Source organism: Amphiura filiformis, chromosome 2 (assembly GCF_039555335.1).
Source record: "Amphiura filiformis chromosome 2, Afil_fr2py, whole genome shotgun sequence".
Taxonomy (NCBI): domain Eukaryota; kingdom Metazoa; phylum Echinodermata; class Ophiuroidea; order Amphilepidida; family Amphiuridae; genus Amphiura; species Amphiura filiformis.
The window spans coordinates 87,261,603-87,405,781 of record NC_092629.1 but is presented as its reverse complement, the minus strand read 5'-3'; the positions used below and the strand labels follow the sequence as shown (position 1 = coordinate 87,405,781).

Genomic DNA, 144,179 nt, shown 5'->3' with positions numbered 1-144,179 from the left:
TCTCACCCACTAAGTAATGGGCCTTGCAATGGAAATTTCATCGTGTAAGCCCACCTTTAGGTACTAATTTCGAGGAGCATAACAAACACCAAATTGGTGTCATAACAAACACCAAATTGGTGTCGTATGACCTGACATGCATACTTTTTGTTTCTTTTGTCGAGAGTTGACATGGCCTCATTTCAAATATTGAGTTTTAGTTTTGGTTTTGGTCACGTGGTTTCCTATTGTCCTGCCTAACCACTTGAATCACAAGATATCGAACTCATTGTTTCTACCTTTTGTTTAAAACTAAACATTTGTGACAGGTAGTTTCGGTTTTGGTTTCAGTTTCTTATAAGTGGTGTGACGAATAAAATTACACGATTTTCGAGTTACCTGATCTAAGTATACAAAAGAAATGTTTAAATTTCGCAGTGCAATATTCACGAGCAGAGAAGTCGAACAAAGCAGTCTTCATTTGAAAGCATTGATTTAGTTTGAAAGCATTGTCTTGAGACTACGAAATAGCCTAAGCTGATTTCACTGTGAAAATATATAGACCATCGAAATATTTCCACAGACATTACAATAGGCACTTGACAGATTATGACTTCAGTGATATAAACACTATTATACACAACTCTATTTATGTGCATGTCGCATGACGGAAGATCAATATCATAGAAAGCTGGTTTAAACTGACTTTTATTCAATTTATTTATTTGGGAAGAGAGAGAGAGAGAGAAAAGAGATCGACAGGGAAAGAGGGTGGGGGTGTGTGTGTGAGGGGGGAGGGGTAAGGGTAAGGGAGAAAGAGAAACAGAGGGGGAGAGCATTGGAAGTGGGAAGGGAAGGAGGGGAGAGGGGAGCTCAAGAGTGGAGTGGAATAATAGGGAAGAGTCGATATCGAGTGTGGGGAGGGGGAGGGAGGAGGTTATATATAGGTGGCGGAGGGAACATAGATAAGAGGTATGGGTTGTGCTTTCCGGGGAATAATCTAATTCATAATCAAATCATCTACATCATCATGCATCGTTTATATTTCAGACAAATAAACAAACCCCCCCCCCCCCCCCCACCCCTCAATATATGCACATGATTTCTACATGTAGGCCTAGTATATATCCATCCTTTATGTCTCAACGATGTCTATGCATATTACTTATCAAACGAATCTCGGAACTCGGGTGTAATTTTATGGTGTCATGGAAGTGTGCCACCTACGGCAGAGAGCATCAAAAGTCGCCAGCGTTGATAGATATCGATAATGAAAATTTTAGCACAATAGGCTATTATATACGTATGGTTTATAATGGTTATAGGCCATTATACTTTTGATTATATATACCCTCTTGTGTCCTCCCAGCACAATAGTGTTATGATTGCATACCAGTTCATCTCCACATTTTAATCCCTTGATTTTTGGTTTCTGAACAATAGAGAAACCAAAACTATATATTTGAAATGAGGGACTGTCTTTCAATTTGTGCCGAGTGTCCTTGGCAGACTTGACTATGCTTCAGTGGTCATGAAAGGATTCAATAGATAACCTCTGCCCCACTAATCCCCAGCTATTGTCTGAAATTGCTCCTCGGAAAATATATTATAACAACTCAGTCCTCAAATGATAGTCATATAACGACCAAAAGATAAATGACTGACTATCATTGAGGACTGAGTTCCGCAGTCTAGTCTTGACCACCGGATTTTAAGTTTTTCGTTGGCTTTGCCGTTTTCTTTGGTTATTATTTTGACTATGACTGTTGTCCTGTGAAAGAACAAGGTATGTCAAATCTATGTCGTTTATTAATTTGTTTCATATTGTACATCATGTACCATTTTAGGCTTTTTTTTTTACCCGGGTTTTTACCTAGCAGCTGCTATGCTGTGTTGTATTAAAATTTCACATAAATCAGGGCTGTCAACTCTCACGCATTGGCCGTGAGTCTCACGCATTAGGTCACTTTCTCACGGTCTCACGCCAAGGTAGTGTAATCTCACTCATAGGTAGTAAATCTTAGTACGAGGAACCCATACCGTACTTAGAGACTTAATATAAGTCTGCAGAGAGCTAGTGCAACGTAATTTCAATGTACGATAACAAAATGGGGTAACTTTGGGCACTTTTCAGAGTTTTTAAACCACTGCTTCCAAACAAAACCAATTATATTTCTAATTATCTCTTTTTTATGACATTGGGGTTCCTTTCTACACTTTGAAGTTGAAAAAGATTTTTTAATAATTTTGTAAGGGTACCCTAGGGGTTACAAATAGCCTGACCAAAGTTACCCCGCATTTGGGGCAACTTTGGTCAGAGTATTACATTCCATGAAGAAAAAAAAAATGATCTTCGCTGTATATGGGCAAGTTGTTGTTTTTTGTGACATTTGACCCCTTGCAAAATTAATCAAGCACACATCCTTGCTCACAAATATCGATTTTTACTTTTTCTGAAAAATTTTTTTAAAAAAGCTCATTTTTGGTCAAAAATCCGATTTTTTCGTAATTTTGAGGAAATTGGACATGAGCGACTATTAATTCTTCCAAATATATTTCTTAACAAATTGACACCAAATATGACTAAAAACAATATTGCTGTACGAAAATATGATCATTTGAAAAAATATATTTGACCGACCAAAGTTACCCCGCTGACCAAAGTTACCCCATTTTACGGCGCATGTTTGTCATAATATTAATTACACGGGTTGTTGTAGGGCCTACTTCTTGCCGAAACGTTCATGTTTGAAATTGTAATTAAAATAAATATTCATTGGTACACGATCCAGTGCAGTGAGTGTCAATAATCCCCCGAAAATAAGTCATAAATCACAGCGATGACTGAGGGCAGTCCACAGAATTAGAAGTTTACCCAGTCTATGTTTTGCGAGAGCACTGCGTCACTTGAATTTTAACGTACGGGATTGGAGACTACCAGCCTAAACTTGGTCAGGTTTAGGCCTTGAACAGAATTATGATACGTCGTAAGTTAACATTTAACAACTTTTCCCATGCGCTTTTTTCATCTTTTGTGGCGATTTTTGCATACAATGCAGCATTATGGTTCTTTATAAGGACCTCTAGATTAGTTTGATGAACAATTTAGAGTGAACTCGGCAATATCCCTTAATACGTCGGTGAAAATAAAAGACCCCCTAGCTTACTAAAAAAAAGTTATAGTATGTTCAGGATAGGGTTGTAAATGGGTGGAAAGTTTCCGGGAATTTTGGAAAGTTTCCCGGAAAGCTTCCGGGAATTTTGAAGGGCCCGGGAATATTGGGAATTTTCAATTAATGACTTTTATTATGTTTTTAACTTGTATTTTAATATTTAATCATTGAGAAAGCAAATTGAAAGCAAATTAATCTTTTCACAACATACATATGATGTTTACAATCAGATAAGTGACTACCAATGAAGAATAGGCCTTGTTTATGTTCTTTTACCACAGATTTTCAGTATTAAAAAATGACACAAGATTTTTTCATGTGGGATTTTCCAAGTGCATATTTTCATCCTAAAATGTTGCATATTTTGGGAATTCCCGATTACCATTAGGCCATCGGCAATGAATTCATAGTTTCCTCTTGGAGATCTTGAAAAGGGGATGAGGTCACATTTCATTATTCATTATTTGGCATCATTTCATTATTTGCTATTTGTAGAGGATTGGATTCAAACATAAAACATGTTCCAAATGTTACTGCAGCATATTATAGGTAATTCATTTTGCTCATTATAGTGAAATAAAAATCTTTTAAAATAAATAACTATTATTAGGGATGCCCACTCTCAATACAGTTTCCACTAGAACGATTTTTCATTTACTGTGTGCGTGCACTCACACACGTATTGTCTATGGAGAAACTGATCGATACAAGAAATCCCAGGCATGTTAAATGGCGTACATACTTGTTTTGATCCAAATGTAGGCCTATATCAGGGTGTTTCAAGAAATTCCTGATTCCACCAGAAAACATTCACCAAACTTTTTCCTGTTTGGTCAGTAAATAGAGAGGACCTTCCTGCATGAAGAGATCAACTTTTTAATGAAAAATTTAATGAGATGAGAACTACAACAGGTTGAAGTGACACCATTCCGTGCATCAGGTGTTCAAACGCAATTATCTCCGAATTTGGAGTGAATCAGACAAGCAAACTTACATACTCATAAAATTTAACTATTTATGAAGACAAAATGTGTAGGATGTTAAGAAATTTAAGAATGTTTAAGCCTACCGCGGCCCATCTCAAATCATGCACTTCCCCGTGCACTTCTCACTACCATGTCCATTTCATAGGGAGTATAAAAACCGGGGACCATCATGGCTTCCATGCACACAGTGTATTGCTCAATGTAGAAAGATAACCTTTGAGTTGGAGCAAATTTCTCAAAATTGGTAGTGATTAATGTTACCAAACTTATGCCATGATGAAATATAATAATTTTTGAAGATAAAATGTGCTGACCGTAAAAGATTGAACAATGTTTAAGACTACCGCCATTCATTTGAAATAATGCACTTATTGTTCATCTCCTCTATGGAGATATTTTCCATGGCGGCCATCTATGATCATGCTTACGGTTTCACCAAACAAACCATGGGTTTTGAGGTCTTATATTTTTGTTGTATGTCAACAAAATCGATTAAATTTTCAGGATGATCTTATTTTCATGTTGTTATAAGCAAATATAATGTTCCAGATAACGCTAGTTAATAAATACATTAAGAAAAAGTACCTTAAAATTACACTTTCTGTTAGTAATCCTTTTTGGACTTTAACATTTTAACATGTTCTAGCAGCCCTATATAAAACCGTAACACTCAAAAGGCCATATCTCTGGAATGAAACGTCCGATTAAGATTATTTAAACGCCAAAATGTTTCTTTCATCAATTCCCAGCCAATAAGTTAAGTCTGAATCAATTTAAAAGTACTTCAATTTTTAGTGGACATGCCTACTATTATTGCAAGCGCATCTGAAACTGCACCGGAAAGTGACGAGGGATTTTTAAATTTCCATTATGTAGCACACACTCTACTGCTACTGCAGCAAAACACTGCTAAAATGCTTACAAGAATGAGACAAACATAACTGACAAGCAAACACTTTCATAATGACATCAACTTCAAGAAAATTGAGATTTGAATGAAAATAATGAAAGTTTCGGCCAGTTTTGAAAAATGACGAGCACTCCAAGAGAAACTATATGAATTCATGCCGGTGGCCTTAAATAGTTCATCATGCATTGCTATTTCTTAACCAAAAATGTATGCAGTTGGGATTTTTCAATAGCTTTGAGTCACTGAGACAACCATTCCTATTTATGTTGCCTTTAGAATATGGGAGTCATTTTGATTGACGATGTAACTTGCCATGTCATATATAATTGACTTCCTCAATCAAACCTCTTCAAATTGCTATGAAAATGAAACATTTTCTTATCATTTTCAGAAATCATGTGTTAAATATTTTAACAGCACATGTGATACTATACTTCTTGAATAATGAATATGAATGCTGTAAAATTTATGTTTTGACATCGAAACATAATTGGTGGTTATGAAAAATAAAGTCCAACTAAATGCAAAAAAAAAAAAAAAATGCGTATCTAGGCCTACATCATGGTACGTGTATTTTGGTACTGAACAGACGATGTTAACTCCCGGACATTAACTCATGCAAGATCTTTGTAGTTCGAATCTTATGAGCTACATGTAGCACTGAATGAGAGTTTAACTTTAATATTCAAGATCACTTAGCTGGTAGCTGGTAACAAAAATGTTGGTAGTGCAAAAGTATTCTATTACTAAAATAAAAGAAGTCTTTATGTTGGCCTAACAAGATTAAAGATAATGATTATCCCTTCAGAGTTTGTGGTTATTGTTTCAAAACTCATTGTACTAGCTAGTGTAAAATGTTTTACAGAACAAAAACATAACGCAGTAAGATCTGGTCATGCTTGTTGTTTTCTTTGATAAAAATGGATTGATCATTCTTGAAGTTCTTTATTATGATTGTACAGGGTGTAACAATAAAATTTGTACAATTTTGAAAATAGAATGACACAAGTATACCGCTTATTTTTTGGTTTGATATTTATATGGCTATCAAGATAATTTCTTTAGCCACCAGATAAGCTTTGCTCTAATAAAATCGATGGTATACAGGTGAAGATATGTCCATTTAAGCAGTATTCAGACTTTTTATTGTACGTACAATATTGTATGCAACATATCTACGTTATTTAATCTATTGCCATTCTATTTCCAGTAATGTTTAAGTTCTAACGAATGTTTGATGACGTAAAATCGATAATATATTTCTACTAGATATTACATGTAACATATTATCGATTTTTCGTCATCAAACATTCGTTAGAACTTAAACATTACTGAAATGGAATGGCAATAGATTAAATAACGTACATATTGTACATACAATATTGTACGTACAATACTCGGAGTCTGAAGCCCGCTTTATGTAACGTAGTCTTAAAACCGCTTGGGCCACTTTTGTCTAAGTGTTACAAATGTGACTGAATACTGAGTTGAACCATGGGCCAGTTGGACGGTGCTCTTATGATAGGTAGTTTTAAACAATGGGGTATTCGAAGTTGTAGAAATGATTACATAATAGAATATCTCCTTGAGTTTTTGAAAGTCACAACTAAGCACTGACATAACAACCTCATTAGAAATCGTGGCTGCAGTTCACCAACTTCAACCCCAATTCACATTGGAAGAGCGTACTTTTATGGTTGTTACACGGAGTCAAGCAGCAACCATAAGATTGTTAATAGCTCATTTTCCAAACTCACGTCTTCCATCAAGGCATACAATTACATATAACTATGAGATATATGTAGAATCTGTTAACAGAAATGCTGGCAATAGTGGTCGCCCCAGAACAGCTAGAAGCCCAGCTGAACTTAATTTCAAAATTTTATTGTTTTGTACTTATGGATGCAAAAACTGTTCTCAGTTTTACCAATGATATCTCAGGGATATGAGAAATTACTTTATTTATAAGATAATTTGAAAGAACTTTCATGACTTCAGTTATAGATTTTAAAGAAATATCATATTATTATTAAGTTCATGTAAATTAAATGAAGAAACACCACTTAGAATTCTTTTGTGTTAGTTCTTTGATGTTTATTGCACGATAAGCATATCTACGCGGTTCAAACTTAATATGCGCAAACATGGCAAAAGTGGCCCAACACGTTTTCTGGACGATTTAATTAATCCGCCATAACTTTTGAACCCAATCTTGTAAAGAAACCAACTAAACGTCTTCTTTTAGCCAAGATATTACTGATTGTATTGCATATACCGTTTTTGCCATAACTCGTTTAGTTTTTCCATGAGAAGTCAAAATGCAATTGTATAAATTTTATTGTTACACCCTGTATGCTCTTATAAATTACTCCAATACCCTAATCTACACAGTGATTCCCCTGTTTAAACTTTGATTTTTAGATTTGAATGAAAATTCCCGAATATTCCTGAAAATTCCCAAACTTCCCGAAAATTCCCGTTTATTCCCAAAATTTCCGGTGGAAACTTTCCACTCCGAAACTTCCCGGGAATTTTACAAACCCTAGTTCAGGACCACTTGAACAAGAAAATTTTGTTCCTGACCCTAACACTAGCCGTTCACCGTAACTCAAACCCATGAAAGCAAGTTGAATCGCTTCAGTAGCATGTGAATTAAATCAAAATTACTTGGCTAAAAATGAATAAATAAGACACTAAATAAGCCAGGATTTCTTGGTTAAAAGACTATATTTATACTCCCTAAATACGCCGGATTTGACTATGTTTACGTGTTGAAGGTATGGGCGACCGGGTTATTAAGGGAGTATAATATAGCATGATCGCTAGCCAAGACACTATTCTATACTCCCTTAATAGCCCGGGATTGACTATGTTTACGTGTTGAAGGTATGGGCGACCGGGTTATTAAGGGAGTATAATATAGCATGATCGCTAGCCAAGACATATTATATATATACTCCCTTACTAGCCCGGGGTTGACTATATGTTTACGTGTTGAAGGTATGGGCGAACGGGTTATTAAGGGAGTATTGAGGCCTATAATATAGCATGATCGCTAGCCAAAACACTATTATATACTCCCTTAATAGCCCAGGATTGACTATGTTTACGTGTTGCAGATATGGGCGACCGGGTTATTAAGGGAGTATAATATAGCATGATCGCTAGCCAAGACAATATATATACTCCCTTAACCCTAACCCAACTAGGACTCGCTAAAGCTCACTATTAAAACCACTCTGCGTGCATGCATTCCACGGGACTTGATGACGCAATCAGACCAAGTCATATATACCCAGGGAATCGTTGGCCGGGCCAACGTCACCTGTGTAGCTACATGCTGGGGATCTTCTGCGTGGCATGCGAGGGGTCCGAGGTTCGAATCCAGGGGTGCCAAGTGACTTTCTTCTTCATCTTCTCTCCTTTTCGTTCCTTCTTTCCTTCCGATAGCCAAAAACCACGGGTAGGGTTAGGGTTAATAGCCCGGGGTTGACTATGTTTACGTGTTGAAGGTATGGGCGACCGGGTTATTAAGGGAGTATAATATAGCATGATCGCTAGCCATGACACTTTATATACTCCCTTAATAGCCCGGGATTGACTATGTTTACGTGTTGCAGGTATGGGCGACCGGGTTATTAAGGGAGTATAATATTGCATGATCGCTAGCCAAGACACTTTATATACTCCCTTAATAGCCCTGGATTGACTATGTTTACGTGTTGCAGGTATGGGCGACCGGGTTATTAAGGGAGTATAATATAGCATGATCGCTAGCCAAGACACTATTATATACTCCCTTAATAGCCCTGGATTGACTATGTTTACGTGTTGCAGATATGGGCGACCGGGTTATTAAGGGAGTATAATATAGCATGATCGCTAACCATGACACTTTATATACTCCCTTAATAGCCCGGGATTGACTATGTTTACGTGTTGCAGGTATGGGCGACCGGGTTATTAAGGAGTATAATATAGCATGATCGCTAGCCAAGACACTATTATATACTCCCTTAATAGCCCGGGGTTGACTATGTTTACGTGTTGCAGATATGGGCGACCGGGTTATTAAGGGAAGGGAGTATAATATAGCATGATCGCTAGCCATGACACTTTATATACTCCCTTAATAGCCCGGGATTGACTATGTTTACGTGTTGCAGGTATGGGCGACCGGGTTATTAAGGGAGTATAATATAGCATGATCGCTAGCCAAGACACTATTATATACTCCCTTAATAGCCCGGGGTTGACTATGTTTACGTGTTGAAGGTATGGGCGACCGGGTTATTAAGGGAGTATAATATAGCATGATCGCTAGCCAAGACACTATTATATACTCCCTTAATAGCCCGGGGTTGACTATGTTTACGTGTTGAAGGTATGGGCGACCGGGTTATTAAGGGAGTATAATATAGCATGATCGCTAGCCAACACACTATAATATATATACTCCCTTAATAGCCCGGGGTTGACTATGTTTACGTGTTGAAGGTATGGGCGACCGGGTTATTAAGGGAGTAGGCCTATAATATAGCATGATCGCTAGCCAAAACACTATTATATACTCCCTTAATAGCCCAGGATTGACTATGTTTACGTGTTGCAGATATGGGCGACCGGGTTATTAAGGGAGTATAATATAGCATGATCGCTAGCCAAGACAATATATATACTCCCTTAATAGCCCTGGATTGACTATGTTTACGTGTTGCAGGTATGGGCGACCGGGTTATTAAGGGAGTATAATATAGCATGATCGCTAGCCATGACACTTTATATACTCCCTTAATAGCCCGGGATTGACTATGTTTACGTGTTGCAGGTATGGGCGACCGGGTTATTAAGGGAGTATAATATAGCATGATCGCTAGCCATGACACTTTATATACTCCCTTAATAGCCCGGGATTGACTATGTTTACGTGTTGCAGATATGGGCGACCGGGTTATTAAGGGAGTATAATATAGCATGATCGCTAGCCATGACACTTTATATACTCCCTTAATAGCCCGGGATTGACTATGTTTACGTGTTGCAGGTATGGGCGACCGGGTTATTAAGGGAGTATAATATAGCATGATCGCTAGCCATGACACTTTATAACTCCCTTAATAGCCCGGGATTGACTATGTTTACGTGTTGAAGGTATGGGCGACCGGGTTATTAAGGGAGTATAATATAGCATGATCGCTAGCCAAGACACTATTATATACTCCCTTAATAGCCCGGGGTTGACTACACTGCAAATAATGTTGGTCAAAAAAATGACCAACAGTTTGGTCTATATACAACACATGAAACAGTTGGTCAAAATTTGACCAACAAGAGTGGCACAAAAATATGACCAACAGTTGGTTTACAAAACTTGCTCAAATATTGGGCAAAGTATTTACCCAACACAGTTGGGCAATTTGTTTTACCAATTATTGTTCAAAATTTGAACAAACTGTTGGGCATTTTTACACGGTATTGGTTCATTTTTCACTAATTGTTGGGCAATATTTAATAAAACTGTTGGGCAAATAGTTGATTGTACCAATTGTTGGACAAAATTTGATTAAACTGTTGGGCATTTTACACATTATTGGTTCATATGTTGGTTTATTTTTTGCTTAATTATTAAGCAAAATATTTGCCAAATTAGTTGGGCAAATATTTTTCAATTGTGAGGTGAGTTTTCTCTAAATTAATTATAAATACATACAATATTACACGGTGTTACTTGCCTCATTTCATTCTGACCACTGTGTATGAAAAAATACTGAAAAATTTAGTGAAGTTATTTTCAAATACTTGATTGATTAATAAATAAAATTCCTTTAAAAGGAATAGGGTGGGCAAATGAAAAATTGTCAAGAGAAATGAAAGAATGAGTAAGTCAAGTTCACAATTAAAAACAGGGAAAATATGACACAACATCGATTTACAATAGGGGAATTACACAAAACGTATAAACAAAGTTAAAAGAGTTTTTAACTTTATACGTTTGTTATTCCCCATTGGAGGTTGTGTCATATTTTCCTGATTTTAATCTGATCTATTGCTTATCCTTTGTTCTCTGCTGGTCAGTTGGAACAGATTTTCCCTGTTTTTATATTAACCCTTCACATCATAACACAAGACGTTTTATGTTAACATTTTATATAAAACATGGTTATAAAACTTTTGTAGATAATAGTTATGTAAAACATTTTCGTAATCATACCTTGAGTTTTTTTTTATCATCAGATAGAAAGACTTCTGCTCATCTTCTCTGGTGAGACAACAGGGCTGGGGTATCTTTACATATCAAAGTTTAAAAATCTGTCATATCAATTTCCTCAATATGTTGTATTGCAACTTATGAGGGGAAATGTTTGATTTTACAATATTTCGATATTATTTTTTAACTTTGTAACTTTATCATGATTAACATAACTGTATTTCAAAGCGTCAAACTATATCATTATTTTGTCCCAACAAAAATAATCCAGGGAATAAAATATTCATTCATATGTTTATTTATTTTATTCAACCTGGGCCATTTCTACTGGTGCACATGCATTCTAATAATTTGTCTATAATACCTTATACAAGCATCAAAGATTTGAAAAGTAAATAGCCTATGTACACACTGAACACAATGCACATACAAGCTGTATTTAAGTACATGCCAAAGCTGTCAGTATAAAATGATATATATGACCTTCACGATGCTATTAATTTAGCCCAAAGATTAGGAAAACTAGCAAAACTGGTAAACTGGTACTGTTCAAATAAAAACATCTGCAAATCTTGCTGCAATTTCCAAATAGTATTTCTATTACTTAAATAATTATTTTTGTTATTTCTTTTAATACAAACACATTACTGCCTGTGACGACTTGATCGTATTACTTACATATCAAAATCAAGTAATAATTACAAAACCGTCGCCGTAAACTATCACCTCTATGGGTGTTTGGGATATAACCAGCACGAATATTTTCTCAACACTGCGGCATGTGAAAAAGTAGGTCAATAGTCAGAGAATACAGGGTGGGTGCGGCACGCCGCACCCACCCAAAAACTGATACGTAAGCTTATTAACTGCTCAGTACAGACTGCCATCATGCATGCATGGCTATGCGTGCATATCACGAGTGTCTTACTCGTACATGTCGTAAAACAACTTCATTAAATTTCTCAGTATTTGTTCATACACAGTGGTCAGAATGAAATGAGGCAAGTAACACCGTGTAATAATGTATGTATTTATAATTAATTTAGAGAAAACTCACCTTTAAAGGTGTCAATTAGCTGTACCAGCCCCCACTCTGCCAGCACCCATGTCATCCGCCATTTTACGATAAGATCGAAAATGTGCTTTCCAGAACCGAACCGCGCGAATGTTGACCAACTGTTGTTCAATGAAAAGACAACAGTGCGCATGATCGAAAACTTTGCTCAACATTTTACATCTTTTTGCCCAACAACTTGTAATTCACGCAATTTACTACAAAGTTGCCCAACTGATGTGATTTATTTTGCACAACAGTCGTATATAAATTACGTGGCCAAAAACTTAACCAACTTTACTCCTCTCGTAGTAAAATAAAGATAAATAAATGGTCAAAATGAGAGGTTGCCCAATAAGAATTTAGATTTAACTATTATTGGGCAAGCCGTGACCAACAAATAAGTAAAAGAGTTTGCCCAACCAAATAGGTAGAAAGATTTGACCAACTTTTTTGCAGTGTATGTTTACGTGTTGAAGGTATGGGCGACCGGGTTATTAAGGGAGTATAATATAGCATGATCGCTAGCCAAGACACTATTATATAGTGTCAACTGTACTGAAGAGTATCCCATGTAGTAACACAATCCAAACGGTTACACAAAATGCTGAACCTGACAGAAAAACTCAGCTTCCAAATTTCTTCTTGACCAACGCTCGGTCTTTAATGAACAAATATGATGAGTTATCTGTTGTATTATACCCCACCGACTCTCCGCCCGTTGATGTTGCTGCTATCACAGAAACTTGGCAAACTGACCAAATTGCAGATGGCTTTAACCTGTTTACAAAAATAAGATCAGAGAAGAAAGGCGGCGGAGTTGCGGTGTATGTGAAAGATAACATTCCTGCTCGCAGTGGCGTAGATTTCTTTTTGACATTGGGGGGATGAAGTTGTAAAAAAATCTTGAAGTATAGTCAATCCAACACCCTTTGGCGACAAAATTAGTTTATGATATAAATGCGCGCGAAGGGCACGAAAATGTTTGCTATTTTGAAGCTAAACGGATGAAATATGGTGTAAAAGTAGATTAAATGCGCGCGAAGCGCGCGAAAATTTGCACTTTTGGGGCTAAAATGTGCAAATATGAGGTTAATTTGGTCAGAAACCCATTATCAGGCGTCAACATTGGGGGATGATTGTATGGACCATCCCCCTGGCAAAATATTGGGGGGATAAATCCCCCATCCCCGGGATCTACGCCTATATGCCTGCTCGTGAACTCACAGAGATTGCTGTTCCAGAAGAACTTGAGTGCATTTGGCTTTGGGTTCGTCCTCAACGATTACCTCGTAGTGTTGCAGGGATGGCTGTCTGTGAAGTGTATATACCACCGGACTCTGAACATCAACAAACTCTGATTAAACATATTGTCATGTCTCTAGATAAATTGAAAACAAAACATGCCGATTTGGGTATTGTGGTGATGGGTGACTTTAATAGAACTGATATAAGCTATCTATGTAGAGCTCATTCATTGAATCAGGTTGTGACAGTTCCAACACGAAAAAATGCAATTCTTGATCTAGTTATCACAAACTTGAAGAATCAGTATGATATCCCTAATGTGTGAAAAAAAAAAAAAAAAAGTGACCATAACACTATCTATTGGTCACCCTCAGGTGCTGTAAGAACCCCAGGTCGTGTAATTAAAAGAACAGTTAGGCCATTACTGAAACCAGACATCCATGAGTTTGGTAGGTGGATATTACAAGTCACACATGGGATGAGGTTCTGAATGCTACCAGTACACAGGACAAGGCTGATGCCTTTTATTCCACTGTTCATGAAGCCATTGAACGGCACTTCCCCACAAAAGTTGTCAAATTGCATACATCAGATAAGCCGTGGATAACACCTGAAATTAAAAATCTTATCAAGAAACGGCAGGTTGCATTCGCAGAAAAGAAGATGTATTTATGGCGTTTTCTGCGGAATAAAGTTGACCGCCTTATTGATTGTGCAAAGAAGTTCTATTACAAGGACCGCCTCCAGAAACTCAAAACATGTGACCCTGCTGGTTGGCATAAGGGTATTCAATTAATCACAAACAAAAAAAGCAGTCTCCATTAATTGCTGCTCCTGGTATTTCACAGAATGATGAAACAGGTATTGCAGAAGCCATTAACAAAAGCTTTGCTTCTGTCTCTCAAAGCAGACCCCAGCTTTCACACAAAGATCTTCCTGCATTTTTGCCTTGCAGACCTCCTCCTCAAATTCATGTTTGGGATATGTTTGGTAAGTTAAGCAAACTCAATGCCAGCAAATCACCAGGCCCTGATGACCTCCCCTGTAGACTCTTGAAAGAATTCGCTTGTGAGTTTAGCATACCAGTTACAGACATATTCAATTCATCTCTCAAAGAGGGTAAGATCCCACAAGTCTGGAAGGATGCTACCATAGCCCCTATTCCCAAAGAAATGCCTGCCACGATCTCTAAACTGAGGCCTATCTCTTTGACTGCCCATTTAGCTAAAGTGTGTGAAGAATTTGTTTCTGAATGGGCACTTGATGATATGTTTCATTCTATTGATCGCCATCAGTATGGCAGTATCAAGGGCTCTTCTACCACCCATTGCTTGATTGAATTACTTGATATTTTTTACAAAGGTACCGATAAGTGCAATAGCATTGGCTGTTTGGTGGTAACGGATTTCTCCAAGGCTTTTGATTGCGTCGACCATACCCTTGCCATCCAAAGCCTGTGTGATCTTGGTGTGAGAGGTGAAATAATTCCCTGGATTGCAGACTTCCTCACATCAAGGAGGCAAAGAGTCCGCTATCACTCTGCCACATCAGATTGACAAACTCTTTCCTGTGGAGTACCCCAGGGTACGAAGTTCGGGCCTATCACATTCATCGGTATGATCAACAGCGCTGCTGTGAATGCCAGGACCCACAGTTTCAAATATGTTGATGACATGAGCCTTGCAGAGATCCGTACCACCAATCAGCCAAGCAAGATTGATATGGATGTTCGGGACCTTGATGATTGGGCTAACAGTAACTACCTCAAGCTTAACCCTTCAAAGTGCAAAGCGATGCAGATCACCTTTAAGCGCTGCCCACCTAGTCCACCTGTTCTCAAGATTGGTGGGAAGGAGCTTGAGGTAGTTACTGAGACCAAAATTCTGGGTCTTAGCATCCAATCAAATCTGGGTTGGGATATTCAGGTTAACAATATGATCAGCAAAGGTAGCCGTATAGGCTATATATGCTCAATCGTTTGAAACGATTTGGACTTCCAGTTGAGGACCTAGTTTCTGTGTTTGTTTCTTATGTGCGCCCAGTGGTTGAATATGCCACCCCAGTCTGGCATAGCAGTCTGACTGCCGAGCAATCTGACAGGCTGGAGAATATCCAGAAACGTGCATGCCGAATTATTCTGGGTATCAGATATGATTCCTACACAGAAGCTTTGGAACTTACTGGACTCCAAAGACTGTCCAGCAGGCGTTTGCAGCTTTGTACCAAGTTTGCTGTTGAGTGTTCTGAATCAGAAAGATACTCTGATTGGTTCCCCATGAACAGGAGTAGCCATAGTATGAGACTACGACGAACAAAAGTCTATCAGGAATTCAGATCAAGAACCAAAAGATATGGGGATAGCCCCATTCCATTCATGTGCAGGCTTTTAAATAATAAGGATTAATAAGTTCAAATTTTGCTGTAAACAGCAAATTTGGTGCAGAGTTGTGAGCGCCTGCTGGATAGTCTTTGGAGTCTGATGTTTTGGCTGAGTTCACATGGGATTGTGCTGTGTGCTGTGTACGATGTTCGCTGTGCGATGTGTGCCCGTTCGATCTGGCTGAGTTCACATAGTATCCGAGACTATTATACTCCTATGTGAGCTCGGCCTGATCGGGTGGGTGTGTGTCGTGTGGCGGGTGACGTGTGCCGTATGCAGTAGGCCTATACTCCTGTGTGAGCTCAGCCTTATGTTCCCCGCATGTGTTGCAGGGGGGGGGGGAATTGAGCTTTTATTGACTTTGTCAGCATCTCAGTATTATATTTATGTTGCTTCACTGCTCGAGGATGAAATCAATGTGCAATATTTTCATTTTATTCTGAGTTAAGCTCAAAAATCTGTTTTAATTCTTAATATTATAATGCCCCATTTGATTATCTATGTAGTTTTGATGTTTTTATGATGTATGTGCAATATTCCATGTTGATTATAAATGTTTCTTAATGTTTTAAAAATGTAAACCACATGTAATTTGGCCTTTGGCCACGATTTTGTGAGTGAAATAAAATACAATACAATACAATACTCCCTTAATAGCCCGGGATTGACTATGTTTACGTGTTGAAGGTATGGGCGACCGGGTTATTAAGGGAGTAGGCCTATAATATAGCATGATCGCTAGCCATGACACTTTATATACTCCCTTATATTAATAGCCCGGGATAAACACATAACATAACAACAAGAATTTATAATGCGCCTTTGCCTAAGGATTCAAGGCGCAAGAGAAAAGAAAACCAAAAAATTTAACCAAAAATACAGAAAGCAATGGCAGCAATAATTAAGGAAATAAGTGTGTTTTGATCAATGACTTAAATGAGTCCAGGCTGATAGCATTTTTGATAGTCGATGGTAATTCATTCCAAAACTTTGGAGCAGTCACTGAAAAGGCCCTATCCCCAGCACATTTCCTGGTGCGAGGAATGATAAAATTAACACTCTCACTGGACCTAGTGTTCATAGCATGTATGGAGCTCTTGACCATGAGACAGTTGGAAATGTACTGAGGAGAGAGCCCATTCAGGGACTTATACACAAGTGTGAGTGTCTTGAACTTGATTCTCTCATGAACTGGTAGCCAATGAAGATCTCTTAAGAGTGGGCTCACATGATCAGACCTGGGCTTGCGATATATCAGCTTGGCACATTTGTTCTGTAATTTCTGCAGTCTGGACCGTTTTGTACATGTCCTTAACATTACAATTGTTGAGTCTTTCACTAAAATAGCATTTCTTGGCTTCACAAATTACATCAATGACATCTTGCTTTGCCTCAACGTATTCACTATGGTTAGCCTCTGATTTCAGTTTCCTCTCCTTCTGACGCCGCTTTCTCCTGGCTTCAACAACTGTCTCATCATACCAAGCAGGACGATGTTTTACCCTACGAGTCTTAGTGGAAGCAGGCGCATGAGAGTCTAAGACCTCATCAGTGCATGCCTTGTTATAATCCCCAAGCAAGCCATTAACACTATCATACTCTTTATTCATGATGTTATTCATTCTTGCATCAAGATCACTGGAGAATTCAGCATGATCAATGAGCTTGAATTTGCGGAAAGTGAAAGTGATCTCCTCAACAGAGGGTTTGGGTAAATCAAGGACACAGTTGATCATAAAATGGTCCTTAGGTGAGAAATCTTTGTCAATCCTATACCTCTTAGCAATGTTATCATCTTGTCTGGTAACAACTAAATCAAGAGTATTCCCACTTCTGTGGGTAGGCCCAGTTACATGCTGAATTAGACCAGTTGATGCAAGAGTGGTTAAGAATTGATTAACATCAGACTTCCCCGGCTGATTACAGTGAATATTAAAGTCACCTACTAGAAGGATCTTACCAGGTAATAGGTTCACATGGGCAACAAATTCTTCAAAGTTCTCAAGAAATTCAGCCACTTTTAGCTGATTTGAAGTGGATGGTGGGGGTCTATACACTACAATTATTGTAAATGTCTTGGAAGTGTTTGACACAATGCTGTATTCAAAGGTGTTAAATTTTGGTAATTGGGTGTTTGCTAGTCCAAGGTGCAATCCAGACTTAAACAAAACGCCAATGCCACCATGATGATCACCATTCGAGTCTCTTGGAGCACTTATGAAGCTGTAGCCTGGAGGTGACAACTCAGTAATGATAGCATGATCTTCAGGCCTAAGCCATGTCTCTGTTAGGCATAGGATATCTATGTCATGAGTTGTTACATAGTCACAGATTTTATGAGTTTTATTACACACTGATTGTGCGTTCCATATACTTAAACAAAGTTTGTTTATTATGGTTGAATTATCAATAACTCTGGATAATTGAGCTTTGCCAGCCCGACATCCACGTCTAGTTGGGGTATCAGAACATATGCCTAGTTTCAGTTTAGATTTTATTTGTACATTATAGGCCCTTGGCCCTTTGCACTACAAATATAATAATTACATATGAGGAAGACATATAAATAACATGAAGAAATAATTACATAAATTCAATCATTTCACGAAGTTTCATAGCGTGAAAAACAAATAATGAGAGACCACTGATGTCAGATGGTGTATCTAAACTCATGAGTGAAATGAATTTTGGGGGACTCGGTTCCGATCCATACCTGAATGGGAGATATTTTTGACGAATCTTATCAAAAAACTTGCAGACCATGACAAAATGATATTCATCTTCAATATTCCCATCCCTGCACAGATCACAAACCCGGTCCTCCAAATCCAATTTCTGTCTTCTACCTGTTTCAATCTTGAGAATATGACTGGAACACCTTAATTTAGCTAAAAAACGCCTATATGAGGCGTGTTTTACATCGAAAAGATATTTTTCAGGAGTCAATTGACACTTAAACAAAGTTTGTTTATTATGGTTGAATTATCAATAACTCTGGATAATTGAGCTTTGCCAGCCCGACATCCACGTCTAGTTGGGGTATCAGAACATATGCCTAGGCAGACGATTACAGTCACCAGTTTACCAGGATTGACTATGTTTACAGGATTGACTATGTTTACGTGTTGAAGGTATGGGCGACCGGGTTATTAAGGAGTATATAATAGTGTCTTTACTACAGTGGAAACTCTTTAGTACGAAATTTGTGGGGCCACAAAATTTAGGTTGTCTTATCAGGATTTTGTCTTATCCATCACATATTACATAGAGATTCAGTGCCAGGGACCTGAAAATCAAGCTTGTCTTATCAGGTTTTTTGTATTATCAGAGCTTGTATTATCGAGTTTCCACTGTATTTTACAAACTATGACCCGCCCAGAGGGTGAGAAAAGGGATTTCTTTTGGGGGCTTTTAAGACGGGCGTGGTGTATTTTTTTTTGGGGGGGGCAGAACTGAAGGTTAAGAAGGAAGGAAGGAGGATCAACTTTCCCCGGCTTATTTATTCCGGCTTATTAAATAAATTTGCAAATATTAGGGGCCTATATACAATTAATATTTCACGAAACAAACACAGTTAAAGCATTCAAACATAATGACTCAACTTAAACACGATATAGATAGTGAGAAAACATGATAAAACGTTTACTTTGAAATGTTTACTTGAAGCAGGCGGCGGATGACATGATCGAGCCAGCAACTCGTGAAACCGCCCGGCCGTATGGCATTTTCCATATAGGCCTAGGCCCTACTCGGTTAGTTTTGTGGGGTTCATTATCGAACCCCAACGGTTTTAGCTTGTATTTATATTATTTATCAACATAGGCCTATTTGTTTGTGATATTTCAAGCGTTTTAAAATTTCAAAATAATCCCATTCAATTACACGGTTGACGATGAAACTTTACTGAATTTAGGGAATGCCATGTCATACACCACCTGACTTGAAGTTCAAATGAGTTCAACTTACCTCTTGCATGTAGCCGCCTGTCTATGTTGTGCACAAACTCCGGCGCTCCAAGATCAAAAAGTTTTATCAGTTTTGAATGCAAGTTATAGTCAACGTTCAATATGTTCAAAATTTCAAACCAGCAAAATGCCAAAAGTTCAGAAAACGTCAGGCTTGTAAACTTCAAATACACAACTCCAAAATGAACACTTGATGAACACGTCAACAGTCTTGTAAATTTCAAATACAACTCCAAAATGAACACTTCAATGGTGAAAGTTTTGTTGAAAGATTATGGCTACTGGAAATCACTGTCACTTGACTCCCACGAACATTTATGTTATGCCCAGCGTGACGTGCCCTGAACTCCAAATAACTTTCGCAAGCGACAGACAAATTGCAGGAAAGCGTGTCAATTTAAGCTTCCTGTAATATCTATTGCACATATAAACATACGAAGTCACAAACTTACAAACTTCAATATGCACTTCAAATACAGCAGACCAGCTGTTAATTATTACCGATCCTGTAGAATAACTTACATAGGCCTAATCTTCAATTTTATGGAATCCCGTTGCTCAGAATTGCAAATGTCATTTTTATCTGTCAAATGCGCTGTGGATGTGCTCAGAGATTTTATGATATGCTCCATAAATCACAGGTGTGAAACTGACTTGATACCACTCGCTCGCTTTCGCAGAAAAGCGAAGGCTCCGGCTACCTCGTGGCGCTGGGCATGACGTCATCATGGATGTGTACAAAATTTCCGACGGCCGCCTTATTTATTTATAACCCGTTTTGTGATTGGTTGCAAAAACCATTCTTCGCAATCGTAAGCCAATCAATGAACGCGACGTACGTAAAGTAGGCCTACGTCTAACCTGATTGGTTTACAAAACTACTTTGATAATTGCTTAACAACCTGGTTGTAGAGGTTTTCTTTTTTTAAAGAGGCGAATTCACGTGGTGATCCAGCGATCGAGTATAAATTCAGCATGACTTCTGCTAACGCAGGTGCAATAACAATACGTACATGGACACAATCAGTGACATTTACACAATGGAATAATGAATTATGTATGACATGCATGGGCTGGATTTTACGATCGAGGTAAGGTTTTCGGCCTGTCCCTGCGTGAATATCGTTAGTTTTCAGCATCAAAGATACTTGCGATGACCTACCAGGGGCCCTTAAAGGCGGGCCCTTTCAGATAATTCTAAAATCCAAACTTTACATTTTTTACATGGCAACATTTTCACATAAAAAAGTTACACAAACATGACAAATGTATGCAATGAGGCTTCCCCTCATGGTATAAAAATGCTCAAAATCCATGAGCTTCCGGGGGCGAAAGGGACCCCCAAAGCTTGCCCTTTCAGATAATTCGAAAATCAAAAGTTTACATTTTTTACATGGCAAAATGTTCACATAAAAACGTTACAAATGTATGCAATGAGGCTTCCCCTCGTGGTATAAAAATGCCCCAAACCCATGAGCTTCCTGGGGCTTCGACCCTGGACCCCCACCAGTGGCCCTAAAGCGGGCCCCTGGACCCCACGCTATAGTGGTCGCTCCACTCGCTATGCTCGCTTCGCTCTATTTATTTATTAACTTGGGGAAAAGTTTTTTAGCCTTGCCCACCATGGCTAAGAGGGCTGGCTACGCCCCTGGAGAATATGCCCGGCATTTCTTGCATAGGTGGGGTTGGGTATCTGGTATCTTATCTGGTACTAGCGCGACTTCCTCTGGTTCTTGACTGCTGTTAGCGTAAGAGTGGTCGTGCAGAAATCCTTGAAACGCTACATGTACATCAGGGACTACATTATAGTTCTCGGTTCCCTGATAAATCTCAGTGATGAATACTAATTTTTTCACCAGGTTGCAAGTCGGCACGCCAAGTGCTGAACAGTGGCTTTGGTGCTGTTAATCTTGGTTTGCCTTGAGACCATGTATGGTCATAAATTGAGTTCAACAGATGGAAAAAACTTGAGTAAACTTTCCCCGGTCCACCTCTATGGTGGTTGCGCCATATTATTTCAGAGAGGTGACCTTCAAAAATTTGAAATGGTTGTTCCGTGGATTCTTGTGAAATGCGCTTTTGCGTGCTGCTAAGCGCCTTCGATCATGTTAGTGTCAACTTTAACCATTTCACCAGTTTTTACATTTCTGTATGTTGCTGAGAATGAATCGTTGTCATGTTTGTGGATAACTGTATAATGCTCATAGTCGAGGCTATTTAACTTGCCGTATGCTTTCCAGCCATCTGTAAAGATCGTTGATCCTGGAGAAACATGGCGTTGAATTATGTGCAATATTGGCATTCCGATTTTCTACCGGATAGAGTATAATACGGCCACTCTCTCGCTCAATAAGTCCTACGATCCAGACGTTGATATTGCTGCACTTTAAACCTTTGTGGTATTTCGCCTTGTGCCCAAAAAGACTCATCAATTTCGACCGTGCCGCTGAACTTCATGCCTTCTTTATCAGGCTCACCAATTACATCTTCCCAAGTTCCCACACATATTGTACGATGCCCAATATACTGCTGTGCATTTGTACGAAATACGAGTGAATTGTGCGCATTTACTCAACAAATGTCCGTCCAAAAAGTTCTTCATAAAGTTCAATACATCTGGTATAGAATGTTTCATGCCTGAAAAAAACGAGGTGACGTGTCTAACGGAAGTTTCGTGTTTGCTGTTTTCAGTGCAACACCATACCATTCCGTCTATGGCATTCGATTTGCGGAGACGGCAAGGCGATTTGCACAAGATAGGGTTTTTCTTAGTTCCACCAATGCGACTCTGACAAGACATCTGAGTTTCATTTATTAGAACACCTTCATCCATCAACCATTTTGCCCATATTGATTCAGGTTGCATGAAAAACCCGTAAAAGTGCCACGGGTCTTCAAACGACGCGAACGTTGTCCCTGCAAAATTTGTGGGCTTATCATCCTTCGGACGATTCTTATAGACGAATCCAACGAGCCAAGTCATGGTCGGGATTTGGTCGGCCATCTTTGGTTTCCCGCTAGCACCAACCTGGGGTTTTGAGCACCCGATTGTGCAAATAAAAGCCGCCTAACACCTAGAGAAGATGCAAAGCCGAGGAGGGTTAATAGAATAATAATATACAATAGAGGTAATCCTGTCGCATCTATTCATACATAGTCCTTTTGTTCATCCATTTGTACATCTATGAATAGATACGACGGGATTACCTGCGGAATTATCTCTATTGTATCCTCGACCTTCTCTAGGTGTAAGGCAGCTTTTATTTGCACAACTGTTGGAACCAAAGAGCTTTCAATAGAAATAGAGTCGCAATAGATTATATAATCTTTTGTTCGTTTGATGCCGATTAGAAGTTGCGACAGGCTATTCATAAAAGTGGTACCATTGTTTCAAACAAAGGGGTTCCGCCATTAAATTGGTCACTGATCCGGCATCATATTAACGCTCTACACAACAGACGAGTATCAATAAGTGACCACACTACAGTCATGTGTAAGGGCAGTCATGTGTAAAGTGGTACCATTGTACTCACGTATCCCAAATGTGTGCTTGTGTGGGTCTGAAATCTATAAAGGAGGCTTTAGCTGTCGATGCAATCATCTTTACCACCCACCTGACGTTAGGCGTTTCATTTAAATAAATTGAATGCTCTTGCTGATCGAATGTATGAAGGCTGCCATGTCCAGTCCATATATCTATATTACATTATAATGGTAATCGCTATACGTATACATGTGAGCTCATGTGTAAGGAGAAGTATAGGCCTATAAAGGTTGTTTTTAAGAAATTTCCATTTAATTTTATTTTAAGAAGGAGATTGGTATAGAAATAGTGGCGTACCCAAAGAGGGAGGGGTTGGGAAGGGCAGATTCACCTCTGTGAGAAGTCTTGGGAGGGGAGGAGGGAGGAAGAGGGGATATGGAGAATGAGAGAGGGCTGGAGGAAGGGTTCATAAATAGAAATATAAGGAAAAATAGAAATAGATAAATAGAAATAGATAAATAAGTAGATGTAAATAAGTAGTAGTAAATAATAGAATAGAAGTAGATAAATAGAAATATAAGGAAAATGATGGGAATGAGAGAGGGAGGGTGAGAGGGGACAATGAGAGGGAGGGAGTGATAAAGTGTAGGCCTAGGAGAGAATAAGTACAGAGAAGGGAAAAGAAAGGAATGATGAATACATTTAATAATAATTATTAGGCCTATATAATAACTAAACACATAACAGCACTGGGCAGCCATTCGATGATGTCAATGCCTTTATTGGTTACGTAATTAAAACGCCCAGTCAGATGTATTTCACACCTACCAAACACAGGTCACCCAATTTCGAAAACTGGACCAGGGCTATGACACTCTATTCACGTGGTTTCTTTTCCAACGCTAAAAGATTACGAATTTTGGTGGTTTGTAAATGAAAAGTGTCCGCACTATCGATTGATTACGTAACTGTTATGAATAATTTATTAGTTTTTCAATGCAATCGCCTCGACCCATTAATACATATTATCTGTATTTATCAAAGTACTTGGAATAGCAATCTGGTGAGTTCACTGAACTACGCCCAAATACTGATGGAGTTTTAATGGCGCTAATCCTCTCCATACACAGATGAACAAATACAATAGGAGAAGGTCAACACATATGACCTCCTATATGACATGTTATATGAGATGTACAACAACCTGAATATCATAAAGATCAGTGTTCGTTTGTGCATATGAACTGCATATTTACAATACTAAATATTACTCGTTATATATGATGTCAAATATTGGTATTATGACAACACGGCATATACATTGTATATAAAATGACTAATAGATCCTACTATCATGGCGTCAGGTCATTGGTTCATCATATCCCGTATGTTTCTTAAAATTCATTCATATTTGAGACAAATTTCTGTGCCCATTTTATAGGCGTACAGGTGGATCCGGTTTTTTTTGTCATTTTCATTTCTTTTTGATGAAAGAATTAAGGTTTTCCACTGCACGGAGGCCACTATGTGATACTAATTTAATGCTATTTGTAAATGAATGCGGATTCCCGGTTGTTGTTTTTCCACAGTGTGACAACTGTCCACCCATCCAGACAGCATCATCACATAATAAAACGTCTGTATTTGTACGATGAGTAAATATTAAACTGAACTTTGCCTTGGAACATTGTGTAAGACGGTGTAAGATTTTGTGGGCGCCCTCAACATTATTATCCTCTTTGTATCCGTAAATGACATGGCATAGACTGTGTGAATTCTATGAAGACTACTTATACATGGGGTCATATCCATGGACACAAGTAACGATAATTGACAACACGATACGCGACTGTATTTAGGGAGGCTAACCACTAATAATTAATAATGCCGGGTAGGGCCTACTCCTGGGCGACTCGTGTGGGCAAGGACGGTGACCAAGTGAGTCTCAAATTTCACCGGGGAGGGGGGAGGGGCACTCAAGTATGATAATGTAGGCGTATACGCATGTGTGGCCAACTTTTTTAAACACCCCCCTAAAACGAGTTTTACCCTACCAGCAGATTTAGGATCAATAGGCCTAAGCTAACTTAATACACTAAAGGAAGTTTTGGATGAGAAAACGGACATTTTGATGAGAAACGGCCAAAATGGTGAGAATTTAAGTTCTCATTTTTTTGGATGAGAAACTTCCTGGTGTGTGTGTCAATCATTATTGTCTTATTAAAATCCGGGACTATGGTTGACCTGTGCTAGACTCCAGCACATGTTAATGACGCAAAGACAGTTGTGGTAACACCATGGTCGCATACCTGCAAAAAAGCTCAAAAACAGATAGTAATGAAACCAGTTTTTATTTTCCTTTCTCTAGCGAGTTCACAGAGAAGGTATTTCTAGTACAATGCAGCGTCGGACTCTAGCTGAGAGCGTAGCCCGAGTCCAAACGGACTCCAAGAAGGGCTCTCCATACACAAATGAACAAACACAAAGGAAAGTAGTCTCCTCCGTGACCAGCTTGATTTCGATGGAGCGAAACCAAATTGGCTGCAGAGGAGACGGGTAATTTTGCCATGCAAATGAGGTGAGTGCCCTCTCAAGAATAACTACTCTCTGACTGGACGTTGAATGTACACTCTCATGAATATTGATTGGCAACATTTTCCAATATGTCAGCGCTCTAATCGGAAACAATAGAACAATAGACCCTGCAGAGCGTTGGTTGGAACTGTATTGTGTTGTAAACTTCTTTTGTCTACCTGTGTTTTCGCGGAAGGTGTAAAACGGGTGATGGAATGCAGTTTAAAATTTCCGCCAAGGCCGAATCATTTCACATTTTGGATGCATTGTAGCCGACGGGGACCCAACTAAAGGCTGCTAGTCAGGTGTAGGAATGCGTGTATTTGGATTCGTCTATAGACGAATCCAACGAGCCAAATCATGGTCAGGATTTGGTCGGCCATCTTTGGTTTCCCGCTAGCACCAACCTGGTGCTTTGAGCGCCTGATTGTGCAAATTAAAGCCGCCTAACACCTAGAGAAGATGCAAAGGTGGTTGCGCCATATTATTTCAGAGAGGTGACCTTCAAAAATTTGAAATGGTTGTTCCGTGGATTCTTGTGAAATGCGCTTTTGCGTGCTGCCAAGCGCCTTCGATCATGTTAGTGTCAACTTTAACCATTTCACCAGTTTTTACATTTCTGTATGTTGCTGAGAATGAATCGTTGTCATGTTTGTGGATAACTGTACGGTATAATGCTCATAGTCGAGGCTATTTAACTTGCCGTATGCTTTCCAGCCATCTGTAAAGATCGTTGATCCTGGAGAAACATGGCGTTGAATTATGTGCAATATTGGCATTCCGATTTTCTACCGGATAGAGTATAATACGGCCACTCTCTCGCTCAATAAGTCCTACGATCCAGACGTTGATATTGCTGCACTTTAAACCTTTGTGGTATTTCGCCTTGTGCCCAAAAAGACTCATCAATTTCGACCGTGCCGCTGAACTTCATGCCTTCTTTATCAGGCTCACCAATTACATCTTCCCAAGTTCCCACACATATTGTACGATGCCCAATATACTGCTGTGCATTTGTACGAAATACGAGCGAATTGTGCGCATTTACTCAACAAATGTCCGTCCAAAAAGTTCTTCATAAAGTTCAATACATCTGGTATAGAATGTTTCATGCCTGAAAAAAACGAGGTGACGTGTCTAACGGAAGTTTCGTGTTTGCTGTTTTCAGTGCAACACCATACCATTCCGTCTATGGCATTCGATTTGCGGAGACGGCAAGGCGATTCTGTTGTCTACCTGTGTTTTCGCGGAAGGTGTAAAACGGGTGACGGAATGCAGTTTAAAATTTCCGTCAAGGCCGAATCATTTCACATTTTGGATGCATTGAAGCCGACGGGGACCCAACTAAAGGCTGCTAGTCAGGTGTAGGAATGCGTGGATTTGGATTCCTCTATACCAACCACCCGATTTGCGACGGACCACATCATGGGCATCATTTCTCCCGTTCGCACCGCTAGTATCAGCCACTCCATCCAGCGCTGAAGCTCTTGCGTCATCCATGACTTATTTCCGTGACAATTTCATGAATTTGAATTTCAGCAGCAGTGCAGAGTAGAATCAAAATTAGTTGCATTGAGCGGGAGAGCGGCCGTAAACTATAACTTTGTCACCTGTTTTATTTTATGTTAATTTATGTCGACTTTCTATAGACTGACTTCTTTACTTGTTTAAATTTCAAAGCAAAATTCTCACCTGTATCGGTGATACTTACAACAAAAATTTTTTATTTTTTATCTTCATGTATTTTTATTACCAAAACAAAGAAATCACATAGAAATCACATGGAAAAAGCAACAAAAAAAAAGCAGCATACAAAAATAGATTACAGTGGTACAACTAAAACATTATACAGTGTACAAGTGAAAAGTTAGAGAGTTACAATTCAAATCTCCATTTTTTAAAATGCACAGATAATTTACCTTTCCTCTTAGCAATATAATATTCAGTATCTTTAAGAACATTCAGAAAAGTTTTAAATGAAACGAAAGTAGGTTTTTTGTCTTGAAATTTACACAGATAGATATGATATTTCAAACATAAGCAAATGTAAGTGATATATTTATCTAAGGGCACTCCAAATAATTTATCAAAAGTTGACAAATCAAAATCAATGTCATGTTTAACTTTGATAACTTGAACAAGCGCCTCCCAAATAGGTTTAACAATATAACAAAATAATTTTGTACATACCATGTCCTGCTTGTACTCACCTGTCAATCATTCTTCATACGCGTGTCAACTTGGTCAACGACCCTGCCAACGACCTAATTCCTATCCTATCGCTTCCTGCTTTTAGGGATCACCTGAAATGTCGCCTGTCAATCATTCTTCATACGCGTGTCAACTTGGTCAACGACCCTGCCAATGACCTAATCCCTATCCTATCGCTTCCTGCTTTTAGGGATCACCTGAAATGTCGCCTGTCAATCATTCTTCATACGCGTGCCAACTTGGTGCAATGACCCTTCTAAGAAGGTCGATGCTCGCTAAGCCCTATCCCGGGAGTCTAATTAAATATGTCCTTCCCCCTTACTCAAAAAATCGTTTACTTCGTTCAGAACCACTTGGACAATAAAGTTTAATTTAAAAAGATATTAAATAGGCCTACAAATTTAAGGGCCTTTTTTGATGCTTTCTTTACAGTCTATAATTTTACAAGTTATAGGCTTCTAAACTTTTTAAAGTTTGCATTTTTGTTTCAACGCAATGATATCACTTTATTCCTTGATAGAACAAGTAAGTTGCTAACCATAGCTCGACCAATAAATATGGGCTCAACCGATCCAATTTTATATCAAAGCAAGGTTTGGTCAAATACATTGGGGGGGCGTGAGGGTGGTGGAGTAATGCATGTGTAAATTGCATTTGAGTGTCCCCTTCATCAATGAAGCTGTTATTGACTACAAAAGCCAAAAAAAAGCGTTTTGACGGTGATCAAGTTGATATAAATGTTACTGAAATTAAAAATGGAATCTTGATTACACTGACAAAGAAGACTGTTAGGGTTCAGAGTTCAGACGTTAAAACTTTTGCATACTCACATTGAGCAAATAAACTGAGCTCAAAAAGAAACTTATAATTTTTTACAACTTGTGAATCACAAGGTCATATCTTAAAATAGTGTCAATCAAAATGAACCAAAATTACACAGGATTACTTTAATACTCTACTCAAAACACATGTCAGTAACCAAGCAGTTGTCCAACTGACACAACAGCAAAATGCACTGTCATGGGACAGCTTCCTGGACTTCCTCCACTTTCATAGCCCAACATTTGGCACCCAGCACAAAAAATCTGTGAGAATGCACACAAGATCCTTGCACAGATGATAAAACGGTGCTGCGTTCTGCTTTTCATACACTTTTTTTCATGAAACAGGGCTGGGCTGTGAATGTGGTCTAGGAAGCTGTTCCATGTCAGTGCATTTTGCTGTTGTGTCAGTTGGATAACTGCTTGGTTACTGACATGTGTTAAGAGTAGAGTATTGAAGTAAACCTGTGTGTAATTTTGGTTCCATTTGATGGACAGGATTTCAAGATATGACCTTGTGAAAAATTATAAGTTTCTTTTTGAGCTCAGTTTATTTTAATGCTCTGTATGTTAGCCATAGGCTTCAACCTAAAAAGTCCCAGGTTTTGAGATATTTTCTCAAAATATTAATATCTATCTGAAGAACCAATGAAACATAAAACTAGGCTTGTTTGTACTCATTTTAATGCATTTTTCATGAAATTCCAAATATGGTCATGGAAATTCTACAATTTTTTAATTGAAAATTAACTTGTCGTCTGTAGTCGACTCCCGCATGGAGAGAGTTAAGTTCCAGAAAAAGTAAAAACAAGTTTTGTAATGCCTGTTTCAAGACCTTGTGTCTTTATAGAATATATATATTGCCTGCCGCAATCATTTTTAACCTACATACCTTACATATGTTTATGCATTTTGGGCATGAAAGTTATCTTGAGTTTGTACTTAAATTTTGACCTCGATATAGTTGCTACTATTTGACAACTAAAAATGCTTAAGTCATGCAACCGTAGCTACTTATCTACCTCCAGTCAGTTTTGAAGTTCAGTGTGTGCTGCTTTGATTTAGCATTGTTTCTTGCTTCTACGTATCGTACGCGTAACAGTATGTACACACACCAAGTAATGCTAAGCTAACATAGAATACGCTGAACTTTAAAGCTAGTGCCGCTGAGTTGACTAGAGGTAGATATAGATTTATGGCACTATTTTATAGAATCTACAAAACTTGTGTCATATTTCTTTGTCGCCATCTTGTTGTAATCCATGAATAGAAACACACACAGGGTCTATCCCAGAGTCTAAAATGCTCCTTTCATTTCCAGTCTCACATTTATCATGTGTGGTCCCTTTCATTTCTGTATGTATGGCATTGTGTTCTTCTGTGTAAGTACCTGCTGCATGAGCTTTGTCCAGAGTTGCATCTTGCTGGAAAAGAGGTCTTCTTGATGAATTTTGATTTCCTTCAATATCGCAAGATATCATTTCACCTGATTTGATATCAGTTTGATTGTTAATGTTAATGTTTGACTTTTGATTTAGGTCTTGGGTGTGATTCCTTTCAAGAGATGGTGAACAACAAGATAATTGGCAAGATTTGGCAGCTGCATTTGTGCTCTCTTTGGAAATGTTGTCTGTCTGGATTTCATTTACGCTGCCTTCTGGTATTGCACTGGACAAAGTTGAGTGTACAACACTACTCTTGCTACAGATGTGTATCAGAGTAGCTGCATGGGAGCAGGTTTGAACTGGTACTGTACCATGATCATCACACCTTGAAAACATGGCATCATTCTCATCGAGATCACTGGAAGTTGTATTGAGTAGTTCATTATCTGGAGAGAGAGCATTGTCTTCGGTCAGAGTGACATCACCTTCTGACCTCTGTTCCTGACATATAGCATCATAATGGCAAGAGGTTCTGTCTTGAGTTGTTTTCATTATTTTATTGTCTAGAAAAGAAGTCCTGTCTGCAGTCAAAGTGACCTCACCTTCTGACCTCTGCTCCTGACACAAAAGAGATGTAGCATCATAATGGCAAGAGGTTCTGTCTTGAGTTGTTTTCATTATTTTATTGTTTAAAGAAGAAGTCCTGTCTGCATTCAGAGTGACCTCACCTTCTGACCCCTGTTCCTGACATGCAAGAGATATAGCATCATAACGGCAAGAAGTTCTGTCTTGAATTGTTTTCATTATTTCATTGTCTGGAGAAGAAGTCCTGTCTGCAGTCAAAGTGACCTCACCTTCTGACCTCTGTTCTTGACATGCAAAAGATGTAGCATCATGAGGGCAAGAAGTTCTGTCTTGAATTGTTTTCATTATTTCAGTGTTTGTAGAAGCCTTGCCTTGAGTCAAAGTGACCTCACCTTCTGATCTCTGTCCCTGACATGAGAGAGATGTACCTTCACGAGGACAAGAAGTTCTGTCTTGAGTTGTTTTTAATATTTCATTGTCTAGAGAAGAAGTCCTGTCTTGAGTCAAAGTGACCTCACCTTCAGACCTCTGTTCATGACACGCAAGATCTATGGCATCACCTGGAAATGAACTCCTATATTGAGTCATACTGGAAGATCTAAACGTAGTCACATCACTATCTGATAGTTGATCATTGCTTTTGGATGGCACGTCATCTGGCGAAACACTTCTTTTTTGGTCTCTAACAAAATCTACAGAAGCTAAAGGAGTGACATTAGCTGATCTCTCATACATCTCATGACAACTGATTTCTGATGTCATTTCATTAGGTGAGAAGGTTGTCCTTTCTGAGGCTCCTGTGATGAAGCCAGTGGAGGCTGATGGTACAGCAATCAATGTTTTATTGAGCTTTAAGTCAGGCGATGACACAGTAGCTTCTGGTATTGTGCAGATGTCATGGTGATAATGGCCATCTGGTGAAATGAACAAAAACATTGTAGTTTTTACATAGATTCATTTTAACAGTACAGTCCAACCTCTCTTATCTGGACCTCTTTTATATGTATCTCTCTGTTATCCGGACATGTGATCTTCATAGAAAATCATGTTTTTCATGTTTTGAGAAGGGTTTGAGAACTTGATTTCATGCAATGAAGCATTTAGAAGGACATAACTGTGTGGCATACATAACTAAAAATACCATATTTCAGTGTTATTACCCCATTATGAGTAACCTTTTGCTGTCCCAATGTTAGCAATTCAGACATTCAATGCAAAATTGCATGTAATTCACTTATCCGGATTTTTCACTTATCCGCCATTGCTTGGTCCCATCATGGCCAGATAAGAGAGGTTGGACTGTACTCCTATGGGTAAAAGCACCCCCTCCCAACTCACTGCACATTGCGGTCCCCGCACTCTGTATACCCGCATGCTCATTAGTTGACTTTAAAAACACCCCCTTTTGGATCTTGTTTCTTGAACTTTTCAGAGGAAATTTGAAAATTTGACATTTGAAATCGATACAGCCCTTAAGATGGAAGACATGACTTTAATCTTCCACACAGGGAGTGTGAATTTGAAATTTGGATTACCTGCGACTCAATTTGAAATATACACCTGTGTGGGAGATACAAGGCCACATATGGAAAAGTAGTCTCTTTTGCTCAAATAAAAGGTGTCCCACAGTTAAGCAATGGGAGAAAATTGTCTTTTTTCTCTTTCAACTTCAATTATTATGAAGGGAAAGACTTTCATTTTTTGGCTCTCTTAATTGTCTCATGTATATATTAAACTTTACTTTCCCTGATTTTCAAGGAAATGTGATGAAAGACCTCATCGTACAGGAGCTCTAAACACCGCAAGGTATTCCCAAAATCTCACTCGATTTACGGCGAAATACACTGACATGCACCCCGTTTCATTAAAGTAGCGTGCTATAGACGGCCCTCACTTGATAATAGAAAGTCCGATTGAATTGGCTCAAACGGTATTTTCTAGAAATACTTTGCCAGATTCTACTCTCTAAAAAGGAATCTGATTGGTTACATAGTGCCGTCGTACCATAGGAAAAACCATATCCTCTTCCGTACAGCCCTACTTAGTGTGTTGTGTGGTAATGTATGCATTGTGCATTGACCTCGAACGCCTCTGTACACACAGCGTGCACACACTGGAGTCGAGTATAATTTATTTAAAGAGACTTTCATAGTAAAACTTTTCCATATGGTCTTCCATAGGGGGTTTTCAACTAGAATAGCCCAAGGCCCCTTCATTGCTCACCTTTCTGTTTCTTTATAACCCTTTTCTCCACATAATTATTATTTTCCTCCCAACATTGCATTTCTTCAATAAGTTCCTCGTCTGTAGCAGAAAGAAATCTTTCCTTATGTCTCTGTAGATCGCACACATCTTTGTCGTCTAAATGGAAGATACGTCCTTCTACTGAGGGCGCTATATTGCTCTGCGCTTGTTCTGCTTGCGATATCTCCGCTTGATCCATGAAGCTATGACGTCTAGATAATGAACAAATATATAAAGAATTAACAATGGCTCAAGAGTAGCAGTGAACATATACCGTAAAAACTTGCTACATTGATAGTTAGCATATGTGCTTACTATCGAGTGCTTTTAAAACATGCAAACATGAAGAGCCCCATACACAAAAGTGTAAATGGTTTTGAGCAAATCATCGATACACATAGTTAAATACGAACAAGTAAACCTGCAAATATGTGTCTCAACTTGATTAGCTCATTTGGTAAAGAGCCAGACTCTGGTACAATTTCATGTTTCCAAAAGCGATCGATAGTATGCACATATGCTAACTATCAAGTTTTTATGGTAAACATCATTGTTGCTTTTAAGAATGGTAGGCAAGGGACTCTCTGGGGAAATATGATGGCAATTTGTCTTCACTCTGAATTTTGCCATCTTATGTTAATCGTTGACACAACCAGTTGTTACTATTTATCCATTCCATCTCCAGTAGCTTCCAGTGACAGTGGCGTATCATGGCCGCTCGTGCATTCGGGGGCTACAGAAAAGGTAAATTTTGCCGGCCCCTGCAGCAACAGTTGAAAAGAATCTAAAAAGTGGGAAGAGTGGGGTTGAGGATCAAAATTTTTCTCTCAACATTTTTTTTTAATATTAAATAATTGGTGTTACACATTTGAAATACTCATTCCAGCTGTGGAAGATATAGGTAAAGTCATGTACAGGGATGTATGGGTTTCAAAATAATTTATAGTGCGCTATGCACAGGCACAACGCCTAGACGTTGATCCATAAGCCTCAGCATTTTTTACAACCCATTTAAGATGATGATGATAACAATGATGATGATGATAACAATGATGATAACAATGATGATGATGATGATTGAAGAGGTGGTGATGGCGGCAGTGTGATAGCAGTGGCATTGCACTTTGCATAACTTACTATGTCAAACTAACAAAGCTTTTGTCTATGTCCAGATCTGTCTTTTCACCATTTCCAAAGCAATGAAGTTAGGCCTGAAAAATCGTTTGATTGGAGTAACATAAAAAAAATTAGGGTAGGTCGGTTAATTGGCAATTTTTTTAACACACATTTTAAGCTGTAAATTGCATAATTATGATAAAGGCCTTGGAACTTTTTTGAAATATTTTTTATTAACCTTAATTTCTTTTTTTTTGCAAAAAAAATAAGAAAAAAGTCTAGGGTCTGACCTATTTTTAGGGTCAGTTGGGGTAACACCAATCAAACAATTTTTTAGGCCTTATTCTGTACAATAGACATGAGCACGGTTCCTCTTATGCATAACTTACTTTGTCAAACTAATCAAGCTTTGTCTATGCCCAGATCTGCAAGGCTTGAGTCCTTTCACCATCTCAACAGCTGTGAAATGATTCTGTACAATAGTTGACAGGATTGGGCCCTCTTCTTGATCAACTAAGATGGGACAACGTCTGAAGACTTCATAGCCATCCTTTCCTTCTGCAAGGTACTGTTTGGTGCATATTCTATAAAGCTGTCAGGCAAACATAAAATATATATTTAGTGGGATGGTGTGTACCCAGTGTGTATTAACTCTCTCCACGCGGGTGTCGACTGCAGACGACAAGTTTCAAATTTTATTTGAATTTTTCGACATTTCAGATTTGTAAATTTTATTGACCATATTTGAAATCAGCATGAAAAATGCATTAAAATGAGTACAAACAAGTAGTATTGGTTCAGTGGTTCTTAAGATAGCTCTTGATATTTTGAGAAAATTTCTCAAAACTTGGTCTTTTTATGTTGAAGCTTATGAATATGACTAGCACGCAGAGCATTAAATTCAGCCAAAAAGCAACAAGTCCACATGACAGGTTGCTCCTGAAAATAACCTGTTCAACCAGCCTGAAAGTAACCCGTTCATATATTTTATTTGTTACTCAGATTTGGTTTTGATGTATTGGTGCTGTCTTAGTGTCTAGGTACCAGTGGACAGAATTTCCAAGGTGGGCAAAATTATCAAAAAGAGACATGACTGGGACGAGTGCACACGAATCCTGCGGAAATTTAACATTTTATAAGGATAATTGTTGCTTGAAAAGGCCAAATGGAAGATAAACACCAAATATTTGGTCAATTTTGTCCTGGTATTTCTGCGGTCGGTACGCCACTAGTAAACTGGCCTCAAAAAGAAACTTATAATTTGTCACAAGGCCATATCTTAAAATCCTGTCTATAAAAATGAACAAAAATTACACACAGGATTACTTCAACACTCTACTCTAAACACATGTCAGTAACCAAGCAGTTGTTATGGCATCCATTGGATGGACTGGCTTGAAAAATAGCATGTCTGAAGACAAAGTAGCCTATGTGGCTCTATTTTACACACTGCGTTTACCGCAGGGCTGGATCCAGGGGTAGCGCTAACTTGCGCCATGGGGTCATGGGCGCATTCTTTTAGCTTTTGGCGCACAATATTAATGTAGAGGTTGCTAAAGGGTCATTTGAACCCTTTATTTCTATTGTATTGGATCCACAATTTCACAAAATTTTGAATTTTTGACCCCTTGTTTGAAAACCTAGCGCTACCTCTGGCTGGATCTAGGTTATTGATGGGCGATCTCATGCCATATTTGAGGGCAATTGCAACTCTATTGACCATTCTGGGGTATTCTCCCTGGGAGTCAATGTCAAAATAACCTAAATATCATTAAAAAAATGTTGCCTTTTTTTTAAATTTGAAATACACCCCATCTTTCTTACCTTTCTTGGTAGTATATGTTGAGAATCTACAAATATGGTGAAAGGGTCCACTCTATGGCCTGGTATAGCAGATGGGTGATATCCAAATTGAATACCAGACACTTGAGGAAACCGTCCTTCTTTCTTACCTTTCTTGGTAGTATATGTTGAGAATCTACTAATATGGTGAAAGGGTCCACCCTATGGCCTGGTATAGCAGATGGGTGATATCCAAATTGAATACCAGACACTTGAGGAAACCGTCCTTCTTTCTTACCTTTCTTGGTAGTATATGTTGAGAATCTACTAATACGGTAAAAGGGTCCACCCTATGGCCTGGTATAGCAGATGGGTGATATCCAAATTGAATACCAGACACTTGAGGAAATCGTCCTTCTTTCTTAGGATGTTGACTCATGCCATTCTCAAGACACTCCAACAACTGTTCACCTGTAAGATGAAAACAAGAAACATAATGCATTTTTTTATCTGAAAGATTAATTAAAAATTTGCTCAACCACTACCGTGTATTTAATTAGCACTCCTCCCCTAATAAGCACCTCTTGTGGAATTTTCAAGGGACCTCTTTCAAGTGACAACTGTCCGCCTTTGAAATTGTAAGTCTACAATTAAATAAAACAAGGAGATTAGCAGCTATTAGGAATAGCAAATTGTATGGTGCGTAAAATAATGCATGTCCTTGCTCAATTATACAATGAGAAAATTGCCCAAATGTAAACTTTTGGTGCCCTAAATCAACATCGACCTCATTTGACCCCCTTTATGCGACTTGCCAATTGTGAGTGAGCTCTAAGCTGGGGTAAAGATTCCTTACATCAAACTATACCATGTATACACAAAGAGAATATATTTGTGGTTTTTTTTTCATGCCGCTTTTCATGAAAAGCGCCAAAACAAATGCAGCGCCAAAATTTCCACTTCTAGAGTCCCACTACTTTGCTATTCAAAGGCAATGTCAGCTCATTATTTTAGAGCAAACATGTAAGCAAATTATGAAAATTGCTTTTTCTAGAATATATTGCTGTCACAAAGACTGGACCAAAATAACATTTAAGAAAAGTGGCCCTTAACCCTAACACGCCTGAGTACTACAAAATACTACTTGATATACGTGCTGTTCGTGCGTGCATCCCACGTGGTGTGATGACGCAATCGCCCTAAGTGATATATAGGCACGCTTTTGCTGGCCAGCGAAGCTAAGGACCCATGGCAAAGTGTCGCCGAGCCAGTGGTTGGCATGCGAGGGGTCTCGGGTTCAAATCCCACTCGGAGCAACAACTTCTTTCTTTGTTTTCTCTCTTTATTCCTTTCTTCTTTTCTTTCCCGTCACCAAAAAGCCCCTGGCGGGTTAGGGATAAAGCACCACAAATGAACCAATTATATAATATTGGATGGCTTTGAGTGTGATACGAGAAAATACCGCCCGAGTCATGTAAATACTGACTGAACTGGAGGCGAGTTTAGAATTGTTTGGCTTCCTCCCTTGACCAAGAAAGTTTGCTACACCCTTGATGAGGGTACTCCACCTACATTTTATTTGCAGTACCATAAGTGAATCAATAAATGGTAGCATAGTCAAATAACATCTCATGTATTATTGCTTCAATAACCTTATCCTGGCTGTGATGGCATATCTAATTGAAGAGTAATAAGGGTACTGCACCTACCGGTTATTTGCAGTACCATAAGTGAATCAATAAATGGTAGCATAGTCATTAAATCACGTCTCTTGAACTCTCCAGCAGAAATGATTGCGTCTGTACGAAATGTCCCGGAGTTGAGAAGCGCCACATCAGCTTTAGTTGTTGACAGCATGATATCGGTTACAAAATTTCCTGTTCAAAATAAGAATAGAATAAAAAGTGTGGAATATTAGGCTACAAATCAGTTTGTCTTAGAAGATCACATTCATAGAGTTTTCAAAATTGAAATTTTGCATATATTGCTTTTTTTTTCCTGAACTTTCAGATTTGTTTTTTGGATTTTTTAATGTCATGAAAAAATTTGAAAAAGACATCCTGTATTTGTGTAGGCTTAGCCAAACATTTGCCAAAGGCGACCTTACACATTAAAAATTGAGGACCCAAAACATACTTTGCTGTTCTTTAATGAAATGCTCATTAAAGTTTAGCAGTTATCATTAATAGTAGTTTTCAAAAAGCTCAAAATCTCTCTCTTTTAGTAGGGATAACCATCAAAATTTCATGTTGACCCTATTGCTACAAAAGATTGTTTTCTGAGTAGAACTAATCAACAGAAGTATTTTGGTGGTTAAATGGTCAAAATCGGTCAAAAACTTTTCGAATTATGAATTATCAAAGTTTCCCATTCTGACCGGTCATTGGAACGAAATAAAATGACAAGGTCCAAAAATAGAAGTTGGGAGCAAAATTGGCATAAGCATATATTTACCTTTATATATTTCTTTATTTTAACATATTTGCAAACATGAAACAAGCATATTGTGAAAGTATCAAAGGGGTTTCTTATGAAATGGCACTTAACTAGTCACTGGCATAACTTATTTTTTCAAACCAAGGCATTGAAATCATGCATTTAGAGGACATTTGCCAAAAATCATCCAAGATAGCCGATATGGCACAAAATCAAAATTGCACTAAGTAGGTGAACTTTTTTTCACAACCAAGAATTTCAATGTTATTGGGTTTAATATGACCAATTAGTAGGTGTATGTAAACAAAATCTTAAGTTTTGAAGGTCATTGACTCATTCACAACAATAGAGATTATCCCAGGCTCATCATGCTCATGTGTATTCCTGTAGTATTCCTCATTCAAACCAAAGTAGCACTCAATACATTATGAGTATCTTTGTTCAAACCAATTCAATGCTTGACCTCGGAGTTACCTGCATGACTATCGCGGGCTATTTTGAAACAGTTATGGTTGCACATTCAGGTACTTCTTTTGAAAGTCCTAAACAAGGTATAGCCAGCAGCAAGTTGTAGATGTTATAGGCCTAAATATAAGAAAACGTTTAGGGTTAAGATCAGGTGAACAATACATCGAATGAGCACGAAACTTCACATTTATGTTCAGAAAGGTGTCTTCTTAACATGATTTGAAAGGAATATAAAAATTCCAAAGGGAAGCTGGTGATTTAATTTGTAACTCGAGATCTACTTGTTCAATTTTTTAACCTTTTTACAGAGGGTATGATAGAGGTATTACTGGCAACTCTGCCAAATTACAGCTCAGTAGGCTACGTTTTTCACCTGATCTTACTGATTTGAATATTTTGTGCCATTCTTGAGCAGTGCTAAACTCAGCCACTGGCAATTAAAGCGCACTGTGGCGATGGACCAATTTTGACTCGCACTTACAGAAAAACAAAATAAGTTATGTTGCTGTAATTTGCAAGATAGTTACAAAATATAATTGGCAGTAACTTCCCCAAATTTTACAGAAAAATATTGAAAAATAAAAGAATGAGATCAATTTAGAAATGTATGTGCAAGCAGTGCACAGTTGAGCTCCCTGCATGTCTATGGGAGTGTTCTAATCAAGTTGATGGTTCATTGGTCATCCCTACTTTTAGTTAGTTTCTTGTGTCCTTATTTAGAAAATCTAGCCTAGCCTCCATGTTTACTTCAATATATCCCCAATATGTAAATGCAATCAAGCAAAATGAGTCGGATGTCGGGAATATTGAGTTCGAGATAAAGGCATCAATAGTATTCAACTTCCTTTGTATTTTATTGTTCTGAGCAACACTAAAATGACTATATCTCTGGAACCATAAGTCTAATCATGATGGGGATTTTAGCAAAATAAAGCACTGAGAATGGCTGATGTAATGAGATTAAAAACAATTACGACTCACTTAGACTCCCTTAGCTTGATCGCATCATGTTATATCCTCTGTTTCTTTGTTCACTTTCTCACAGACAGACAGACTGACAGACATACACACACACACCGACTTACAGATGCCTTTTCATCTTTCCCATTCTTACCTAAGTTAGTTTCTTGTGTCCTTATGATAGAAAATCTAGCCTCCAGGTCTACTTCAATATATCCCAATGTTCCCTCCATTTCCTTGCTCACTTTCTCTGCAATGAAAACAAGAAATACAGCAAGTAATATTTCAACTTAAAAGTTCAGATTCTCTCCAAAACGTGACCTATATTTTTCCACCCAATATTAATTTTTAAGAAGGAAAAACGGTAGTCCAAATGCAATGGCATGTCCCCTCTGACACCTAGTCTGAAGAGCCAGTCTCCACTGGCATTGTGGTGAGTGGGGTTTGGAGATAACCGGACCTTTCCGCATTAGTGAAATGGTTTGACCATGCTGCAAGAAGTTTGGTCTGAATCCTGATGGTGTTTTAGTACATTCTTGTGGAAAAATTGAGTGAGCTTGATATCCCCCTGGACAAGGCACTTACTGCTAATTGTCTTGTTTTAACCCGTAAAAAACTTGAGGAGCTGATCCTGGTAGCTAAGGTCATTGTGGAATGTCTAGGGTGTGCACTTCTTAGCAGCAAAGTACCTGAATTGTTTTTTAATGGTTTATGGAATGATATGGGCCATAGTGGTCAGTGACAACCTTTAAAGTGTGCTGAGGCTTATGGCTCAATGTCTAAGCATCGTGCCTGTGTGTAGTGCACTATAAATCACTGTGCTTTTTTTTGACACACATTCACATGACATCTTCTTGGCAGAAGTCAGGTGATAATAATAAGAAAAAAAATAGTATCATCTTAAACTGTACCTTTAAATTGTTCCACAATGTCTCTGACATGAGGATCTTCATCAACTTCACTTGTGACTTCCAGCTTGTCAATTTCTACATGGTTACCATAACAACCAACTTCTATATTTAGCTTGGACAGAGTCCTGAAATCGGTGCCGCTTTTCACTATATAATGACCGTTGACCTGCATATAGAAAATAATGAAAACAATACACTGTGATTATTATGGATACTGGAACTTTCCCTTCATTACTGTTGGCTTCCAGGTTTTTAATTTCTACAAATATTAACCTATATAGCATGATAGCAGTGTTAACCAATACTCTGTGCTATTGTATGTACACAGCAGTGCTGTTAATCACACACAGCATCCTATCTTCAGTAGATAGCAGTGTTAGCCCACATATCATGCAACATTCAGTAGATTAGTAGATAGCAGCATTGTTCACCCATATGCAGCATGCTATCTTCAATAGTTAGCAGTGTTAAAACACACAGCATTCTATCTTCAGTATATAAATGTTGTTAACTCATAAAGTGTTCCATCTTCAGTAGATAACAGTGTTAACCCACACAGCGTCCCATCTTCAGTAGATAGCAGTGTTAACCACAGAGAGGGCTTTCTTCAGTAGATAGATGGCAGTGTTACCACACATCATCAATTTTTAATAATATATTTGTAACTTTCAGCTAAACTCAGGCAAAGCACAATTGTGCTCAGAGGCTACTAAATTAAAGGTAAGCCAACCCAATATGATGGGACAAGGATATGGGCAGAGGTCCGATTTTAGAAGCAAGAGGAAAACCGGAGCACCCAGAGAAAAACCTGTGAGGACGAACATGGATCGGCAACCAAACTCACATGTGGCAATGCAGGGAATTGCACCAGGCTGCAGTGGTGAGAAGCGAGTAAGACGACTATCAGTATATACTGTTTTTAATCCATGCAGAATCCTATCTTCAGTAGATAGTGTTTTAACACAGTCATAGCGTATGTTATCTTCAGTAGATAGCAGTGTTGTTAACCTATAGAGCATTATATCTTCAGTAGATAGCAGTGTTTCTAACCCATACAGCATGCTATCTTCAGTATATAGCAGTGTTGTTAACCCATACAACATGCTATCTTCAATAGATAGCAGTGTGGTTTTAATCCATACATGCAGTATGCTATCTTCAGTGTTTCTAATACACACAAGTATGCTTTCTTCAGTAGATAGCAGAGTTTTTAACACATACAGTATGCTATCTTCTATAGCAGTGCAGCATGCTATCTTCAGTAGATAGCAATGCGCAATGCATCTTCAGTGTCTATATTCTTGACACAAATGTGGTGCAATCAAGCAAAATCAGTCTGAAGTTAGGCATACTCACTTTTCAGTTACATGATGTTATAAAGCATGTGTAAAGCTACATTTTGAAGAACACCCCATTGAAATTGACCATTTATAAAGATATGAACAGTTGAAGTGTTTCCAAAACAAAATAATTTTCTTGGTTTGGCTGTATCTGAAAATCCATATTTCCGACTTCCAACTGAAATTACTTGATCTCATCACATGCTACCATCAGTACACAGTTGCTACATAAGCTCACCTGTTGTATATCGTAATCATGATCATGACCTCCAAGAATCAAGTCTATATCTTCTACATTCTCTGCCAATCTCACGTCATTTGGCATTCTCATGTGTGTTAAAGCTATCACAAAGTCTGCTCCCTGAGATAAAAAATAACAAAAAAGTACAAATATCAATTAGTAAGCTATCAATGATAAAGAAAACAAAGGTGGGTGTTCACATTTGTTCTTATTGTGTTTTCCATCTTACATTTAGGCCTAGTGTGACACATTCACTACAAATACTATTATATTAAAAGGCTACAGCAGAAGAGTATATTTTTGCCAACATCAGAAAGTGAGATCCGGAGGACGTATACTATGATCAGCTTGTAATCGCCGCAGTTATTCGGTCTTTAAATTACTGTACACATCAATAAAGTTCCAACTTACGCCTGCGTAAATTCACAAAGGCGTGCGTCAGTAGCGTGGTTCTTCTAGGTGGTGCGCCAAGCTCTGTGTACGCTATTCTATATCAATCCACGATGTTCAGTCAGAATTAATAGGTAAATTTTCACGGGAAAATTTTCTGGACACGTGACATCCATGGGCGCAGACATATTAGCATTATGGAATGTGACCTCGAGCACAGCGGGTGGTGTACCAATGTATTTGAATAGGAAGAATTCCTCCTTCGATACAAAATAAGTAACTTGTCGCAAGTTATAATATTATGGTAAGAGTTTCCGTAGATAAATATTTTTTTCCGTAGGTAGATAATTTTGAAATTACGTTTTGATGATATTGTGAAGAAATTAAGTTTTCATGATATTTAATAAATTTGCAAGACACAAATTTCTATCGAAATTGCAGCCAATACTATTCCAATTCAAAATTACTAAGACTTGAATAGCGAGGTCACCACCGGGGGTCAGAGATCAGGCTTGAGGTCACACTTACATTGATACCCATTGGTCACGTGTCCAGAAAATTTTCCCGTGAAAATATACCCATTAATGTTGACTGATGTTATGAGCCCCGCCTATTACGAGCTGATCAGGAAACACTACCCAAGCAGGCAGCATGTTTCCTTGTGCATCACCATAGGCTTCTGACACTCTTCTGAATTTGGCAGACAAACCTTAAATTGTTTATGGTGACTCAAAAACTGATCAGGGGAAATTGTACTTTTGCACACTTGCCAAACACATTTTTTGAAAATGTAAATTAAAAAAACACTTTGAAATAATTTAAATTACCCATTTTTGCACTTTGGGCAAAATGATCCCAATGTTTATCAACTTTTATTTCAAATAGTATGAAACTGAATTATGCAGATATCCTGTTAAGATTGAGCCAAACTAATGCTCATTGGGCATTTTTTTCTTTCTCCCCTGAAAAAAAGTCCAGCATGCCACTGTTTTGTCGTGGTCTTGGACTTTCAAGATCTTGGTCCCAAAGTGGACTTGGTGTCGGAAGAGAACGTCTTGATCTCGGAAGTATAGCTTAGTCTTTGTTTTGGATTTAGAGGTCTTGACTCACATCACTGGGATGAAGTATGGTATCGTGCAGCGGTTCCCAAACTTTTTATAAAGCGACTTAATTTTTGCCTGGCTTATTTGTCGTAACCCACAAAGGTTGGAGGACGTGTGAAACCAAAGTTTGAGTTTAGCTCACTAAACATACTACAGTTGGAATTCCAATTGAATGAACACAGCTTTCAACAGCTGTATTTGATCCAACCGTGATCGTATTTTGCGTATTTCAAACTACAACGCGAACGTACAACAATACTAACAATCACAAGTGTGTTGACATGGTTGGATTCACTTCCGCGTTATCCACGCACAGTTGTACATGCTGGTGTGCATCACGCAGTGTATGCAAAAAATTGTCATGCTATGTCAGGCTGTGTTCATTCAATTGGAATTTCCACTGTAGTACCAACTTTACAAATGCAAATGAATCGCATACAATTTGCAATGTTAACTTACAAAATAATATGATGCTTGACTTCAAATTACTTCAACATAGCACAAGAAATATTTGAAATTAGGTACACCATACACGATGCAACTTTAGAAAACTTCATTTAAAGTAGGGGCTACATTTTCAATGATGTTTACATTTAGGGAACAACCCAAAAGTTCGATGAAGCCCTATAAACGAAAGTCCTTTCGTTAGGGAGGAGGGGGTCAAAAAGTCTGATTACGTTTGTAAAGAAGTAGTTAAAACATCGGTCAAAGTTGGTCTTTTTTTATGGATTTAATATATAATTGTAAAATTTTAGTATTTTCCGAAGTACGATATTGACATTTTATAGTGGTTGCTTCAAAAATGATTTCAAATAAATATAGAGTGCAGTACTCGCAACCTACAACTTGTAAGTTCATTTGCAGTTGTACCACACTTTGATTCTTTCTCATTTGAAAATCCAGCAAGTCCTAATTTTTTATGAAGAAAAATATTTCAAAATACAATAGAATTATTGTTTCCTAAATGTGATCAATATCCTAGCAATGTCGCACCCCTGAACAACATGGACCATAACAACGGCCCTGTGCCCAATGAATACGGGTTGAAATTTTCGATATTTGACACTTACGTTAGAGGGGAGGGGGGAGGGGGTTAGCCTTCTAACGAAAGGACTTTCGTTTATAGGGCTTCATCAAACTTTTGGGTTGTTCCCTTATAAGCTATCTTCATCTTCATGATTTTCTTTTGCAAGGGTTTTCCTTGACTCGCAAGTCGCACCCCTTTTTGAAATGGCCTGCAACCCCCAAAAACGTTGTGATCCACAGTTTGTGAAGCGCTGGCATAGTGCCTTTCTACTTGATACTTACTTGCTGTTTAAGTTCTTTAGCCAATTTTCTTCCTTGCTCAACATAATCTATATACGTTAGGTTTTCCCTGTCAATGGTCGTCAAGGTAACAAGCCACTCCTCCTCTACCAAACCAATCAGACCTATCTGTACATGGAAAAACGGATGATCTAATAAGTTCAGCTAAGTTCATATGTGCTGGTGATAAACAATTTCAAAAGTTTAGACTGACTTTCAGCAGTTATCTATCATATAATATTGCTCAACATTCTGTCATGCTTACGCTAGTTGTGCGTTGCGTAATGCATGACTGGCGCACGCTTATGTGAATTTACGCGAGTTGGAACATCATTGATGCGCGCAGTAACAAAAGTCTAATAATTTCCGCCTTATATAAGCCGAACAAACTTTAGACACCGAGCATGCCTCACTAGTAAAGTCATCTATAACATTGCTCAGTATTCATGGAAAGTTACTCATGCTGGAACAAACTTTTATATCGTTACATCATCACATTGTCTTCAAAATAGCATAAATCCTACCTTTTTGCCTTTGTATGTTATCATCCTAGTCACTAAGCCATCAGCCAGCGGTTCTCCAGTAAAGTTATCTATTACATTGCTCAACATCCATGGATAGTTACTCTCACGAGTGAAATCTTGCAGTTCATCAACACCAAAATCTAACAGTCAAAGAAACAATGGATTGATACTTAAAGCCATAATGTGTGATATTGTTATTCTGATCATCTTAGGCTGAAATAATGAAGTAAAATGAATGATAACTACCTAGTCACTTAGCTGTGGAGCTCTATGATGGAATATTGGAAAATAAAACTAGGGATCCCCATTTTTGTTATAAAAACTCTAAATTTTACTGTAATTAAAGCACTTCTGGCTTAGTCTTAGTCAAATGGTATTTTAGTACAACATTGGGCATTATAATCATGCAAAAAGTAGAAATTCCAAAAAAATTGAGGGCGTCGCTGTGGGGCAAAATGCACAAAATCTATGTGCATCCCAATCAAATTGCTTGTTTTAGATGACATGTACGCAAGGCGTGGCAGTTATTGATATATCGACATCCATCAATGACTTCCAAGTGTGACGTTACATAGTGAGGGATTACGAGATACAATGACTTCCATGTGTGTGTGCATCCTTTCATCCTGGCACATTTCATGTTCGCACAACTACCATAAAGCACATTGCATGATTTTGTAATCCTGTAATTATTTTTCCTTTATTAATAATCTGTGAATTTTTTTTGTTTGTCACAAAAAATGGTTCATTTTGCCATGTGACATGATCTGATCAAATGACACCAAAGTCTACAAAAATGAAATTAATACCAGGCAAGAAAAGGAGCAAAAACAATAAAGAATTTAAAAAAACAAACTTAAGGACTTTTAAGGACCTTACAAGGATGTCAGCATCAGTAAGCTTAGGTTTGAGTAAGTTCGATATTGTAACAACTCAATTTTCTACATTTCCAACATTTGTATGAGGTGGATCCGATGCCTTTTTCACATTTTCAATTTGGTAACAACGTAAACTTCTAGCAAGAGCTTAAAAGGGTAAATTCTCAACAATTTTACAGAAAAAAAAGTGGATTTTTTTGTTGGATTGGCTTTGGGGGGGGGGGGTGAAGAGCACAACGCACCTCCCCAGACACCCTGGCTAAAAGGGCAAATTTTCAAAATTTATACAGAAAAAAGTGGCTTTTTTTTTTATTGGCTTTTTTGGGGGAGTGAAGAGTACATCGCACCTCCCCAGATACCCTGTTAAAAGGGCAAATTTTCAACATTTTTACAGAAAAAAAGTGGATTTTTTGTTGGATTGGCTTGGGGGGTATTTTTTGGGGGGTGAAGAGCGCAACGCACCTCCCCAGACACCCTGGCTAAAAGGGCAAATTTTTACAGAAAAAAGTGGCTTTTTTTTTTTTGGATTGGCTTTTTTGGGGGAGGGGTGAAGAGTACATCGCACCTCCCCAGACACCCTGGCTAAAAGGGCAAATTTTTACAGAAAAAAAGTGGCTTTTTTTTGGATTGGCTTTTTTTTTGGGGGGGGGTGAAGAGTACATCGCACCTCCCCAGACACCCTGGCTACGGTTCAGTGAACAACCCACTTACCAAAGTCATGATTGCCAAACACAGCTGTGTTGATTTTCATAGCATTCAGTACTGGTAGCATTTGTTGTCCTCTTGTAACACTGCTCACTAAAATAGGGAAAAAAAAAAAACAGTCTCATGCATATATGGTATGGAATGGCATATGGTATGGCATATTGGTATGGTATGTATACATAAGGCCGAATAAAATTAATGTTTTGGTTCTCGTCCCCTCCCTCCGCAATTTCCGGGATTTGTCAGATTTTTTTTTTTTTTAAGATTTTTCAATTTTTTTTTTTTTTAGACTTACTTTGGAATACTTTACGAGAGATTATGGACCATTACCAAGACATTTTGTGGTACTCCAGGGGATTTATCCATCAGAATCTCACAAAATTGCCTTCTCCTTTCCTCAAGCACTGTTGGAAAAGACCAAATACTACTAACAATGTTAATTTTACACACACACACAAAACTCCCTCCCTCATTAATTCATGAAAATCCTCTGGACAAGAACCAAAGCATTAATTTTATATGGCCTAATACATCGATATCAAAAAGATGCACTTGTCAGATGCTACATGTGTCTCTTTAAGTTTAAATACATACATGTAGCTAGGAATAAATACCAGAGTCATCTCAAGTGGAAGTCACTTCAAATAATCCCCCAAGTCATGTGGTTTAGGAATGCGAGGTTACGCATACAATTTTGCCGCTTACATGCTTTACCTTGAAGCTTGATATAAGGCAAAAAAAAAAAGTTGTTTGTTTGTCCTCCACCGCCCGCTCCTCAGATGAAGGCCTGACCAATATTTTTTTTTTTCTATTTTTTTTTTTTTTTATAAAAATGAGTAAAATTCATTTTTTTTTCCAGATTTGGAGTATCTCTGGACCTCTTTTATGGTTGAAAATAAAAAAAGTCCACCAAATAATTAAAAGACTATGACATGAACACAAATTATAACTTTAACTGCATATTAAAGAAACAAAATGTTTGTTTTTTTAAGTCACCATGAATGATTGTAGCATTTAGCTCTAGCAAGGTCCAGAAATACTCCAAATCCGAAAAAAAAAAAAATAAAAAAAAAATAAAAAAATCCGCCCCCCCGCACGTCCTCTTTCAAAGCTGTGGAGGACAAACAAACAATTATTTTTTTTTGGCCTAAGCAACTTCAAATATTTAAATCGCACTATTTTTGCAATGAAAGAATAGAAATAAAGGTTTCTGCTTAAAAAAATAAAAAAGTCCTCGTCAGTAACAAATAAATTTTGAGTTCGGCTACGCCGCATTTATTATTTATGTTTCTACTGCCTCCGACACATTATTTGGGTGTACAGGAAAGGGATTTATTTCTTTAATACACATTTTCTTTTAATTTCTAAATTCTATTCCTTTGTATCAAAAGACTAAAATGAAATAGAGGTCCAATCGAGCCATATATGTGACACAATCTGGTCCATGGAGGCCAAAGGAGGCAAATTTGAAATTGAGATAAAGGCCTGCATGTACCAGATCCTGTCGCATATTACCCTTCTTGCACATTTCCTTCAATGAAGCTAAACTTAAACTACAGCTGATAATTGCTTCTTCTATCTATACAAGGCGAGACAAAAATGCTTATTGCTATTGATTGATTACAAATATCCTGACCAAACCAGACATAGTAACATCTGCTTTTTCTTCCATATATCCTCCTGGTACTAAAGAAGATACCTTATACTTCCCACAATGCATTTCTGCCACTTCCATTTTCTGTACTGATTTCAACCTTGAGTCACTTGCAACTAGCATGTTCTGTGTTAGCTTAGCATTACTTGGTGCATGTACATACTTTTACGTGCACGATCAAAGTGACACGTATGTACATGCAAGAAACAACACCAAGCCAACGCAGCACACGCTGAGCTTCAAAGCTATAGTGCTGTTGACTCAAAGTGACTGATAGACCATAGTGCAACATACTGTACGTTGATAGTGACAAAAATACCTCAATGAACAGAGCGCACACAGATCTTGCAAAATATGCCTATCAACCCTTGTTTAGCCAGTCTATTCTCAATATGAAAACAAAGGGAACCTGTACAAAGTAATAGGAGTGCCATTTGCTGTTTCATGAGGTGATGTTGCAAAGGATTCTGGGATGGGTAAGATATATCTTCTCTGTGCTCCTGGTATAGACTGGCCTAGCTCATAGGATCACAAACATATGCTCATCTGTCAGTACACAGTTCTTTAACCCCAATACATACATAGAATGACCTTTGAGTGTGTTGGGTACTAAAACTCATACTCACACAACTTGAGGTCAACTTGTTGATTGGAGGTTATTCAACTTTGCCATTGGAGATGAGAGAGATCATTTTGGCTCAGAAGGAGCTATTGGCTAAGGCTATTCAATACAACGGGAAGTGTCCGGAAACCAAAAGAAATCGGGACCAACGAAGCACGATGGCAAAGAAGGCGATCTCGTTTTACGATGGAGCACCAATAATCGTGAGGGGAGCGCCTCGCTTTCGTTTCAATATGGCGATTCTGTGCAAGTGGAGGTTATACCAGAAGTCAACAATTTGGATGCAAATTTCAAAGTTTCTATAACATTTCTCAAATTTTTGGCAAAATTGGGTTATTTTTTTTTCGGAAAAAATTGGAAAATTAAATGAAAAACCATCCAAATACCAGAAAATTGATTGGTTGGATTTGTGCTTTCTACTGAAGATAGCACAAATTTATTGGTTAAAATTGTGATATCTACTGAAGATAGCACAAATTTATTGGAAAAAGACCATGGCTGAAATGGCTGAATATACAGCACATCCCGCATGGTCATTTTGAATACTGAGTATCAAGGGTGACACCATGGGGGGGAGGGGCATGGGCAATTGCCCCAAAGAAGAAAAGCAAAAAAAAATTGGTCAAACAGGGGTTAAATTGTGACAATTTTATTGGTTTTCTATACCTAAAACTATTGTTCATTTTAAAAAAGCGACAGATTCAGGGAGCTTTGTCCTCTGACCCCCAACAAAGGTCTCTGCCCCTGGACCCCCACCAGAGGGCCAGTCCCCTGGAACCCCCATTGATGCCTTTGCCCACCCCCCTCAATATTCAACCCTGGCACCGCCCCAGCAGAGTATCCCCCCTCCCGGGTCAATGGGTGAGAGAAAGTTGAAACTAGAATTACGCGGTTTATAATTAAGGTGGCCCCCACATATAAAGGGTGACTATGTAGACAAATATATCTCTCATCTTTAGTGAGTGCCCATCCATCTGATGAAATGTTGATCTCCACTTAAAAATATTTTAAACTCTGTGGTACAACCAGGTTTTGTGAAAAAAGGTCGCAATTTAATCTCCACCCACAATGACTGATGCAGCTTCCCTTTTGACTTCCTTGTGTCATGCATAAACCAGACGCTAGAATAGCATGATCTATCTAGACAAATCAATATATAGCACACTGTACAACAGTGCCATGTAGGAGGTTTATTAATATAGGTCTTTTACTGAAGTGGTGATTTTCCATTTTCTTACATCAAATTCTATGTTCTTTTCCATTTTCTTAAACTTTGAGATTCCAGCATATCTAGAGAAATCATCAAATGAATGAAATGTATAATTAATATGGCGACTATCATTACTGCACACTTATGACCACTTATTGGCCCCAAAGACAAGTATTGAATGTTAAACAGATATATTTTGTTAAAGATTTCTCTTATTTCAATCTCATAAACGGTAGGAAAACATTGAAATATGCACAATTTCCTGAACGCGGAGGTCACATCACAAGATCTTAAGACTATTTAATGTTATAAATTTGGGTTCCCAAACATTTGCTCTGTGTAAAGGGGATCAACGATTTTTGACACATTGAAAGGGGATCAAAGATTTTCTAACACCTGTTAAAAGAGGGTGAGCAATTGCAATTTTACACAAAATAAGGGTTACACGGGTGAGAGAGGCCACAGACCAAAAACAAGGAACAGTACTAAAACACTGAAAAACAGCGTAAATTCAGGGTAAAATGCCAAATATGGGCTAAAAATAAAAGAAAACACTTAAATTTTGGCAACAAAAAAAGATGAAATTGGCTGAAAAGAGGAACTCTCACACTCCTGGAGTTATGATTTGGGTTAGGGTTAGGATTAGTTTACACAAAATAATGACTCGAACTTCTCGAAGCATCTACCAATTTTTGGTAGAATTAATTAATAATGTGACAGCACCTTTAGGCAAGTCATTATTATTGTTCTACATTTGTACTTATACCATACCATACCATACCATACTTACTTATTGATGGATTAAGCGCATCTCCACTAAAAAACACCAATGGATTCTCATTCTGGAAACGTTTGATAACTGTCGCAAAACGTGCAGCGCCCCCAACAGGCTCCTGTTTCCTCTCCTCAATATTGTAGACATCATTGAAATGAAGTATTGTGATAACTGTGGGCTGGTAGTTAGTATACTGCGCCCTCACTTCTTCCGAGATGCGTAAGCGAGTCGGTGATGCTTCATCAATGCTTGAATCAGAGTCATCTAATCCTAAAAATATCAAAAAATAGTGAACGTTTTGTAAAGATGAATAGACGAGCCATTCGAGATACACACCCCTACATGTAACAAAAATGTGGACAGTAATACACCACCTGAAGTTTTCACTATCCAAGTGCAGATGGGATAAGAACCAGGGGGCATAGACTATGGGACATGGGCATTTATCTTTCACTTCCGTAGTCCACTCTTGGGCAGAACATAAAAACATAACAAATCAAGAGTAAATATATGTCTGAATTAATATCCAAAAAGTTCCCACGTTTTACTTTACTCATTTAGGAGTTATTTGGGGTTAAAAATGTGTTTTTCATGATTTTTTTCCATTTTTGCCCAAAAATGTCAAATATTAAAATAGCTGTAACTTTAAAACTAAATTGAGTAGAAATTTCATTTCTATTGTAGATGTTACATGTCATATGGATTTCCAACACTGGTGAATAAAAATGTCATAGCACAACTCTAAAATATAAAAAAATGGCAAAAACCATATTTTTGTGCTATTTTTGCATGGGAAAAAAAATAAATATATATTTTTTTAATTTAAAAAATATATAATTATATTAATTTTTTTTTTCTTAACAAAAAAGTTAATGATGGTGAATGTCTGTGACCTATAGTTTTTGATCTATTGCCCTTTCAAATTCACATATATGGACTAAAATAGCATGTTTTTGTCAATTTTTCCAATATTAGGCTGAAAATGGTACTTTTTTGTAATTTTAACAAAATTTTCAGTGTTTGGAAAGTGGGAACTTCACATATATTATGGATATATTATAGTACTTTCATTTTAAGCTAGTTGTAGATCCACTGGTAGCTCGGTTTCCATGGCAGAAGCAATTATATCGTCAATTTTACTACTTTCAATGCAGCAAAATCATTTTAGTCATCATTTTACTGCATTGAAAGTAGATAAAATTGCTGCTACCACGGTAGTGGGCATACTAGTGGATCTTGAAATAGCTTAACATTAAAGTACAATTACATGTTCATATTATTAAGTGAAGTTCACTTTCCAAAAAACTAACAAGTTGGTTAAAATGGCCATAAAGGACCATTTTTGGCGTAATATTGGAAATATTGAACAAAAACATGCTATTTTAGTCCATATGAATTTGAAAGGGCCATAGATCAAAAACTATAGGTCACAGACATTCACCATCATTAACTTTTTTGTTCAGAATAACTAGGTTGACATAATGACATATTTTTGAAATCAATAAAATTTATATTTATTTTTTTCCCCATGCAAAAATTACATTTTTAGCTCAAAAATGGCCAAAATAGCACAAAAATATGGTTTTTGCCATTTTTTTTATATATTAGAGTTGTGCTGTGACATTTTTTATTCACCAGTGTTAGACATCCATGTAATATGTAACATCTACAATAGAAATGAAATTTCTACTCAATTTATTTTGAAAGTTACAGCTATTTTAATATTTGACATTTTGGGCAAAAATGGAAAAAAATCACTAAAAAACACATTTTAACCCCAAATAACTCCTAAATTACACAGTAACGTGCAACTTTTGAAAGTGGGAAATGTTATATTATTGATCAGTGATATAATAGCTATATTTTCATGTATAAACCATCCTCTACCCAGAAAGGGAGAACGAAAACTACTTTCTGAAGCACTTAGCAAGCCTTGTCCCATGGTCTAGCAGTGTTTTTATCACTATCTTCAGTAGACAGCACAAATAGACTAAATTCAACCAATCAATTTGTGCTATCTTCACTCAGTAGACAGCACAAATTTAACCAATTTGTGCTATCTTCAGTAGGCAGCAGACAGCACAAATTCAACAAATCAATTTGTACCTGGGTTGATGATTTTTACACCAATCAATCTGTGCTATCTCCAGTAGACAGCACAATTGAACCAATCAATTTGTGCTATCTTCAGTAGACAGCACACATTCAACAAAACAATTTGTGCTCTTTGATATCTTCAGTAGAAAGCACATTCAGTAGACGGTACAATTGAACCAATCAATTTGTGCTTTCTTCAGTAGATAGCACAAATTTAACCAATCAATTTCAGTAGACAGCACAAATTTAACCAATCAATTTGTGCTATCTTCAATAGACAGCACAACTTAACCAATTAATTTGTGCTATCTTTGCTATCTTCAATAGAGAGCACAATTTTAAACAATAAATATGTGCTATCCACTAGACAGCACAAATTTAACCAATCAATTTGTGCTATCTTCAGTAGACAGCATAAATTTAACCAAACAATTTGTGCTATCTTCAGTAGACAGCACAAATTTAACCAATCAATTTGTGCTATCTTCAGTAGACAGCACAAATGCAACCAATCAATTTGTACTATATTCAGTAGGCAGCAAATATTTAACTAATATATTTGTGCTATCTTCAGTAGACATCACAAATTTAACCAATCAATTTTTGCTATCTTCAGTAGACAGCACAAATGTAACCAATCAATTTGTGCTATCTTCAGTAGACAGCACAAATTTAACTAATCAATTTGTGCTATCTTCAGTAGACAGCACAAACTTGTCCCATCAATTTGTGCTATCTTCAGTAGACAGTACAAATTACACTGGCAATTTGTGCTATCTTCAGTAGACAGCACAAATTAAACCAATCAATTTGTGCAATCTTCAGTAGACAGCAAATTCAACCAATCAAAAATTGGTGTCAAACAAGCTAAAACTGAACAAAAATGTTTATATTTCCAGTATCAGCTGACAGCTACACCAGCAAGCATTAAACTTTAATGTTTTAACTCAGGTGTATGTTTTGTGGTCGGTTGGGAACCGGAAATTTATCAATTATTTTTGTTACAGCACTTGATAATTATGTTTGAATGGGAGCGTTGAGAAGGACAAGGTCGGTTGACCAGAAATACATCAATATTTTGGTCCAGGCTAAAGGACCCTACAGACTTTTTAGTGGATGCATAATTCGATGTAATATAGGGCCTATCTATGTTATTTAATCTATTACTATTCTATTTCCAGTAATATTTAATTAAGTTCTAACAAATGTTTGAACTTTGATGTCATAAAATTGATAATATATTTCTACCAGATATTCTACGTAACATATTAACAATTTTACAACATTTGTTAGACCTCGATATAGGTTAAATAACATAGATATGCTACAACAAATATTCTACATCAAATACTTGGAGTCTGTAGCAGCCTTTAGAGCTAAGAAAAGTACCGGTAATCACAATTATTGAGGACAACAGATCATAATTAAAATACTCAGAAGCAATGAGGATTTTTGTCAATATAAATGCTGCACTATCAATATTGATATCAGTTAATATAGCAGACAATCAATGTCAATCAAGCCTAACTACCTGTATTTAATCATTCAATTTATGCAATAGGGTATGTGTACTTTAATTAGTGATCATAGAAACCAATTTATGCCTTCACTGCTTTAAGGTTTTCTTTTTAAAGCATTTTGCTGAAGGGGTATTTTGCATTTTCAAATATTTTGGACCCTTTCAATTGTGATTTTTTTTCCTCTGAAGTGGTCCAAAACATCACCCCAAATGAAAATGGAACCACTTTAGTAGGCATTGGTAATTTGGTGGGTGGGTACTCAAGTTTGTTTGTGTAGGGTGTGCGCTGTGAATTAAGTAAATTTTATGGACCTTTCAATAAAACTTTTTTTACAAGAAATTTGGACCCATCGATATACCAAAATTAAATTTTTTTACACATTTTGGGGATATTTCAACAACTTTGACTACAGTGAGGCAAAATTAAAATTAAGAAATAATGAACTTAGAAAATGTCCATGTTTTCTTCCATTACTCACCCCAATCCCCATAAAACATAACATGTTTTTTATATTATATTTATAAATGTGTTTTGGTTGCGGTCAAAATATTTTACATTTAAATGTCAGGTTACATAGAAAAACCACTATTACAAATTTTGTCAAACTGTTATTGCAAAATAATTTTTGGCAAACATTAAATTGGAAAATATTGTGCAACACTTAAAAACATTGTTATAATGTTTTGCATGAAAATTTCAAAAATGTTCTGTGAATGTTATTAAAAAAAATATTTTAAACCCTATATACCGGTTACTCGAAATTTAAACATTTTCTGGAAAAGGTTTTTGCATTTGCTGGGTGACCTACCATATTTCGTCAAATATAACGCCCCCGGGGGCGTTACATTTTCCCAAGGGGTACGTTTATTCAAGGTCAATTTTAGAACAATAATTCCTGTTAAAATCATTAGGTAAACTTAAAACTCACGCTAAAATGACGAACTATGAACTAGAAACACTGACTTCTGATTCACTTCCGGGTTTTCAATCCAGATTTTCGCCAATTATTGACGCTATTATCGACCATGTGAGCAACTTGGTAAGCTTACTACACAAGATAGCGTGGAAATATCGGCAATTTTGAAACATCATGGTTGAAAAAAAATGGTGGGGGCATTTATTTGAGGGGGGGGGGGGACTATTTGACGAAATATGGTAATCCTTACCGTTTCCATAGAGTGTATGACCCAGCCATCTAGCCACGCCATCCTTCTCCACAACAGTGCCATGTTCTATTTTATTTACCCTACACATGGAACATGTGGATCCCATTCTTAATCCTTGTCAGCACTGGTAAAGAAGCCTTGACTGCAGATGGTCTGGTTGCTGCATCATCTGATTCTGAATCTGTTAACAGCCATCTAAAAAACAAAAAGTGTCAGGATTAGAGTATATTCTCAAAGGAATATGTGGGCATTATGATCCTAAAAGAAGTTTCGTTTAGTTTTATAATAGTATACCGGTTACGGTACTACCTTTCTCGTATTGAAGGTACAAAGGAGTCACCCCAAACCCAGCTGTAGGTGAAGTTCCAAGAGTGCCTGCATGGGTAAGATATTCGGAGGGTCATGGATGCAGAGCCCGATATAACAAATGCAATGTCAATCTGCATGTTTTACTTTGGAACGGTTGGCGGGTAATGTGGTTTAGTTTAGAGTGATACCGGTTAATGTGCTCAGTGGAACAGATCGGTTCAGAGTGATGCGGTGTGGACACCCGGCAACCGTGGTCCACCTCATGAGGTAGACCATGTGGTGTGACACCCGGTATTTCTGTCAGTGGAAACACAACGGTTAACGGTTGCTGGGAGTTGAACTTCTTTTGTACATTTTATGTATCACATCGTGACCTTAAAAGCAGCTTGGGGGTCAGGAAAATATTTTCAGTACTTCCAGGGACTATCTTTTGGAATTTGCAGGAGAGCATTAAATAGCTCTTCTGGAGCCTTCAAGGAGAGCTGTTAGAGCATTTACAATAGAATGTAAGGAGAGAATGGTCAACTAGGGAGAGCTAAAAATCACTCCTTCATCAGATACAAGGAGAGCAGTAGAGAGTAATTGCTCTCACTCTCCTCAAAAGGCAATCCCTATACTTCCGGTACACACCACCAGGGGCGGCGCCACAGGGGGGGCAAGGGGGGCAATTGCCCCCCCCCCCTATGATTTTCAAAAAAAGAGGTAAAAGGAAGGAAAAGAGAAAGAGAAGAAGAGAGAGAAAGGGAGGGAGAGAAAGAGAGGAGGAGAAGTAGAAAAGGAGCCATTCCCTCCATGGCCATGGTTAGAAGGAGAAACTCCCCTTCGGACATCTTGCCCTTTGTGGAATGCTGACCTACAAGGTTTTAAAGTTGTTGGTTTTTATATTTTGGGCCCATTTTGGTAAATTTTTCCCCATAAAAGTCACATGGCCTCTCTTGCCTTTTCTCCCAACTACTTTAAAAATCATGGCTACGTCACTTTTCTGTGTCATGCAGCAATTTGCTTTCAGTCCGATATCACACAACTTTTACGGGGTCCCATCACATTGTATATCCAAAACCTATACTAGAAGCATACATTTTACAAGAACCTAATTACTAGAACCTCATACTAGGACCTAATATTTTTCGCTCGCAAATGGTGGGCAAATGTTGTCCTTTTCTGACTGAAAAAGCATACAGAACTGGGTTTTTTTCATTCGCTACGCTTCATAAAGTGGACCTTTTCGACTTTTCGTGATCATAGAGGCGACTACTTCCGCCCACGCTCCTGATTTCGACTTTCAGTTTGAAATATTTCCAACCTCAAGACACCCCCCATTCATATCGTTTTATCGTGCCAATTTATTAAAAAAACGGCATATCATATACATGCAACTGACTTAACACACCGCGTTGCAACCAGAGGCGTAGGCTAGATCCGACCTGGGGTGTGCTGGGGTATAAATCCCCCCAATATTTTGATATGGTAGATGGTCGATGGTCCATACAATCATTCCCCAATGTTGACGCGTACCATGAACTTAATTTGTTGCCAAAAGGTACTGGATTCACTAGAGTAGGTCCATACCTAAAACCAGCGGGCTGAAAGTCGGGCCCGTGAATGAAATCCATAAAAATATGAGGTTGGAAAATAAATAAATAACCCTAAAATGGGTGAAAATGGTGCATCAAATGGCTTCATTTGTGCTTTCATTTTGAAAATTTTCCAAATTCTGAGGGGGCACATCCCCTCAGACACCCCCCTGCGTCAAGCATAGCGCTTGACGGGCAGCTGTCAGCGCCGCATAACAAATTTCACAAATTGTTTGGCCCCCCCTATCAAAATACCCTGCCGCCACCCCTGCACACCACAACCCTTATTTTAAGCATCAGTAGAAACATGCTGGTTCTTGTCTGGATCGAATTGTGGGTTACATGCAGGTAATACCGGGTAAAAATACAGAGTGCTCAGTGTAAACACACAGATTAACCTCAATCGCGATGGGCGAAGTTCAACTCAATTTTAGACTGTTCAAAATAGACAGAGGTTGCTCTACAGCCTCAGGTGATTCATCAAAATAACTAAAATTTACGAAAGCGTACAAGGTGGGATTAAAGCTGCGAAGGATCTTTGCAAATATCCAAAAGGAAAGCCTGTAGTAGCTCTATCATGTCTATATACCTCAAATATAATTTGTAATTGTAACCTGCATGTGATAGCCTATTCACTTCAGTTCAGCAAATTACTTCAGCGGTGTCCGTCTGATTATCGTGTAAAAAGAACTAGGTCCAGTGTTCGAAATAAGCACTTATCCTCTTGTGCTCTTGTCCAAAAATCACTGGGGACAACCATATTGAGACATGTACTTATCCTCTGGACAACCACTATATTTTACCTTGTAAATATGACACATTTTGGGGACAACCAAAATGTTTTGAGGACTTGATTTATGCTCCATATTTTCCTTATTTCGGACACTGACTAGGTCACACAATACTATGCACTTTGACTGGCGAATGAGGTACTGATGTGATGATATCGACGTGATTCAATTAACCAATCAGAACCCCACTTCCGTATATCATGGCTTCATGCCATAAATTGCGCCAAAATCATGAAAATTGAAGTACTTACTGATGTGCTGAAAACTCTATCAATTCTTCTTCCTTATAAGTGCCTCCCTCATACATGTCATATGTATGAGTATTGTCGCACTGCATACAGACAAGCTGTACTTATTTTTTACTCTGGAACCTAGACTTAGACAGCGGTATAGCAACTTATACAGATCGACATAATTCCATACCCGGGATTGCATATATATATTGGCTCAAAATAAGCTAAGGTGTCATAAAAGTGTAACACACAATTATTTTTCCAGCTCTTTTCTTTTGGTCTCCAACCAGGTTTAAATTATAGTATGCACATATATCGTTCATAATACACTAAAAGAAAGATAAGTTATAGACCATTTACTTCACAAATTTAATTTTCTAGCCCTTGCGTACGTTATATTTGACAGACACAATTTTGATGATTTTCTGCAATCAAATAAAAATTTATAAAGTATTACATAAGGTATTTTGTGGTTATTTAGGTGTAGGACCTACAGCAACTGATTGTGGAAAAAATGTGTCTAAATATTACAATAAGGAGGATAAATTGTTATAAATAAAATATGTGTGTCTGTCAAGCCATAACACACGCAAAGATGTCTGTCAAATGTAACATACAGAATAATAATTTGGCAAAAACAGTAGTTCAAGATGGGAAATTGAATAAAGATCACATGCAGTTTATAAATCACATGTTTTAAAACACTTTTATAAACTCTAAACTATCATCATAATGTGAACATCAAGTGATTTGTAATTTTTTTAAGCGTATTGCGTATGTTACTTTTGACAGACACATACAAATCTTGCGTATGTTACTTGCGTACAAATGTTTGACAGACAACACTTAACAATGGATTGTGTCATCAAAAAAGCTTCTCCTCACAAAGTGATAGTGCCATAAAGCTAGGTGGAGCTAAATGCTATGTCATGTAGCATAATTAGCTGTATCACCCTAGTTTAGCAGGAATTACAGCACCGTCTTGCGTATGTTACTATTTGACAGACATTTCAAGAAAAATTTTAAAATTGTTATATGTTCAAAAAAGATGGCAGCCACTTACAAATTGATTATAATATGGAGAAATGAAGTTATTTACAATAGATTTACCCTTTAGTTTATGCTTCAAGTCTTTGTTTATAAAAACTGAGGGACTTCAAAATCAATCAAAAGTTTGACAGACAATAGTAACATACATAAGGCAAACTTTTAAATCCTTTTTTGATCTGTTAACTTATAATTCATAATGCCTCTTTCTGTTTTTTTGATTGGTTTACTGCACCATTTTGGGAAACAGGTCACATGAATTTCTATAAGGATCCATAAAAAAATTAAAAGCTGTTGAAAAAAGGCGTCTCTTGGCATGTTACAAATAAAAGTGTAAAAATAGGCATTTTTACAGCTATTTTTTATTTTTTTTATTATTTAGAGTGAAAGGATTTTACTTAAATTGTGTATGCTATGTCTTTACTACCTGAACTTGCCACTAAACTAGCAAATATTCCATTTCTATAATTATTATTTTAAAAAAAAGATGTCAAAATATATGGCTATAATATGACACCTTACCTTAGCATATTCTGAGCCATATCATGCACGTGTTATGATTAATTTTGTAAAATATGAAAATGATCAAGATATGGTGTAAGCTTACCGTCATGACCGTGGGTGTTTCTCAGTTAACACTACTGTCACGTTGACCACTGCTAAAAAGGTATGTTTCGACTTCATTACTTACCACCTTACACGTATTGTTCAGCCATCAGCTGCCGTTATAACAGCTCCAGCTTCAATAATATGTCTACGAGTTACGACCTTCACTGCCAAAACTCTCTCGCTCAGTGCCAAAAACAGTTCGAGCAATCTATCATTGAATCTATCAAGCTGAGACTAAAATACAAACGGGAGCAAAATACCAGACACATGTGTTAACAAGCTTAATCCGAAAAGGCTGCCGCAAGTAAAATCCCCTGAGGCAAAAATAGGGATGACGATATGTCGCCCTCAGGAGGAATAAAACTTTTAGCCAATGAGAAGTTGTGTAAAAATCCTGAATGAATGTATACAATCTAAGCTAGCTACACTAAGGGAGTGTCGAATTCATAAATACTTTAATGAGGGTTGGAAAATAATATTATAGAGGATCAACAAAATTTTGGGTCCTAAAATGGGAGGGGGACAGAAAAAAATCAGTCCTTAAGGGGTGGTGCAATAATTATGAGTACCTCTGGGGAGGTGAATGATAGGGGGGGGGCAAAGATTTTTGGCAGGGCAAAAGGGGGTGGGGGAAACATTTTTGGCAGGTCGAAAGGGGGGTCAAGCGATTTTTGGCAGGTCGAAAGGGGGGGCAAGCGATATTTGGCACAGATATTTTGGGCACCGTTTCTATATCACATCCTAAAAAGGTGTTGGAAAACATTAGGAACATGTTCAAATATGCAAAATTTCCTGCTTGCATTACATGATAAAACAATTTAAGGTTTTAAATTCAGGTTCCTCAAAATCTGGCATGTGTAAGGGGGGGGGGGGCAAAGATTTTGGCACATCAAAAGGGGGGCAAAGATTTGTTGGCACAGCCGAAAGGGGGGGCAAGCGATTTTTGGCAGACCAATTTGAGAATTCACCACCCCGGGGGTACACATAATTACTGCACCACCCCTAAGGTCTCAGATAGTGATGTTTTCATATATCAAATTGCATTTTGAATACAATGAATGTCCTTCAAATAATTTAAGATTTTTGAAATTTGCGATATAATACACATTTTATGGCAAATGATTAAAAATCGATATTTTTTAAATTTAAGTCTTCGAAAGTAAATTGCATAAATGATATGTACTTAAAGTGTATGTAGCTGGGATGAAAAGCCGTTCATCATATGAAAATTTTGACCTTTCGTATTGAAGATATAGATTTTTCCCTTTTATGCATGCGTGTGCTCTGTACGATTAACATTAACCTTGTGAATCAAAACTGTGACAACAGAAATACGCACTTACCTCACTACCAAACTTGAGAATAACCAATATATAGATTAATCCAACAAGCCAAGTCATGGTCAGGATTTGTTCGGCCATATTTGGTACCCGCATGCACCAAACAGGTGATTAAACCTGCTTAAAATTCGATGTTAGATTCTTTTGTGTTGTAAACCAACGCTCTGCAGGGTCTATTGTTCTATTGTTTCCGATTAGAGCACTGACATATTGGAAAATGTTGCCAATCAATATTCATGAGAGTGTACATTCAACGTCCAGTTTGCGAAATTGGGTGAGTTGTGTTTGGTAGGGGTGAAATACATTTGACTGGGCGTTTTAATTACGTAACGAATAAAGGCATTCACATCATCGAATGGCTGCCCAGTGCTGTTATGTGGTTATTATATAGGCCTAATAATTATTATTAAATGTATTCATCATTCCTTTCTTTTCCCTTCTCTGTACTTATTCTTTCCTAGGCCTACACTTTATCACTCCCTCGCTCTCATTGTCCCCACTCACTCTCACTCTCTCATTCCCATCATTTTCCTTATATTTCTATTTATACTTGTCTTTATTATATCTTTTTATTTCTCCCTTCCTCCAGCCCTCTCTCATTCTCCATATCCCCTCCTCCCCTCTTCCTCCCTCCTCCCCTCCCAAGACTTCTCACAGAGGTGAATCTGCCCCTCCCCAACCCCCTTCCCTCTTTGGGTACACCACTATTTCTATACCAATCTCCTTCTTAAAATAAAATTAAATGGAAATTTCTTAAAAACAACCTTTATAGGCCTATACTTATACTTACATGTATACGTATAGCGATTACCATTATAGTGTAATATAGATATATGGACTGGAAATGGCAGCCTTCATACATTCTAATGTGTAATCGATCACCAAGAGCAATTTATGAAATGAAACACCTATCGTCAGGTGGGTGGTAAAGATGATTGCATCGACAGCTAAAGCCTCCTTATAGTCTTCAGACCCACACAAGCACACATTTGGGATACATTGAGTACAATGGTACCACTTTACACATGACTGCCCTTACACATGACTGTAGTGTGGTCACTTATTGATACTCGCCTGTTGTGTAGAGCGTTAATATGATGCCGGATCAGTGACCAATTTAATGGCGGAACCCCTTTATTGAAACAATGGTACCACTTTTATGAATAGCCTGTCGCAACTTCTAATCGGCATCAAGCGAACAAAAGATTATATAATCTATTGCGACTCTATTTCTATTTAAAACCTCTTTGTTGTAAACAGTCATCATTCTTTGTCTATGTGTAACACGCGCGTACACAGGTGATAGAATGCAGTTTATAATACCCTTCAAGGCCGCATCATCTCACATTTTAGGTGAGATAGTTGGGTCCCCGTCATGGCTAATGGCTACCATTGAGTAGTAGGAATGCGTGAAATTCGTCTATAGGGAAGGTCCTCAAATTAATGGGCTATTCCATTTAAATTTCACACTACCCCTGTGGAAGAATTAGCCAATGTCTTCCACAGAGGGAATACAAGTTTCGAAAAGAATAGAGTTGGGTAACTTCCATTTGAAATACTCACTCCAGTTGTGGAAGATATAGGTAAAGCCATAGTACAGAGGGAGTATGGGTTTCAAAATGATTAACCCTGACCAATTACATTTGAAAAACATACTCCCCCTGTGGAAGATATTCCCAAAATCTTCCACAGGGGTAGTGTGGATTTTAAATGGAATAGCCCAATTGTCAGCTTTGGATTGGATGGATTAGATAGCAGGATATATTTATAAAATAAACAGTATGATTCCCTGTTTTCTATAACACACCGCCACATTTTATCACGGTTGTTTGGTGGGATAATTTATGTACAACTAAATTTTAGGCTTAAACAGCTAAAAGCCATATCATGCTAATGTATATAGATGCTTTTGAATCATTCTCAACTTTAATTTCCACTCTTTTACAAAATTATTTACTTTTACAGCATTTTTAAAGCTTTTTCAGATACAAAAAGTATCTATTAATGACAAAATTGGTGGCGCTATTTAATTACTGGAAATTACTCTTTCAAGTTTTTAATACAAATAATTCCTGTTATTGTTTGATAAAATATGTTTATAAAATTTCCTTGTTGCTTGTTTCACCTATTCCAGCTATTTTAATGGCAGTATTAATCACCTACCCCTTGCAAATAAAGAAATATGATTTAGGATAAATAGCGCCATCTATAGTTTGCATTTAGTTAATAATGAAGCCAATTCTACATACATCAAACAACCATGTTATTTGCATGCCATCCTATTTCGGACATAAAGAAAGGCCTTACAGCAATGATACAAATCAAAATTACACACAAATGTAATAACAAAAACATCTTTATTTTGTAACAAACTGCATTATTCCATAGAAAATGAACTTCCAAAATTTTCTTGTTATAAAGTCAGAATAATAGATTTAGCAACCACTAAAGTTTGATCAGTTTATATAGACCTTTTTCTCAGACATCACCAATCAATCGATATTGGGTTCAGCATTTGAGTCATCAGCACCCAAACACCGCGCCTGTGCGCGCGATCAACTTTGTGCCACGCTAGGCGTCCTGCTCGGGATTGCCAGCTCGCAGTACGCGTTTAGTTCTTAACGGTGTAAACAGTAAACAAAAATGTGAAACAAAACAACGATTGATTTTCAAATAGCATCACAGATTTTCTGTATCTTTTGTATTTTGTAGTATCAAAACAAGCTGAAACAAAGGTAACCAGTATACAGTTCCTGTTTAAACAATTATTTTATGGAAGCTAAAGTGAAAGATGACAAAACAGAGGAGAAAATATGCAGTATCTGGTGTTTACACACCGTGAGCACGTGGGAAACGCTTGGCTGTTTGTTTACATCTGAGACCCCAATAAGGGCGGAAATTATTCAGCTTTTGTTACTGCGCGCATCAATAAAGTTCCAACTCACGCTCGCCTAAATTCACATAAGCGTGCGCCAGTCACACATTACGCAATGCACAACTAGCGTAAGCATTGCGCCCAAGTGCGTGCATGCCATTCTATATCATACACCGAGTCTTATTTTTTCTGCCTTTTATAAACCGAACAAACTTTAACAAAGGCTGATATTGGGCCAATTCATTTACAGTCCACACTCCCCTGTAGAAGAATTTTGAAATGCATTTATCTTTCACAGAGGGAGTATGAATTTCAACTGGAATTAGCACATTATCGAACTCTATTTTAAACTCGCCCTCAGTCTGTGGAAGATTCAGGTAGAATTTTTTTTTTTCAGTGTGGTGTACACAATTCAAATGGAGCTGCCTAATGTGTTCATTCCATTTGAAATTCATACTCCCTGTAGAAGAAGCTACATACAGCTCAGCGGTTAAGCCATCTCCTTTGTTATGCATATTGCATTTTGGAAGAGAATTTTGATATAAAATTGGATCGATTGAGCCCATGTTTATTGGTCAAGCAATGAGTTTCAAAATATTGGATGAGACATATAGTCGAGTCCAATATTTCAAAACTCATAGCAAGACCAATAAAATTAATATTGGGCGTAAAGTATCCAATTTTATTATTATTATGTATTGGATCCAATATTTTCTCACACTTGGATTCATCAAAACATAATGGTATAAATTGTCTTCCAAAGCACAAACCCAGGATCCACATTTTGACGTTAAGGTGTACTCATTTCCAGTTTTGTTGCAGGTGGGAGGAGGGGTCAGGTTTGCAATATAACTAGTAACGTTTGTATGACCTATTGACCTATACCTATATTCATGTTGAGAGACAAAATGTGCTGGTAAAACTATGGCCATTAAAGTTTGCCATGGATCCACAGGTTAAACAATTACAAGTAGCACATTGTTGGGCAGGAAAAACCTCCTATGTGCTTTCGGCCCCTGAACATGTTTAAACCTGTTGGCAGATTTGTTCCAAACATGATCAGGGGCCAAAAGCACATAGGAGGTTTTATTTGAGTATCTTCAGGTGTGAACTAACTTGACTGCCAAGGGTGCTTTGTACAAGCATCATTATTCAGTGTGTTTGCACAGATTTGCAGGGCTGTCAACTTTTTGGAATTGTGTGGCGTGAGAGTTTGAAGACACTGTCCGACAGTGGCGTACCTGGATGGAATTATTGTTTGCCGACTACAAAATATGTTCATTTTGACCCAATGATGACTATTTGAGCCACAGCGCTCGAGAATCTAAAAAGTGGGGGTGGGGTGGTAGAGACAACTATTTATTTTACAATGCGTGAGATTTTAATAATTTTGCAGCTCTTGGCGTTAGATTTACTACCTTGGCGTGAGATTATGCTACCTTGGCGTGAGATTGTGAGAAAGTGACTGAATGCGTGAGACTCACGCCCAATACGTGAGAGTTGACAGCTCTGAGATTTGTCTAACATCTTGAGCAATACAATTGTGTTAATCTACTATAAGTATTAATACGCTACAAAGAAAATCATCAGGACTGTTATTGAAAATTAAACACTTCATAGTTCTAGTCCAATAAAATACCACTTACTGTGAACATTTTTGAAATCTAGTCAGAATTCTTTTTCAACACTGATGTTGTTGTAATGACCTGTTTACCACAAGTAGCTTAGGAATGGAAGGAGAGTGGTTTCTTCTTCAGAGGATAGTCAAATATGTGAGTGAGCTTACATTGCTGTTCGTCTCTGTTCATGGTGGTGCCTTGCTGCCTGATTTCCACTGCCTTTATATTTGTCTGTCTCTTTGACTAAAATCTTAGCCTGCTCCCGGTCTAAGAAACCTGACTAGATATCAAAATGCCCACATAGTGCTGCTTTAATGGACTAGAATAATGAATTTTGTGTTAAACATCACTTGCAAAATGTTGGCAAACTTAATGCCACCTCCATGGCAAATGAATAACTGAACAACAAGTAAATATTCAAATCACTGCCTGTTTTGTTGTTGTGTTTGGCTTTCCTGATTGGTTCTAGTTGGGTAATGTGACATGATCAAGTGGAATGAGTCACACATCTGCAATTTTCAATTAGAAGTTTTTTACAACATTTTCTGCCAGTTTACAAATGCTACATTTTGATGCAAACCCCATCAAAATCGGACATCTGGTTACCGAGTTATGAGCAATTTAGCAATGACTGAAAACAATATAAAACAAAAGAATTTGAACACTGTTTTTGCCAATATATCAATGTTAGCGACATCAGACTCATTCCCCTTGATCATGTCACATATGAGATTTAACAGTTTGAGAGAGTTTTTTAACATTCTCAACAATGTCATCTCCATTTTGTCCAGAGGTAGAAAATTGTCTTCAATGGGCTATTCCAGTTGAAATAGATACACCCCCTATGGTAAACATGACCTTAATCTCCCACAAAGGGAGTGTGAATTTCAAGTGGGATTAATTGACGATGGGCAACTTCTTTTGAAATCTACACTCCCTGTGTGGGATATAAAGGTCATGTCTTCCATTGAGGGTGTATGGATTTCAACTGGAATCGCCCCAATATCAAATAAATGTCATCTTTACAGATACTAGCATCATTTCTTTCTCGTTGCAGCTGAAGCGCCCTCTAATATTTTCCTCTTCCATTCTTCATAGTCATCTGTAGCACCAGATTCATCACTTGTTGTTTCAGTTTTCTTTTTCTTGATGGGACTTTCTTCTTCCTCTGTACAGGGAAAAAAGTGATTCAAATGGTATGTAAGGGTGGTGGACATTTAGTAATACATGTATAATAAAGTTCTGATAAACTGGAATTGGTTTGGTAGTGAATTTATTTCTTCATCTCCACAACATCAATATACAAAGTCATATCAAATCATAAAAATGTAAGAGCGAACTCATTGTGTGTTGGTTCGTCTAGAGCGTGAGTGAGAGAGAACGAACTCCTAGCACGCCACAGCTTTTATTACTGATTCCCCTATTCATAAGCAAATATCCTTTGTCGATCATAATCGATTGGAATGATTCGGCAATTTGTTGAGTTTTCCAAACAAGAATATCTTATAAACAAGGCGGTTCTCGAACCACGAGTCTCGCCTGCTTTTGTGACCGCCTGCTTTTGCTATAACTGTTGGTAGAGAGGTAAATGAATTTGGCGGTTATCGGCTGGGCACGATTATCTGGCCGATGGTAACTGTACCCACCAAGTTTCATGCCCATGCAACAGTTTTTACTAATATGACCTCAGATGACCCCTGGTGGCCCTGAAATGACCGTCTAAAATTTTGGCTCTAAATGTTGACTGTACCACTCGTGCTAAGTTTCATGCCCATATGACAGTTTTTACTAATTTGACCTCAGATGACCCCTGGTGGCCTCGAAATGACCTTTCAAAAATTTGGCTTTAAATGTTGACTGTACCCATCAAGTTTCATGCCCATCCGACCGTTTTTAGTGATTTGACCTCAGATGACCTCTAGGTGACCCTGGGTAACCTCAAAATGACCTTCCCAAAATTTGGCTTTAAATGTTGACTGTACCCACCAAGTTTCATGTCCATCCAACAGTTTTTACTAATTTGACCTCAGATGACCCCGAAATGACCTTCCAAAAATTTGGCTTGAAATGTTGACTGTACCCACCAAGTTTCATGTCCATACGACAGTTTTTACTAATTTGACCTCAGAGGACCCCAAAATGCCCGTCCAAAAAGTTGGCTTTAAATGATGACTGTACCCACCAAGTTTCATGCCCATACGACAGTTTTTACTAATTTGACCTCAGATGACCCCTGGTGACCCCAAAATGAACTTCCAAAAATGTGCCTTGAAATGTTGACTGTACCCATCAAGTTTCATGCCCATACGAGTTTTTAATAACTTGACCTCAGATGACCCCTGAGTGACCTCGGATGACCCCGTAATGACCTTCCAAAAATTTGGCAAAACCAAAAAACTATTTCATCAAAGTAATAAATCAAAACAGAAAGATGCTTCCTTTACGAGTTATCACTCATTGAAAGTGCTACTTTGCTATACTTTACATGGAAAGCGACTATCTGAAAGTCATCATATTTCCTTAATTACATGACCGATCAAGCTGTTATTGGGATATGTGATGCACAGTTGAAAATTAATTATTAAAAGATTTGGTGACCTCAGTTGACCTTTGACCTTGTATGTGACCTTTGACCTCACGAAATTGGATAAAGTATGTTGCGCTGAAAAATCAAATTTGGCAATACCAAAGAACTATTTCATCAAATAAATCAAAACAGAAAGATGCTTCCTTTACGAGTTATCACTCATTGAAAGTGCTACTTTGCTATACTTTACAAAGAAAGCGACTATCTTAAAGTCGTCATATTTCCTTAATTACATGACCGATCAAGCTGTTATTGGGATATGTGATGCACAGTTGAAAATTAATTATTAAAAGATTTGGTGACCTCAGTTGACATTTGACCTTGTATGTGACCTTTGACCTCATGAAAATCTAATCAGGTCCGAGAACCTCTGGCCACGCAACTCCCCACCAAGTTACGCCACTGTACCCCATACGGATCTCCAGATAATCTGTTTACAAGGTATTTTGCTTATTACGCATATATTATGCAAATTAGGTACTTAATTACCATATTTTACGCTCAAAATCTAATTAGGTCGAGAACCTCTGGCCCCGCTACTCCTCACCAAGTTAGGTCACTGTACCCCATACGGATCTCCAGATAAGCTGTTCACAAGGGTTTTTTGCTTTTTTACGCATCAAATACGCATAAATTATGCAAATTAGGTACTTAATTAGCATATTTTGCGCTGAAAATCTAATCAGGTCGAGAACATCTGGCCACGCTACTCCCCACCAAGTTACGTCACTGTACCCCATACGGATCTCCAGATAAGCTGTTCACAAGGTTTTTTTGCTTGATACGCATCAAATACGCATAAATTATGCAAATTAGGTACTTAATTAGCATATTTTGCGCTGAAAATCTAATCAGGTCGAGAACATCTGGCCATGCTACTCCCCACCAAGTTACGTCACTGTACCCCATACGGATCTCCAGATAATCTGTTCACAAGGTATTTTGCTTATTACGCATAAATTATGCAAATTAGGTACTTAATTACCATATTTTGCGCTCAAAATCTAATCAGGTCGACACCCTCTGGTCATGCTACCCCCTATAAAGTTTCATCATCATAGCACTTACGGTTCTCAAGATAACGCGTTCACAAGCTTTTTCCGAACGCACACACGCACACACCCCCACACACCCCCACACACGGACACACACACACCATAGTGATTACTAAGTCTCTCCCTGAACATTCAGGCGAGACAAAAAGTAAGACTCCCGCATCAACATTCTGCACTGTTACAGGTATAACAGCTACAATGTTAACTGTTTATGGGGTCCATTAATGCTTTTTACCCATCCTTTAGGTGAGGCTAAATAGCAGTGGTGTAGCATCATAGGGGCAGGGGGGCATGTGCCTCCCAAAACGGATTTACCAATTACAGGAGTGCGCAATCATGCCATGTGCAAATATGGTAGTTGCATGAGCGTGAAGTGTTCCGGTACAATGGCGTAAATTCCTCGCTACGTCACACGCATATGTCATTGATGAGTATCAATAGCCTCCGCTCTGGTGTGTGTATATCATATCCCGGTAACGAGCAATTTGATTGGGACGGACATATGATGTGATATGCGGAGGCTATGAATCATGGTTGATGCCCCTCCAATAGGATGGCTCATGCTACACCACTGCTCAATATCACAAGTTTTTGTAAAGGGGGCAAAGAATAAATTTGCTTTGTGAGCAGTAGTTCCGCCCGATTTTACTGGGATATTGTTGTGCGCAGAGCACAACAATTTTCAGTTTCATACTATTTGAGGTAAAAGCGGATATGCATTGGGTTTGTTTAACTTAACCATTTTACAATATTTTATACGAAAATCAAGTTGTTTACCAAATGTGAACATATTTAAACAGTACTAAGAGCAAAGAATACTTACAACCCAAATTTGGTTGCATTAGGATTTAAACTGTTCATATGAGACCAAATTTAAACAAAAAGTCTTAAAAAATTAATTTATATTGACCTAAAATGACTTTTGACCTTAGCATATGACCTTGAACACCACCCAAAAAAGTAGCCAGAGTTTCTGACCATGGCCCACCTATCCAGAAAATCTGAAGTCAATCTGCCTATCTATTCAAAAAATGAAGAGCTCTGTTGCCAAACCCCTTAAATCCACTTGAGCAATTTTGAGAACACATCAAAAAATTATCAAAAGAATCACTGATATAAGGGGGTTTTCATCAAAAGCAGTTTTTGGCGGGATGCTCATCCTACCCAAGCATCCCGCCAAAAACTTGCTTTTGTTGTGAACTCCCATATATCAGACTATCAGTACTTTTTTTGATGATTTTTTGATGTTTTCTCAAAATTGCTCAAGTGGATGAAAAAAGGGTTTTGCAACAAAGCTCTTCAAATACAGCATCCGGAGGTACTGAAGTACGGAAGCACAGAACAAGCTAAAGATTGTCTAATTTACATGATTTCAGTTTAATCATGATCAATGATTTCTGTTAATTAAATAATGAATTCAACATGCAAGAGAGTATATGTCAAGTTGTCAACCAAAAGTTTTCTTAACCATTGGCACTGCTTTACATGGGACAGGGAAAATCTTCAAAAGTCACCCAATTGGACTACCAAAATCGCAGGTTTGGGAACCCAGGAGTGACATAACATGAATGAATGAATAATATCAAATATACCTTCAAATGACTTTTCCAGATCATCCAGCCAATACTTCTGTTTTCCTTTACCAGTTTTCTTGTTGTCACCTACAAGGAAAATGGAAAACAAAGAAAATCTTTAGTCTTTCACTCAGGGGCGTCGCTAGACCAATATGATTCGTGTACAGCATGTTTTGCCAACAGAAATATTTTGTGAATTGTAGACCCAAATTTATTTAGCCAGAACGGCGCTCAAGAATCTAAAAAGTGGGAGGGGGGTGTTAGGAGTTTCTCACCGATTTTTTTAATTAGTAACTAATATAGCATTAACAATAGGTATATTACGTAACAACAGCACAATTCGGTAACACATTAACCTTTTATATGACTCTTGCAATTTGCCAACAATCACACATGGTTTTGACGACAACATTCAATTTTTGCCAACAAAATTGTGTATTGGGGAGGTGTCACACCCCATATACCCCCCTTTGGTGACGGCCCTGCTTTCACTTAGACAACAACCAAAAATTGCTAGTTTGTCCTCCCACTCTCTGTGTAAGACAGGATCGTTCAGTTATTTTAACAAAATATTTCATAGCCAAAACATAGTAAAATAACAAAAAAAGCCCAAATACGAGTATATGTGATTTGGGATATTTCTCCACAGTATCATTCATTTTTTAAAACAGTACTGAGAAAACACAACTCTAGCATTTCCAAAAATTAGTGTTGGTACTCTTTGTACAGTAAAAACTTTTATCCTGACATTCAAGAATAGGGTCGGTCGGACGACAACAAGCAAACAATATTTGGGGCCTTAAATGTGCAAGGATGACCAGATTGAAAGCCCCTCCCCTCAAACTTTACCACCTCAAAACCGAGAATTTAGTATCAGAAGAAAACTCATATTTTTCTCTTTGCCCCAATCCATTCAACACATTAGTTCTGTTAGGTATGATAATATTTCTGACATATGAGGGCAGGCTTTATAGTGACCCAGGATCCTGTCTTAACTGTGTAATCCATAAGAAAATGAAGACAATTTGAATTTTTACCCAAAAAACTTCAAGCAAACTAACATTTTAGTACAAACTGTGTGTCTAATCAGTTTATACTATCATGAAGTGATAGCCACATTTCATGAAACATGAGCACATTAAGGGATCTGGAATGAGCGTTTTGAGCGTTTCGACAGTATTTTTTGTTGTACATGAGAGCACATCAGACCTATCGAATTGCATTCTGAATACGAAGAATGTCTTTCTGATATCAAATAATTTTCACTTTATGAAATTCACGATATAATACAAATTTTATGACAAATTATTAAAATTTGATATTTTTCACATTTTTGAGATATAACAGTCCTCGAAGTAAATTTAATAAATTTAATGATATAGTCTTGTGTATGTAGCTGGGAGGAAAAGCCGACGATCAATTTTGACCTTTCATATTGAAGATATGAATTTTTTTCCCAAATGACCTAATTTTTTTTTGGTGTTTTGGGAAAAAATCCATATCTTCAATATGAAAGGTCAAAATTTTCAATTGATCGTCAACGTTTTATCCCACCTACTTACACTTAAAATATAAATCATCAGATTTATTAAGTTTACTTCGAGTACTGTTAAATATCCAAAATATAAATTTTTAATTATTTGCCATAAAATGTGTAATACATTGCTAATTTCAAAAATCAAAATTATTTGATATCAGAAGGACATTCTTCGAATTCAAAATGCAATTTGATATGTCTGATGTGCTCTAATGTCCCACAATAAATACTGTCCAAACGTTCATACCCCTTCCCTTAATGCTTAAAAATTTAGCCATAAAAAACTTCAACAAATGTTCAGACATAGGAAGCAACTGACAATTCTGGTGCACAAAATTTGGGCCAATTCAGGTGACATTGTTTTACTAGCTACTCCTAATATTGCTAATTGTTGGCCTACAGACATTATTGATCACTCATTTTTTAAGTTACCGGTATGAGTCTCTTTTCAATTAAATTAGCTGAAATTATTCAATTTCAAAATTTTATGAACATGCCTAGTCCTGTTTCATTTACAAATGGTGTGAAGAAAAACATGGTAAAACTGGTGTTTCACCACAGGAAGGGACCAGACACCAAGGTCCATATGCACAAACTAGTTAGACCGGGTCTAAAGTTAGACCTGGTCTAACTAGAATCTAGTCCCATGAGAAAGGACATTTTCCTTTACATTTGCTGAAGTTATTTTGTATTATTTTTGAACACTGCATTAAAATATTTAGAATTTGCTAGCTACTCTAGGAAGGAAATAAGAGCAAAGGACCATTCCTTGTGGAACTTAATTCCAGTTATAGGGCACGGGGGCACTGTGGCTCAGTGGTTACGGCCTTGGACTCATAATCTGAGAGCTTGCTCGGCGTGTGTGGGTTCGATTCCCCGTCCCACCACCGTGTTGCGCCCTTGGGCAGGGCACTTTGCCTTGCTTGCCTCACCCCACCCAGGTGCAATGGGAAGCTGTTAGGGGTAGTCACAGTCGTTGTACTGATGGACCCTGCGCCACTTGTAGGCTGCAAACGTGGTTCCGACATAATAATTATTCTAATAACGGCGGAATAAATGTAAAGCGCTTTGAGGCTGTTTACGGCATAAAGCGCTATATAAATATCTACATTTATTTTTTATTTTTTATACCAGGTCTAACTTTAGGCTCGGTCTAACTCTTTTGTGCATATGGACCCAAGGTCAAGTATACTAAAGCTGAGTTTATTGTACATACAGAAGACACACTTGCAATAATCATACAATGGTAACAAATAAATTACTCACCTATGAGTTGTGTAGCATACTTTTCCAAATCTGTACATGTTTGATCAAATGTTGACCTTTTGACCCCAGCGGTGGCCACCATCTTGGTTTTGTCTACCTTGACCTTTTGATGCCTGTATTGTTGAAAGGAAAATAGAAAAAAGCTATAACCATAAACGATCAGTAAAGTCAGTCATGCTCATTAATCCAGCCTTGTTCGTTTATTTTTCTGAGTTGGGAAATTTCAAAAAGATAGACAAAAATATGCTTCATCCCCGGGGAATAAATTGTGTTAGTTTTAATAAATTTCGAAAATGTTAGCTAGATTGAGGCAAAATTGGCATAGCATATGGAATACGAACAACACCTACCAATAACTATTTTTGTGTGGGGAACCACGATTAGTCCTTGCTCCCCATACAGATGCAATGATATAGACGTTTTTCACCTCTGTTCACTGCCTCTTTATTTCTTTTTTGAACCTTTACTCACGGCACAATATTGCCTTTGGTTAACATTTAAATCTTGCGTGTGTGACGGTTGGCTGGTTAACATTTGAATCTCGCGCTCCATGGTCAGATTTTTTTTCCGGTCTTTTGGTGAAAAACAGGTCATCATCAAACTATGACTACTTGTGTATAGCCTATCTATATGAATAGGGGTAGTGATGAGGGGTAGAATGTTTGTTGAAGGGGGGTTGGGAAGCTTTTTTCCAAAATATGATCATTATAGGATAGGCCTATATCTTTCATAAGTGTTTTTTCTCAGCATAGCTAATCAGAATAACGTTTGAAACTTGATTTTGCGCTTTAAAAACTCTAATTAGGAATGACTGACAGCATGTAGGCCTAACAAAATTGCTTTCCGACATAATTGCATAATCTGCCCCTATCCTCCAATCAAATCAAAAACAAAAAAAAAAAAAAAAAAAATACTTGTTTTTGATTCAAAAACACAAGCTGGGAAAACGTAGAAAAGAAAAGAGAAGAAAAAAAAGAGAGTGAGAAAAGTCTTGGACGGGGTTCGAACCTTGGAACAAGCATCGGCATGCGATAAAAGCGTGACTTAAAACAACAACTTTACAGCGCGCTAACTGAGTGCGCCACGAAGGCAAAGATATATATTTGAGGTAAAAAGACAAACTTAATGAAAAAGAAGTCGAAATCGTTTATAAAACTAATTGATATCTCTCATCTGTATTTTATTTGCATGATTAACAACAGATATCAAACTTTATCCATATTTAAGCAAATAAAATACAAAACAAAGGCAATTCAGAATCCCCCCTTTTTTTTTAAGGGTGTGTGGAATAATACGCCACCGTGATTCATTCAAAATAACATTTGTTATTGAAACAATGCGCCAAGTTTATGCACGATATATCATGGCCGACTGCCTTAGGATATTTCAACTTTTATATACTATCCTAAATTGATGTAATACAAATATTTGGGTGAAAATGCACGCATATTATGCTCAAATTTTAGGTTTTTAAAGACCTATAGTGGCATTACACTTCCGTCCATTTGCCTCCCTGTGAGTTGAAACGTAATCAGACTGTGTCTGACACAATTTCAATTTTGATTTTCTTTTTTTTAAAAGCAAATTTCTTTTGAAAGTATCTTCTCTTTGCGTCTATGGGGGGGGGGGGTGAATGACTTAATTCTAGAGAGACAATTTTAATATCTCCTTTCTGTCAATACTTCAAGTCTTAATAATCATCACAACAACAACATGCGCGGATAATTCAACTTCAATAGGCCTATAATCAACAAAATGCAAGAAAGGCTCATAATCATTTAGTGGTTGGTCTTGTCCGATATCCACTAGCAATGGGCTATTTTCAGAGAAAATTGGGAACATTTTGCAAAAAGGACCCATCCATATACCAAAATTGGCTTAGAAAAAGGGGTCATTGTTATACCAAAAGGCTGAAAATGCTACGCATGTTTGCAGCACGTCCCCGTATGGTCATTTTATTTTTGAGTACCCCCCGCGCTTCACCAAGCTGGTAACTCAATCGTAATAAGTGAATTTAACATCTTTAATATTTTGCAAGCTCCTTTATAAGCATTAGTCCTCACATATATATGCATGCAATGTCAAGCGTGTACATGCATAAGACTTTGTGCAAAATAATACCCGCTGGACGGTTAGCAGTATGTTTAATTTGTAAAGGGAACTCTGCTAAACATTATAGCATAATTTAGGTCACATGATCATATGTGACTGGACGCGATAAATCAGCCATAAAGTCGGCCCTGGTCAAGTTTGTTTTATTTCGTGTTTAGAAACTATATATCATAAGCTTTAAAATGGTATATCATTTGACTTCAAAGGATATCCAGGAGTGGGGTTATGGTTTGTTGAACTCTGTTCCTTCAACAAAATTGTAGCTTTTTTTCCATTCTACATGTGTCTCTTTTTCCACATTTCTGGTAATAAATATCAAACAGTCATAATTGGCGGTCATTTCAAATCATCCCCAAGTCAATGAGGTTCAGGAATCTCCTCTCATTGTTAATTGTTGGTTATACATGTACATACAATGCTTTGTTATCCACCACTTGAACAGGATTTAGCCAAAGCAAACAAAGACAAGAATTATTCTATAGAAATAGGTAGAAGGTTATTATCCTCTTCAGCAATAGGATTATTGATTGGTTTAAACAGTGTTTGATGAGATACTTGTCGCATCTTATTGAGACACCTATGAATACGATCTTCACGTACATTTTACACTGTAACTGTAAGTTGCCGAGTTTACGGCTCATATACGTTGGGCAACTGCATCAATTTCATGTCCTCCTTCTGTTACAGAACTTACTTTCATTGGGGAAACATGGTGCGATGACAAAATTGTGGTCAAACTGGAATTCATGTACAGTCCAACCTCTTTTATCCAGCTATGAGAAATGGGCTATTCCATTTAAAATTCACACTACCCCTGTGGAAGATTTTGGAAATATCTTAAACAGGGGATTATAATTTCAAATGGAATGAACACGATAGGCAGCTCCATTTGAATTTCATTAACCCTCTGAGAAAGATTCAACCTGAATCTTCCACAGAGAGTTTCAAATGGAGCTGCCTAATGTGTTCATTCGATTTGAAATTCATACTTCCCTGTTCAAGATATTTACAAAATTTCCACAGAGGTAGTGTGGATTTTGAATGGAATATAATATGGACTTCCACTATTTGGAGGGTTGCTTACATTGAGTGGGTGCTAGTCGGTTGAAAATAATCGCTGTCTGGGGACATTCAAACGCCTTAAAGCCATATTATAACATTTCTGTAAAAATAGATTAGTATTTATTTTCCATAAAATGTTAGCTTTTACTGTCAGATATGTCCCCTTTTAATTTTGAGCCGAACAAGTGAGATAAAGCATAGAAAATGGGAATTTACTACTAGCGCCCATGCATGTTACTCCCATGGTTGTAATGCGATACGATCCTCAGGGTGTGTGTGTATGTGTATCCCGCACGCCGTGTACGTACTGTGCATACGTGTGCGACTAATATTTCCATCGTAATAATAAAACGCCGGTGCCATTGTATTATTCAAAATCTCGGATTTTGACAAAACTACAGCACCTAAAGTCTTGATTTTTGCAGAGTGCCTTTATTGACTTAAGTACATTACAATCGTGTAAAAAACAGAATTAAAAACGTTTTTGAAGGCGAATTCTCCTCAGCAAAGGTTATAATATGGCTTTAAGTTTTCCCTGATTTTGACTGTTTTTCTTAAAATCTGAGTTTCCCCGGTCTGGAAAATGGATTTTCATTTTCCCTGAGAGACTGAGAATCCAGTGGTAATTTTGCCTTACACTAACACTTACCTACACACAGTATACAATGCAGCTAATGTGAACATTGGTTTACTAAAGTCTATATCATTATCACTGCCACTTCTTGTAATGTAGTCAGACTTGTATCTGATGGACAAAAACACAAAAATGAATGTAACATTGAAATTGGTAATGGTTTATAATATTGTGGAAATAGGGTAACTATTTTCCCTGGTATTGGCTACCTGCACGTTTGGGGTGATAGGAAAACATAGTTTGCCATATTTCTCCTTTAATCATGTAGTATTTGTATTATACTCCCTCACTCCATTCCTACCTCCCTCTTACTCATAAGGAAGCATTAAATATTGTGCCAGTTTAGTCTACCCTTGAGTTAGACTACTTTATAGTCTCATCTAGTCTCTCTGATGGCGCTATCAACTACCATCATTCCTCCTCCATACCGATCATTATTTTCAATCAATATACAAGACTAGTTGTATTCAAAAGAGATTAATTTTCTTTCAACATGTTTGTCAATGACAAGATTTCACAGCAATTTAACTACAAACCTTGAAAGAATGTCTCGTGCCAAGTCTACAGCTCCAATACAACCAAACTGCACTGCCAAATCTCTCATGCCATGGACTTGTTGTAAGTCTAGCATAGTCTCCAGGGTTTTGTAGGATGATACATAAATCTTCTTGCTGACACCTGCAAGTCGAATTGCTTCTTTCTGTGCACAAAGAAACAAATTAGATATTTTGAAGACCCTAATAGGTCCACCACCACATCTGGAATAATGAACTAAACTCCTCAACAAAAGTTTGGAAAGTTTTTTCAAGCATCTGTATCTCAAATTATTTGTGACATATTCATATTGTGTTGCATATCAATGAATAGCTACAATACTCCCCTTTACAATGACACCGTTTGAAACAATAACATTTTACACGGCTGAGTACACGCCTTGTGAATGTAGTGGGTCTCAAAAAGAATTTGCCAAATTGACCATTATTCTGTGCAGCAAGCTGCAATCCCATAACTTCACAATCTGGGACCTTATGCATTCCTCCAAGATGACACCGTCGCCCCTCATAGCCACGGTAGTCAGCGACTACCTACAGAATATGGGAGTACAGTCAAAATGGCCTGCCATCAGGCCAGACCCGGGGGCCAGACTTTAACCCGATTGAACACTTGTGGGACCAGCTTGATCGTGCTGTGCGTGCCAGAGAAGCCCATATGCAACCACATTGAATGACCTCAGCGAATCCTTGTTGAAGGATGGAATTCCATCTCACAGTAACGTGTAACCAGGTCGGTGAGCAGCATGAGGAGAAGGTGCCTGACTATTGTGGCTGCCTGTGGTTTGTCCACCCGCTATTGAGGTTAGTGGCTAGCATTGTTTGAGCACAGAATAATGGTAAATTTGGCAAATTCTGTTTGAGACCCCACTACATTCACAAGGCGTGTACTCAGCCGTGAAAAATGTTATTGTTTCAAATGGGGTGTCATTGTAAAGGGAGTATTGTAGCTATCCAGTGATATGCAACACGATATGAATATGTCACAAATAATTGGAGATACAGATGCTTGAAAAAACTTTCCAAACTTTTGTTGAGGAGTTTACTTAATTGAGTTATGTGGCCCAGGGCACTACTGTCTATGGTCCAGACAAGTATACAAGTATAGGAGTGTGATCTATAAGGACAAGGTCACCTTCCAGTTGACCAGGCCAACGATTGTGGACCTTTTTAAACAAAAGTGTTTGAATTAAAGCCCAGCACAAGGTTTTATCTTCCCTGGCCTGACATCCCTGGCCTGACAATGTTCTTTGCCATCCGGGTTTCCTCTTGCCATAAGTTGGGAAATACAATGCTTACTCTTTTACTGGCTCGTCGTCAGGCAAGCAGAGTATATGCCCTACAAATTTCAGTTGATGAGTCCTGGCTTTCTCAACAAGTGGCGCTGTCTCTGTCAGATTGTAGATGGTAGAATTTGGTACTCTGTCTACTCTGTTGATGTTCAGCATAATACGGTAGCAGGATGTGTCAAATGAGTTGATTTTATTTTCCATATCCTTAGAGATAACACAAGACTCACAGCCGTATAGTAAAACTGTGACGCAGGTTGTGTGAAACAGTTTAACCATGGTGGAAATTGGGATGGTAGGACTTTTCCACAGTTGCTCTAATTTCCAGAAGGCTGTCCAAGCAAGAGCTTTCCGTCTCTTCAGGTCACTAGCACTGGATCCCATCATGGAGCCCTGGTCTGACACTCTCCTGCCAAATCTAACCCGAGCCAGAAAATTAAGTATTTATCTTCCTCAGTACATGTAATCCGATCTGACCTGACACGACACTGTACTTTCAGCCGAGACAAATATAACTTATGATTTCATATAACTTATATTCGATCGTCTCAGCTTTCACAAGACAGGTCTCATCCGGGGTCTCATCATCTTGAAATCTTTGAATATATGCTTGGGAGTCTGCAATATGTGGGACCTTAAGTTTCTCTTCTGGAAGACAGTTTGATTGAAATTCCTTTCCACTATTCGCTGTAGAAGTGACGTAATAAATTGGATTAACTACCATAGCAATAGATGAATACAATTTTGACTATATCACCCTGCACTACAAGCAGGTTGCACTCATAACCTGTGTATGTCTGCAATCACAGATTGAATACAATACTGCTCTTTTCAAAGATAGTAATCTTACAGGTGCAAGTGATCAGTGTGATATGGTTCAATGCATAGGTACTGTGTGAATGTTGTAGTGCAGGGCGATATAGTCAAAAATTGTAATTCATCTATGGTTATGGTAGTTAAGGAGATTATTACGTCACTTCTACATCAAATACCAATAAGCATAATTGGATGACATGGATTAAGCTCCAAGATGCCTCTATTGTTATGCAATACACCCCACTTAACATGCCCTTAGTCTAGCACATTGCATACTGAAAGTACAGTGTCGGGTCAGATCGGACTACATGTCATGGGAAGGTGTCTGGCTGTGCAAGAAAAACACTTAATTTTCAGGGTCGTGTTAGATTTTGCGAGCGAGTGGAGTTTCAGGCCAGGGAAGACAAAACTTTCTCCGAAAGACTTTAAGTCCGTTAGAGAAACCCATAATCTGGCGTTCTTTGTTGGGTTTAGTAATGCCTGCGATAGAGTTTACGTTCCAATTTTCTTTCCCGACTGCCGTGATGAAAGTGCCTTTTTTTAATGTATCAACTGAGGATCAGGTGAACAAAAGATGTAATCGGGGGTTGACAAACAGAAGGCCTTAACTCAAAAAGTGCCTTCTTGAGAAAAATGAGTATAATATTTTGCATTGAGATGTGACCAAGTATTTATTGTGCTATAGATGCAATAGGAAGTTGAATTGAGGTAAGGCTTTATGATTTTAAGAATCTGTGGTATTACAGATTATTTTGGTACCAAAATCTCAAAATGGCCAAAAGTGAGTTAAGGCCTTCTGTTTGTCAACCCTTGTAATATAAGAATAAGAAAACCATTCCTTAAAATTGTGGCTTCTTACAATGTAGTACTTGAGTTTACACATGAATGTGTGGAAGGAAAAAATTGGTGCATCTGTTGAAGAAATCCATACAGTAGACAGAAAAATATTGGCTTTATGTTATGTCTGGTATGAATTACAGACGCAGTGGCAAAGCCAGGTTTTCAGAACAGGGCACAAACTTGTGAATCTACTGACGGAAATATTCTTTGCTGGCTGAAATTGTGAATTGTTGACCCCATTCTTTTTTCCCAAGGCGTGTAAAAAGTGTTGGGGGGGGTGAATAGCCAAACTACTTTTGACTGGATTGTCTTTGCATTATCACACAATCCACAAGAAATGCACATTTAACATTTAGCAAATAGTTCTCGTAATTCTTGCATTTTCTCAAAATTATAGCGCATTGGTGACAAGTAAGATATGTATATTATAGGGGCAAGGACTACAACTACTGCACTGGAAATTTTATTTAAGCACAGACAACAGTTGTGGAGTTACAGTCAAAAATGAGGGAAACCAATATTTGATCAATAAATCAATGACTACTTGCCTTGAGTTGCTGAATTTTCAGTGCAGTAGTTGTAGTCTTTGCCCCTATAATATACATATCTCACTTGTCACCAATGCGCTATAATTTTTGAGAAAAACGCAAAAATAGGCACAAAATTGGGCAGGGGTGTAGTACCCCCTTAATTGTGCCAAAATTCTGCTTTATTCCTCCCCTAGATTGCTGGTTTACACCAAATATTGTGAATTACTGGGGATACCAGCCCCACCCCCACTGGCTTCACCACTATATTCTCAGGTACACCATCCTTATACTTACTCTATCTACATGGTGATGCAAGCTGGTAGCAGCTAATTCTATACACATTACAGTACCACTGGTCTCGTTAAGACAGAGATTCAAAAGACTATGGTACCGGTACCTGAAGTACACCGCACATCACACAGACGATTCAATTCACTGTGGTACACCACCCCTATACTTACTCTGTCTACATGGTGATGCAAGCTGGTAGCAGCTAATTCTATACACATTACAGTACGACTAGTCTCGTTAAGGCCTAGATTCGAAAGACTGCCCGAAGTACAACGCACATCACACAGACGATTCAATTCACTGGCTTTTCTGCATTTAGAAAAGGTAATAATAAAAGAAACTAAATTAAACATCTAATTGCTAGACATGGATCAGGAAATCCCTTGACACAGAAACCTGCCAGAGAAGATATCCTACACTTCCCACAATGCATTTCTTCCATTTTAATTCTCTGTACTGATTTGCTATCAATAGTAACAAAATATACCTCAATGAACAGAGAAAGTACAGCACTTGTAAAACATGTTTATTTCTTGACTATTGACCCATGTTTAGCCAGTCTATTATCAACATGAAACAAAGGGAATCTGTCCAAAGTAATATTAGGAATGTCATTTACTGTAATGAGGTGATTCATTATCGCAAAGAATTCTGGGAAGGGTAAAATATCTTCTCTAGTACCAGCAGCCTTGAATTAAGGATCTGAAGGGGCACAACAACTTTTTTAAGGCAAGTTGATAAGGGACCGTTCACAAACACTTGTAAGGGGGGGACCTGATGCAAAAAAATTTTATCGCGAAAAATTTTCGGGCCCCCTTTTACAGACCTCAAAAATTTCAGGCCCCCCCTTTTTGACATGAAAATTATGGGTCAACCCATAGAAGAGCATATTTTTATAAACTCAATTTTTCCAGGAAAATTTGTGGTCATTTTTTCAGGGCCCCCCTAGGAGGGTCAAAAATTTTCAGGGCCACCCCTTTTTGCTTCCGCCCCCCCCCCTAACAAGTGTTTGTGAACGGTCCCTAATTGCCTTGGATTTTCACTGAAAAGGCAAGGCAGCACGGCAGTGTGTAATATTTCAAGAGGGCATCATGGCAACTGTTGAAAATTTGAGAAGGGCACCAAGGCAATTTCTCAAAAGTGAAGAAAACACACACAAACAGTCTGATAGATGATTTTAGGGGCAGGGCTGGGGCACCGACGGCAACTTCATTAGAGGGCACGGCAAGTGACTGCCTTGAGTAAAGGACACATTTTGAGGGCATTACGGGCCTACGGCAGTGGGGATGGGCACCCATGGCAAAATGCCATGGGTGCCGTACCAGGGCTGCAGTACCAGGAGGATATGGTTAAACTATATTTAAATTAAAAGTTATTAAATTTAAAGTTAAGCTTGGGGTTAAATCACAAAATAATGTCATGTGGTATTGATCCAGAAATCTATCTACTATCCAGGATGACATGATAATTACTGTGTGGCTAGAGATAGAGATGGAACTATAGTATAACTATAGGCATGATCACACGGGAGCTTACCTCCGTGTTACCGTATACGGAGGTAGTGCAAGGTCATGACTTAACACGGATACTTGTCCACACGGTCCTTCCTCGTGGTCTTTAACTCTAAGCACTCAGTGTTAGCTGCACGGCTCGGTCTTTACCGTGGTAAATATAGGAATTTCCTGGAAGTTTTAGGGCCGTTTGCTATACTGCAAGTCACTGTGGAAGCCGATGTCTCTTAGTTTCAGGGCAATTACACATGTTTTTAGCTGTTATTTTCTTCTCCACTCAATTTTTTTGTCTTTCAAGACACTAATATCAGCTCTTCCGTTTCTTCTTTTGACCAGTTTAATGTTTTGTTTGGTTAGGTTTTTTATTTTGTTTGTTTGGTTTTTTTTCGTTTTTGTGGTGCTTTTTCATCATGTTCATTCTCGGTGAGAAAGCGGAGATAAATTATTGTGAATTTATGCTAAAGAAATTTAAAATACTGCGAAATTGTAAGTGTTGTATCCATAAGGTCAAGCTTACCCCAGAATCTTGTTCATACGGGCACTAACACGGAACGATCGCTTCGTGTTAGCGCGCTACCACAGAGATTCCCCTGAGGTAAATCTTCCGTGTTAAGCTTCGAGGTAGTTAACACGATACTTGTTCAGACGGTCGCTAACACGAAGCTACTTACCGTGTTAGCCTACTGAACTTACCCCTAAGCCCGTCTGAACACGGCTTACTTCAGTCACTCAATCGTCACCAAAATGTATTAAAACAATAAGCTAATTCAATAACTGAGAACAGAGTGCATAAAATTCTTGGATGGGAAATGGGATATACTAACACAATTCCCAACTGTGGGAATGAACTTTGACTGATTGTGAATTCCTGTGATTTTATTTTTCATTTACAACATTGGTAGGTTCAAACTATCTTTGTTTATTGAAATGAAAGTTCTGTGGAGTCAATACAGATCCAACAATTGAAAAAAAATCAAAGGTTCTTTTAAAAGTGCTAAGTTTGTCACCATTGAAGTACTGTGAGAGCTTGGCCGTGATATCCCTCAGATTTTTACCCACACAAAGGTCACCTAGTCGTCCCAGTTCGAACCCTACTGCACCCGGTAACGCGCTTTTTCACCCGCAATTCGCACAGCAAGTCATTTATTCAACCACAACCATCCAAGGACTGAACAATACAAATATTCCTTCAAACCTCGGTCCATTAGGCTATAAATGAAAGTCAATGTTATGTTTAGCGTAACATTTTCATGCACATATTTTGGGGGGCTTTGGGCAGGGGTAGCATTAAGGCCTGAAAGTCGGGGGTTGTTTTCCCGTGTTTTTCACTCCCGAGCTTGCAGAAAATCCAAATACATGGGTTGAAAATTAAATCTCGGGGGTGAAAAATATTTTGCAGTGTAGTCAGGGGTAGGAGTAAGGTCCAAAAGTAGAGGGTCAGAGTTCACCCCTGAGCTTGCACATTCCCAATATATGGAGGGTGAAAAATGACTATTTTTTAAATTTAGGGGGCCATTCACCCCTGATCGGGGTTAACGCTACCCCTGGCTTGGGGGCGCCAGCCCCCCGGGGTAATAGCAGGGGGCAGCCAAAACGAAGGGACGGCGGAAGAAGGGGCGGCAAAAAGAATTAGTAAAGAAAAAAGGGCTGATATAATGTTTCATATATGCCGTTTTTATTGTGTAGGCCTATTATATGAATGCCTCTGTGCCAGTGGCGTAGCCAAGATTTTGGAACCGAGGGGGCACAACTTGTAAATGTACCGACGGAAATATTTTTTGCCGACGGAAGCTGTGATTTGTTGACCCCAATTTTTTCCATGCATGGTTTGAAAAAGTGAATAGCAAAAAAAAAAAAAAGAAAAAAAAAAAAGGATGATAGGTGGTGCTAACTTAAAAACACTACATTTTTATGTATAATTCAATTTAATTCACAATTTTAAATCATTTTATTTACAATTCTCTCCTTTTTTCAGTCGCTGTTTAGTGTGAGTAAACCGGCCCCCTGCCCCCCCCCCCCCCCCACTGGCTACGCCACTGCTCTGTGCCACCTGGGGACCGTCCAAGGGAGAACAGTGCCAGTGCATTGGTCACCCCAAGTTAAATAAGAAATAAATTGGCGATCGCGAAAGTCAAAGATCATAATTAAACACCAATTATGCTCCCCATATTTATCATGATAAAATTTGTCATGAACTGCTGATCAACATCATGAACACTGGACATGACGTATATTAAAACTGTATACTATATCATGTCTTCAATCTTCATGATAATAAACTAAAGTTATACTTCAGTCTCAGTCTCAGATAGACTCGCTGAGTCTCATGGACGCCGTTCCTATGTCCATCAGACTCGTATTTCCCATTTTGGATGTCAATGGGAAATACACACTTAACGATTTGCGCCGGTTAGAAACTTGAAAAAAAATCTTTAAAATTTTATCAATGTATATAAAAGTGGTACCAACCTTATTGTGCTTGCTAATTTAAGACTCGGTTGAAACAAAATTAAGGATCGAATGCATTTTAGTGTCCAAAAGGCAAAATTATCGTCAAAGTTCTGCCGAAATCGGCACCCTTGCGAAGGGTTCAGAATTCGAATCGGGAACGAAAATATCCGATCTTTGCGATCAAAAACACAAAATTACAACTTTAAACATACTATTGACAAAAGACATTATTACCAAACAATATAGAATAGAAAATTTGACATCATTTTCTCAAAATATTGAAGAAATTTGCTCACTAGACATCGAAAAAGTACGCAATCCAATTCCCGTTCAAACGCGTGGGAAACTGAAAGTGCATAATCCCGACTAGTCTCAGACGTAAGCTTAGCCTTAAAATCAATGAAATAAAATTATACTCGAGCTAGGCTAAATTAATCGATTGTTTTACGATAATTTACCTTACTATCTTTGGAGAAGTAACGCCCAGTTTGTCAGCAAGTGATTTTGCAACTTTACTATCCATTTCAATCCTTAAAAACTATCTAAATACCAGATCGAAACGAAATGCACATCACTAAAATAAATATTTCTTGGAAAAAATAATGAAAACATAGTCCGCGGGTTTGTGTCATGTGACTGATCATATGATCAGAATCATAACCTCTTGGCCAGTCGTCCTGCATTATTTTGTTTTTTTCTCGGGGAGGCATGCTACAGCTGTTACAAATACAAGCTTTACAGTAGCCTCAGTAGGTCTACGTATGTGCATAGATTTTAAATCTATGGTATGTGGTAGGCCTAAAATCAGGTTTTTCTTTCGATAACATTTGCTGCAGGCCCCCAAAAAAAGTTTGTTTGCCCTTTCCCGACCGACCGAAAAATCACGATCTTGGGACGCGTTGCTTTTTTTTTTCCTTTTATAATTGAGTTTACTGTTCTCATTTTCATTGGCCGTCTTTGTTAGGGACCGCTCATTATTTACAGGGGAGGGGCGCGGGAAAAATGTAGGGGGGGGCTATGTGATTTTCACTTTAACAAACAGGGGGGGTTATGTGATTTTATTTTTCCTGATAGGGGGGGTCAGGTGAAATTTAATATTAAATTATTCACTATGATTATGATTCACTACAATATTTACCTCATAGGCCTATTTGGCCATTTTATCCTAAAATGTCAATTTTGCGCGCTTCGCTTGCAATTTATTCAACACCATATTTTGAGTTTAGCTTCAATATGGCAACATTTTTGTGCGCTTCGCACGCATTTGTGTCATAAACTTATTCTCTCACCAACAGTCAGTCGTGAGCACGCTCAAACGCTGCTCTGTGTGAAAGTAAATATGCATAACAACCAGTGCGCGTAATGCTCCGTGGCCAATTATGCATACTAATTAGCTCATGATATTCCCCTGTTTGAAGAGCTCTCATTTCTTTGTTTTAACACGAAAAATTACGAAACTTTCAAATTATCATGCCAACCCAATGAACTTGCACGTTGCGAAAAAAAAAGTAGATCCAAGTTTATTTGGATGAATAAATAGCGTGTGTTTTGAACTAGCACATTTCAGTACAAATGTCGGAAAAAACACAGTATTAAATTCCATTTTTCTACGGTAATTGAAATAACACATTCGTATAATTCAAAAATCTGACCGATACAAAGGTTTTGGATACAAATACCTCGAAAAATCCGTACGAATTGGCGTAAATCGACCAGGAGGTAGACACTTTTTGGGAAGGTAAAATGAGGTTCGAGAACAATCAGCCCATGACATTTCCCTGTTTGAAGAGCTCTAATTTCTTTATTTTAACACGAAAATTACCACTCTCTCAAATTAGCATTCCAAACTAGTGAACTTGCATGTCACAAAAAAGAAGGAAATCAAAGATTATTTCGATGAAAAATAAACGTGTGTTTTGAACTAAACAATTTCAGGAAAAAGTTGTGAAAAAAAGCATCATACTTACACTTAATTTTGTATTTGTAATTTAAATAACACAATCGTAAAAATCACACATATGAAAGATAAAACGGTTTTGTTCACAAATGCCACGAAAATGTTGTACAAATTGACGTAAATCACCCGGGAGGTAGACAGTTATCGGCGAAGATGAAATGAGCTTTGAAAATATTCAGGTTTGTTAAAACTTTTTGTTTACTTATTTATGCTGTGGCGAACTTAAACGCGTATCACACTGTACACCACTTGCATAGCGCGAGCGTCACGCAAAGTTAACCGCGCGCCGGCGCGGTATTTGTGTTACGGCGCGTACAACCCGAATGTTGATTGATAGGTGACGCAAATAATACCACGAGAAAGGCATGCAATTCGGTAAAATTCGCATTTTCCATCATTTTTGAAGAACAATTTAGACACTTAATCTAAATAACACATACCTATAAATATACCAAACGAAGCGGAATTATGTGAACTACGTGAAAATGAAGTCCAAAAAGTTCATGATTAGGTAAATCGGAGGGAGGTAGACGAATGTCGCCTAAGGTTTTCAATTTGGAAAAATTGAACAAAAGTTAGTGTCATTTAAATGATCAAAACAACAAAAATAAAGCAAACTTGGTCTCGTTTTTTGTCACAGAATTAAATGTACATGCCTCCTTAGCAATTTGGAAGCAATTTTGAAATGTTTTTCAGAAAACAGATGACAGTATATACCTTATCTTACACGTCAGCCAGTGCTGAGCGTGTTTTTGTCTAAATTATTGTACACGGATTGCGAGCGAGAAACCATGAGAGTCTTCGAGATCCTCATTTCACAACTAGCCGATTCAGCTCATTAGCGACCGTGCTCACGACTGACTGCCAAAAAGTGCTGGATTCACATAATACTTCAAGAAATTTTTCCAACCACCTCATGTCAAAAAGAAATCTACGCCACTGTTCATCAGCACATTAGCCATATGGCAGGGTGGCAAGTCAGTCCCCTCCCCTGCTCAGTCGACAGATGTATTGTGACAAAACTTATGATTTGCATCTTCCTTTTGGTCTATTTTAGACCCTAAATTAATCCCATTTTTTTAGTATCAAAATGCCAAATTGCTGCGCGCTTTGCGCGCATTTATCTCAGAAAAAAACATTCTGTGAGTAGATCTGCGAGACGTGCCATTGTAAATTCTGGTGTTTTTTTCATCTTGAACTTGAACACGAATGTCAAAAATAAGAGTTATAATTCCATCCATTCTATAATGTAAATCATAAATATGAGTGCTAGGGCAGCTCCTCTGATAGCTTCTGATGCTTGGAAAAAGCATAAAACTTGTATACTGGATCAAAATACTGGGACTAAATTAACCAAAAGTTGTGAAAGCCATATGCATCATCCTTTGGAATGATTTTAGGGCACATATTGTCCTTAATTTGTTCATTTTAGCTTTTTTTTCGCGCGCTTCGAGCGCATTTGTCCCGGTAATGTTCTTTTAGTAGCAGATCAGTGGGACGATTTGGAAATTTTGCCCCCTGGCTCGGTGACTCCGATACATCTCTCTTTGAATTTTAGCATTGAAATAGCATATTTTCTGGGGACAGCTTGGAAAAAACTTGGATTACAATTGTGGGGAGAGGGTGTCTTCTATACGAAGAGCCAGAGGTGGCAATCATGTTGCCATGTCCAGGGGCCATCAAAAGGTGAATCCGGCCATGGTATACCAGCAAAATGTATTTCTCGATGTGAGGGGGGGGTTACGTATTTTTTTGGCAGCAATAGGGGGTTATGTAATTTTAGATGCTGCTAATAGGGGGGGGGGTTGTGTAACTTTATGAACTCAATTTTGAAATCCTCCCGGCCCCCCCTCCCCTATAAATAATGAACGGTCCCTTAGGTGCTGTGCAATAAATAATTATGAGCCCGGGGGAGGTTAAAATTGGGGGTGGGGGGGGGGGAAGAATTTGTTGGCGAGCCGAAGGGGGGGGGCAAGCAATTTTTGGTCAGCCGAGCAGTGGCGACGCGTCGCGACGTAGCGTCCCATAGGAAAATTGCCGAAAACGGCTTGTGCCCCCCCCATCAGACCCGGTGCCCCCCAATCGGATGACCCACGCTACACCACTGCAGCCGAGGGGGGGGCAAGCGATTTTTGGCACGCATTATTATGGGATGCTTTTAAAATAAAACGCTCTAAAAAGGCTAGCTTAGGTCTAGTCTCAGCTTAGGTAAACAGTATAGGGCCTACGCTATACGGAAACGCGCTTTAATATGCAAATTTTCGTGCTCGCAAGATAATACGCCATTTGCAAATTGGGATCCCAAAAATTTGGCATGTGTAGAGGGGGGGGGGGCAAGCGATTTTTGGCGGGCCGTTCGGAAATTTTACCCCCCCGGGGGGCAATAATTATTGCACAGCCCCATAATGTTTTGTTTTTGATGATTTAGGCATTTAACATCCGCTGTTTACATCATATTTTTAAAAAAATTAAAAAACATGAATTTGTAAGCCCTCTTTAAGGGAACTGGAATGAGCGTTTTGAGCGTTTCGACAGTATTTTTGTGAGACATGAGAGCACATCAGACATATCGAATTGCATTCTGAATACGCAGAATGTCTTTCTGATATCAAATAATTTTCATTTTATGAAATTTACGATATAATACAAATTTTATGACTATTAAATAAAATTTGATATTTTTCACATTTTTGAGATTTAACAGTTGCAGTCCTCGAAGTAAATTTAATGATATATTCTTAAAGTGATATGTAGCTGGGAGGAAAAGCCGACGATCAATTGATAAAAATTCCCTTTAAAGGGAAAGCCAGCTTCAATGCAGAAGATGCCTTGTAATTAGTTTGGGTGGTGGCATTTTTAGGATCACTCTTTTTATGATCCATCATGTTTCATGACAGTCCACCAAACCATCAATGATGAGAACATGCACATGTTTCATGACAGTCCACCAAACCATCAATGATGAGAACATGCACATGTTTCATGACAGTCCACCAAACCATCAATGATGAGAACATGCACATGTTTCATGACAGTCCACCAAACCATCAATGATGAGAACATGCACATGTTTCATGACAGTCCACCAAACCATCAATGATGAGAACATGCACATGTTTCATGACAGTCCACCAAACCATCAATGATGAGAACATGCACATGTTTCATGACAGTCCACCAAACCATCAATGATGAGAACATGCACACAGAAACAGCAAACCAAACAACTCCTATAACTTCCTGTCAATTAATTACTCCAAATTGTGTCTTTTTGTCTTTTCTGCCTTTTAGGCTACCCTTAGCTCATTATTAATATAAAGAAATGCAGTTTTTAGTTAATTGGCTAAAACTGCCATCCTACTGCCTTATACATGCACATTAATTTTATATTAATTCGCAATTTATACTTAATATAGCACATTATAAAATGTATAAAGACTGATATTGTTCAATTATAATAGGAATTGGCCTACATGTATATAAATTATACCCATATCAAAAATAGGCCCTGAAATTGCATCGAATTTTTCCCGTTGAAAAGACAAAACTGATGTTTAAGATATAAATTATTTCATAAATGACATTTTGAGTCATTTTTATCCATAAAACGATACAGATTATAGGATATTTTTACTTTGACTTTTACGTCCATAAAGGTTTTAATCATGTTATCAATACACTCACATCTCATGCTGTGCTGATCTCCAGGAGGTCTGCGAATGTAAATCTAAGAACGCCTGATAACAAGGATTCTATAATTTTCTTTCGTTGATATGCTGTGGAAACTATTATAGGCCTGGCATGAACTTTTAATGTCATATTTCCTTCAAACCATAACTTTTGAAATTCTCACTCGTTTTCATTCGTTGAAACGGCAAAACATACTTTCTTTTTCTTACAAATCCAATAACAGGTCTATTATATATTTTTACCATAAAAAGTTCCGCAAAGTAATTCAAACCAATGCTAGTACCCCGTAATCTCTTTAGCAAACAAAGACGATCTCCGAATTAGATCATAGCCAGCTAACGCTGGCGAAAATTTTGACCTTTCATATTGAAGATATGGATTTTTTCCCCAAAAGACCTTTTTTTTTTTTTTTTTTTTTTGGAAAAAAAATCCATATCTTCGATACAAAAGGTCAAAATTTTCAATTGATCGTCGGCTTTTCATCCCACCTACATATACTTCAAATATAAATCATCCGATTTATAAAGTTTACTTCGAGTAGCCTACTGTTAAATATCAAAAATATCAATTTTTTAATGATTTGCCATAAAATGTGTATTAGGGCCTACATTGCGAATTTCACAAAATCAAAATTATTTGATATCAGAAGGACATTCTTCGTATTCAGAATGCAATTCGATATGTCTGACGTGCTCTCTATAATGTCCCACAATAAATACTGCCCAAACGTTCATACCCTTAAGCAAAGTCATTGTTCATTGAATTTACAACCGCATGACACTGAAAACAGGCGAAAATAGTAACTTTTCGCACAAGATTGGTTTTGCTCATTGCTCATTGAAATTAAGCTAGTAGGCCTATAATCATGATAATGGACAATTAAGTGTTCTCTTTCATTTAATGACATAGAATCTGAAAAATACTTTAAGGATCACTTGAGACTTTGACATTTAAAACCCACATTTTGAATAGGTCATTTTCAACAGATTAACCACATTCGACTTGCTATAAACATTGAATTGTGTACTGTTGGCGTAATGAAAAAAAGGAGTTTTAGGGGAAGTGTTAGCTTTTGTTCGATATAAAAAATTCATAATTATGAAGGTTTGATTTTGACTACAAAAACGACTGGATTCTCTTATAAATGCATCTACGCATAGGCCTAGTTTCCACCTCGATACACCCGAGCACACAGAAATTTCCAAGCACAGCCAGTCTAGACTCTGCGCAGACTGTGTTTTCACGGTTGAGTGCGTAACATCATAAGAGCGGTGTGAGATCTAGTGGAAAATAGAAATCTGTGATTGGTTTTTGTCAAAACCTCAAGTGTTCCATTCATCCGATCACATTTTTTTACAGCGAACGAAAGCTATAACACTTCCCCCTAAAACACTTTTTTCATTAGGTCAACAGATAACGGAATTCAATGTTTATAGCAAGGCGAGTGTGACAAATCTGTTGAAAAAGGCCTATCCCAGCACAGTTTTTGACCAAATGGGCTATTCCAGATAAAACATGCACCCCCCCCTATAGAGGGCAAAATTTTTTTTTCTAAAATGTCTGGAATTCCAAAGCATACTTGAGGAAAAAACCTGGATTTCCGGCCCTGTTTAGTGCATGTAAAATCTGGAAATCCATGGAGGGTATAGAGGGTTTTAAAAATTGTCAAAAAAAGTTGGAATTTTCAATTGACTTACCAAAAAAATCTGAATTCCATCGCCCTCTATAGAGGGTTTCTAAAAATACTCAAATAAAAAGTTGGAATTTTTCAATTGACTAGCAAAAAAGTCTGGAATTCCATGGAGGGGTATAGAGGGTTTTTAAAAATTATCAAAAAAAAAGTTGGAATTTTCAATTGACTTAACAAAAAAAATCTGGAATTCCATCGCCCTCTATATATTACTGTTTATAAGTGGTAATTTTCGCGTACAGTTATTTTCGCGATTTGGAGTTACAGAGACATTTTTGCAATTGTTATTTTTGCGATGCTATGTCTTGCCCTATACTTGCAATACATTATTATATATATTCGCGAGGTGTTAATTTCGTGGATGGAACTCCATTTGCGAAATCAGCGAAAATAAAACCCTCGCGAAGTGCGCTTGCTTTCTGTGAACTTGTTTTCATTAAGGTAGTGCACTTGCTAGCTGTTTAAACTTTCATTGAGTAAAGAAACAGCTTATTTTCAAGGCAACCGGTTTTTTTTTTGGGGGGGTTGACTTCATTTGAAATCTACACCCCCTGTGTGAGAGACTAAAGTAATGTATTCCATACAGGGTGTATGTCTTTCAACTGACAAGACAAATTTTAAGGGGGCACCTTTTGGCGACAAAATCAGTTAATGTTACAAATGCGCGTGAAGCGCGCGAAAACTTTTGGCATATTGAAGCTAAACTGGTGAAATATGGTACAAAAATGGAATAAAGTCACGCGAAGCGCGCAAAAATTGGCACTTTTTAGGTTAAAATGGCAAAATATTAATGTCAATTTGGTCAGAAACACAAAAAAGTCTTAAATGTCGGGGCGGCCACCCCATCCCACAGGTGGGGGGGTAAGACTTTTCAAAGGGGGGGCAGCTGTCCCCCTGCCCTGGCTACGCCACTGAATGGCTTTATCGAGTTGCGCGCAAAGCGCGGCAATTTAACATTTTAATACTAAATGGGCCAAACTAGGGTTAATTTTGGTCTAAAATAGACCAAAAGGGAGATGCAAATTGTAAATTTTGTCACAACATATCTGTCAACTGAGCAGGGGAGGGTCTGATTCGCCACCCTGCGACTTGTTTCCGTCAAGTTGATGTACCTAGCTCTTTTTCTTTCCTATTAATAATTAGGGCTTACTCAACAAGAAAGTTGGTTGTCATGGTCATCACTTGGGCTGTCAATCATGATGATTATAACTAGTACCCACCACCAACTTGTGGGTGATGGGAGAACCCCCCCCCCCCCCCAACATACATATGCGTATACATAATGACAAATTGCATTGAACTGGAAGAGAATGGAATTCCTGATTGCACAAAAGGCTGGAAATCCCGACAAATTATTAATAAAACGATCTGGAATTCCAGCACCTCAATGGACAAAAATGTGGATTATTTTGTTGACCAGAGGCAAAAAAGTCTGGAAATCCAACCAAGGATAAACACAATAAACCTGGAATTCCAAAACCCTCTATGCCTTCAGACTAACAAAATGGTGGAAAAATCTGGAAATTTTGTTGACCAGAGGCAAAAAGTCAGGAAAGCCAACCAAGGATAAACACAATAAACCTGGAATTCCAAAACCCTCTATGCCTTCAGACTAACAAAACGGTGGAAACATCTGGAATTTTTGCGCCAAGCATAGGCAAAATAGGCTGGAATTTGGAACAGCATAAGTAGAATAGGCTGGAATTCCGAGCCCCAAAGACCACCAAAAAATCTGGATTTCCGTTGCCCTCTATAGGGGGGGTGCATGTTTTATCTGGAATAGCCCAATGTAGGTTTTAAAAGTCAAAACCTCAAGGTGTTCCTAATCCTTACAATATTTTTCAAATGAAAAGGCACATTATTGTCCATAGCTTCATTTTAATGAGCAATGGCCAATTCTCTTTAAATTGCAAATCTTGTGCAAAAAAGTTATACTGTTTTCGCATGTTTTGTCATACGGTTGTAAATTCAATGAAGTTTGCAGTGCACTTACAAATTGATATGTTCTGATTGGATGAAGGGAACACTTGAGGTTTTGACAAAAAAACAAACAATCATAGATGCCTATTTTTCACTATAGTCACCAGCTAGATGCTCACACAGCTCTTATGATGCTATATACTCAACCGTGTAGTGTAAACAAAGACTGCATGCCATTGCTGGCTAACTTTACTTGGACAAATTTTGTGTGCGTATCGAGGTGGAAACTGTGCATACTCTAAATTAGGCCTACAAGGATTTTAAAATAAATCCGTAAGGATTGTAATTAGGGACCAATCAATTTTAGATTAAAAATTAATCTTATAGATTTGAATTTTAAATTTAAATTTAAAGATTTAATTTTAAATCTGTAAGATTTAATTTAATTTAATACTTGATACTTGATTGGTCCCTAATCACAATCCTTTAGGATTGATTTTAAATCCTTTAAATTTAGGTGCGTTTATAAAAGAATCGGTTTTTTTTTCGTAGACAAACCTTTCCATTATTTTTCTGATGTGTCATGTGCTACATACCAGTGCATACCATTGTAGAGTTTCTACACATGCATTTTAGTTCCAAACTATAGTATATAGTTAAAACGTGCATTTTTTGGTAAAAATTTGGAAGATTCCTTAACAAGTCGAAAGGGGGGAGTAAAGATTTTTTGGCACGGCCAAAGGGAGAGGGTGGATTTTTGGCAGACCTTTTTTTATTTTGCACATCCCCCTTTATCATGTTTATCAAGTATTAACATTACATGCAGGCCTATAATACTACTACATGTAAGCCTTATCATGCTTATCACTTCCGAGTTGCAGTCGAGCCACCGAAGTCAATATATGCTTGAGTGCAATGATAACGATTACATTGTGTAGAATATTTATTTATGATTATCAAAATAATATTTTGAAATATTCTGATGATCAATATTTATTTTCAGATCACACGGTGATGATTACACATAGGTTACTCGGTGAGATATTGTACTGATTTACTCGATTAGTACATGTAGAACGGGATTATTATTCTGTTATCCTAAATGCAACCGGGGTGAACTTGGTGAAATGTATCTGCCAGTGATAGAATGATATTAGGGACCGTACACAAACGGAATATCATAGTTAATAAAAGGCGGTGCTGTCGTAGGAAAAACAACGTTACGTTTTAATACTGCTGCTGTAGCTAACAAGGTTTTCAAGTACGATTATTAGGCTTAGGCTATCAGCCACCGTACGAAGAAAGAAAGAAGGAAAGAAAGAAAAAAAGAAAGTAGGAAAGAAAGAAAGAAAGAAAGGGAGAAAGGAAGTTAAGGAACGAAGGAACGAAGAAAGAAAGAAGGAAATAAAGAAAGAAAGGAAGGAAGGAACGAAGAAAGAAAGAAGGAAAGAAAGAAAGAAAGAAAGAAAGAAAGAAAGAAAGAAAGAGAAAGAAAGAAAGAGAGAGAGAAAGAAAGAAAGAAAGAAGGAGAGAGAGAGAGAGAAAGAAAGAAAGACTGAAGAAAGAAAGAAAGAGAGAGAGAAAAAGAAAGAAAGAAAGAAGGAAAGGAATGAAGAAAGAAAGGAACGGACGAACGAAGAAAGAAAGGAAGAAAGAGAGAAAGTAAGAGAAAGAAAGAAAGAACGAAAGAAAGAAAGAAAGAAAGAGAGAGAGAGAAAAAGAAAGAACTTCAAGGAATGAAGAAAGAAAGAAAGAAAGAAAAAAGAAAGGGAGAAAGGAAGGAAGGAGCGAAGAAAGAAAGAAGGAAGGAAAGAAAGAAAGAAAGAAAAATAGAAAAAAAAGAAAGAAAGAAAGAAGGAAAGAAAGAATCAATGAATCAATGAAAGAATCAATGAATGAATGAATGAATCAATCAATCAATCAATCAATCAATCAATCAATGAATCAATGAAGGAATCAATGAAGGAAGGAAGGAAGGAAGGAAAGAAAGACAGACACAAAAACCACATGTAATCTTGGCATGACCAGGGGCATGACCATGTTGATTATGTACTCAAATCAAAGTGTTAGCCTTCAATATATTTAAGATTGATAAGAAAATACAGAAATAGTAGTTAGGAACTATTCTTGGCAAGGGCAACCATAGGGCATATTTAAACAGTGTACCTTAAAGAAAACTTTTTGTTAGATCTTAAGATAAAGAGACAAAATTAGATTGTTGATTTAGTTCAATGTAAATAATGTGATATCATCATACATTATTAGGCTAGTGGAAATGACTTATTATAGGCCTAAGTATCCAATTGTTCTTGTTTTAAGGGATGGGGTATGAACGTTTGGACAGTATTTATTGTGGGACATTAGAGCACATCAGACATATCGAATTGCATTCTGAATATGAAGACTGTCCTTCTGATATCAAATAATTTTGAGTTTTTGAAATTCGTAATGTATAATACACATTTTATGGCAAATCATTAAAAATGGTTATTTTTGATATTAACAGTACTCGAAGAAAACTTTATAAATCTGATGATTTATACTTAAAGTGTATGTAGGTGGGATGAAAAGCCGACGATCAGTTGAAAATTGTGACCTTTCGTATTGAAGATATGATTTTTTTCCCCAAAACACCAAAAAAAATTAGGTCTTTTTTGGAAAAAATCCATATCTTCAATATGAAATGTCAAAATTTTCAATTGATCGTCGGCTTTTCCTCCCAGCTGCATACACTTTAAGAACATATCATTAGATTTATAAAATTTACTTCGAGGACTGTTATATATCAAAAATGGGAAAAATATCATTCAAATTTTAATAATTTGTCATAAAATTTGTACTACCGGTATATCGTGAATTTCAAAAATTGAAAATTATTTGATATCAAAGACATTCTTCGTATTCAGAATGCAATTCGATATGTCTGATGTGCTCTCATGTCCCACAAAAAGTACTTTCGAAACGTTTAAAACGCTGATTCCAGATCCCTTAAAGGTAGGTGGTCAGATTTATTTTTGCGTATTGCGTTTTGTATCTCACATTGAGGCCTGATGATATACCAAAATAATCAAATTCCCAAGTTTTGAGGTAAATTACACTTGATATTAGAAGTAAAAACGTGTTTCACGGTATGTGTGGTATACCACAATTGGGGATGAGACTATCACCTTTTCGTTCATAACATCTAAACGGAAAATATTTTAGGCCTAAAATTTTACTGGGATTCTGAGAAATATTATAATAATGAGCTTTCTTCCGATGCCAAAATCTTCATTTTGAAGGAGAATTTCAAGTCACCTGAGAGCACATCATGCATCAGACACACCAAATTGCATTCTGAATATGACCAGGAAAGTCCTGATGATATCAAATATAATTTTTTTTAAATTCGCGATATACCCGGTACAAAATTTGTGGCAAATTAGCATGTACGTTTTACAAAAGTATTGTTGTTTGAACCCTCTTTACAACATAACGCAAGAACACAGGACCTACAAAAGTATATCTGTGACATTTGAATTCTTCTACACACTCCCTATATGAAAATGATCACAGATCAATGCAAATTTTGCCAAAGCTCACTATCATTCGCAAGTTGCTGTGTACTACCAAATCGCAACAGTTTAAAATAAACATCTCAAAAAAAGTAACTAACCCCCCTTAAATAATGACCATTATTCAAAAACGTGTGATTGTATTACAAATCTGTAAAATGCGTTGGAAGCAGAATTTATTTCTGCACATTTTGACACCTCATTTGTAGCAATTAACTAAATATTGACGTTACAGCGTACATTTAAATCAATGTAGCCCAAGATTTGAAAGTTGCAGTAAATTCTATTGATTTTGCATTCAGTGTGATGGAAGGAAATCTGTGTAATGATATCTGAGTGTTTTTGTATTGTAAAAATTGTATGTTAGTGCAACTTTTAAATCTGGACTTCACTACATTAAATAATAGACCGGTGGTTTATTGTTTTCTGGGCTATCGTTTCAAATGAGGTGTCAAAATGCGCAGAAATAAATTCTGCTTCCACCAACGCATTTTACAGATTTGTAATACAATAACCCCTTTTGAATAATGGCCATTATTTAAGGGGGGTTAGTTACTTTTTTTTAAAGATGTTTAGTTGCTATAACCTTAAGGATACGATACATGATTTACCGACAAGTGACTCATTTCGGAATGCGATCATGAATTTTGAAGAAAAAAACTCGAACCGAGCGATTCGAAACTTCCTTCGATTACGCGTCTAGTGCTTTACCGCTCGACCACCGTTGCAGTTGAACGGATGAGTGTAATGATAAAAGATCAATCTCATAATGCCATCTTTAGCCTTTTGTTTACTAAAAAAAGACGCGTTTTGTAAAGATAGATTAGCCGTTTTATGCATAAATAGCACGAACGTTTGGGAAAGGTTTCAAACAAATAATAAAGACACTGATGTGATGATGAAATTGCGTAAGTCGGGAATTATCTGCGTCGCAATGTTTTGTTTTGGTTTCAGGAATTTGACCTTAAAATTTACGACTTCATGACATTATCATTCGAAATCAACAAAAGATATTTCAACACTATATGGCCTCATTCTTTCTCTAGAATGTTTTGTACATGTATGTGAAATAGCTTCAACAATGGTTCGCTGCATATTTATGGTAAAAATAGCCTTGACCTAAAAAATGGCGAGAGGTAACATATTTACGGATTCAGGCTAAATTTAAAATTGATATAAAACGTTTGTTTTTTTATCGATTACAAAAATTATTTTTTGTCGTATAAAGAAATTGTATCTGGCGTGAATTACACTACAGTTTTTATTCCTAGGGCTCTTTGACTTCTTCAAATATTTTTTTTAATGATAGAGTGAATCCCCTGGCCCTCTATAATTACGCACACAAGATCGAGTCCCCTTAATATTTGTAAATAAAAAGGACACGGCGAAGTTGTCCATATTACATCAGGCATCATGAGGCCTGCATTGAAAGAGTTAAATTACAATGCATGAATAGATTCTAGCTCGGGCTCGATTATTTTGCAAACCCATTCAGACAGATAATACAATTTTACTGCATTCACGATGTATGAATTCACAGAATGCTATGACCGTAAACTTGAAACTACTTGTATACTCTATTACGTCAAAACGACAAATGCTACCAGGGTTACCCATATAATTTATAGGCCTATTGAAAAGCAACGACCCAAGAAGTTTCAGGTTCCCTTTTAATATTCTATACACAGCAGATATTCAGCTCTTCCCGTGATGCTTTGCGTTGGCATTGATCCAAATAAATAAGACCACATCAAAGTCACCAAGGGGGCCCTGTGAGTAGTCCCCCCGCTTGCTCCCCTCCCGTGGGATGCTGGCTGCCCTGATAATAAATTTTTAGGCCTTTTTTATACTTTTTATCCCTTTTTGACCATATTCGTCAAAGTTGGTCCCCCTAAAAAGTCCCCCCCCCCACTTGCCCACCATCTGTAAAAGTGATGGCTACCCCACTGGAACACATCTCGAGGGACAGGGACTTTGCACAAATTAGGGGTGGCGCAATAATAACTGTGTGTACGAGAGGTGGCGAATTATGGGGGTGGGCAAAGACTTTTGGCAGGTCAAAGGGGGAGGGGCACAGATATTTGACACAGTTTCGATATTACGCCCTAAAAAGATGTAGAAACATGTTAGGAAATGTTGCAAGCTCAAAATTGTGTTCTCACCGAATGTCCCTTACTTAATTGAAAGCTATTGAAGTTTCCCCTCCCCCAGGTGAGACCCTTGATTATTAAACTTGGCACTGCTCCGAATTTCTGAAAGACCCCCTTTATACCGATACACCGTTGTACACCCCGGAAGACCCATGCACCATCAAGTTCCGCGGGAAGCATAGGACAAAATGGTAATTAAAAAAATCCCTGTTGAATCCGGGGGGCACTCCAACTTTGGAGGTGACGCGTATGTAGGGCTGTTAAGACCCCTTTTTCAGCATCGCTGTCACCCAAAGACCCCATATTTTTTACGAACACATGCTCTGTCCATGCTCTGTCACCCGAAGACCCCCTATTTTTCAATTTGATCTGTCACCCAAAGACCCTTACAAGTCCAATTTGAACAGCAACTTTCATTTATTATGAATTTTGTTACTTATTTTGAAAAAAGCCATTTAGAACTAGATACTCAATTTTCGAGGTTTCTGTGGCGCTTTTTCGGCTCTTACCCAAAGATTCCATTTAAAAAAAAGGTCATGTTCTCAATGACCCCATATTTTTCACATTTTGCTTTCACCAAATGCCAAAAATCATGCTCTCACCCAATGACCCCATATTTTTACATTTTGCTCTCACCGAATGCCCCTTAGTGCGAAAGTGCCAGCCCTACACCTATATCCATTTCATATTGAAGTGCCCCCCCCGGGGTTGAATCATTTTGACCCGGTATTATCGGAGGGTACACTCTTAGAAAAAAACGGTTCTACGTAGAACATAAAATACCGGTAGTTGTCCGTATGTGGACCCTTAAATAGTTCTACAAAGAACAGAAAGTGCCATTTCACACCTGAAAATAGTTCTGGAAAGGTCAGAAAGAACCATTTTAGACCTGAAAACGGTTTTGGAAAGACCAGAAAGAACCATTTTGGTTCCTTAAATTTTCAAGAACCGTTTTCTCTGAGGGAAGAGTGTATACCGGTTTTTTTACACACTGTTAAGTCTTTGAGCTTCCAAAAAGGGCTTTATTGGGACAACGTGAGCTAACGTGTGCGAGCAGCGCGCCAATAGTTTGTAATTTACACTATTTTGGCCCATGATTGGGGTGAAAAGGGCTTTATTTGCACAATGTGCGCGCGTAGCGTGCAAAAATGTTATATTTTACACTATTTTAGCCAACAGATCGGGGTGAATTTTGGTGGAAGACGGGTCCTTGCCCCTTTTCTTTACCAGTGCCCTCCAGAGTTTCTCTTTCATTTTTTGTCAGACATGTCAGATGGGCACTTTTCTTTTCCTTTTTTTTTGTCAGGGGGCACTCTTCCCGCTTCCCCCGCTGTCTACGCTACTATGCCCCACTCGCGGGACCACATTTCCTTATTCCGTTGTCACTCATAGAATCATTATAGAAACTTATTATTTATAGTCGAAAATAATATACTTTAACTTTAACAAGCATGATGCATGATGGGTACATGAATCTCTGCCACTCGCATTTTATTTGCAAAGATTTGATTCGTTTGTTTGTCTGTTTGCTGAAGATATTGGCCAGGACGGAACAGTATTTTCAGTTGATTTCCAGGGGTAATTATCACTATTATCTGATTATTCTATATAGATTCTTGAAGATGATTTTGTTTCGTAGAGAACTAAATTCCTGTTTTAACAGGAATTTAAAAGTTGTCACGGCATTAAAGGTGGCAGTTGTCACCACTATACATACGCGCAGTGATGCAGGTAATAGTGTGTTATCACAATATCATGAATCAAGTTCCTGCATTACATGCACTGAGTGTTTTACTGAAAACCAGTGGGTTTGTTATTCGTGATATTATAAAAAAGGAATAAAACATTTTGTAAAAGGTCGGTGGCTTCTACCGATTACATTGAGCCCCATCATCCAAACATTCTTATTCTAAGTCCTGAGTTCAAGTAGTTTGGATTCGAGAAGCAAAAAAAAAATGTGTATCAATCATATAGTGGACCATGGATAGAACCCCGAAGCGGTTCGCCTAGCTGGTTGAAGAAGGTATACGGGGATGTGATATGTGCCACGGTTTTAGGGGTACCTTTTCTGGAATTTTGGTATATCGATGGGTGGGTTTTCAGTGAAAACCAGTGTGCATTTGGGCAAAAGTGTCCCTAAAGCCAGGCCCTAAAGGCACCCAATTTGGGGTAAATTTGGTTGCATATTTGAACGTATTGCATAATATCGAAACGGTGCCCAAATATTTATGCCAAAAATCGCCAATCTCCCCCTCAGTCTAGACCAAGGACAACGCGTCCTGTATACCATGTTAGTACTTTGCTATTTCGTTAAAAGCAGTTTTTGCTTGTTTGTGGTCAATCATTCATTAATTTGCAATTCCAAAGTTCATGTTCTAATGACGGCTTAACTTAATCAAAAATCATTATGCAAACGTTGACAGACTCTTACCAAATTGCACACCGTACTGCGATGATGATGACGATTAAAGAACACGTTCTTATCAATACGCTTTAAAATGATAGATAAATTTGCATAGTGTTGTGCGCATGCACTGGTATATTTATTCAAATTGATAATTGTTTTGTGAGTGCGAGAAAGTCTAAATGCAATAGCTGCTTTTTGCAGTTTAAAATATGTAGCACTGTTAATACCCTGCTGCGTGCTGCATGGTTATATATCGTATAGATTAAGATTTCCACATTAGAAGTTCAAGTAGGCTATTGAGATATTTGCTCAAAATAACAAGAGCTATCTCAATAACCACTGAACTAATACTAAGCTTGTTTGTACTCATTTTACTGCATTTGTCATGCTGATTCCATGGTCACGAAAATATACAATTCTGAAATTTTTGAATTTATTTCAGATTTTGAAAGTTCCAACTTGTCGTATGCAGTCGACACCCCCTTATAAAGAGAGTTATGGCGTCAACTCTTGAAGTAGTGGGACTTATATAAGATACTCCTTGGACCAATTTTGATCATTATGAACAATGCAAGTCAATGCCGTAATGAGATAACATTTTGTCAAGTTTTAGGCCCAGGGGGGGGGTACTCAGTACAAATGACCATACGGGGACGTGCCGCAAACATGGGTAGCATTTTCAGCCTTCTGGTATATCAATGACCCCTTTTTCAAAGCCTATTTTGGTATATGAATGGGTCCTTTTTTCAAAATTTTCTCAATTTTTTCGGAAAACAGTCCAATTTTTCCTTAATCTAGCTAAAATTTTCAAAATTTTCCCAAAATTTTGGGAAAATTTGTAAAAACTAAGACAATTTTGGGTAAATTCGGCCGAAAATTTTGACTTTTGGCAGTATCAATGGGTCCAAATTTCTTGAAAAATTGGTATATTTATGGGTCTACTTCCAAAATCTCAGCGGCACGTCCCTACCAAAACCAAACTTGAGTACCCCCCCCCCCCCCGGGGGGTTTAGGATTGCTCTAAAAATGTAATTTCAAAATTTAACATGTGGCAGCCATTGCACTTACGTCTTTCTTGCACACACACGACGAATTGTTGTGTCTCTCACTATGGACCACAATAGCCTCATCCCAATGTCATAGTTCAAAAACCTCAATTAAACAAGCATAGTGGAATAGTGCAAAATTTGACCTCATGTTGCAGAGTATGAGTTTTTGTACCCAAATTTTCAAAGGTCATTCAATGAATGTACAAATGTATTGGGGTTAAAGAACTTTGTCCTGATAAATGAGCATGTTGTGGATCCTAGTGTCTTGTGTATAGGTTCATTGCTCGTTCGTTTAATTGAATATTATTTTCAGATATTCTCTTTGGACTAAGACGCAGTTTTCGAGACGTGGCATGTTGAGTGGTATAGTCTACTTGTTTTTTCACCGAATTGGGAATTATTTTCTTGAAAAAGAATTATTTATGGAATAGGACGTAGCAGGCATTTTTCACCAAATTGAGAAGATATTCTTTAAAGAAGACAATGGCGTCGAAGGTTATGTTGTTTAGTTTAAGGAGCAGAGGTCTGAAGAGATTTCCAACAAATTTTGTAGAGCGTGTTTTTACTCAACATGTGAGAAATATATCGACGTGTAAGTATAAAGTAGTTTTTTCTTCGCATTTTCATTCAATTTATATCATGATATACGATGTATAATACTTGTCTTTAAGGGGGTACTACACCCCTGGCCAATTTTGTGCCTATTTTTGCATTTTTCTCAAACATTATAGCACATTGGTGATATGTATATTATATGGGCAAGGACTATATACAACTACTGCACTGAAAATTCAGCAACTCAAAGCAAGTAGTTATTGATTTATTGATCAAATATTGGTTTTCCCTCATTTTTGACTGTAACTCCACATGTTGTATGTGCTGAAATAAAATTCCAGTGCAGTAGTTGTAGTCCTTGCCCCCTAATATACATATCTTACGTGTCACAAATGCGCTATAATTTTTGAGAAAAACGCAAAAATAAGCAAAAAAAATTGGCTAGGGGTATACCCCCTTAAGGTTACGGAGGGTGAAAATTCCACTCAACTTGTCTTTTGTTTTTTAATTTTTATTTATGAAGTATATGTATATATTAAACATCTCAGAGATGTAGATTGAAAAATTGTATCAACAAAGTATTTTTGAAATTATTTTTGTGTATCAATATTTGCTCTAGATATCCCACAGCACTAATTCTTTTTTAAAAACAGTTCTTGTTTTAAGGGGACACTACACTAAATCCTTCCGCATTTGGTGTAACTCATGGAAGAACGAGAAGGTGTGAGGGGCTATCATTTTCTTTGGAAGGGGGAATCCCAAATATACATGGGGGCCCGTGGGTTAGATTTTAAAAGGTATGCCAACATTTCCTGTCATCCTCCCCTGGCCCTGCTCTCGGCCAGCCTAACTTTGCCAATGTGGAAACTTTAAATGGCCTAGATATTATGATGCAGATTTGAATGTTTCTGTAGTGTTTCCTAAGCCTTATAAAGATGCACTGTAAATGTTTGCCAACAACTGCTCCCCCTCCCCCATTCTACCCTCCCCCAGGACTCATAATTATTATGCACCTAGTTACTTTATTGTATTTTCACATGTATTTCAATGGGACATTTATTTAGTGATGTGCCCCCTTATAGTGATTATTATTCCAGCGCATGAACTGGCAACCCTATCATTTTCATTTGATTGCTAAAATCACTGAAGCATATGCACAGTGGAGCATGAGTATTCAACCAGCACTATACTAGACAAAATCAATAAAATAAGTACTATCACCTTGGCCCTGGCAACATTAACTAGCATTGTAAACAAGTTAGCACATGGTTTGAACATGATATTGATAGTGTGGAAGTTTTGGCAGAAATTTGTCAATTTCTGCAAGTTTTGTGAAAATCAATTGATACTTCCCATGCAGTAAGGATTATCAGTAGTAATACAGGAGCACTGCACCTGGAATATTATGGGATTGTGAATTGATACTGTGAAATAGCAGAAAATGTGAGTACTTGAAACTAAATGTGTGGATATCTCAGAACTCCATTTTGGACCATTTGGCCTGATATGCTGAGATGAAATAAATTATTTTTAATGTTTCCGTAGCTGATTCATAAAATTTTGATATGCATGTGATAGCTGATACTTCAAAGAAATAATGTAGGGAATAATTGTGTCAATATATTGGCACACTAAATTAATATTGTTGTTGCAAAAAAAACGACATTTACCCCATCATTTTCATTGACATTCTGTGAACATGTAAGCTTACTGTTTTAAATCAGGAGGACCTATCGAAAGAATAAATAGGTACATTATTTCATTGGTTTGTTTGTAACACATATGCGAAATCGCAATGAAATCGGACCCTCTCCCCATATTTTCCTGGCCTCTTTCCCAAAAAACCTCATGCTCATGAAATTGAACACAAATTGAAACACTTACAAAGTACATTTGTGTATGAGCTATGACGTTAAAAGTATTACAATAATAATCATTAGAGTGTCAACTTTAAGATGAAGTATGATTTTTAGGCCTCCCGTGTTTATTTTTTGAAAAACAAAATATTTTAGGTGGCTACGTGCAGCCAATTTGCCTACACAAAATGTCAAAATCCTGTATAACCTTAAAGGAGCCTGTGCATTAATTTGGTGTATAGGTCTACCCCGGCCCGGGATGAATTCTCAACATTAGTCCGCCAAAAATCGCTTGTCACCCCTGGCGATGTGCCAAAAAATATTTGGCCAGCTATAGGCCTACGATATGTCAAAAAATCTTTGCCCCTCCCCCCAATTGCACAAGCCAGATTTCGGTGAACCCTTAACATTCTAAATCATGTGATTCAATCCCATCGAGCGGGAAAGTTGACATATAACATGTATAATAGGCATATAACGTTTTCCTATCGTTTTTCTATGCCATTTTACAGTATAATATCGAAAAGATGCCCTCAAAATCTGTGCCGAAAATCGCTTGTTCCCCTTTCGACCTGCCCACAATGCTTCCCCTTTCGGCCTGTAAAAAGCTTATTGAAATTTCATGTCCTTAAGGTGGTACTACTCCCCCTAATAAATTTTGCGACTAATTTTGCATTTTTCAAAAAAATTAACTACACACTGGTAACAAAAGTTATGTATAATATTATAGAGGCAAGGAATCCAATCACTTCACTGAAATTTCAGTGATTCATTATGTAGCCTATATAGAAATGAGGTACATTTTAGCGGTACCTCTTTTCTTATCAAAAATAACGTACCGCTTGTCTTGAATCACTGAAATTCCAGTGTATAACTCATTGCCCCTATATTTATTATACACAACTTTTGTTACCAGTGTGTTATTATTTTTTGAGAAAAATGCAAAAATAGTCACAAATTGATCAAGGAGTGTAGTACCACCTTAAGCCAGCGTTATCAATTATTGAATCTCATAAAATCATGAAACACATTGAACTCCTAGCGAGTGGGAGTAGAAATAATCTTGCAAACGAAAATTTAGAGGAAAATGAATTACATGACAAAATGCACAAAAAACATTAAAAAAGGTTACTGAGTTAAAGGTAAAAGTGATTTCACATACAAGTATAGACTATTATACAAGCTTTCACTCGTGAGTATTCTGCGTGGTTCAATGATTGAAAAGAGCATTGGGGTTAGGTCTGTACCCTAAGGTATATATAATACATATATATATCGGGGTTTTTTTATCGAAAACCTTTCCATGCAGTATTATACTGCACTAAACAGAGCTGAACAAATGGATTTTATGATAATGAGGAAATCAATGAATAAGCCTATAAATGATAACCATTGTACTTCAATGGTCTTGTGTAGGCCTATACTATTATAGTTAGGCCTACACAAAACCATTGAAGTACAATGGTTATCATTTATAGGCTTATTCATTGATTTGCTCATTCAGAAAATCATAAAATCCATTTGTACAGCTCTGTTTAGGGGCAGCTGTGCAATAATCACGTGTACCCCGGGGTGGTCAATTCTCAAAATATTCTGCCAAAAATCGCTTCCCTCCCCCCTTTACATGCATGACTTTGGGGAACCCAATTTAAAACCTTAGGCCTATATTGTCTTAACATTATAATTATACAAGCAGGGAATTTTGCAACATGTCCCTATAATATATAACGTTTTCCTACATGTTTCTAACGTTTTCCTACACCATTTTCTTTTTTCCTTTCCCCTTTCGACCTGCCAAAATCGGTTGTCCCCTTTCGACCTGACAAAAATGCTTGCCCCCCCTGGCCTGCCACAAAATCTTTGCCCCCCCCCTATAATCGACCGCCCCGGGTAAGAGCTCGGGTAGGCCTACACATGATTATTGCACCACCCCCTATTTTAAGCATAGGCCTAGGCCTATAGGCCTAGATGTGCTAACATAATAGTCAGCTAGTAAAAGCCGAAAGCCGTGGGCTTTGCGGCGCGGTGCTTCAACTTTGTCAAAACTGATGTTTTCCTCGTTTTACGCCGAATGTACCGTATGTACTACTCGCGCACACATCATCCGCGCATATAATATTTTCAAAATAGTCTGTGGCCATCCGGGTACTTGGAAGAAACTATGCGATACGCGGTAACGCGGATATGCCAAAAAGGCTGGCATAAAGAATAGGCCTAAATAATAATATTGACCGAAGATGTTAGTATGTTATCAATATCTGACTGTTGAAATAAGGCCAATTTGCCGACTTGTGACAACTCCCACAATATTGTTTACCTTTAGATTTTGTTTACTCAAATTATTTATCAATGATGCTATCCCAAATTTAAATATCTTACATTGGCTACAGGCATGGAATTTGGGATACTTATTTTCTGCAAACATAATCCGCATTCCGCAATATGCTAACTATAACCCTAACCCTATAACCTAACCCTATAACCTAACCCTAAACCCTTACCAATATAAACCCTAAAGGTTATGTGTATTCGGGGGTGTATTTGCGGTCCATATTACGGTCCATGGTGCGTGTGCGTGCCATAATTATAGGCTTCAACGTGGAAATCCAAAAGCTCCCAAGTTCTTAATATTTTCTTTTCAAAATTCTTTAACCATCTCCTCATGGAGAGGTAAAGAAATGCATATGCATAATGTCTGCCTCCTAGAATCCGTGGGATAATTCCTTTTTGACCTAAGTCGACGTGCCAAACAAATCCCTCAACATCAGCAAACAAAATTAATGACAAGGGAATTTTCAAAAAAACATTTTATCATGAAATGTAAGGTATAATTCATATTATTTGGCTAATTTAAATTTAAAATATATGCAAATAGCGCCCTCAATTTGCACACAAATGTACAGTTTATAGAATTAAAATTACCACAAAAAAGCAGAAAAGATGAATAATTTGATATAGAAACGAACATCTACGTTAAAAATTGCTACAAAATATATGTGTATATACAGTTTATTATTGTGATAGCTTTTGGTATTATTCAGGTCTAGAATTGAACATTATAATAATGTTTTGTTAGAAAAAATAATAAATGATCACATCAAACAACCGTGATAACAAATTAGTATAGTACACACATTTTGAGCCAACTTAAGGGAGTACTACACCCCTGGCAAATGTTGTGCCTATTTTTGCATTTTTCTAAAAAATTATAACACATTGGTGACAAGTTTTATGTATATTATAGGGGCAAGGACTATTGTACTGAAAATTGAGCAATTCAAAGCAAGTAGTTATTGATTTATTGATCAAATATTGGTTTTCCCTCATTTTTGACTGTAACTCCACAACTGTTGTCTGTGCTGAAATAAAATTTCCAATGCAGTAGTTGTAGTCCTTGCCCCTATAATATACATATCTTACTTGTCACCAATGCTCTGTAATTTTTGAGAAAAATGCAAAAATAGACACAAAATTGGGCAGGGGTGTAGTACCCCCTTAATATATTTAAACTAACCTGATACTATTGTGTAGCGATAATCGGTCAATATTGACATGCAATTAGAGGTTAACTGTTGTCCTTTAGTCTATATGTATATAGTTCAGTTTGCAGGTATTTGTCCCATATTTGATTAATATACTAATTTAATATGGTTCATTGGTTCATATTTGGACTCACCATTGCATTAAAAATTTACAAACAACAAATACCGTAGGCCTATTGATTCGCCTAATGACGCACATGGGCTCTTTGCCTTAGGGTAAATCTCATCCTCTGAAAATTCAAACAAGAACGAAGAGTCCGTGACCTTATTTGCTGGTAAGATTTTTTCGAGAGGGCACTTTTTATAGTTTATGCCTAAAAATCCAGTTATGTCAAGGGATCCCATGTGCGCCATAGGTGAATCCCAATATTCACGGTATTTATGGAACACTATAGGTACAAAGTATCCAATATTTTTCAATGGTCATTGGTCATGTATTTTGAAAATTGTGGTTCAGTGGTTAGATCAGGCATCACTTCTGTTGCATGAGGTCCCGGGTTCAATTCCCATCTGTTGCAACATGCTCGGATATTGACTTTGAAAAATGTCTAAATTTAATTAGCAACATCTGTAGATTAAATAAAGACTTCCGATCTCCCCAATGGTTCATTTAGAATTGATATTTTCGTTTAAATTGTTAAACTTTTGAGCTACGGGAGCTTACGGGCATCTGAACAGCACCCCTCGCGAATTTCAGCCGACAATCTCGCCCCTTACCAGTTCCGGCCTTGATATTATTCCGACAGCCTGTCACTTATTAACAATCGATTTGAAACATGTTTTGAATAGATTTTTAATGTAGAGGTCCTACTTTATGATTTTCATATAAAAGAAAGCACGATTCTCTTAAATTCGGTACCCTCGAGAGGCTGATATAATTCGATCAGGCGCTATTTTTAACCGGGACTATACCATGTATACAGGGTTGCACTAAATGCGGAAGGATTTAGTGTTGTGCCCCTTCATGGGGAGCAATTTAATAGCATTGCTCTTTGGGCAAAAGCCTGCACTCATTGTACACCTGGCCGGGACACCTGGTAGAGAGAGACACTATAGGGGTGAAGAATAGGGATTGAGAACCTGGCCGACGTGTACACACTATGTTGACGCCGCGGGACGCGAACCCACGACCTCGAGATACCTCGCGATTAAGAGTTGAAGTCTTAAACCGCTGCGCTGCGCCACCGTTCCCCGTTAAAACGCAATGTGTATTATTGTATGTTTGTTTCTGTCTGTACTCTGTAGGGTATTGCAAAAAATAATTAGTAATTGGTAGTTTTGTTTTATACAATTGTAGGCAAAGCATTATACAACCAGTGCCCATATGAACCAGAGCAAAACAGAACAGTAACCAGAAAGGCTTCAGGAGTGGCCGCATCAGTCTCCTCCACAGACACAGTCAGATCGTTCGATGAAATTCCAAGCGTGAAGATCCCTGGTGGTCTGCCTGCTATGGTGTATAGATTTCTGACAAAGGGATGGAAGAGTGTCTTTGATTTGCCTTCAGCTCTACATTTGCGATATTTTGAACAACTAGGACCTATATTTAAGTAAGTATAGTCTGTCCACTCTATATAAGCAAAGTGAGCAAAACCACTCACACTATGGACCACAATGACCTCATCCCAATGACATAGTACAATAACTGCAATTAAACAATCACAGTGTAAAATTTGACCTCAACTTGTAGAGTATGAGTTTTTATACCCAAATTGTCAAAGGTCATTCAGTGAATGCACAATATGTATTGCGGGTTAAAGAACTGTGGCCTGATAGATGAGATTGTAGTGAATCCTAGTGTCAGGCACCAGAACCACGATCTTTGGCTCGACCGTCGATGCTGCTTCGATGCTTGCTATGAACGAACTATCAACTAATTAATCAAAATTAATGCTAAATTTATATTGGTCAATATCAATACAAGCAAATAGTCATATGTTATCACAATTAACAATAGTTAATTAATTGATTTCATAAATAATAAGGATCGACCAAGCATTGCTGTTCGATCGAAAGATTTTTTTGTTTTTATTGCCTAATGATAATTGTCCCCTTTGGTCAATGTTGGTCAGATCCACAGCTTGAGTATCTCTGGCAGATTTATAAAGCAATGTTCTGCACAGTTATCTATTTAAATTATCTATTTGTCGTGCATCTATCGTCTCATATAACACGGGCGACATCATTATTTTGGCGTAAAACAACTCGGCTTCGCCTCGTTGTTTTACTTTAAATAATGATGTCGCCCATGTTATATGAGACGATAGATGCACTCCAGTGGCTAAAACCAATACGTTTATTCTCATTCTTAAACACTTCAATTCAAATAGAAATATTGTAAGTAATTTTAATTAAATTAAATCCTACATTTTACAAGGAACTACCTTGGGCTTAAAATCGATCAGTCCCGTTGTTGCTATGCGCCCCCGATTGGTTCAAATAGCGAGCACACGTATCGCGTTGATGCATACGCGCCGACCCGTGTGATATCGTGTCATATCACACGGGTAAGAACCAATGAGATTGCAGGAACGTTCTCAAGTGTTTAAGAATGCCTTTTTATGTCAAAGGGACTGTTAATTGGTCAGTGCCTCCAGGGTGGTGCTTATATTTTCTATTATTTTTCTTCAATGAAAGCCAAACTGGAGTCAGGGTGACTCTAAAAGCAGAGTCCAGCCACTCTGCGACTCTATAAATGACTCTATATTGGGAGTCTGTGTAGAGTCATCAACGGTGACTCTTCAACGAAGTCAACAAATTATGAATCTTCAAGGGAGTCAGAATGACTCCCAAAATTGAGTCATTTTAGACATAGAGTCGTGCAGTGGCTGGACTCTGCTTCTAGAGTATAACCCTTTTATTGAGTCACCCTGGCTCTACTACAGGGTCGATCACTCCGACTCCAGGCAAAAAATAGTGATACACATATATTATGTAGGCTATATTGATCCCTTGGTTTAACCAAAATTGACCAACTTTGAGATTCGAACACTGTGTTATTTGACGACTCATTTCTTCCATTTTTATGAAAGTACACATTCAAGATTCAGAATCACCACCCCTAAATTGACAAAGAAACACTTTCAACCTCTGTGGAGACCACCTCTCCTAACTAAACCCTTCTTCTTAATTAACCAATCTCCGGCTAATGACATTCTCATTTTTTTCGATGTTTGATAGACAGCAGATGGCCACTGGTTGGTTAGTTTGCATCAACAGTCCAGATGATTTTCAGACAGTATTTCACGAACAAGGCAAATATCCCAGTAGAATACCAGTAGATATATGGGTAGAACATAGAGAAGTCAGAGGTAAACCAGTAGGAGTGCTACTTGGGTAAGTTAAAACAAGAAATGTCTTTAAAAAAGACATCGCGATTGCTTTGCATTTGGTGAATTCTGATATAGTGGCAAAACAACATAAAATTAGACAGATACTGATGGAGTTTAACATTATTTTGTACCATTTCCACGTCAATATATTATGTCAGTAAATAGATCATTTCGGTAATTAACGAAATTCAAATTTGCAAATGAAACTGAAACTACATCATCAATTTACCCCAATGTATGAAAATGATACCAAAAATGTTAACAAACTTGTTTACATTTGCTACATAATATCACACAATTAAAATAACAGGTTTTGCACGTTGTGTTTTGACAATATGTTTTGTGGTCTGCACAGACACTACTGGTTTTTAAACAGCAGAGCTCTTTTGTTTCATAACCATTAAGGTATAGGACATTTTTTGTTTTTACTATAGCCCCCGAATGAAATGTATTTAATTATGTTTGTACTCACTCAGGTAGCATTGTGAGTGAATTTACATCCAAACTAAGTGCTATTCTTTTTTTATTGTAATTTTAGTGTCCAAAATGGCCCAAAATTAGGGTTTTTTTAATATTGCCGTCCATTTTTAATCGTCACCCCCATAGACTTAACATGTAAAATAAAAATTCCCATAAAAATTGAATAGCACCTAGTTCGGATGTAAAATTCACACAAAATGCTTTTTGAGTGATTACAAAGATAATAAAATACGTTTCATTCGGGGGCTATGTGGAATTTGTTTATTGTATTGCTTGAACAATGACATAATAGGTCCTTTCACAGTAAAATGTCCATCTGAAACAAAGGTGAGAGGGCGTCATGAATGTGAACATGTGACATCATAGGTCATCTCATGGACTGCTCAGTGCCAGAATTGCAATAGCTGCCCTGTGAGCATTTGGCAATTTACACACAGTACACATGACAGCTATTGCACTTACTCACTTCTGGCACTGAGCAGTCGTCATCTACAATAGGCATTTCTACAACAGATGGATTCAGACCATCGTGAGCTTATAGAGAATAGAAGTTTTGTTTCAGATTTTCATTATCTAAATCAATATATTATTGAAAAATAGCACTTTGAAGCTTTGCAAAAGTTCATGCTAATCATATACTTTAAAAACTTGATTTATTGTTGTTAATGAGTTATGTACGTTTTACAAAAGTGTTGTTGTTTCAGCCCTCTTTACAACACTTGCTATGAAATGATGAATGCAATTTTTGCCAAAACTCCCTACAATTCGCAAGATGATGTGAACTACCAAATCGCAACAGTTTAAAAACAGTTTGCTATAACTGCCTCGTAAGTTGTTCCACGCACAAAGAAGGAATGTTTAGAATAACAAAATGTGCTTGTCATTTTTTAACACAGAGAGCAGGAAACATGGCATAAGCACCGCAGTGCTCTTGGCAAACGTATTTCCCGCCCTGTAGAAATCGGGAGGTATGTGGAGGAAATGAATGACGTCATCACAAACCTCGTCGGCAAGATGCGACTGACAAGACAACCTGATTTGGTTATAAAGAACCTAGATGAAGAGCTTTTCAAATGGGCTATGGAATGTACGTATTTGATTGGGCATTGGAATATTCTGGTTGAGATCCACATTCCACACACCTATATACATCCACATTCCACACACCTAGGACATGACCTTAATCCGTTCCGGGAGAGAGAGAGTGTGTTACTTTGTAACACGTTTAGAACCTAAACATGTGTCAAATTTCTGAACATTGGTCAATGATGCAGTGTTCAATTTCTAAACATCTGACATCCATATTTTAAACATAACGTTTCTAAATACATTCTTGCCTTCACACTCTAAACACTGTTTTTGCAGTGTAGTGACCATGGTGACGGGGTGTATGGATTTCAACCGGAATAGCAGAGGTTGAGATATCTAACTGCAACACGTAGTATGCCTGTTAAATTTATTCACAATCACTCAATGGCATAGCCAAGGGGACAATGGGGGTAGCTGGCCCTGCTGTGAGAAGTCAAATCTTGTCCCCTCCTCCCCTCGCGGGATACTGACCGCCCTGATATTTAAGATTCATATGTATTTTTGGTACTTTATAGTCCATTTTCCTCACCCCCCTTGAAAGTTGTCTTGCCCCCTCACCACCTCAGAAAAAGTCCTGACTACGTCACTTCGCGATAGATCTGCTCTCCAGTCACCACGAACCCGATGGATTCATCCAAATTGTCTATTTATTATCTCAAGACCGCTAACCTATATCACTCACCAGTAATTCAATCAAAATGTTGTACCTCTTTTTCTTACAGCCGTCAGTTGTGTTTTCTTTGATCGCAAACTCGATCAGTCCCCTCTCCAGTCATCTCTAATCCGACGGATTCATCCAACATGTCCATCTATTACATCAAGACATTCTACTCTTCATGCAATACCGCTAACCTATACCACTCACCAGTAATTCAATCAAAATGTTGTACCTATTTTTCTTACAGCCGTCAGTCGTGTTTTCTTTGATCGCAAACTCAGTCCCCTCTCCAGTCTAGTCATCTCTAATCCGACGGATTCATCCAACATGTCCATCTATTACATCAAGAAATTCTACTCTTCATGCAATACCGCTAACCTATACCACTCTCCAGTAATTCAATCAAAATGTTGTACCTCTTTTTCTTACAGCCGTCAGTCGTGTTTTCTTTGATCGCAAACTCAGTCCCCTCTCCAGTCATCTCTAATCCGACGGATTCATCCAACATGTCCATCTATTACATCAAGACATTCTACTCTTCATGCAATACCGCTAACCTATACCACTCTCCAGTAATTCAATCAAAACGTTGTACTCTCTCTAATCCGACGAATTCATCCAACGTGTCCATTTATAATCTCAAGACACTCTTCATGCAATCAACCTAACCTATATCACTCCCCAGGAATAAAATAATGTACCTCTTTTTCTTACATCGTCAGTCGGGTATTCCTTGATGGTAAACACATTCTCTTCTCCAGTCACCAACAACCCGAACTTGAAGGATTCATCCAAAGTGTCCATTTATTATCTCCAAACATTCTTCATGCAATACACCTAACCAATATCACTCACAAGCAAATATTCTATCAAAATGTTTCTATTTTTCTTACTGCCGTCAGCTGTGTATTCGTTGACCGTAGATTCAATCTCCTCTAGTCACCTCCAACCCGAAGAATTCATCCAAAGTGTCCATTTATTATCTCAACACTTTAGACACCCTTCATGCAATACTTCTAACCTATATCACTCCCCAGTAATTCAATCAAAATGTTGCACCTCTTTTCCTTACAGCCGTCAGTCGTGTATTCTTTGATCGTAAACTCAATCTCTTCTCCAGTAATCTCCAACCCGAAGGATTCATGAAACGTGTCCATTTATTATTTCAAGACATTCTTCATGCAATACCCATAATCTAGATCACCAGTAATTCAATCAAAATAATCGTGAAATCATTCTCTTGTACAGTCACTCCCAACCCGACGGATTTATCCAAAGTATCCATTTATTATAACAAGATATTCTTCATGCAATAGCCCTAACCTATATTACTCCACAGTAATTCAATCAAATGTTTTATCCCTTTGTAGGTTTTACAGTCTTGTATTCCTTGATCGTAAACTCCAACCCGAAGGATATCCGAGGTGTCTATTTAATATCTCAAGACATTTTTCATGCAATACCTATAACCTATATCACTCACCATTGATTGAATCAAAATCACGTACCTCTTTTTCTTACAACTGTTAATCGGGTTTTCTTTGATTGTAAACTCAATCTCTTCGCCAGTCACCTCCAACCCGAAGGATTCATCCAAAGTGTCCATTTATTATCTCAACACGGTCTTCATGCAATTATACCGCTAACCTATATCACTCTACAGTAATTCAATCAAAATGTTGTACATCTTTTTCTCACAGCCGTCAGTCGTGTGTTCTTTGATCGCAAAGTCAACCTCTTCGCCAGTCATCTCTAATCCGACGGATTCATCCAACATGTCCATCTATTACATCAAGACATTCTACTCTTCATGCAATACCGCTAACCTATACCACTCTCCAGTAATTCAATCAAAACGTTGTACTCTCTCTAATCCGACGAATTCATCCAACGTGTCCATTTATAATCTCAAGACACTCTTCATGCAATCAACCTAACCTATATCACTCCCCAGGAATTCAATAAAATAATGTACCTCTTTTTCTTACATCGTCAGTCGGGTATTCCTTGATGGTAAACCCATTCTCTTCTCCAGTCACCAACAACCCGAACTTGAAGGATTCATCCAAAGTGTCCATTTATTATCTCCAAACATTCTTCATGCAATACACCTAACCAATATCACTCACAAGCAAATATTCTATCAAAATGTTTCTATTTTTCTTACTGCCGTCAGCTGTGTATTCGTTGACCGTAGATTCAATCTCCTCTAGTCACCTCCAACCCGAAGAATTCATCCAAAGTGTCCATTTATTATCTCAACACTTTAGACACCCTTCATGCAATACTTCTAACCTATATCACTCCCCAGTAATTCAATCAAAATGTTGCACCTCTTTTCCTTACAGCCGTCAGTCGTGTATTCTTTGATCGTAAACTCAATCTCTTCTCCAGTAATCTCCAACCCGAAGGATTCATGAAACGTGTCCATTTATTATTTCAAGACATTCTTCATGCAATACCCATAATCTAGATCACCAGTAATTCAATCAAAATAATCGTGAAATCATTCTCTTTTACAGTCACTCCCAACCCGACGGATTTATCCAAAGTATCCATTTATTATAACAAGATATTCTTCATGCAATAGCCCTAACCTATATTACTCCACAGTAATTCAATCAAATGTTTTATCCCTTTGTAGGTTTTTACAGTCTTGTATTCCTTGATCGTAAACTCCAACCCGAAGGATATCCGAGGTGTCTATTTAATATCTCAAGACATTTTTCATGCAATACCTATAACCTATATCACTCACCATTGATTGAATCAAAATCACGTACCTCTTTTTCTTACAACTGTTAATCGGGTTTTCTTTGATTGTAAACTCAATCTCTTCGCCAGTCACCTCCAACCCGAAGGATTCATCCAAAGTGTCCATTTATTATCTCAACACGGTCTTCATGCAATTATACCCTAACCTATATCACTCTACAGTAATTCAATCAAAATGTTGTACATCTTTTTCTCACAGCCGTCAGTCGTGTGTTCTTTGATCGCAAAGTCAACCTCTTCGCCAGTCATCTCTAATCCGACGGATTCATCCAACATGTCCATCTATTACATCATGTCATTCTACTCTTCATGCAATACCGCTAACCTATACCACTCTCCAGTAATTCAATCAAAACGTTGTACTCTCTCTAATCCGACGAATTCATCCAACGTGTCCATTTATAATCTCAAGACACTCTTCATACAATTATACCCTAACCTATATCACTCCCCAGGAATTCAATAAAATAATGTACCTCTTTTTCTTACATCGTCAGTCGGGTATTCCTTGATGGTAAACACATTCTCTTCTCCAGTCACCAACAACCCGAACTTGAAGGATTCATCCAAAGTGTCCATTTATTATCTCCAAACATTCTTCATGCAATACCCCTAAACAATATCACAAGCAATTCTATCAAAATGTATTTTCTATTTTTCTTACTGCCGTCAGCCGTGTATTCTATTCGTTGACCGTACATTCAATCTCCTCTAGTCACCTCAACCAACCCGAAGGATTCATCCAAAGTGTCCATTTATTATCTCTAGACACTCTTCGTGCAATACCGCTAACCTATATCACTCCCCAGTAATTCAATCAAAATGTTGTATCTCTTTTTCTCACAGCCGTCAGTCGGGTTTTCTTTGATCGTAAACTCAATCTCTTTTCCAGTCATCTCTAATCCCACATATTCATCCAACATGTCCATATATTACATCAAGACACTCTTCATACAATTATACCCTAACCTATATCACTCCCCAGGAATTCAATAAAATAATGTACCTCTTTTTCTTCCAAAAAGTGTCCATTTATTATCTCCAAACATTCTTCATGCAATACCCCTAAACTTATATCACTCACAAGCAATTCTATCAAAATGTTTTTTCTATTTTTCTTACTGCCGTCAGCTGTGTATTCGTTGACCGTAAATTCAATCTCCACCAGTCACCTCCAACCCGAAGGATTCATCCAAAGTGTCCAATTATTATCTCAAGACACTCTTCATGTAATACCGCTAACCTATATCACTCCCCAGTAATTCAATCAAAATGTTTGTCTCTTTTTCTTGCAGCCGTCAGTCGTGTATTCTTTGATCGTAAACTCAACCTTCTCTCCAGTCACCTCCAACCAGAAGGAAAAGCTTTCATACAAAGTGTGCACTCTTTATCGCATGACACAGTTCATGCTATGGCCTTACCCATCCATTGGCATAGGCGATTAAATTCAGGACCATACAAGAAGGTGCTGGGTGCATGGGACACAGTATTTGAGATTGGTGAGTATTATTTGGGGATGTATAGGGCGATTTCTGAAAGGTCATTAGTTCAAATCTGCCTCCAGAAGACATGATTCATGGAACAAGTACAAAGCAAATGAGTCAATCAATATTCCTTCAACCGGGGATTTCATTTGTGCTTTATGCATGTGTCATGTCTTCTGAAGGCAGATTTGAACTAATGACCTTTCGTAAATGTTTCTATTCACTACTTGCACGGTTCCGCCATTATGTACTATGTGTAAGGAGAGCCTCGAACTGACATCACATGAAAGGATAATTACATAACTTTACGCACAATGTAATATGGCTGGTTCGATTCTCATTCATGTGTGCTGCCAGTTCGAGGCTCTCCTCGCACATAATTTGTGCATAATAGTGGAACCATGCAAGTAGTGATATCATGACACCTATTTTTTGGAACTGCTAAGGGTGTCAATTCCCAGATTTAACAAGTTCTCCAAATTAAAAAGTGGTAGCCGCGCAAAGGAGTAACCCCCAACACAGGGGAAATTTTAAACTTTCTCAAATTTGGTTTAAATCCACACCACAATATTTCCCGTGTCTCAATATCAGAAAAAGTAGAGTTTGACCCACCTGTAACATACCGTACTTGAGTTATAAACAAAAAGGCCAAAGCTGCGGATGGTCAGGGTTGTGGGTGGGGGTGTGTGTGTGTGTGGGGGGGGGGGGTTGTGCGCATGGATGATGACGTCTTCTGCTGTTATTCCTTCATTAGAATACACGAAATAATTCCATGAAGGATTGAACTATTCTTGGATAAATTTGCAAAGACTTTCGGAAATTACCAAGATGTCAACTTCTATTCATTTACTTTTAAAATATTGCCTCCACTTTTATACAGCCGAAAAATATGTCGGTGACAAAATCCGAGATTTGGAGACCAAGGTAGCCGCTGGTGAGAAGATCACAGAAGAGAGTTTTGTAGCATATCTAGTAAGAGAGGGGAAGCTTAACGATGAGGAAATCATCTCAAGTCTGACTGAAATGTTCTCCGCTGCTATCGATACAGTAAGTGTGCTATATCCATGAGAGTGAGAGTGCTAATTAGGGTAATGCTGAGTCAGTGGTCACAATCAATGGCAAGTTATTATTACACAATATTCATTACATTAGAAACATTTCGATCAAGTTTCCCGATAACCTGGGTGGAAATAGACAATAGAGGTTGAACCTTGTTTAAGGGCACAACAACCCGGCACGGTTGTTTGATGGGATCATTTATTAATTTTTCTAACAAAACATTATATAAATGTTCAATTCTAGACCTGAATAATATCAACAAGATTTAAGATAAATAGCGCCCTCATTGTTCAACTTTTCTTAAAAATGACTCAGTTTTACCAGCCATCAAACAACCATGCCGGGACAACATCATAGCAAATACCACCATCGCGGTGGTTCGAACCCACAGCCGCAGATTATGAGTCAGAGTCTATACCGCGTATACCGATAGGCCACCCTATCCGAGCCGGCTTTAATAGCTTTTAATAGCCTTTTAATCTTCTGGCTCCAAATGCTTTTTATAATCATTCTATACTACTTTTGTCTGTAGGTATCCAACACAGTACTATGGACGTTATATTTGCTAGGTCGCAACCAAGACAAACAACAGAAATTATATGAAGAAATATGTAACACAGTACCTAAAGGAACACAGCCTACTAAAGAACATATTGACCACTTGCCATATTTGAAGGGAGTCATCAGAGAGTCGCTTAGGTAAGTGGTCAATTTCGTAATTGAGAACTTAAGCGTTTTGCGCTTACGATTATGCGTACGCCAATTGAATCAATTCAAAACACTCTACGGTGACTTATGATCAATTATTACAGTAGGGTGATTTTGAATTGATCAATTAACGTAGACGTTAGAGTTGGCGTAAAATCGCAATCTCTTAACTTGTAACGTCATACAGTCACAGAGTAAAGCTGTACTCTCTTGTAAATTGTATTAACGGTCACGGGTGATATTACCAAATACCAGTCCCCTAGAGATGTGTACAAAATTCGCCTTAAGAAAACATCATTTTTTTCTTCACAGGAGCAGTTCTTAGCGACAGCTATATAATGGTAATTAAGACCAGTCCTTGCCTGATCTCTCTGGCTAGGAAATACAATAGGTTGACCATCATTATTTGTTACGTACAATGTACGATTTGACCCTTTGAGGCTCACGTGCACTCTATGCAAAATCAAATTAGTTGTTTTTTGCAAGTGATAGCTAAATGATATGGTTTTCATGTAAACACTGAATGGTTGGTGAAACCACATGTTAAAATATCACATCTTTCGGTGCGGCCCACTTTTTATGAGACACTCTGTATTAATATTAGGAAGTTTATATACACTGCAGTTTTTAGTTAAATGGTTAAAACTGAAAACATGACTGACCTTAATGTGGGGTGATTTACTCCAGAGGACTGAATAACCAGAGTGGAATAACCAGCATCCCATGTTTATAACCATGTGATACTAATTATATTGTGTATTGTTTTTTGGCAGAATATTTCCAGTTGCTCCAGGTGTTGCAAGAGTTCTGGATCATGATATCGTCATTCAAGGATTCAATGTGCCAGCAGGAGTAAGTTTATTAAAAGAACTCAACCAAAACTTGTTGAGATACACATGAACAATAGGCACATGAACAATGTGAATATTATAAAAAGAATTGTTTATGCCGACATTGAAAGCCAATATGTGTCATTTACTCCCCAGCGACGCCCACAATTTTTCTCGAATTTCTGCTTTTTACACGATTGTAACGGTGTACTAAAATACCACATAGTGCAGTTATTCTGCACAGCAAACATGATTCGACCTTTGCAGTACTTAAACCTGGTTCACAGGAAACTACTCCAGCAAAATCAATCGATAAAGTCTAGTCTATCCTCCACATTGAATGGTGGACTGCACTTATGCCCAAATATGGCACTTGCCAATCAATAATCAACCACTTGAAATCCCTCGACTCGCTGCACTGACCAAAGTTATGGACAGATATGGGAGCTGTTTTTGCTGTTATATGTCATTTACAAATCAGGGAGGTACGAACATTTGTATATGCCCCACATACTCAGTTTTTAGTGTATACATTATTCTTGATTGACAGCAAGTACAAAAATATCCGTCAAGTGGTTTACCTTTAATGCCCTTCGGAAGAGAGCGGTCTACAAGTGAGTGATAGTCACTAAAAGTTGCATTCGATTTACACAGGGAATTTTGCAGGCCATGACGTGCCCTACTTACTAAAACACCAAAGTGCGAATATTTCCAAATATCTAAATTAGGTAAAAATTTAGGGCATGGTTATAAAACTATATTGTCTAGAATTTCGGAGAGTACAACAAATATTGGCCGGTTATTTTTCACACAGTGACGTAAACTATCTAACATACACTGTTTACGGTATATCCAATTCCTTTGTAGAACACCATCAACTGTCTAACCGTAGCATCAGGAAGAGACGAGAAGAACTTTGACGATCCACTAGAGTTCAGACCTGAGAGATGGCTGCAGGGAGGCAAAAAGTATCATCCCTATGCAACGTTACCATTCGGGTTTGGTATCAGGATGTGCATCGGTAAGATATACGCCTTTATTGTTATACCACAGGTCTTCACAATAAACGTAATAAAAACACACAATGCTACTAATTTCAAACTTATTAACATTTCCTATTATACTGCCGGCCCGACTGCCGGAAGTAGAGGGGCTGGAGAAATTATCCGCGGGATGTGTACATTTCTGATTGTCTTCACTGGTGTTCCTCAGCATAAGACAATTAAGAGGTACAACAACGAATAAGGAACCACAGCGTAATATCTACAATAATAGTAAAGTTTAAAGCGGTAGACAGATTAATTGAAGGAAGAGACGTTTTCTGATGAACCGTATTAATGTCTCCTTACACTTTGAAAAAGAAGAAAATGCCTAAAATGGTGAATCATGGGTCATCTGACCAGTAAAAAAATTGGCACTGAGTTCAATCATGTAAAATGTCAAAGTGTTAGAACTATACAAACAAGGGAAGAGGCTTGTACGCATCATACACTGGAACATAGAAACATTCAAACATTACAAACTAGCGTAGGAGATCAAATTAATGATGCTATAAGCCTCTTCCTTTAGGAAATACCGTAGGTAATTTTACAACAAAGTACAAAGTATTTATGAATTTGTTTGTTTTTGGTGTGTGTTTTCTGCAGGTCGACGCTTTGCAGAACAAGAACTTTACCTCATTATTACCAGAGTAAGTAACTGATTAATTTCATGTTTACTGTCAATAATAATAATAGGGATTAGGATTTAGCTTTGTTTCATTTGGCAATGATTGATTGATTGATTGATTGATTGATTGATTGATTGATTGATTGATTGATTGATTGATTGATTGATTGATTGAGTGAGTGAGATTGATTGATTGATTGATTGATTGATTGATTGATTGAGTGATTGATTGATTGATTGATTGATTGAGTGAGTGAGTGAGTGAGTGAGTGAGTGAGTGATTTTATTTGGTTCCATACAAAACAGAGGATTATAAAAATAGGAAATACATAAATATATTATTACAAGTGAGTTTAAAATATGAGGGTCATCATGGTCATTTAACAAGTTCTACCTCCATCATCACATCTCTGTTATCTTACGTGCCAGGATATTAAATTTACCCAAGATTGTACTCTTTAATCTTGGCTACAAAAATAAAAGTTATTTGATTGGAATGTAATTTTTGGTTGTTTAGATATGCTGGTTAAAGCGAATACAGATTTGGTATGTCGCAAACGGTTAAAAACTGAAGCCGAAAGTTTAGTAAGCATCATAGCTTTGGACAATCTCCATAAAAACTTACCCAAGCCTTACTCAAGGGCACAACACGATGGCGTCGCAGGGGCTCGAACCCGCAACCATCCGATTGTGAGTCGGAACCCGTTCCGCTTGGCCACCGTGCTCCCTAACTACACAAATCAAAATCTCTAACTACACAAATCAAATTAAAAGATCTATATAAACGGTATACCGTAAAACCTCGTCTGCAACTGACATTATAGGGTGTTTTTGATGAAAGCTAAATTGCGAAACAGTCGTAAATATTTCAACAAAATAGATTGGTCTTACAATAATACTAGTTTATATACGCTTGTATCGGTAATTAATTTATTTGCTCAAACTCATTTTGTTTATGGAGGGCGCCTGGATTAATTTAGCTTTCATCAAAAACTGCCTGTATGCTTGTAGACGAGGTTTTACGGTAGTATGCATGTCTCTAAAATCCATGCCTGATATGTGTATATCTTTCCACAGATCATGCAACAGTTCCAGATAGAGGCCACCAAGGAGGTGGGAAGCAAACACACTATATTCCTTACACCTGATGGTGAAATGGATCTGAAATTCAGTGACAGAAAATAAACCGAATCAATCCACATTGATAGCACTAAGGAGGTGGGAAGCAAACACACTTTATTCCTTACACCTGATGGTGAAATGGATCTGAAATTCATTGACAGAAAATAAACCAATTATCAGTATTGAGTAAAACAACAACTCAAGGTGATGTGACTATCTCACTGCGGTGTTAATAAACAACGATTAGGAATGAAATCAAAATTCGACCGGTGGTTGACCGGCGGTTGACCGGCGGTTGAACCGCGTTCCATTGTTTAGAACAATAGAAACCGGCTCCAACCGTACACCCATCGTATGTGCGAGTTATGGCTTTTGACAATTGGACAAGCCTTACTTGGACAAGATGGTTTATATACCGGCTCCATACATTTGATGTATGTACTTCAACCGGACTGAACCGCCCGGAACCGACGGTCGTCCGCCGGTCGAGTTTTGATTTCATCCCTTAGGAACTGGCCTATCGACATGCTTGAGGTATATTGTCACTTCACTCTTAATAGCCTCTGGACAACTTCTCTATTTTTACAGCAAATTTGTAGAATAATCTTTAATTTTTCTTAAACATTCCAGTATTTTGTGTACTTTTATGTAGAAAACAACTTGGTCTTATACAAAGAACTTGAAATGTACATATGTAAATTCATTTTAAAATTGTGCTGTCCATTTAGGATTTTAGTAAAGTTAATGAGAATGTAGAACCATGATTTATGTGCACTTTGTTAATTTTCAAGAAAGATTAGAATATTACACAACACTGAAATGAAAACACTCGAGCTTCCCCCTCCCCCAACTTACCCTACCTCTGCAAGAACCAACAATCCCACTTTTGTGGAATTTTGCCCCAAGATTTAACTTTGCCGGTCCGGATAACATTATGGTCCCGCCTGAGTACCTACAGAGGTATTTTCGTCTCAGGACCCGCCACTGTAAAACGGTTTTTTTTGCTAACATTGCCAGCAAACACATTTAAAGGTGATGAAGGTTCTTTGTTCAAATTCTGAATTGCTGTGGATTTGTAATTTTTTCCCTCCACAGTGCTGTTGTCTGGCGAATGTCCCGCCTGAGTACCTACAGAGGTATTTTCGTCTCAGGACCCGCCACTGTAAAACGGTTTTTTTTGCTAACATTGCCAGCAAACACATTTAAAGGTGATGAAGGTTCTTTGTTCAAATTCTGAATTGCTGTGGATTTGTAATTTTTGTCCTCCACAGTGCTGTTGTCTGGCGACTGTACATTGCCGGTGTAATAGGGCCCATGGGCGTCAATCTTGGGGGGGTGGGGGCAGGGGGACGTGTCCCCCACCTTTCGGCAAAATTACCCATTTTTTGTTCTTTTCAGCCACTTTTTAACACCCCCACACACACCCCTATTTCAAGCAGGATTGGCGCTAATGATAGGGCATACCACCAGGTGGTGGTCGCCGTGCATTCTCTAAATTCAGTAAATTTTCATCGTCAACCGTGTAATTGAATGGGATTATTTTGACATTTTAAAATGCTTGAAATATCACAAACAAATATGCCTATGTTAATAAATAATATAAATACAAGCTAAAACCGTTGGGGTTCGATAATGAACCCCACAAAACTAACCGAGTATATGGAAAATGCCATACAACCGGGCGGTTTCACAAGTTGCCGGCTCTATCATGCCACTCGCCGCCTGTATACCACTTCTTAATTAGAACTGAATAAACGTGTTAAAATTATAATATAAGATTGTAAGTATAATAATATGAATAATAGGTTATCTTTAGTTCTACAAGAAAGTGCAATTTACATTTTTAGCCGGTAAGGCACCGGCAAACACAAAAATGTTTTGAAAACGTTAAAAATGTGTTTTGTTTTTAGTCAAAACGCTTTTAATAACATTTAAATGTCAAGTTGTATAAAGGTAATAAAAATGTTTTTAAAACGTTTTGTATAAAAAAACACAACAACATTGTAAAAATGTCAAAATGTTTGTAAATATTTGTTTGGCAAAACAATTTTATAATATTAAAATTTTGAAAACACTTCAGTGTAAAAAAACATTATGTTGAATGTTTGCAGCAAATTTTCAAATATATCTTTAAATGTTATTAAAACGTTTTATACCCTTTATATAACTGGGCATTTACTAGGCATTTATACGCTTTATGTAAAACGTGTTGTGTTTGCTGGGATATAGTTAGTGTATATACTTGTATATAATATTACCATATATCCAAAATGACATTGGTTTCAACTCAACATGATCAATAGCGTGCACATATTATATACAATGTAGATGAAGCCTTCTAAAAATGATCTTGATTATATGAATTTTAAACAGGTTTACATGAATTAGATAGCTTGTTAAAACCAGTTTAATCTTTCATCAGTGACTTCGTTAAAGAGTGCAAACTGGCATTAAACGCCTCGGTGTACAAATATCACAGGTTTGAGCTAAGTTTATACGGATATAAAAATGAGTTGTATTAGGTATATTTTATAATTGTGATAAAGATAATTATAACGAAATAAAAAAAAACTGCACGTATACAATAAAAATTGTACATTATTAAACGCAAACATGTTTCATGAGTGTTCACTTGCCCTCTCTTCTGTCTCTTTCGTTTCTTTTGTTTTGTTTGTTATTTCTAGACTTATTCAACCTGGGTGAATCATTTAATGTCAGACATATGTTCTATACCATGATACCATGTATAAGGTGTACAGACATATAAGTGTTGCCTTGATCGGAACTGACAGAGAGATCGTTGTCATGTAGTCAATGTTAAACATGCATGATGAGGATTTATCATTACACATCTGTTAAACATGTTTAAACAGAAACAAACATACTCAGTGGCGTACCGTGGCCGCCCCTACCCCGGGGGCCTGAAGAAAATTCAATTTTGCCGCCCTTCCTCAACAGCCCGAAAAGGTTGACCCAATTTTTTTCGGTGGTTTGAAAAAGTGAAGAGCAAAAAAAAAAAAAAAAAAAAAAGAAAAGATACAAACATATTAACTCGTAATGCATACCAATATTTAAATAAAATAGATTTATTGTTTGTTCCTTTACACTTTTCCATTGTGATTCTGCTATTTTGTGCAACATTAAATTATGTACGGTCTTTTATTTTTATTTTTGGGGCACCTTTTCGATATTACACTGTAAAAATGCTAGGCATAGAAAACGTTGAAGTGTGCACTTTTGTGCTCGCATCGCAGGACTAGACAACTGTGGGACAAGACTAAGGTTTTAAATATGATACCCATAATATAGCATGTGTATAGACGAATCCAATTTCATGCATTCCTACACCTCAATGGCAGCTATAGCTGGGTCCCTGTCGGCTCCATCTCACCTAAAATGTGAAATGATGCGGCCTTGGAGGGTATTTTACACGTAGACAAAAGAATGATGACAGTTTACAACACAAAAGAATCTAACATCTAATTTTAAGCGGCTTTAATCCACCCAATTGAGCTCAATTGGGCAGTCACAACACCAGTTTGGTGCTGCGGGGACCCAAAAATGGCCGACCAAATCATGACTTGTTCGTTGGATTCGTCTATAGGGGATATATTTTTGGCACGTCGAATGACATAATCATTGCACAACCCCTTAAAATCGGACCACAATTTAGCCACGTACCTTTAAAAGCCTATAATCAGCCATTTGCTGATTTGAAAAATCGTAAAAATCATCAAAGTTCAGTTTTTTTGCACTTTTTTTGGCATGTTTAGTAGCAGGCTGAAAGCAGCGTATTAAAGACAAAATAGGACATTAAGGGAAGGGGTATGAACGTTTGGACAGTATTTATTGTGGGACATTAGAGCACATCAGACATATCGAATTGCATTCTGAATACGAAGAATGTCCTTCTGATATCAAATAATTTTGATTTTTGAAATTCGCAATGTAATACACATTTTATGGCAAATCATTAAAATTGATATTTTGATATTTAACAGTACTTGAAGTAAACTTTATAAATCTGATGATTTATACTTAGGCTTAGAGTGTATGTAGGTGGGATGAAAAGCCGACGATCAATTGAAAATTTTGACCTTTCGTATTGAAGATATGGATTTTTTTCCCCAAAACACACAAAAAAATAGGTCTTTTTGGAAAAAAAATCCATATCTTCAATATAAAAGGTCAAAATTTTCAATTGATCGTCGGCGGTTCCTCCCAGCTACATACACTTTAAGAATATATCATTAGATTTATAAAATTTATTTTGAGGACTGTTATATATCAAAATTTGAAAATATCAAATTTTAATAATTTGTCATAAAATTTGTATTATATCGTGAATTTCAAAAATGAAAATTATTTGATATCAGAAAGACATGCTTCGTATTCAGAATGCAATTCGATACGTCTGAGGTGCTCTCATGTCCCACAAAAAATACTGTCGAAACGCCATAAACGCTCATTCTAGATCCCTTAATATGAAAATGTAGGCCTAATATCTCTAAGTAGAAAAAATAGCTATTATAGCGTACAGTTATTTGAATGGAGGCTTCAACTTTGTTAATACTGCTGTTTTCAACAGGTTTTATCGCCAAATTTCCATTTGAAAAATACCTAGTGACAATTCGAAATAGCTTATCCTTTACCTTTAAGCAGTTTATAAACAAATTTTTTCACACTTTCGCTGAGACCAGTCACAGACCACTAAATGGGCCTTTAAGATTGAAAAACAAAAAGTGTTGTTCAAAGAAGAAAATGTTGTTTTCAGCTGGTTTGCATTTAGGATTTCTCGGTCGCGTGCTTGGATGGTAACACACGCGACTCCTTATAAGGCCTGTTATCGTTTTATGTACACAGTTTCGAAGATGCTTTCTTTTGGCATCTTTCTTCTACAGATTCTGTCCAGGAATTCAATGTGTCATACAGTGACTAAAGCTGAATTTATTCTAGTAATTTATAGCTAAATAACAAGCGATTGATTTTAGCCAATGTGGCAGTGCGCTTTTTGTTACGTCGGGAAAAGCGTGCTACCTCATTGGTCAAATACCAATCGCTCGTCGCTCAGCGATGGAGTATAAAGTTAGCTTTACATGTATATTGTAAATAAAATGATACTCTCTAGGCCCTATATGGGTTATTCCAGAAAATAGATGCACACCCCCTATAGGCTACAGGAGTTTGAATTTCCAGACTTTTTGTCCATCATCATGATTGTTGGAAACCAGACTTTTAAAGTGTCCAAAGGTGAAAAAAAAAACAGGAAACAAATAGTTCAAAATCGGAAATCCGATTTGAGAGCTCAATTTGGACAATTCCGTGATTTTTCATCCATTTCATTGAATTTCCGAGCTTTTTTCAGTAACATTGGCAACTGGAATTCCAGTCGTTTTCAGAAAGCAACCTTGAAAATCCAGACATTTCTTTTATTGAAAAGTTAGTATAGTTACTCCTCTCTATAAAGGGTTTGCACTTATTTACTGGAATAGCCCATTAAGCCACTATTATTAGTGATCCCAACGAAAGCGTAAACAAATTTAAAATGTGTATGTGATATGAATAAAAAATGAAGCTAAAAAAAGTCAATAAAATTGTCATTAGGGCCTTATAGTCTGGTCGTTGAACATTTTGACGTGGACAAAATTGTTAACAAGCTGATTTTTACACCAGATAATCAGAATGCATTATAGACCAACATATCCAAAATCCGCAAAAATCCGCCGTGGGGAATTTGTTTTATCCAAGATGGCCGCCAAAATGGCCGCCATAACATATAACTTGCTGTATATCATCATCTGAAGCAGATATGATGATGATTTTAGTGTCTCTGAATAGGTGTAAGAGGTCAGAGAATTCAAATTTGTACACATCTAGAACACCGATGTCTTCACTCACACTTGAATTCAAGATGGCTGCCAAAATGGCCGCCACAACATGTAATTAGCTGTATCCCAGCTTCTGAAGCAGATATGATGATGATTTTAGTGTCTTTGAATAGGTTTTGGAGGTAATATAATTCAAATATGCAATTATCTAAAACACTAATGTCTTCATTCACACAGGAATCCAAGATGGCTGCCAAAATGGCTGCCACCATATGACATTATTAGCTATCTTTGCGTCTGAAGCAGATATATCAATGATTTTTGTGACTTTGAATAGGTTTTAGGTGATGAAGAATTCAATAATTTGACCGCAACTAAAGTCTTCACTCACACTGGAATCCAAGATGACAACCAAAATGAATATTCAAAGTACTATTATACATAATTAGCTCTCGCTATACAGCCGATGATGATTTTAATCTTTGAACATGTTCTGGATGCTCTTATGCTCTTGATCATCAAAGTCATTGGTTGCGAGCTTAACCCAAAGCATTGCGCACCCGCTTGCAAATGATCCTGCAGGCTGTGGAAATACGCCGCTCTTTCAGTAGGTAGAAGATTCTGTGTATTACATGATGCCTTGCTTGAGGATAACATAGTTATGAATTTGGTGAAGGGTAGACCGTTTAGAGAATCTTCTTACTTGCCACCATATAAAGATAACAAACAATCTGATGCCGGCTTCACCAATTTTGTTCTACTGTCGCCTCAAGATAGCTGCTGTAATTCCTGATTGATCTAGATTTGATGTTACTATCAATGGTTTCCATGTATCGACCCAATAACGAGATGAACTGACTTTTGTTCTTCTCAATTCGAGATATAAAGGAAAATCTGCTGGTTGTGGTGAGTCTTCATAGATTCTGTGAGCTGGATATCTGCACATGTTTCCCCCACTCTTCTCTGGTGCTCATCATCGGGTCTTTTATTGACAGACCCTGTGCGTAGCCATCAAAAACAACGCAACAGTTTCCATATCTTGAACGCACACTATTGAAAATTGCATTGCTACATTTTTTTTACTTCATTTAAACCTTATGAAGAAAGAGCGCTGCCATCAAGAACATGCATAAGTTGCTCCCTTTGCTAAGACGATTTCACACCGTTTAGGCTATGCTATCTGTGCTTTCACTGGTTTACGCATATAGCATTATCCTTCAATAGAGAAGTGGCAATTGTGGCAAGATCATAGTATGATGAAGTCACACTGTTTTTCCTCTGTACTATAGCTACAAGGCGTGAAAGCAGATGACTTAATATGAATTTTCTGTTTATCAACCTGAATTGCTGATGAAAGCAGATGATCTAAAGACCTCACTTGGTCATTTCTTTTACCTGACGCTTCTTTAAGATTCATAATGTAATTCTGAATGTTTACCCCTACCTGTCTTGTCACAGCTGATGCAATCACAATGAATGACAAATAAGTTAGACCATAGACCATTTAATGGTCTATGGTTAGATCATCTCTTTGCTGGGTAGATACTTGGAAGCCAATGTTCAGATCGTGCACAATGATAGTGCTGGATATGTAGACACCTTGATAGTGGCATGTACCCTTCAATTTGCCTTAAGGAAGAGAAGTAACAGAGGTAGCAGATGACACAGGTTTTATACTTGTCCTGTTGATTTACCACTGGAACCAGAATATGGCCGGTATCTACTTCCATTCAGAGGAATAATAATAATGATAATAATATAATAATACACAGACTTAGAGAGTGCTTTTTAAATGAAGAAACAAAGCTATGGAAAAGGAAAAATGCAAGAGGGAGGAAACATTAGGTGAATAGGTGAGTTTTCAGGTTCGTTTTGAAGGTTTAGACATTTGCAGAGTCACGAATGTGGGAAGGCAAGCCATTCCATAAAACAGGGGCAATGGTGGAAAATGCTCTGTCACCAGCCAACTTGTGGGATCTCGGAATGGAAAGCCAAGTGGCAGCAGTAGAGCGCAATGAGTACCCAGAATGACGAGTGTGAAGTATGGATGACAGGTATCCAGGTGTAGATGAATCTAGGACCTTATAAACATGGACGAGAGTGCGGAACTGGACACGTTTAGCAACTGGAAGCCAGTGCAGACTATGGAAGCAAAGGAGAGGTATGAGTATATTTTGGCTCTCTGAAAATGAGTCTGGCGCACTTATTCTGGAGAAGCTGCAGGCGGGTGAGGTTTTTCTGGGAAATGCCATTGAGCAAGGAGGAGCAATCTTGGACAGGACGAGAGTCCTAACCGCATTGGTACATGCATCAAAACTGAGGAAATGCCTAATCCTCCAAATATTGCCAATCTACCAGTTCAAAGTTTTGGACAAATGCGCAACATAACTGGACATCTTCATGTCATGGTCAAAAATGACCCCTAAATTCTTTATGGGTGAAGATACAGAGATCTCCAACCCATCCAAATAGAGGGTGAGATGTTTGAGATTAATGTAGTGATAATCAGAAGAGGCAGCAAAAAACTCAGTCTTGGCCATATTGAGCTTAAGCCTGTTACTGGTGAGCCAAGCTTGTAACTCACGGATGCAGTTGGAAAGTTTGAACAAGGCTCAAGCTGCATCACCCGGGATGGCAGGATTAAAGGTGATAATCAAATATGTCACAGAAGAAAGGGTTGGTGGTATAGAAAGTTAAAGACCTGGTGAAGTAGTGACATCCCATCTGCTGTTCATCCGCGCATCGAGTGGTTGTTGTGACACCACTTCTGCTACATTAAAACGTGAAAACGTGAAACTAATCTGTTGAAGAAAAACAGTCACCGGAATTACAGCAGTTGCCTGTGGTTATGAGCAATCCTGAGGAGACAGTAGAACAAGTTCAACAAATTGGTGAATCCGGCATCAGAATGTTTGTTATCTTATATGGTGGCCCGGGATGGTAGCAAGTAATAAGGAGATTCTCTAAACGGTCTACTCTTCGCCAAATTCATCACTGTGGTATCCTCAAACAAGACATCTCTTAATACACAGAAGCTTCTACCTGCTGAAAGAGCGGCATATTTGCACAGCATGCAGAATCATTTGCAAGCGGGTGAGCAGTACTTTGGGTTTCCCTCGGCTACAAGCTCACAACCAACGACTTTGATGATTAAGAGCAATAGGGTTCACTTGGAAACTCTCTGCATCAGTCCATGAGAGTACATGTGCACCAGTCATGACAGATTAGTTTGGATTCAGCACCTCAAAGCTTGCTTCAGTTTATTTGATACAAGTGTAAACTCTCCTCCAGGAATCCTTGTGGAAGTAACGGATGCTAAAGCAAAAATGGACTTAACTGTCTTAAAATTTGCTGAAATACTGAGGAGATTATTACTTGCAGTGTGAAAAGTAATAGCAAAATTATAATCTGTGATCCCTAAAACCTATTCCCCAAGAACCTATTCTACGATAGATTAAAAGCATCTTCAGTAGCTATATAGCGAGAGCTAATTATGTATATTATATTCATTTTGGTTTTCCATCTTGGATTCGAGTGTGAGGGAAGACTTCAGTGCGTTATATATGTAATAAATTGAATCTTTTGTCCCTAAAACCTATACAAAGACACAGCAAGTCATTTTCATGTATGCTTCAGAAGCAAATATATAGCCAATTATATCATGTGGTAGCGGCCATTTTGGCAACCATCGTCGACTGCTGTGTGAATGAAGTCATAAGTGTTATAGATAATTGCATTTTTGAATCACATGACCTCCAAAACCTATTCAAAATCACTAAAATCATCATCATATCTGCTTCAGAAGCTGAGATACAGCTAATTATATGGTATGGCGGCCATTTTGGTGGCCATCTTGGATTTTAGTGTGAATGAAGACATCAGTGTTCTAAATATGTTCACATATGAATTCTCTGACCTCTTACACCTATTCAAAGACACTAAAAGCATCATCATATCTGCTTCAGAAGCTGAGATACAGCAAATTATATGTTTTGGTGGGCATTTTGGCGGCCATCTTGGATAAAACAAATTCCCCATGGCGGATTTTTGCGGATTTTGGATATGTTATTCTATAATGCATTCTACTTATCTGGTGCAAAAATCAGCTTGTTAACAATTTTTTCCGGGTAGTACCTGTTTTTTATCTTCAACGACCATACTATTATAGGAAGTTGTTTCATAATGAAAAATATGCAAACAACGAAGAAACGGCAGTGTTGATAAATATGAAGATCTATTCAATCGCGTGTAAGGGACCGTTCACAAACACTTGTTAGGGGGGCTGATGCAAAAAAGTGGGGCCTTAAAAGTTTTGACCCTCCCTAAGGGGGCCCTGAAAGAATGACCACAAATGAACCTGGGAAAATTGAGTTTATATGCTTTTCTATGGGTTGACTTATAATGTTCATGTCAAGCCCTGAAATTTTTGTTTTGAGGTCTGAAAAGGGGGGCCCCGAAAATTTTTCGCGATAATTGTTTTTTACATCAGCCCCCTAACAAATGTTTGTGAACGTCCCTAACTACACGTGTCCGTAAGGACAAACTCCCTCATTTACAAAACATGTAACATTTTTACCTTTAAGTTATGATGTTCCTTGCGGTCTTGTCATTTGTATGGTAGCAAAAATGCAAAAATATGATTTTTTTTCCGATTTTCGGAATCACTGCTGTAGGCCCTAATGTCTTTGAAAGTGTTTATATTGAATACCTGGCATTACCGCGTTTTTATTCCCCTGTGATTTTAATCCTCTCACCGGTAATGTGACTAAAATGTAACATTTACGTTTATTATATTATTCCCGTGTTTTTAATGGTGTTAATCCTCTCACCGGGTCGTTTCAGCTTCCTATCTCCTTGTTCCTGTTGTATCTGGTGTGCCCCCAGGGTCTGCCTTGGGACCCCTTTCTTTTTCTTATTTTTATCAACAATGCCAGTATTGTATTAAAAGCATGGTAAGCAGTGAGTACTTTCTAATTTTTGAAATCTTTAAACTTATTCACACAAGCAATCTAAAGAATTACTCAGAAATATTCGTGACTCATGGGAGTTTTTTAGGAGTTGTTTAGTTTAGTTTAGTTTAGTTTTCCTTAAGTTAAGTTAAGTTAAGTTAAGTTAAGTTAAGTTAATTAAGTTAAGTTAACTGAAGTTAAAAGTTAAGTTAATTGAAGTTGAGTTAACTGAAGTTATTAAGTTAAGTTAACTGAAGTTTAAAGTTAAGATGAGTTAAGTTAAAAAGTTAAGTTACTTTAACAAGTTAAGTTACGTTAAGAAGTAGTTTTTATTGGGGGTCACTGGGGTGTTGTTGCTTACCCATGTTGCTTACAAAAGTTAAGGTAAGTTTAAAGTTAAGGTAAGTTAAGTTAAAAAGTTAAGTTACTTTAACAAAGTTAAGTTAAGTTAAGTTAAAACTATAAAGTAGTTTTTATTGAGGGTGGTGTTGTTGCTTACTCATGTTGCTACTTGCTATAATGTTGCCATATTGTTATTTTGCTGCTGTTATTAGGCTGTTTTGTAAAAAACCGCTCATATATTTATTCAATTCTTTGTATTTAAACAAGTAAATTTACATACATGTGTAACTTTCTGATGTTCCTTTAAAATTGAATCCTTTCTGTAGCGGTCTGATTTCATTTTAATGTACCCGTTTATTATATAGCCCTAGGAAAGCCAGGCGACACATGTTGCAGTGAATTCACTACGTAAAGTAGAGGATTGAAATAGCTTCGATTACCATTGACCTACGCTCTAACCCAGAAATATTGGGTGTGAGAACAACATGAAAATAATGGGTTGCCATGTGGCACCCGTTTTACGCCCGATTGGGCTATTCTTGCAAGTATTAAAAATCATGATTCATTTAAAGAAATGTCATTACATTTTCAGAGGTTTTGTTCAAATCTGTGGTAATTTTCCTCATTATAAATAAACAAAGATTTTCATAATTTATTCCATTGTCATCACTCTTAGCTTAGCCAATCAGAAAAAAGATATACATGAAATTTCCCAAAAGATCTAAAATTGTTACGTTGGGTCTTTTGGGAAACTTGTCAAAATTTTCATATGATGATCGGCTTTTCATCCCAGCTACATACACATTATAAGCAACATTAGCTTTTTCAAGTCTACCTTCCCAGCAAACACAAAAACGTTTTAAAAACGTTTTAAATAAGTTATATTTTGGCTTTTGGTTTAGGTAAAAATGTTTTAATAACATTAAAATGTCGGGTTATATAAAGGTCATGATAACGTTTTAAAACGTTTCGTATGAAAAACACACTACAACAATATTTTTAAATGTTTTCAAAAATGTTATTGTAAACTATTTTTGGAAACATTTTTGCCAAATATTGTGTCAATACTTAAATAACATTATGTTAAAATATTTGAACCCAGCAAACACAGAAATGTTCTTAAAATGTTATTTTCAAAACCTTTTAATAACATTTAAATGTCGGGTTATATAAAGGTCATGAAAACGTTTTTAAAACGTTATTGAAAATATTTTGGGCAAACATTTTTCGCAAAATATTTTGTCAAGCCCAAAATAACATTCTGTTTAGAATGTTTTGTATCAAGTTTTCAAGAATGTTTTTGGAATGTTATTAAAACGTTTTTATACCCTTTATATAACCCGACATTTAAACGTTTTCTGTAAAACATTTTTGTTTGCTGAGCAGTAGATTATCAAAAATGTTTTTTAAGGTTATGAAAACGTTTTATACTCTTAATATAGGGCCTACCCTTTATATAACCCGACATTTAAACGCTTTCTGACAACCTTTTATAACCTTTTGCGAATGATGTCGAAAACGTTTTGTGTTTGCTGGGTTTATATAAATGTCGAATTTTAATAATTTGCCATGATTTGTAATAGGTACATCAAAAGGAGACAAAATCCGTTACAAAAACCATTGTTATGCAATACGAAAGATTTGAACCGAACCCAGTGAATTCATGGTTCAAATTGGTTGTAATGCATAACCCATGATAACAATGGCTAATCTGAAAACATTATTTTATCTCATAAGAATTAATTGACGCCTATTGTTGAGATACATCGGCAGGGCGTTAGTAATTGGTGTCGTGTTGTGTCTTTTGTTGTGAGTTTAAGGGATCTAAAATGAGCGTTTATTGCGTTTCGACAGTATTTTTTGTGGGACATGAGAGCACCTCGGACCTATCGAATTGCATTCTGAATACGAAGCATGTCTTTCTGATATCAAATAATTTTCATTTTTGAAAATCACAATATAATACAAATTTTATGACAAATTATAAAAATTTGATATTTTTCAAATTTTTGATATATAACAGTCCTCGAAGTAAATTATATAAATCTAATGATATATTCTTAAAGTGTATGTAGCAGGGAGGAAAAGCCGACGGTCAATTGAAAATTTTGACCTTTCATATTGAAGATATGGATTTTTTTCCCAAAAGACCTACTTTTTTGGGTGTTTTGGGAAAAAATCCATATCTTCAATACGAAAGGTCAAAATTTTCAATTGATCGTCGGCTTTTCATCCCACCTACATACACTTTAAGTATAAATCATCAGATTTATAAAGTTTACTTCAAGAACTGTTAAATATCAAAAATATCAATTTTAATGATTTGCCATAAAATGTGTATTAAATTGCGAATTTCAAAAATCAAAATTATTTGATATCAGAATGACATTCTTCGTATTCAGAATGCAATTCGATATGTCAGATGTGCTCTTATGTCCCAAAATAAATACTGTCCAAACGTTCATACCCCAGCCCTTAACCCTGCAATGTTTGGGCCTCAATAACTGCTAAATTGCTGGTCTAAATGATATAAAAGTATACTATTTAGAATGGCAAAGACTTGGCGAATTCATCTGTGAGGTTTGAGAAAAAAGATTGAAATATGGGCGAAAATCAGACTTTTTATGTGTTTTTTTGAAAATTGAGCACTTTTCAACCATTTTTGGTGCAAATTTCTCGAAGTTGGTCAAAATTCAAAAAAAATAAAAGAACGTTTCCCAAGTATTTTGATCTTGTTTTTTAAATCAATAATATTTTTTTTTTACTCGAGAATAGTTTTTGTTACGTGGTCCGAAGAAAAATTGGGCCAAAAAAACCCTTTTTTATTTTCTCCACAAACGAGCATTTTTGCCCAAATTTAACGTGAATTTATCAAGTCATTGCTATTCTAAATATGTATACTTTTATATAGGGCCTACTTTATACCAATATTTTAGCAGTTAGGGCACAAAATTTCCCAAATTCGAGGTTAAGAAGACCACCGTTCTCATGTTAACACACAAAAAGTGAGCAGATGTTATGACTCATATACAGAAAACCCAGAGGGATACAATGGATGTTGACAAAGAGATGGATAATGACAAAGAGATGGAATAAATTATAGTTGAAAAAGCTATTGCTCCGAAAAATCAAAGGTTTGATTTGGTTTTCGTTATTAGACCGACCCCATTTGGCAAATCCATCCGCCCGTACGTGCAGGGTTTTATTTCGTCGCTTTATGCTCTTAAGGGGTCGGTCAGCCACATTTGCACAGTATTATTTTTTGTAGGGCTTTTTGAGAGCACATCAGACACACCCAATTTAATTCTGAATACGAGGAATGTCCTTCTGATATCAAATAATTTAGATTTTTTTAATCGCGATATATACAAATTTGATTGAAAATTAAAAATTTATATTTTTCACATTTTTTTTTATATTTAATGATTATGTCTAAAACGAGGAAAAGGTATCCATCATATGAAAATGTTGACATTTCGTGTTGAAAAATATACATTTAAACAAAAAACCCAAGATATTTTAGGATTTATGAAATGTATATCTTCAATACGAAAAGCCACAATTTTCACATGATGGACGGCCTTTCATCAAAGCTACATACGCTTTAAGTACACTATCATTAGATTTATACAATTTACTGCGAGGACTGTTAAATGTCAAAAATATTATTTTTTAATAATTTGTCATAAAATTTGTAGAAAATCGCGAATTTCACAATATCAAAATTATTTGTTATACGAAAGGTATTCCTCGTGTTCACAATGCAATTTGGAGTGTCTGATGTGTTCTCATGTCCCACAAAAAATACTGTTCAAACGTTGCTATATTCGACCCCTTAAGTATATAAAACCCTTAAAATATTATTTAAAAGTTAGTTGGTTTTTTATTTATTTTTATTTTATTTTTATTTTAATTTTATTTTTTTGCAAAGTGCAATGAATAATAACCATTTCCACCATATTGAACATTTCAAGTAAGTTGGTTGGCATTCTTCCCAAGTTTGCCCTGGCTCCATAATTGGGCGACTTTAAGGTAATTCACCCCGGCGCGGCATGGGTTACCAATACCATAGTTATTTTCTACATTGTCATGAGCAACGTTGTTTTGTCAAAATCAAAACACGCTATACCCGCGGAAACTCGTGGTTTAAGTTCGCCAAGGCTTCTTTTATCACGCATACAAAAGACAACGTGTAAAATTACAACGGGAACAGTTGTGATATTTTTGCGGGGTGGTAGATTTACTTTGTCTCACTTTTAATGCTGAATTCACTACTGCTGACTAACTACCATTGCATGTGTACATGTACTTCATTTTTCTCAGAACCAGGTGCATGAGTTTTGCTGCAACGGAGTTTAACTTTCGATTACTAGTAACTACATCAGAGGGTTTGTTTCATAGTTAAAGGATACTTTGAAACAGATGCACGGGACCGGACCGGTATCGAACCTCGAGGAAAAACTTCATGTGAGTTTTGCTTTCAGAACATTAAATTACGGATTTCAAAAGTGAACGATTGCAGTAATAACTTTCGACAATCTGTGTAAAGGCAGTTAAACATAATGTTTTGGAGTATAACCATAATTTACTATCATTTTGGTCTCGACATAGCTTAATGCAATGCGTGCTAACTGCTACGTTATTGAACTACACATAAAAACTAAAGACGCTCTTGTATTTTTTTAAAACATCATCACCACAATTCTCAGCGAAACCTGGCTTTAATAATGGAATTTAACGATCGGTAATCCTAGCAGAGTCTGATCACAACTCTTCTGAGATTGAACATAGACTGCTATCATTTTGAAATCAACGATGGATCAAACCAATTCAACAATGCCGCCTTCTGAGATTACACCAGAAGTTTATACCTACGCAGAGAGGATCTTCGTCGCATCTGTTGTAATCATAGTCTCTTTAACTGGGTCCATTGGCAACACCGCTGTCATTTTAGCTGTTGCTTTCTCACGAAAACTTCAAAATTCAACTTATGTCTTCGTCACCAACCTCGCCATTTGTGATTTACTAGCTTGTGTGTTTTTACCATGGAGTGCGGTTGCATTGTTAAGTCGACACGGTTGGCCATTAGGAGACGCAGAATGGCTTTGTAGTGCGTCTGCATTCATGGTATTCGCTTGTGTTCTTACAAGTATGTACAATCTTGCTTCAATTGCATTTAATAGGTACATATTAGTATGTCATACTTTTGAGACTTTTACAAAAACTTTTTCAGTGCGGAATATTTGTATCTTGGTAAGCGTATCGTGGTTGGTGCCATTTTCGATAGTTCTTGCATTACCATTAGCCGGAATTGGAATGCTTGGGTATGACGAATTCGGAGGGAATGGATGTACAGATATTGATGCAAGTCCTGGAGCGAAAGCTTACCAATGGGCGCAGGTTATCGTCAGTGTGTTTCCTATTGTAGGAATCGTCGTCTGCTACGTATTAATTTTCTCTCACGTCAAACGACATTTTCAGCGCCAAAAACGGAACATTAAGAAAAGCCAACAAATTTCAGTAAGCATAGACTACTCGTTGGATCTTGAGCAACATGGCAACGCAGACGCACAACAAAACGCATATTCAAAGCATTCTAAAATTCCCGCCAAAAATATCAATATGACAAATATTTCAACTTCAGAGAATGACCGTGAGGATAGTGCGAATCAACTTAATAATGGCAAAGCCCCGGATGTTGACACAATAAGTACAGCTTATAATACAGTTAATAGGCAAGAACGGAAACAGAGGAAAGTCAGGCGTCAGCAGTTGCAGGTTACAGGAAGACTATTCCTGATAGTGTGTGCCTTCTTTATCTGTATTACTCCTTACTGTATATGTATATCTATCGAAGGAATACCACAGCGATGGATTATATACACGTCATTGCTGACCATCATCAACAGTACAATCAACCCAGCAATTTACTCTTTAACTCATCCGCAATTCACAGAGATTTTTGCAGCTATATTCAAGTGTCGCTTTAAGGATATCCCACAACCATCGGATTTCTTGCGTCGGATTTTAATGGAATAAGAAAAATTATAACAATATACTGCACTGTTAAACGTATGTGTCTATTAAGTCAGTAATTCAGTCAAATTTAATAATGTAAACGATGTTTTGACAACCTTCTGATGACGTGTGCCGATGATCCTTACAGCAATATGTCCAAAATCTACGTCTTCAGCAAAGAAACTAATTATATCTATATAAGTAGTATACAAAGATGGTGGTCTTATATCTAAATGTATAAAAGTTAAAATCACTCTAAAATGGCGCTAAGGGCCATACGACAGATCATTATAGTCACGTACCCCTTTTATTCAGAGTGGAGATTAAGTAAATCACTAGGATCCACAACATGCTCATCTATAATAAGGGCACACAGTTCTTTTTCTTTAACTCCAATACTGTGTTACATTCGCACATTCATTGAATGTTTGAAAATTTAGGTACAAAAACTCATACTCTGTAACTTGAGGTCAATTTTTGCACTATGATTGTTTAATTGATGTTATTTAACCATGCCTTTAGGATGAGGCCATTGTGGTCCATAGTGAATGACA

The 144,179-nt window shown here is 37.4% G+C and overlaps 3 protein-coding genes across 4 annotated transcripts; 1 reads left to right on the top strand and 2 right to left on the bottom strand.

Annotated features, from left to right (window-relative positions):
* Positions 1-29,678: 29,678 nt before the first annotated feature.
* On the bottom strand, positions 29,679-56,585 carry LOC140146773 (uncharacterized). The gene is made up of 13 exons (XM_072168649.1): positions 56,411-56,585; positions 51,643-51,897; positions 47,373-47,459; positions 45,784-45,923; positions 45,263-45,388; positions 42,459-42,581; positions 40,881-41,046; positions 40,124-40,219; positions 37,815-37,982; positions 36,404-36,576; positions 34,713-34,915; positions 33,187-33,419; positions 29,679-31,877 (listed from the first exon to the last, which is right to left on the bottom strand). The coding sequence occupies exons 1-13, from the start codon at positions 56,514-56,516 to the stop codon at positions 30,223-30,225; spliced, it is 3,531 nt and encodes a 1,176-aa protein (XP_072024750.1). The 5' UTR covers positions 56,517-56,585; the 3' UTR covers positions 29,679-30,222.
* Positions 56,586-67,284: 10,699 nt separating this feature from the next.
* On the bottom strand, positions 67,285-87,527 carry LOC140146772 (origin recognition complex subunit 6-like). Of its 2 annotated transcripts, XM_072168646.1 has the most exons (7): positions 87,372-87,527; positions 83,122-83,260; positions 79,171-79,334; positions 78,650-78,745; positions 74,827-74,939; positions 72,042-72,110; positions 67,285-67,975 (listed from the first exon to the last, which is right to left on the bottom strand). In XM_072168646.1, the coding sequence occupies exons 1-7, from the start codon at positions 87,434-87,436 to the stop codon at positions 67,845-67,847; spliced, it is 777 nt and encodes a 258-aa protein (XP_072024747.1). In that variant the 5' UTR covers positions 87,437-87,527; the 3' UTR covers positions 67,285-67,844. The 2 variants fall into 2 exon arrangements, with proteins under 2 accessions (XP_072024747.1, XP_072024748.1); XM_072168647.1 differs by lacking the exons at positions 83,122-83,260; positions 87,372-87,527 and adding an exon at positions 82,955-83,035.
* Positions 87,528-103,347: 15,820 nt separating this feature from the next.
* On the top strand, positions 103,348-127,246 carry LOC140146771 (cytochrome P450 27C1-like). Its single transcript, XM_072168645.1, has 12 exons — positions 103,348-103,452; positions 105,644-105,922; positions 112,581-112,833; positions 114,464-114,619; positions 115,992-116,182; positions 120,913-121,116; positions 121,982-122,148; positions 122,693-122,859; positions 123,642-123,720; positions 124,566-124,719; positions 125,345-125,388; positions 126,444-127,246. Exons 2-12 carry the CDS (start codon positions 105,814-105,816, stop codon positions 126,549-126,551), a joined length of 1,632 nt encoding a protein of 543 aa, XP_072024746.1. The 5' UTR covers positions 103,348-103,452; positions 105,644-105,813; the 3' UTR covers positions 126,552-127,246.
* Positions 127,247-144,179: the final 16,933 nt, after the last annotated feature.

Bases quoted from the DNA above. Each gene is read 5' to 3' on its own strand.
- LOC140146771 (XM_072168645.1), top strand. From the start codon at position 105,814: ATGGCGTCGAAGGTTATGTTGTTTAGTTTAAGGAGCAGAGGTCTGAAG. The intron at 122,860-123,641 runs GTAAGTGGTCAA...GTTTTTTGGCAG, and splicing joins GTCATCAGAGAGTCGCTTAG to AATATTTCCAGTTGCTCCAG. The intron at 125,389-126,443 runs GTAAGTAACTGA...ATCTTTCCACAG, and splicing joins TTTACCTCATTATTACCAGA to ATCATGCAACAGTTCCAGAT.
- LOC140146773 (XM_072168649.1), bottom strand. From the start codon at position 56,516: ATGGGATCCACATGTTCCATGTGTAGGGTAAATAAAATAGAACATGGC. The intron at 45,389-45,783 runs GTAGGATTTATG...TTCCATGTACAG, and splicing joins TAACATACAAAGGCAAAAAG to ATAGGTCTGATTGGTTTGGT. The intron at 31,878-33,186 runs GTGAGCAATGAA...TCATTTCACCAG, and splicing joins GGTTATAAAGAAACAGAAAG to ATGGCCATTATCACCATGAC.
- LOC140146772 (XM_072168646.1), bottom strand. From the start codon at position 87,436: ATGGATAGTAAAGTTGCAAAATCACTTGCTGACAAACTGGGCGTTACT. The intron at 83,261-87,371 runs GTAAATTATCGT...TTCTAAATGCAG, and splicing joins ACTTCTCCAAAGATAGTAAG to AAAAGCCAGTGAATTGAATC. The intron at 67,976-72,041 runs GTATATTTGATA...TTCCCTGTACAG, and splicing joins TCTGGAAAAGTCATTTGAAG to AGGAAGAAGAAAGTCCCATC.